The sequence below is a fragment of the Perca fluviatilis genome, chromosome 8 (genome assembly GCF_010015445.1).
Source record: "Perca fluviatilis chromosome 8, GENO_Pfluv_1.0, whole genome shotgun sequence".
Classification (NCBI taxonomy): domain Eukaryota; kingdom Metazoa; phylum Chordata; class Actinopteri; order Perciformes; family Percidae; genus Perca; species Perca fluviatilis.
The window spans coordinates 21,856,903-22,001,081 of record NC_053119.1 but is presented as its reverse complement, the minus strand read 5'-3'; the positions used below and the strand labels follow the sequence as shown (position 1 = coordinate 22,001,081).

The following is a 144,179-nucleotide window of genomic DNA, read 5'->3' as shown; positions in this document are numbered from 1 at the left end:
TCAGGCTCAACACTAAAGCTACTAAGTAATTAACGGTTTAAAACCTAAAATAAGACGGCAAAGCAAAACTCCCTCTGATATATGTCTGCGAGCGTCGCTTTGTGTAATTACTGGCTTCAGACAGGTGCATCCAACTCATTAGACGAAAACTGGCAGATTTATGTTCACAAGTCAACACCACAGAGGCAATGTGTACAGTTGCTGTGATTAATTAGCAGTCTCGTCGTGTAGTCTGACAGTTCACCCAGCTCATCAGAGGTCTCCCATGTTGGAATTCAAATGAGCCAAATGAATGGGAGGACCCGCTTGGGGAGACAGAGAGGAGCAACAGGGGGTATGGGCACAGCATCAGGGTCGAATAGAGGAGCTTCAATGTATGTCTGTATGCCCACTGCCTGTCCATACAAGGCTTTTAGCAGTGTGCTACTGATGGACATTGAAAGTCCACTGCGGGGAGTCTCCTCTCAAACTGCAGCACTGTTGAGCCTTAATGTATTTTTTAAAAGAAACCCCCGAGGGAGTGTACAGTGTTTGATCAGCTTTTGTTTTGGAATGGGTACATTGCTATGATGTAGCAGCATATACAGTACAAGCCTTACCACACTGTAGCATGTTTAGTATGCTGAATTTGTTCAAATGTGGAGACTGTAATTACCTATGTAACACATAGAGGGCAGTAGTGGCTTACAACTACTCATAATTGACCAATGTGGTCAACATTAACACATGCTTAGACATGCAGTAAACTGGATATGCATCAAATATGAAATCGCATAAAAAAAATTAAATAGCAAACAAATTTTGTGAAGAGCTTAAAAATGACTGGGGTTCAATATCTCAACCAGAAATGAAAGCCATTTTGGTTTAAAGTTATGAACAGCAAGTTGTAATTGCCTCCTCATTTCTCTTCAGTGGGTTGTAGCACATCCAGGAAAATATGTGTAGCAGCTGTTTGCTTGTCCAGCCTTTTCCCTGGGCCTATGAAACACACACTCACACACAGGCAAACCCACACACGCATATCAACAGCTCATCAGGAGTCTACTTCTAAGGAATGATTTGGCGGCATCTTGAGTGGCAGCTCGCCTTTGCGTTGCACTCGAGTGGTCACCGACACTGCCTGATTGCAGGAGGTTGCCCTCTCATATTCCCTCAAAAATCTCTGGCCACAATCCCAAAATTATCTGTCTAGCCGAGCGCACCAGCATGAGAAAAAAACCCTCCTTTGGCATCTCCACTGCTTAAAGGCTACTTGTTAGTCAGGTGCATTCTGGGACATCTGGCAAAAAGCCACAAGTCATGCTATGCAAAGCCATGCACGCAAGCACCTGAATTTAACACAGCAAGACACATGAATGCAAACCTTTAGGTATATTTATGCTTTGCAATATGAGCGTGTCTTCATTCACTCATTAAACATTATAACAGAGTTGATGAAAATAGAATTGATTTCTTTGACATACAAACTTGTCTTGATAAAGACATGAAAAAGACTTGAGCTGATGAAAACAGCTATTCCACAGCCAGCGAATACACTTCGATAAGCTATGTGCCGCGGACCAGAGTGTCAATCAAAATTCCTAACTGAAGCCTTTTAGCTATCTGTTTCCACTTTCAATTGTGCTGACTGCAAGTTCCTTAATGCCACGCTGATACAGACCCAGACACGTTTATATTGGCATTAAAAATGCATGCAAATTTGGAAGTGTATGAAATAAGAAAATTGTGATAACTTGTAGGTCATTGTGTATGAGGTCACTTTCGTCTGTGGACAAGTTTCATGATTTAAAAAAAACTTGGCGGTACACTGAGATGAATGGATGTGATGAAGGATGATGTGACGGGGGGGGGCTGATCTCAAGCTTTTTTAAAGGTAAACCTGTTAAACTAGGGTTATTTCGACCTGCTTTCCAAATTGTACGGCTTAAGTTTAAGAGCTGCCTTTTGGTTAGTGTGGATTATAGTTTAGTTAGTCTGGTTTGCATATTGTTAGGCTACATTTACATTTGTTGAATTCTCTAGTCATGTTGCTCTATCATGGCACAGTTGGCAGAGGTTTGGTCTGAAATTTTGGAAATGATCTTTTCTTCCATCAACCCATTAGTGTCAAACAGAGCTTTTAAAAGCTCTGTTGATATCCAGACCAAAACTTTGATAAATAAGAATATTATATATATATATATATATACACACACACATACACACACACACACACACACACACACACACACACACACACACACACACACACACACACACACACACACACACACACACACACACACACACACACACACTCTAACAGGGACATTTTACTGCAGAATGAGTACTTTCACTTTTGATACATTAAGTACATTTAGCTGATAATACTTTACATACATACTTAAGTAAGGTTTTGAATGCAGGACTTTTACTTGTAGTGGGGTATTTTTTAACAGTGTTATCTGAATTCTTCTTCCAACACTGCTGTAGATCAAGATTTTTTTATTTTAATCCAATGGTAGTTTTACTTTCAGAAAACTCATACTGTATGTTTTAATCAAACTATAGCAATGTCAAACCAAGTATCTTTTGTTAAAATTAATCAACGATTGTTTAATTTTTTCATACATTTGATTCTTTCTGCTACAAACCTGTATCTGTTTTATAATTAGAGCTGCCACTTTGTGTTGTATGTAGACAATACCTCACTTCCCTGTGGTCAAAGCTCTTAACTGCACGGTGGTTCTCGTTTTGCCTATAGCCTCCATTGTTTGGATCCAGATTTCTATTGGGGATCCTTTTGTGTGGGCTCGCCAAGATATAACTTGGGCGTAATTCATGGGAATGGGGTGGGGGGGGCAGGTCAATAGTGACCCTGAATGAGGGAAAGCCCCTCTAAACTCTTTGAAGCACATCATTGATGGTAGGTAACCCCTGCCACTGATGCTCTGCACCACTGAGGGCGGAGGTGAAAGCAGCCAGCGTGGCCCTTTGACACCCCAGCAGGGACTCTGTAATCCAACGCTCGTCAGTGCTAATCCATAGCTTCACAGCCACAAAGAGACCAGCAACACATGTGTTGCTTAAAAACCCCTTGACATAAACAACAAAGTAGGAACCTCAATACACAGATGTGAGAGTTTAAGAAAAACCAACAGGCTTGTTGGTTAATTTATCTTTTGATTCTGGGAGGAAAAATTATAGGTTTCCTCTTTCACAATGGCAGACTGATTGACTGCCCACGGCCAGCGAGGAGTCAAGGGTCAAATCACTGACATCTGAGTTGGTCTCTCCCCCTTTTTCAATCTAACTTGTGCCATGCAAGTTTCCATGAGAAACACCAAAAGAATCGAGAGGAACTTTCTTTGAGATGTTTAAAAATGTGAAGAGGGTTTCAACCCCAGGTGGGCTTGGACACTAATCTGCTGGAGTCTTTGCATACAAAAGCAGATTTTTGTAATGGTTTACAAATTCCTAATTTGTTGAAGGTTTTCTGATCTCTCTTTTCTTGGTTTTTCCCTTGTATTGTCATCCTGTAATGCTCTTAAAAATACCAGTCTTTAGTTGGATAAATAACCCAAGGCGGATTGGAGTGGTTGTTCCCATCTCTCACAATGAGCTCCTCTGAGACTTCAAAGCAGGTCTAGACCTCAGCTTTGGGGCCTTGAGAATATTCTGAACTCACAAATGACAAAAGACCGCCACAGGTGGTTTATTCTTTAAACTATAAAACAATGCTCCACCTTATTTGTTCCTCACTTCTTCTTGAAAACCTGTTACGACACGTTGATGGATGGAAGGAAAGAGTAGACAAATAAGGGGGTTGACACATTGATATACTGTATACACTGTATCTTTTTTGCTAAGCTTTGCCTGTTTGCTCTTTAGTGGTTGAAATAATACCTAACACAAACAGAGGCTTAGCACAAAATTCTGGGCCCTGTAGAAAGGCATTCTCTATGGGCCCCTCCCCACATCCACAGCTATTCATTCTAGCATCTTTTTGGGCCATCCTCACATTAGGGCCCTGGGTACTCCGCAGTGTTGTAATGTAACGAAGTACAAATACTTTGCTACTGTACTTAAGTAGAATTTTCACGTATCTGTACTTTACTTCGTTATTCATATATCCGGAAACTTTTACTTTTACTCCACTACATTTCCTAAATAAAATGTATACTTTTACTCCACTACATTTCCCCTAAGCATCTTAGTTACTCGTTACTACAAAATAAAATCAGAAGAAATTTGTTACACTGGAAAAAAGCTAATGATAATGCACGCTCCATTCCAGTTGGTGATCTAATGCCTGTTTGCTGCCAAGCGGCAAAAAAAACAACTAAAAACTAAAGAAGAAGAGGAGGTAGCATAATGATTGATAGTGTCATGGAAGCACCTCGTGCAGGCTCTGCCGCTATGGTAACAGATGATGACCACCCTGCCGACAGTGGTGATGAAGAAAACGTTACACACCTTTGGCCATAAAGTTCATAATCAAAGTTTTTTTGCCTTTACTTTTACTTCTAATACTTAAGTACAGAGAAATGATCCAGAAATATCAGTTTAATGTGGAGTCCTGTCCACTTGGTATCAGCACAAACATATAAAATAAAAAAAATATCCTTGAAATCTCAATGTTTTTAGGTTTATTCTTAATAGTTTGATCAGTTGGTGCTCATGGAAATACCCTGTGTGCTCCCTTTTAATTACATTTTCTGTTAAAACTTGCTTAATCCGTTGTAATAAATAACAGATATACAAAAGAAAATATTGGTATCCAAGTCACAGCTCCTCAGCAGCCCAGGATTGCATTCTCTTTGTGGTCAAATGATAAATCTCATAATCGCCCTTCAGAAGCACAAACATTGAGTTTCCATTCATTATAGCAAAAATTGTGAGTGTTCATCACGCGATTCATCCCTCCCAATCTCCGAAACTAAAGCCGTTTTGTCTTGTGCATTGATTACTTGGGGTTAACGCCCAACAAGCGCTTATAAAGCCCACTTAAAGTGCTGAATCATCCTAATCCCATGGATTTATTCTTTATCCATAGTGAAAACTGTTGGTGGCAATGTTTAATGGACTATAAATAGGAACAGCTCAGAATAATGCTGTGGATGATATGGATGATTGAGCACATCCACCAAGTCTTTGGATTAAACACAACAGTGGTGGTCAGTATGAGTATGTATTAGAGGTATGGAAATAAATGGCTCTTTTGTTGATGCTTTTTTTTGGATCAAAACTGCACAAACAGTATAACTTCAAAATATTCTAATCTTAAGGTCCTATGCTGTCTGTTTTCAGAGCTTTTGACTGTATATCATGGCCTTCTTCAGCGATTGTCATCACATTACCTAAATAAAGAACTTCAGTCACTTTAACCCATAAGTGGCTGTATACTGTATTGGACTGGATTCTATCCTGCAGTTCCTTTTCCATTGGTCCAGATCCTGTTGTGTTTTTTTACCAGTGCAGTATTTGGCATTAAGGGTGTCACGATTTCGAATTTCGAATTCGAAATCGACTGAAATTAATTCACAATCTCAAACTTTGAATAAAAAAATGGAATCGTCGATGCTGCCACGCCCCCATGTCCCCATGGCTTGTCAAGCCGACCGGAAAAAACACAGGTGTTGAAGTGCTGCGAGTCAAACTCCTCTAACTTAGCTACAGCCAGTCAAAAGATAGCATGACAACTGCAGATGCAGAAGACCCATCAACAGAACTTGAACCCCCTCCTCTTTCACTGAAGTCGCCGGTGTGGAAGTATTTTGGATTTCCAGTGAGTGACAAAGTTCGATAGCAGTGACAGGACCGTTTGGCTTAGTTATCAGTGCTGTTAGCATCGTGGCTAACACTTTTGTTACTTTATTTTTTGACAAATCCTTTCGGCTCTGCTATCTAACATGATGTCATTGTGCTAACCGAGCACCGTTAGCCTTTACAACAGAGCTGCTTCACTACACTTGTTAGATAATGTTTCATTACAGAGTTCTCTGTTGATTTGTGTCGCTGTGTGCACGTGGTGGGAAATGAATGTAAACAGAGAGCGGCGTGTCGGAAATGCAATGTGCTGTGACGTAGGTCCCCTTCAAGGCCAGGCTAATGTTGGAAGTCCCTCTAGTGGACAGAATATGTAACAACAACCACATGCTTATAGTGGCATTGACAATCCATAAGCCTGAGTAGTGTAGTACATATTAATAACAGGTCACATGAAATTTCCAGACTCTGTGAGCTGGCAAGGATTGCCACATGTTATGGTCCATTAAAGCTACATTGTGTAAGAAATTCTCCCATCTAGCGGTGAAATTGTATATGACAACCAACTGAATATTACTTTCTAGCCCCTCCCATTCCGATCGCATTTTAACTCCTTCGGTGGGCGTATTATTCCAAGAAGTACGACTTCGTCCGTGAGTGTTCCTTCCAGTGTAATAAATTGTTTTACGTTTTCGTTATTTTGGTACCACTTCATTGCTAACATCACCTATCAGGTTCCCAAACAAATGCAAGCTAATGTTAGTAAAGTATCAGCGTGATCCTCCATCTTCAACAGGCTTTCAAATCTGCCTGCACATCGAGTAATCTCCCCCCTGGCATTTGTCACGGTGCCACTGAGTGTAAAAGTCCTAAAGGCGGAGGTATGTCCCTCTTTGGCTAATGTATTTTAAAGATGCAGGCGCAACATGGCATAGATATGAGCGACTAGCTCGTATGTATTCTGAATGATTCTGAATGGCAAATTCTACGCGTACGAGAATACTTTGATTAGTTGGTGGAAGTAATTACACATGAATGAGCACATATTTGTGAAAGAACAAAGGGTTTTTTGCTAAGAATCAACTCAAAACATTACACAATGGAGCTTTAAATAACTGAACAGCCCACAATGGATTATGTGATACTGAAAGATGCAAAAAATATGATCAACTGGCCGCGGAGGTATAATATTCCTAAAATATAACGTGTTTTCAGTTTCAGAAAAGTGCTTCAGATAATTTAGTTTAACTGGACTTGTATTAAGCCTGTCCAGTGGGTTTTGAGCAATCGTTGTCCCCTATCTCAGCAATTAAGCTTTACTGTTATCATGAACTAAAAATAATACTTATGTTGTAAAATATTTTTTTTCCTTTTAAGTTGAACATGGGAACCAATGGCAGGATCACCCATTTCATAATCCTTATACAATACCTACAAAGGTGCTAATCCTGTCATGTGTTGTATATATGTCTGTATGTTAAACTCTCTAGTGTTTCCCTCAAGAAGAGATCTGACTTTTTCAATAGATTTCAAGTCAGTCATTCTTCACCTTTGCACCTTTTGGAAAAACCTGTCACATAAAGGAAGGCTTGTGGATGTTCAGAACAGGGGCCCCATTTCCAAGCACTTAGCTGTCATGTACATCTGAGGGTGTCATCATAAACCAAAACACACAGTGTTGTCTATAGCTCTGCATGTTACAGTATGTAGCCCAGTACAGGTAGGGCATGGAAATTAACTGGAAAAATAAATTATAGATTTAAGGATAAAAAATAACAAAGTTATAAACTCCCTTAAAAATCAGCTTTCTGAAATGTGGCTGCCTAACATAGCTGAGTGTGTTGGTAAATTATCAGTGTGAATCCTTTTAACTTCAATCACCATCTTTTGGGATGCGAAGATGATTGCTACATGGTGTAATTGAAGAGTAGATCAAAAGCCGAGGCAGAAGTGCTCGCTGAAGACGAGTGTCAGAGTCCGCTCAGGGAGCTGCAAGTACAGACTGTGGCACTGTTGCGAATCTGAGTCCTACAGATTACAGGCCTGGGATTATCATTATGACAGTCGCTGGGTGAGACGCAAAGCCTGCCTAGAGTAGACTGATCTGCAAATGATGAACACACAGGTTGACCTACATCATTTGGTTTGGTGGGGAGCATTGGTAATACTGTTGCGATTATATTTTTATGACAACTGAGATTAGAGTTAATACATTTTTTTTTTGTTTAAGAATTATTGTCAGAAGTCTGAGATCTTATCATTTTAATATTTCCTTTTTAATTAGTCTGTTTTTTTTTTACAAATGTTCCCCTAATTTGCTGTTCCCTATCCATCTAAAATTTGAATTGAAGCTAAATGCCCCGAATTATCTGTTTTATTGTTCAATAAATAAAGTAAAAAAAACAAAAAACTCCAGATAAAATCCAATTTAACTCCATAAACCTGATTTGGAATTCTGGAGAATGCTGCTATATGCACCCAATATAATGTACAATATGTTCTATTATATGTACAGTATAGCACAAAAAAGGCATAAACGTACATACATGTGTCCTCAAATGCTTGTAATACTCTGAAAAGCATTTTAAGCAATGCTATTGTGTGAGGTTTTGCAGTTATTTGCAGACATTACACAGCGACACTGGTCCCATTCACAAATACTCCAAAGTATCAACAGTATAGGTGAACTAAGGTTATGGCCGGCCATTTCCATTCCATTTCTTACAGATCACCTTGAGTGTTTGTTCAGCCGGCAGGCCCCCCTACATCCCACCACCAACTGCCCCACATCCATCACGATTTACACATACAAACTCCTAAACCCTTGAATCTGCCACACCACACCCTGTCTGTCACTGATAGAGTACAGATGCTATCAGGGACGCATGCCGCCAGGTCTGGAGGAGTCTGGATAACACTGTTTGCTCTCTGTAGTGCACTGGTCACCTACTTTTCTCTGCGGCTATTACAGATAGAAGAGGAGCATGAGGGTCAGATTGGGCTCTAGATAACAAGAAACAGAAAACAACTATAAGCAGTGTTTGCCATACATTGATTTATTTGTGACGGCCCGCCACAATATCAGCGTTGACATCAACGTCTTTTCTTTTTTTTACTATTTAAAATGGATACAATTCTTATTTCATTGTAGAGCTGCCGCCAGCGCATTGATTCGCTTAGCCCCCTTGTCCTTCACGCTCTCTCTCTCTCTCTTTCTCTCTGTTTAAATTCAAACCCGTCTGTGAATAGCCCTGCGGCCACCTCCTCTCTGTGCAAGACTGCCGGACCGCAGTGAGCCTCTGCAATTACCATATACTGTATCTACGGCAACAGCTTTCACAAGTTCACCTGGAACTCCCAAACCGCAAGTAAGTCTGTTTCGTTCTGCCATTGTTTTTTCACATTGAGCCTAACGTTACCTACGATAGCTCACATTAGTAAACATTAGCGCTTGTTACAGCAGACCCCAACATAACCTCAGTTAAGTTAACTTTAACCAGCCCGGTTCTATGTGAAAAAACAATGGCAGAGAAAAACAGACTTAACTTCTAGGTGAACTTATGGTGTGTGGTGATGCCAGGCTTCGCAGCAGCGGGCTTTGGGTCCCTAATAGTGTGGGAAACACTGTAACTCTATGTTTCTAATAGACCTCCTGGACCACCAGGACAATTCACTATTTGTTAAGCCCCGCCCCCTCAATTACTGTCGCTATGCCTGTCAATCTTTTCAATTCCGTTTTAAAGAAGACCTATTATATACCGTTTTCAGTTTCATACTTGTGTTTTGTCTTTCTACTAGAACATTTTTACATGTCTAATGGTCAAAAACGCTTTATCTTTCTCATACTGCCCATGGCTGCTAAAACTGTATTCACCCTCTGTCTGAAACGCTCCGTGGAGCGCCTGTCTCTTTAAGCCCCCCTTCCGAAAAAGCCCAGTCTGCTCTGATCGGTCAGTGTTTCCAGATCTCCGGAGAGTCCGCATCAGTGCTCTGCTGTCGCTGCCTCTGTACAGTCTGTTGCATATAGCAAGAAAAAATCACCAAAATAGGCTTCTACACCAAATATTACAGCTTTCCCTGGCCTAGATTGTAGCTACATGTGGCAGGTTTTGTAACGTAAACACTGCTGTAGTGTGCCTGCATGGAGCAGATGACAATATATAGAAAACAGGCTCGGTATAACATCATACAGAGCCAAGAGTAGAAAAAACTGTTGAATATAGGGGCGACCTCTAGCTCACCCAGTAAGAGCTTTCGCCCCATGTTGGCTGAGTCATGCAGCCGTGTGCGCCCCTTTCATGTCTATACTGTCTCCTTCAAATAAAGGGGAAAAGCCCCTAAAAAGAAATGTGCATGTGATAGCTATTGTACACATCCCAAAATAAAGGAGCAGCATGCTTGTATTGCAGTATTAAGCTAGTTAGCCCTTGTAGGGTTAGTGTAGGGTGTGTAATGCAGTATGATAAGAAAAATGTAAGATCTGAATTTATTCTAACCCCAGTTTGGAGGCTTAACTTTCCACAATGTTAGATTTATGCTTTATGCTTTGAGGACAAAGACTAACTAATGCTCTGGCAAACTTATAGTAGCAACCAGGGCCTGCTCCTACTCAGTAAAGGGACAGACTCTGTACTAATGTGTCATGTCAGGCTACAAAGAAGAAACCACCTTCCAGACTCTTTAGATGCAGAAAGTGTCACTCTTACTACAGCCCCATCCACATCACTTCAACATTTGTTGAAATCCAAAGCATGACAGCAGTCAAATAAGACAAAACATGAAATGCTGTTGTGGAGAGTATATCTCATCAGAATCTTCAGCTATTTCCAGATACAGCAACAGGTTCACACCACAAAAAAAGTGATTGATGTGCATCACTAAACCCAAAAATGCTCACTGGCAGTTGTAAAGCTATATTCTCTCAATAAACACATAACCACCACACAGGTCCTCAGGGAAAAGGAAGACACATTGAGGTCTTTCAGACAGAAAGAGATACTCACCGGGGCTTTTATGGGTCATATATTTTTAAGTGTGATGGAAGGAGGGTCTTTGCACATTTGCTTACACAGTGTTTCTGTAGTTAGGATGAAGGGAGATTAGTTTGAGGGCTGCTTGGTATGAGAGGAATAATGTATGTGGGTAACAGTTTAGTTTATTAGTTTATAATGTGGTGGACAGTCCCCTTTAATGAACTATACAGTAAAAGGAGCAGCTTTAGCCTCAACGGCTAATTTCCAGCTGTAGTCCCCAGCCAGCTGACAATAGGCATTCTAAAATACAATGATGAACATATTAAAATCAGTTACATTACATCTATAATAACAGCAGGCCTAAACAAAAAGGGTTAAAACATACAAAAAAGTGGCACACAAACAGACAAGCACAGGTAGTGGCAATGGCATTAAATCAGTCCATGCAATTAATACAATATGAAGTAGACAAAATAAAAGAGAAGAGTCTCAAGAGGCCACATTGAAAGCACATACAAGACATAACAGAGGCAGGCAGCAGAGATGGAGCGACAGCAACAATGACTACGTCACATCAAACACACATCACATCTGACAGATTAATGTGTACAGTAATAATTATCAGACTGCCATGTTTTAAGGTATTTTGTGAAGGTGGAATATGTATGTATATCTTTGCAGTCAGTGGCGATTCTAGGGTCTGTTGTGGCCCTAGGCAAGAATTCCTAGGGGGCCCCTCAGAGTTTGTCACCATTATGTTCTAAACTCTACAAATGCTGCTTATGGACCTGGCTACGGCAAATGCTGCCACTATGTCCTCCAGATCTCAAGACCTTTGCACATTTCACTCTATTGAAATGAGACGCAGTCCTGAAAGTCTCTCCTGGTACAGGAGCAAGACGGACCCGCACTCCAGGCTGGAGTCTCCAGTTCTACTAGCTAGGTTAACTCACAAAAAACGTGAAAGAATAAACGCCATTAGTCTAACATTAGTACTAGCTAGCTAAAGTTATTTACATGTCTCCCCCATTGTAATGGTTAAATAAACAGCCTTCAGAGCTACTGTTACTGTTACTGTTATACAACTTAATCTTCAGTATCTGCTCTACTTGCCACTATCTTGCTTTCTTTCCTTCTCATCCTTATTTTTTCTCTTTCTTTTTTTCACTCGCAGAAGGATAACTCCTCTTCATTTTACTTGGACTATAAATTGAAAAAAATTCTATCATGCTTCGACTGGAATGACATTGGGCCCCTTCAGATGTCATTGCAAAAAGTAATTTGTTTGTTTAAAGGGGAGGGGGGTTGCGTTTGAGACATTGCTGTAGAGTTAAGTTTTTCAGCCCTCGGGGGGCCCCCTAACGGCCTGGGGCCCCAAGCAGTTGCCTGGCTTGCCTGTTGACAAGTTGCGGCTCTGAGAGCAGTGATTTCTTGTGATGTCTGAAGAGGTATCATTAGCTCTAATGTCCTTTTCAGAGGGTAAGCACAAAGGTCAAAGGGCAGGGAGTGCACTTTGTCTCCCTCTGCGGCAACCCTGATTAGAGTTGCAAAATTACGTGAATATTCAAGGTGCAAACTTTCCATGGGAATTAACGGAGACCTATTGGAATTAATGGGAAATGACAGGGAAAAAATGGAAATATGCATAGAGGTTATCTGCTCATGCTGTGTTGACCATGTCATATGCAGATAGAAACTAAACTTTTACCACATCATAAGCAGACCTAATGCCTTCATCTGCCAAATAAATACAATAATTTGTCAAATACATACAGTGTGAAATGTGTATACGTGGTGACCTTAGCTATTTTTCAAGTAAACTAATTAGGAAAGGTACAACTAAACGTTGTCGGCTGTGTGCAAACAGGGTTTAAGGTGAGCAAGTAGTTTATAAAAAAATCAATGGAAATAGAATAATTAAACTTAACTCAATTAGTATGGTTAATCAAGCTACATCCGACAAGGTAACAGCTAGCTAGCAAAAACTAGCAGAAGGTGTTAACACGCTATGCACTGTGTACTAGGCTACTATCTGCTGGTTAACTGAAATAATGAAGGAACTCTAGTCTGAGAGGTGAGCTCTACCTGGATGCTCATTGTGAAACACACAGTAGTCCTGGCAAAATGATCGTTAAATACACAACTAGAGCAGTAATCACACAATTTTACATGATAGGATTTTGCTTACTTATTGTGTATGCAGTCTTTGCGTCTGCTTGTTGAAACACAGAGTTTACTTTAATAGAATTTGTCTCCACCTGCATCTGGAAAAAAAGACCAGTGCCTTCCAGACCGTGATTACATGTTACATTTTGTTGTAACATTTTTAATTAGAGAACACACAGACGCAGAGGATGTGGAACAAGTTGAGTCACAGTTGGTTTGGTGTCAGGAACAGAGCATTTCATGGCTACATATTTATTCAACCGTAATACATAAGTTTTGTCACTTTAAAAAAAGAAACTTTTCACTTAAGACTTAAAAAGTGTAACAAACTACATACATTTTCTTTTCTCCTGTGCAGTAAATTCCTTCTGCCCTGATGCTGACCCTGCAGCGAGGCTACAAGGCCCTACAGCACTGTACCAACATGCATTTTTCCATTGTTCCACGTGTGATCCATGATGTAATGTGAGTGTGCTACTCCCGCCCCGGGGCTACAGTGGGACTTCTGCTGTTGGTGGAATAATGTGCAATCTCCTGTTTTGTTTGTTTTACCTCACATCGGATGGAATTCCCCTCTTATCTAAATCCAATAATTACTTAAACCTGGATGTCAAAACACTTTCCATTATTATCAGAGCCCCCTTACCCCTTTTTCCTTTGATGCCAGTTGTTACCGTGCATGAACACAGTCCCTGGATCTTTTTTAGCTCAACTGAGTTGTCAGGATCCAAAACCACAGGAGTTAAGTCCGTCCCAGGGGACAGAATGACTGTTTGTCTGATCTCAGGATGTTGTGCTGACTTGTCAGGATTAAGACCACACAATACTGTATCTAACTTGCATTTATGATCAGTCTTAAGCTGTGGAGCCTGTTTACAGAAAGAACAAGACGCTGAGGATGTTTTCTTACTAAAGACTAAGAGTACATAGAAAGCTGAAGAACCATACAGCATTACAAAATAAACCAAAAAAAGCCACTTTATACAGACAGGTTTAAATAAAATAGATTGTTGTTATTGTCACTATATAACTGTCATTGTAAATGCTGAAAAATGGGATTGGAAAATGACTCACTGACTTTGTATTTGTTGTGAATTTCATCATTGCAATCCCTGATTCACAGAGCTGAAGTAATAGCATTTACAAATGGGACACTTAGACACTAAAGGGAAGGTAAAGACTACAATGACTCCACCGGTTAATGGATTTCTACCTAATGTGATGGCCTGTTTAGCACTCTTAGCATAATCCTTCTCTTGCAAACTTTGCTTTGTTGAAGTGTTGGGTGTGTGGTTGGTTTGAGCTGCTGTTAATTAGGTTTCAACTTCTGGCTATTCTTTCACTGAACAGATTTCGGTGCATTTGTTACCTGCACATTCTTCTGTCCCCGCAGTGACCTTGTTGATGAAGGCAGAGGGCATGAGGGTTTTGGGGTGTTTAAAAGTAGGTTTAGGCGTGTCTAAAAGCACCGATGAAAACACAAAGCCAAGGGTTAAAGGGCATCAGTGGCTCCGCTCCAAAAGGCTTTGCAGATTCTTCTGCTGACAGGAACCTTTCAGTTGATGAAATGATAATTTGTAGGAAGGTGGGCATTTTGGAGATAATGATGAAATATTAACTGCAGCTTGGGTCTGATTTACAAAGTTTTGGCTATCATTTCTGTAGGTTATGATCACCTTGCACTTCCAAAGTAACTGCTGAGATCTGGGAACAAGGCAACATTGCTGTATTGATGTTGGGGCAAGAAACACGAGGAGTCAGATGGTCAGAAAGATTAGGCTATTTAAACCCCTTTATCTGGAAGTAAAACTGAGTTAGTGCCCCCAAAATGTCGTAAAATAATCTGTTCTCGCACCGAAAAAAAGTGTGTGCGCACAACTACGTTAAGGTCAAAGTTGAAGCAGGAAGTCAGAGTGTAAACTGTGTTGAATGTTTACAACGGACAGTTTGGGTCATGATTCTTTGCCTTTCCAAATAAAGCTATTAGTTTAAACAAATTTATAAAAAAAATTCATTTGACTTTTTTATATGATTTGCATTGTTGGAATGATGGCCAAACAATAAAAACTGGAGCAAAGTTTACGAAAGCAGTATTTCCCTTTTATTCTAAACCAAACTCCGCTCTAAAGATGGAGTAGATAGGGATGTGGGAAGGAAGAGAAAGAGGAGGCGGGTGCAGGCAAAACAGAAAACTCCATTACCTCCTCCAGGGCTTGCCCTGCATGTCTCCAGGTTTTGTGCTGTAAATAGCCTCTATTAAGTCATTACTTTTTTAATTGGACCAACTCTACATGTTTTCTCAAAGTCTTAAGTAGTTTACGATTCACAGACACAAACACTAAGGACTGTCATTTCCCCCTGGCCTCTGGGCAACAGGCCTGCATGCCATGTGAGGAAGCAGGAAGACACTTCCCGTGATCTCTGTATACAGCAGGCCTCAGTGTTCCTGCTCTGATGACCGAATTGTAGTCAGCCTATTGTATCTTTGGGGTTCTATCTAAGATGAAAGTGTAATGGACAGCCATGTCCTTTCCGAACTTATCCAAAGACACCACAGGGTTTAGCAGGGAGATGGGGATGATAATTAGCAGGTGCACCAGTGGAACACCTTGTTCACTGACAATCACCTAAAAGAGAGTTCATTCCTCCTCACTGATTCCTATAGCATTCATGTGATTTAAAATTGCATGTGAATGAGCAAGCTAAGCTGTAAACAGCTGGAGATTTCTGTGCTTCAATAGCCTCTATGCGTGATATTTTCTGTACGTTGTAATGCAACGTTTGGGACATGTTAAAGGGAGTCAGAGGCGATCTGTGATTGAATAGAAACAGAGGTCCCATCTGGGGATCCATTCTTTTGAATTACTGGGACAAGAAATTCCATGTAAGTAGAATGAAAAGCTTTCACTCACATGCAATTCCATCTTCCACTTGTCTTGAATGAACATAAATGGCTATAGCAGACTTTTAATCAAGGCTTAAGAATACAGTGTATATATCAGCGTGTGCCAGCAGACCACTTTGGAATATCAACGTGTTTGGATCATTTAACGAATGAAATTGCATGACTTGATTAATTCACCTGAAATGTTTTGCTTTACACCTACAAACAATGTGTGTCAGTCACCCTGATGCAGCACATCAAGCTCTGGTTTCATTCTATCATCACAGCAAACAAAATCATAGAAGCAAGTCATAAAGCAACACAGCAGTAAGCTACCCTAGTTCAAATACTCTGACACCACCTTTGAGGAGCTAAGCTTCTGAGCTCCTTTTAATCAGAATGGGCCAAGGTCCTCTTAGCTCCGGTCCCTTGGAGGAGTCCTCCTGCACCCTGGGCTTGGCTTTGTCACCTGCACGAGGAGGAGGCAACAGAAGAAGCATGGAAACTGCGAACTTGTGATGCATTGGTGGCTGTGGCACGACCTTTCTGTGCCTCTCTCTTTTGCTTTGGCAGGACCAGGAGCCCCTGCATGGGGGCCACCCCCTCTGACATCAGCAGGGGCCCGCAGCCCTGGGAAGTTGAGCATGTGAGTTTCCCCAGGTCATTAGGGAGAGGCTTGAAAAGACTGTCACCAGGAAGGAGATAAGCCGCGAGGGGCGCAGTAATAAGGCTCTGAATAATAGACCCTCTGTAGAGAGCCACTGACGACACAGACCCAGGGATTAAAGGGAGACTGAAAAGGAGAAAGTCAATGGACCTCCACAAAAATATGAACCAGAGTGTCGGTGAATGGTGTGTGTGTGTGTTTGGGGGTGGTTATCAGCATTCTGGGGGCTCCTTCCCTGGGCCCCATCAAGCTCAAGGAGATGGGAGGAGTTCTGCGTTGGAAGTCTCTTCTGGGATGATTCTGGCTATTTTAAAACAAGGTATTTCTGCTGTGCTGGCATGTAGCGTTAAAGGCGCCACACGGAACCTTATTTCACATGCACTTGCTGACCCTGCGGTTCACTGAAGAAAGCTCAAATCTCTGAGTTGCTGCGCAGCATCTTTTCTCCTACAACTTGCATGTATTGAATTGCTACCGTACAAGAATCTTAACATGCCTGTATTCTGTGTGTGTGTTGTACAGACGGTGTGTAACTATTTCTGTGCACCTACTGTAGGTCTCTGACTGCGTGTGTTTAATCTCGTGGTGAATGTTAGTGCCGTCTGCAGGGGGTTTGTTCCTTCTTGTTGGCTAGTCCTGATAAAATCTCAGTCACCCTTTTTGTCCACATTCTCTCCACATCCTGTGAAACAGCTGATCAATATTAGCTACAATAACAGTACAGGAAACATTAACTCTAACTGCATGTTTATAGTGCACCATATGGTGGGATAGGCAAAGCTCAGATACAAGGAAGTATATCTACCTGCAGAGTGAAATCTATAGAAACAATAAAAAAAGGGTTTTCCATTGAATTCTCTCTCTGTCAGTAAAACCCACGTTGAAGTGGTTCAAAGCTATGTGTAATGCCACCAAAACAAGTTCCTTCCTGAGGCTATTTTGCAGAGGCGCCGTAGCTCCGTACGGCACCTAGCGCCGCCCAAGACGATTATGATTGGTTTAAAGAAATGCCAATAAACCAGACCACGTTTTTCTCCCATCCTGGAATGCTGTGTGAACTCGCCAGACCCTCCTCTGCAGCGCTGTGGAGGTAGGTCTGGCAATGCAAGACTACATGGGTTGTAACACAAACCTACAGGGTAATTCGGCTTCATGCCAGCTATTGAAGGGAAAGGAACCTCACAAAGCTCTCCTATCTGTCAAAGGAAATTCAATTTTTGGGGACACCCAATAAAATGTACAGTCGGGGGCTCTATTTTTGAGTCGCTTTCGGGGAGGTTGCTGCAACTGATGAATTGTCAAGTAATTAGGTCATTCCCTTCAATGCACACTATCTGAATCAATTTCCGATCTCACCACAGTGCTGTGCAGCTTCCCATAATGTGAGCCACATTGTCAGATCCTGGGAACAGTAATATGAACCAGACACGTGAGGTCGAACTCAGGTGGGCTCAATCCCATCTGCTGGAGCCATGAGGGCTCTGTCAAGGCTGCCCTTCAGCCCTCCAGCACTTCTATGGCAGACCATGTTAGACTGAGGCTCGTCTTGCATCAAAAAACAGCTTGTCTTTGTGATTCATGCAGTCACACACACACACACACATTAAACCAAAGCCTACAAACAGAACTTAAACCCTACAATTGCCCCAGAATTGTAACGCACACTTGCTATGGTTACCCAGTTCTTAACTAAAGTAAAGGCAGGCCCACAAATGAAGCCTGCCCCCTTTCACTTCAACACCTCAGTCCAAGAAGTCTGTTAGAAGAGCCCCTCGAGACTCAACCTCTCTGCTCACCCCACTGTCACCTCCCACACAGCTGCTCGCCGCCACATTGTCCCCCCATCATTGTCAGTGTCACTGTCACCACCATGCACAACATGCGCCCACCCTACTGCTAACCTTTCCTCTCACCAAGCCTGGCCCCTGGGGTTTGAGCTGTTGATTGTTCTGGAACACGACTGTGGAGATGAGTGGCGAATCAAAGCCCTGCTGTCCCGCAGCAAGAGACCCCCTCGACTCTGGCTTGGTCTAGCCCGTTCGGCAGCCCACGGCAACCGGACTTCATTCCCCAGATCTTTGCTTTTAGGAACTCTGCCACTCCCCCCACTCCCCAGCCACAATCCCTAGCCAGAAGCAAGCCCTGAGAGACAGGCAGGTCTGTGAATAGACTGAATGGGCATTTCTTCAAGCAAGGCTAATGGGTGGTCCCTTTACCTCGGGATTGGACTGCATGGAAGCAGCCCAGCCAAAAGAGCTCTCATGCAATGTCACCTCGAACAATAATCGGCAAAAAACGCTCCAGAGTTTGGACTTCCTGGAAAGACATTTACTTTGCCCCGTTTCTTTTTGTTAAAGGGATTTTCAGAGGCAGCTCTTGCTGAGCAGGAAAGCTGTCTTGAACTCAACCCCCTCAGCTTTTCTCTCTTTCACCCTTCCTCTTTTCTTTTCTCTCCCTTTCTTTGTTTGCTCAAGAGGTGTCAAGGATAAAGGTGTCTTTAACTCACAAAGCATTTACCTGGGAATGTGTCCATCACTCACATGCCACTTGTCCAGTTAGCTGAAGCAGAATAATTTGTCCATTCACCGTCCCTATTGATTTGTTTCTTTTAAGTGTCAGCATTCAGTCTGCTTTTTTACACCTATTTGAGCACATATAGTGGCCTCTGTCCAGCAAAAGGAATCCATGTGAGTTGTGTGAGCTTCGGCGCAGGTGAGCGCGCTTTCCATGGCTTGTGTTGTGCAAACAGAGGCTGTCGAAATGCAACAGGGCCTCTGAAGGAACCACACCAGACAGATCTATGTCTGTCATCTCGTTGTGGGACACGCACACACAAATACACAACACTGACACCGGCTGCATGTAAAGGCGCCTTTGATCAGAGTTTCTCTCAGATCTTAAGCAGCTTCCCTGCCATTTAGTCCTGTTTACACAACTTCATACTCTAACTAGCAGAGGAACAATACCTGGAACACCCATTTAAGGAGCTGGGGAAGATGTATAGTGGAGGACATATTTGGATAAGTTTGACCAGAGTTTGTCCCGTTGTTCAGTTTTCAGTTCATCGTTGTCATCGCTGTCATCACGATTGTTTTCATGTTCTTCTTTCCCTTCCTTTACATCTCCTTTTCCTTTTTTATTATTACTCTCATAGTTCTTTTTCAACATGCTCTTTATTCTTCTACATAACATTCTTGTTCATCTCAGAACACCTGATTGCATTAACAAAAGATACAAGCGTGTCGGTTTAAACGCCAAGTAAATACTATACAGTGTATGCCTCCATGTCTGCTTTGCTTTTCTACATCAATCATTCTGATCTTACGGTAATAATCTGATATCACAGCTGCAAAACAGTGGCAACATGATGAGACACGCAGTCCATCATGGACCCTATCACACTTAATAAAACTTCAGCAGTGCTTCACCAGCTGCAGCGTTCAGGTGGATGCTGCTGAAATGTATAAAAACAGAGCCTAGGTAAATGGATGAGAGATCAGAACCGTGTGGAAGCTGTGTTGACCACGTGCTGAGCTCATACAGCAGCTCACAGCCCCCTCATGGGGGTAGGGGGCTAAATGAAGACCACCTGGACTGGGACTAATCCCCCAAACACTATCCTCCTCAAGACCGCTTCATGGACTCATGCCACAGGATTTACACAGTTTTGGATTTGAAACAGGCCTCTGAGTTTTTTTTTTCTTTTTGGTTGGAGAGGGGATGAAGGTGGTGGGGAGGAAAGACTTAACTTTTTTTCGTGAGTCTCTGATGCCATGAACCTGCCGAAGGTCATAGCTCATGCACACTGCTGAGCAGTGTGTCCTATTGGAGGTTGTTATGAGTGATGGATTTGTCATCATAAAATGTATTCATTTTCAAACTTTCAATTCCCAGTGCCTGTTTTCGATTAAGTGTTTGTGATCTGGAAATGGACACATGGTTTTTATGACCAAACTGTGCATCTACTCTCTCTTGCACATTTGCACAAGTTTCCCATTCATATCTGTTTGGGTTTTGGCAAATCATCGTCTTCATTGTAGTTATATTTAATCAAGATTAGATTTGTGGATACAGGATCTTTTGAAGTTGTGTAAAAGATAATAGCCGCATACAATAATCTGGCGTCCAATTTGACTTTGTTGCACCAAACATAAATCACATACATCTGTAACGCACAGTGACAGCACACACACACCGACACACATGCACATACACAGACAAACAAACACACATGCAGATAACATGATTAAATAAGCTATGGAGACTGGTTGTCTACATATATCTCAAGATAAGGTCAGAGTAGACAGCCGATACCCAGGTGTTGCACTTATTTCCTGTTGGCTGCAGGTAGTCTCGGTATTGTAGAGTAAACAAAAGCAGAAAAGACCTCAACAGCTTTTGTGCCGCTAATTGTTGTAGAGAAGTGGTTACCATTGTTGTTGTGGCAAAATACAAGCCTTGAGGTTGTCTAATAGTGTAACAGTATCTAGCAATCATGCCATCTATTAAACACACTAATCCTGTGGCTCAGGAAGAGAGCAGGTCGTCCTTTACAGTTTGATCCCCAGCTCCTCCTGTCCGCATGTAGAAGTGTCCCTGCGCACAACCCGCTCCTGGGTAGGGCCAGCCCCTTGAATGGCAACTCTGCCATCATTGGTGTGTGTGTGTGTGTGTGTGTGTGTGTGTGTGTGTGAATGGGTGAATGAGAGGCAAATTGTAAAGCACTTTTCCCGGTAAGGTAGAACGGCACTGTATAAATGTGGTCCATTTACCAATGTCCGATGTATTTTATATGTAAATAAATGGATGGATGGATGGATTGATATTAGGCTTCTAAGTCTTTTAGCCTAATGTTTTAACTGTAAAACCACCCGTAAAACAGATGTGCAGTAGCATATATTTTATATTTCCATTGTTGTGAGGTTTTTAATTGTGTTAACTAGTGTCTGTACAAGGTTTCATTGGTGTGTGATTGATTTGATTGTGTTTTATTCATGTTTATCATGAGTGATGGTTTTGTGGTCTGTGTGTGCTATCTTGAGCATGGTTTCACTTGTGTGTGTGATTTAACATTTGGATTATGTACTTCATGGTCTCTCTCACACACACACACACACACACACACACACACACACACACACACACACACACACACACACACACACACACACACACACACACACAGTGTTCAGCAGCAGTGGGACTTGAACAAAGTGACTACCAATGTGCAGTGTGAAATCTTAAACGTTCTTATCATGGAGCATTCTGACAACACTAATTTTAGATGTCCTAGTATCTCCGAGGCCAGGTTATCTGTGGCTGAAAGTTTCCCGGGCCTTCTTTCACTCTGAAAGAACCAGGTCTTCATCAAGGGACACCTTGGCACACTGAAACCCTCAAGCAGAGATTGAACACAGTTTGGTTTTCTGGGTGTGTATCTTTGTAAGGTCCAAATATACTCACAACAAAACTCAGTGAAGGGTTAGGGTTAGTGGACCAAGTCTGGAGATGTTTGTCGCTCTATGATAAATCAATGCTGGATTATTTTAAGGCCAGAGATCGTCTTTAGGACTAGGTTTTCAACTGGGATCATGGTAATGGTCTAGAATTTGGATTAGGCAGTAATGGAATAGAGGTAACATTAGGGATATTATTAAAGAAATAGATCGATGCTGATGATGAATAGTTTGATGCGTTTTCAATTTTTTGTACGGATTAAACAAGCTATAATGTGTTAATTTGGGATCTTTACAGATGCTGGTAGGCAGATTTTGTTACCTTTGGACAGAGCCAGGCTAGCTGTTTACCGTTCTTTATGCTAAGCTAAGATAATCGGCTGCTGGCTGTAGCTTTATATTCATATTTATCATACAGACATGATAGTGGTATCCGTCTTGTCATCTAACACTTGGCAAGAAAGCGAAGAAGCGTATTTCCCAAAAAGTCAAACTATTGCACTGTGGACTTTAAAGGCTTTAGGTTAAAACTGGATATTTGTGCTACAAGGCCCTAATCCTGCTGTGAGGGAATGAAATGAGTCGAACATATTTTTGTGAGAATAGCAGTGAGCTCAGTGGGTGTGTAAAAGGATGAACCCTGCTTTAGACAGACTGACACTGGTAAAGCCTACAAATGATCTGCCATGCCCATGTACTGTACAACTGGTGGCCTCAAATAATCATGATCATGATACATAAAGTAGCGCTATATCTTTCCATTTCTCATGCTGGTAATCGTTTGCCACTGGAGGACGTGCTCCTTCTTGTAATTCATCCATACATTATTCAGTTTTATAGAAAATAAAAGTTGCTTTAAATGGTGTTTAATTTACAAATAAACAACAGAAACATTTGATTCAGTTGACTTCAGTTTGGGGGGATTTGAGCTTGGCATCTGTTTGTTTTTAAGCTGAACCACTGTCCTGCAAACATTTTATGCAGATCTATGTCATTTGATCTGACAGGAGGTTATTCACTATTAAACAATGTCACACATCTAACACGTTTCACACCTTACTTTCACACTTTGTCACACTTGACTGCCCAGTAGACCTATCTTGTCAATGTCAAATTAATGTACAGGCATATTCCTATGTAGTTTACAGATTTACACAAAAATGATACAGAAAACAACACATAACTCAAGGCCAAAAACAATGGGTCAAAGCAAAAGGAGAACTCAAGTTATTTATTTTGTCTGTGGCAGTGGCGTGGCCACACTTTTCCGACTTGGGAGTGAGGCACTGAATTAAATTATTAAATTATTATGTCCTGTGTTTAACATATTTTTAAAGAAATAGATAATGGGGTGGCCAGTCAGATCAGATAGGTGAGGAGGACCAGGTTGAGACTTAAAGACACACCAACGATTATCCAGGGAAGGACTAGCCTAGAAATCTAGACGCACCCTAGCGGCAGCAAATTTATTTTGCAGCCAGGGGAGGTCTAGGCACGCTCCGTTGACTTGCAAGCTGGAAAAACCATATTCTGGTCAGGCCAGTCACATCGTGTATAGAGTCGGTGGGCGGGGCTTATGGCTGCTGCTGCTGCTGAGAACAGTGGTCTTCTGGAAGACTTGGACTTAAGCTTTTCTTTGAGAAAAGAACGGCACAGAAATCATTCTTAAAAAAGGAAGATGTGTTCGGAGTTTTGCCGACCATATACAGCAAAAGTTTAATCTATCAACTAGCTTCGCTACCTTCTTCGTTGCTCTGCCTGGTTGTAGCGCTATCCTATTGTGTGCAGAGAGAATTTGAAAGACAACCGTTTATCCCGCCCCTCGTATTGAGCCCTGTCAATGGTGAGTTCCCAGACCCGACATCTTGATGTGGGTCTGGCTTGTCAGGCTAGGGAAGGACTGCATTAGACTTCAAATACAACCCATCTAAACTAAATTATAGTTTGAACTCTATTAAAACATTTTTCAACCAATAGAATCTAACCAAAATATAGCTTTCAAAAGTATAGACTTACACAATAATTAATGCTTATCATTCAAACACATCCTGCTCATTGCTACAATTGGTAATTTTAACATTTAGAAAAAGCAGAAATAACTTAAATTCACCATGGAATAAATTAAATATTCTGATATGAATCTTTTGAATGACGGACTATCTTGTTCAGCGAATTTGAAAAAAAATTGAATCGTGCGTAATGACACTGCAAACAGCATTGCAAACAGAAAGACATTTGCACCATGCACTGTGCAGATATGAAGGACTACTTCCAGTTTTGGGGTGTAGTTTTGCAGTGGAATTTCAATCTCAGCCCGGCCCAGTTCGTTGCTGCTGATGCATTTGACACTGGTGTGGTGGTAGTCAGCAGGATGCATGGTAATGGTGCTCTTCACTGTCTGGATGCTGCTAGAGCTGGTGACTGAGAAGTCTGTGAGAGAGGTCAAAGGTCAGGTGATCGGTGGCAGAGAATTCCCCCGAATGCACACACAGACCACAAGCTTTTCGTCAATCATGCACTGGGAACCATTGGGGATTTTAGGAGGAACTGAAAGAAAGATTGAAGAAAATGAATGAATGAATACTGGATCAATTGTAATTACCATAGATATGTTATGGGTTGGAACCATGTCAAATGATATTATATTTCAATGTCAAGGTCACAGTTGTCTTGACAACATTGTAACCATAATCTGCCACACATGTGATGTTGGTATTATGGTCATCTGCTGTAGGAGTGAGGTGTAACCTATTTCGCTCATAAGGGCCATAACCATGCATCTTGTCATAATAACCACGAACCACTGAAGACCGCCCTTCAGCATTTATCCATTCCCAGTGGAGATTCGGTCTTGTAATGCATAATGTATCAGCAAGACATATCAGTGTGGTAGCTTGTCCTTCCTTCATGGGAGCCCAAATGTTTTTTTTAGTTAATGCTGAAAACAAATAAAATCAAGATTATTACCTGCTGTAAACTACTTTCCTGTTAATGAGCTTTGTTTTCAGTCTAGTGTGTTACTCAACATTTGAGAATGCAGTTGAGGTTTAAAGAAATAGTTCAACATTTTGTTCAAATTCACTTATACGCTTTTCTTCCAAGAGTGAGATGAGAAGATTGATACCACTCTCATGTTGTGCGTCAAGAACATGCGGAGCTGGAATCAATAAAGGGAAACAGCTAGCGTGATTCCGCCCAAAGTTTAGAAATATGACTACAGGTGGCCGGGTTGGGTCAGTGTGTAGAGCAGGCGCACATATATTTAGAGGTTTTTGCCTTGACGCAGAGGTCCAGGGTTCGACTCCGACCTGTGACGATTTCCTGCATGTCTTCCCACTCTCTCTCCCCTTTCTCACCTGTCCTGTCCATTAAAGGCGGAAAAGCCCAAAAAATAATCTTAAAAAAAAAGACTACAGCTGACTAATTAATACACTGTAACTTATTTGTTTAATCCATACACAAACTGAAATGTAAAAAATGTGTGGTTTTAGGGGGAGTTGTAACGATGCTGTAACTGCGTATTCACTAAAGTGTTGAACTATTCCTTTAAGGCACGTGTAGTTTTCACAGTAGCGCACCAAACCTAAAATGTTTTTAAATTTATAATACAGTAATATATATTTTAGTACATTCATTAAAATGAGTCAACATTTAATAACCAGAATATGTATTACTTACCAGAAACTGTGATCCAAACCCTCTTTGGAAAAATATACGTCTGATTACATCCCCATTGTAGTTTGAAGCCATACTCATACTCTCCACGTGGTAGCTCATTTATCCTGAAAGTGTCTTTTGTCTCCGATTTTACTTTGTTGACAACTGTTTTAGTTACTGTATTTTGTGGAACTCCTTTGAACCAAATCTTTCTGTATGGAACTTTGTTTTTTGGAAAGGTAAATTCATATGGGATCGAAATGCATTTGCCATATTCCACTTTTATGTGTGTGGTCACATTGATTGAAAAATCTGTATCTTATGAAGTTTCTGCCGGAAGGCGCAAAATTATAACCACTAAAACAATTTCCATTCCATTCTTTTCACTGTGGGATGTATTCATATTAATTACTGTAGTTTGAAATACAGTACATCATACATTCGAAACACTGAATCTGGCAGCTCCTGGCCTTAAAAAAAGAGGCAAAGAATCACTGAGTAGCTCAAAGTCATCCTTGTGTTCTGGAGTAACTGGGGAACAAATACTTTTTTTTAAATTCTTTTGTAAACTTCATTTGTAAATTCTATACATAATAACTATTATAAAAATTCTTAGCAGAGTCAAAGATCCTTTATACTAAAGATGGTATGAAACGGTACACACTTCATGTCTCCTGAAGGGGTGTGGCCTCATTTGAACATTTAGTGAACTTCGTGTGGATGGATGAAAAGTTATATTTGAATAATTTATTAATATGTTCTTTTGCTAACGTTAGATATTTACAGAGCTAAAAGACATATTTCAATGTAATATAGGACTATGTTCCATGTGTAGGAATGGAGCATTACAAACAAGTTACCCAAAAAGCAATTGCAGATTTTCTCCAGTCAAGCTTGTCTTCCGCATGGAAGTAGAGAACCCTCACACCAAACTCTCATTGAATGGTGTTATCTATTTCTACCCCATGTGACCTCACTGTAATATTTTGTTGCTGGTCGCAAATGGTGACGCAGTTTTCCTACCTGGCCTTTGGGGATTTATTACTTTATCCTGTAATTTCTCCTCTTTTTTTTTCCAAACACATGGAACTCACAGGTGATTAATTTGTTTCTGAGCACTAGTGGATAAATGCAAACCTTGGTTATATGCAAAAAGTGTGTGCATAAAAACATCATATGATTGTGAAGTGCTGGTGTGAAAACTGACCCTCGCCATAGTTAATGCCAAACCTCATGTGAGAACTAATGGGGCAGCGGAACAAAAACAAGTAATTAAAGGGAGACTGAAAAGGAGAAAGTCAATGGACCTCCACAAAAATATGAACCAGTGTCGGTGAATTGTGTGTGTGTGTGTGTTTCATGTAGAATGGATGTCATCTCAAGGCATTGAAATGAGAGGTTGGTGGGGTAAGAGAAGTGTCATGTCTATATCTGTATGTATGTGAAAGACAAAACGAGAGAGACAAAGGGGCAAGGCAAGTGAGACCTACATTTTGGGAAACATTTTCCAATAGTTAGATGAGAAGATCAATACCACTCTCATATTGGTGTGTGCAGTGGGAAACAGCCAGCATTACTCTCTACAAAGTTAAAAAAGATCCACTTACCAGCACCCCTAAATCTCACTAATTAACATGTTGTTTCTCATTTGTTTAATCCGTACACAAACAGTAATGTAAAAACATCAATTTGTGGTTTAAGGCAGAGTTAAGTGCTGTTAACTATTTCTTTGCAAACTACAGCTGGGCAAATTGACTGCTAGGTGGTGTAATCCATCACTGTGAATAGCAAATCTACATTCGTTATTGTCAAAGTTATGTTTTGTAACGGTCTACTAATACATTTTCATATTGTGTAGGAATGAATGGAGATCATGCTAAAAATATATACTAAATATACAGTAGTAGCGTGGTTGCATAACTGCTAAAGTATGTACATTATAGCAAATGTGAATGGTAAAAAAGCACACAACCACCGTGATTGATATATGGATGTACTCAAGCTTGCATTTTGGAGATCATGCCAGTTTTAACTCCTTAACTATTTTAAGTCTACGCTTCCCAAGAAATGCAATGAATTAAGCTACTAATTACATATTACTAATTGAGTAATAACGTTGCTCTAGTAATTACTGAACTGCAAAATGAATTAGCTTCATTACTCATTTCATTAAGTTTAAACTCTGCACAGCTCTGTCAAAGATGTCTCCAAACAACTTCAAGTCTTCAACAGCCACACGTCAAGCACATCTTCTATATTCAACATGTGTTGAAATAAAGCAAACAGAAACCCTCAGCTGAGACCACGGCCATCTTTACCTATGACCTCAGATACCAGATGACCTCCATCTCCAGGATGTTATGTGTATACTATACTATAAGTGGACATGCAGAAAGATCCAAGGACCCCCTACTGGACTGTCATCAAATCTCATGAGTCACTGCCCGCAAATAGTTCACAGCTGTTAATATCCCAAATACTAGGCAGCTGTCTCTGGCATGGCCTGTGCCACTTATCACGACCAGATTAGTCCACTATGTGACACGAGAAAATGCAAAGCCCTGCAAAGTGAAATGGTCAGCATTTTGCCTCCCGATCATACTTTGAGTCAAACATGATGAGTGCTAGTAAGTTTTGTGTGGCGTTTAATCACGGTATGAAAACATATCAGGTGGCAAAGGAAGGAAAGGAAGTTCTGGCATTTGATATCAAAATTTTGTAATCTGAAAAGCTGATATATCTGATATAGTGTATATACTGTATGTTTGCATCTATCGACTGTATAAAGTGAGGAATTCCATGCTGAAAACATTTTTTAACCAATCTGTTGGACAAAACAATGGCATTTTTTAGTGGGAAAAATCTTGCTGGTGAGGAATGTGAGAAAAACATCAGAAGAAATCAGCACTTACTATTTTTATCGTGAGGATGGATGCACGATTGCCTTGAGACAACTGCAGAAAGGAAATCTGTTTCCCAGTGAAATCTAATCACTCAGAGACAATCACGTGTCATGTGTAGCAGGCGTCGTGTTGCGAGTGGAGTAACGGTGAGTAGATCCTGAGCATGAAACGCCCGCATAACTTGGGTTAGATCATCGTCCACTCTGCGTAACATTTATGAGTTTGATGTCTTATTACAGTTTATGACCTCCCTTCGTGGTGATCTTTTTACAGTCACTTTCAGCATTAAACAAGATCTCACTTCGCTTGAGTGTATTATCTGTCTCCCTATTTTAGAGTAGTTGATACAATCATGTGATGCATTAAATTTGGTCGTTATGACACCAGACCTTACACCTTCGCACCCTTCGCCTAACAAAAAAACACACACACATGCAGACCAAGCCCCACTTTTCCCTCTTACCTCTGTATCCCTAAGGTCCCTTTTAGCAGTAGAAATGTTTACAGTTCTTGGTATGGAAAACAGAGCCAAGTAAGTGTTTGGCCATTGAATGGATCAGCTGAGAAGTCACAAATACCAGATAAGGGAGTTTGAAAAGGTGCAAATTTGGAATCAGGCTGTTTCTGCTGATAGATAGAGCTCACATATGGTGCAAATCGGACTGAAAAAAGACAAAACAAAGAGCAAAAGGGAGGCCATTTAACACCTCTGCGTGGCACTATTTTCAAATAGTAGAAAACACACAACTGATATGAGCAAAAAGGACTGCGTAAGACTTAACTATATGGTACAAATTATTGAGCAGCTACCAACAGGAACAAACTGACAATCACTTGTAAGATCCTGAGTAACTGTTAATCAGGGACTTTATAGTAGATGATGATTACTTAAGAACAAACTTCTTCAAGACACCATGTTATTAAAACACTGTATGCAATTTGTGCCTAGATATCTGAATCTACATACTGAGCATTTTTTGATTAACGCTGAAACAGCTGCTGAGTGACCCAAGTGTGGTAATATCATGCATTATATTCGTCATATTGAGCACTGTCATTTTTGTGGCTATGTACAGATGATTGATGATGATATGATCACCTGACTCTGCAGCTTCCGTCAGCTCTTCGAAGCTTTGTAGCATCTTTCAGCTCTTTTTTTTCTTAACTGTTTCCGTTTACTATCACTGCTCTAACTGTGTTGTTTTTGCCTGTAACAGGCAGCTGCTTTCAGTGCATAAACTATGATAAATCCGCTGTACACTACAGCTCATTACCAAACCGTAGACAAAGTTAGCGACTAGCTGGGAAAATTCGTGGCGCATTAAGCAGCTAAAGGGAGAGATATTTCCCTTGAGTTGGTGGAGACCAAAACAGAGCTAAAAGGAGAGTGAATATTAGACTTACATGTGAGACTGTCCTCCCAAGAAACGTTTAGCATCAGTTGTTTCAGCAAATGTCCAAAATACCAAAGTGACCAAGCCCACTAGCAGCCATAATAATTATGACAATTGGGGAGTGATGACAAGGTCCTGCCGACAGGGACGATTTGATGTGTCTTCCTGCAAGGCAGTAACATGCAACGTATTTTGTCATTCAGTTAAGCGCACTTGTTTTTGTTCGTGGTCATTCAGCAGAGAGAAAGTTATAACTAGCTGGTGAACATGGCGAAGCATTTGGCAAGCAAAAGATCCAGATTTATTTTCCAGACGTTCGTGTCTAAAAAGGCTAAAGGAGCATGAATACTGGACTTATGTTGGTCAAGTGGCCAGAAACAGGACCCCAAATGAATGCTAATGTTGCTACATGTCTGCTAGATGTTACTGGCACGTTAGCCATAACAACTTTAAAAGGCCTTATGTTGAACCTGTGTGTGATGTTCAGCTCATGGAGTTCTGCCCTTAAAAGACAAAAACAAAAGATTAATATGTAAGTTATTAAATGAATTTGTTTTTTACTCTCAGTGTCCGGTTTAGAATAAGTCAGGAACAACACATTAAGAAAGTGGCAAATATGTAGATTCACAGATATCTAGGATCTAGGAACTATAACAAACAGTTTCATTAACATAGTATTTCAAAGTCTGTCCTCATGTAACTTAATATTATCTACTATACAGTGCTCAGTTATTTAGGAACTTAGCGTTGCTTTCATTATCATTTAGTTCCCAGTTTGTTCCTCACTTATTCCTTGGTAAGTACTCAAAATGATGTGTCCTATAATGTAAAGTGTAACTGATAATTGCCTCGTAGAAGCCTTCCTACTTAGGTCAATCAGCAGGTTTTTGCTTGTGATGCAATGACCTCAGCAGTACCATAATAAACAGTGACCCGAGACAAATACAGACTGAAGATGTGTATTTGTGACAGCAGCAGGACCTCATCATTTATTTACACAACTGTCTTTACTACAGTCATCACAATGTGAAATTAAAAGCCTCATTTTTTGTTTCTTTCGTAAAAAGGAATCTTTTTGTTAGCTGTCAACCTGTTTGTTATTTTGCCATAATATGATGATTCGTCAATGGAACAGTACTCTAGGAGAGTGGTGAGAGAGTGCTGCTTTGACATTGTTTTACAGCTGTCTGCAGGGCTAAAACAGACAATGCCTCACTCAATGGGAGCAGGAAAGAGGTTGACAGACCACTGTGTTTAAAGGGCACTAGGAATTCAGCGGCTTACGAAGCTTCATAGCGGCAATGGGGGCGGAAGCCTCTTTAGGTGTGTGTGTGTGTGTGTGTGTGTGTGTGGTGTTTGTGTGTAGAGGGGGTGTTAATCTGTAGTGCAAGCCAACACAAGTCTCAGGTGGCCGAGCTCCTTGATCACTACACCATGAGAACCACCTGAACGGTCAGAGATGGGGGAGGGTGGGACCAGAGATAGGATAGAAAGGGGAGATGAAGCCAGCATGTTATGGTAACTCCTTTAGTGACACAGTAACTTGCTATCTACACCACACTGACTTTTTCTTTAAACCACAGATGATAAAAAGTAATTGCACCATGCAGATTAAATTACAACAGGAAGAATTCAATACACGTATTTATCTTGTTGCAACACAATACCTGCTATGTAATGCTGTAGAGTATTTTCCTAAACTCTGTGGATTGTCATGATGAACTTGTCAGAAACGACTACAACAATATGCTGTGATGTATTGCAGTTTTTGGTTGCAATCCTGTGAGGAATCTGTCTCTGGTCATGTTACAATGCAGATATGCGTCAAAGAAAGCCTAGGTTGCAACACAGCGAGGAGTGGCTGGTAAAGGCAAGGCCCTGGTGTGTATCAGGAGGTATAGATCACTGTTATGACTGGGGAGTTCAGACTCATTGAACCGTAAGAGGGAGAGTGGCTCTGGAGCTGTTTGAGCTCTCAGGCCTGCACTTTGCTTAAGTTTGGGGTAAATCAGAAGGGGAGGTGGGGAGTCGAACCCTGGATGATAAATCACCTGACATGTCAGTGGAAGCGCTTCCCCTGCTGCCTGTGTGTACAGTAGGAATAACTGAGCGGTGCTTTGTACAGTTATTCTTGGAGAGCTCCAAACATATCTGGCAGGAATCTCTGGTATTGATTTCCCTAATGTTGATTCAGTGTAATATGATATTAGTTAGTGTAATGACATTATGTTTTGTTTCAGCTCTATCCATATACAGTAGATCAGCCACCTTTTTATAAATGTTATCTTAATTTCAGCACTGTATTGCTATTATGGCATAAATCAGTGTCAAAAGTAAATGACTGACCAAGTACAGAAGGATCTAACAAACAAATGCCAGAAGGGATATAAAGCAAAAAAATAAACTTTATTGTATAAACTGCATACAAACAGAAAAAGCAAGAAAAGTCCAAAGACATGAGCCACATGGTGCATTAAGTATTAATGGAGGATAAGACTTGAAAATGTAATTAAATGTGTTGTGGTCAGCATCACAAACCATCAAAAGCCATAAAATTAAATGTAACATACTCTACATGATTTCTATTGATGTGTGGTGGTTTACCACAATTGATTACTCCCATAAGGAGACAAACCCTTGGCCACATCTTTCACATGCACACACAGCTGGAGTGTTCTTTAAGTACAAGTCTTTCCTTTAGTCAAACAACATGTGCATGCAGGTAAAATAGACATCAAGACATATGGACTGTAGTAGACGTACTGCAGCTGATAATTTAATATAGAATAATTTGCAATGAGGTGCAAAATGAATCTTACCTACAAAATACAAAGTTAGGATGCTAACTTACGATGAAGCAGAATAAGAAGTGCTGGTATCAACGCCACAATGCCTCTTGAAATTGTATTGTCCTTATATGTTAATTGCTTACTGCTTAATACTGGGAAGGAGCTATGTCCTCAATAATTAGTCCTCCTTTCATCAAACTTCAACCTCCACTTTTCCCTTGACCCCATAGGGTCAACTGTGGCCAAGGGCCACTCAAGGAAAAGGGCCAGTCCAGAATAAATCATTGCAGATTTGTGGCAATATGATGGTTAACATGTCGAACTAACCCACACCTGATCAGCACTTTGTTATTAAGACGACCTCAATATGTGCACTATTATGGGCTACTGAGGGCATAATCTTCCTGCTGGATTTTGTTGTAGAAGAAGTGGAAGTGTCACTGGCTTAATGCCGACTGATGAATATTAGGGATCTTTACAACCATTAATCCATATTAGGATAAACCCCTTGAGATGTATCATCTCGTTTTTGAGGGGGTCCCAACGTATAACACAATCATTACATCACAACAGAGGAGTGAAATAAAATAAAAATAAAAATACAATTCAAGCAATACGACAATGTACATATACAAAGCCAAAAAAAAAAACACATGCAAATGTTCATCAATACATTACAGCCACTAAATGGCCAAGATGGCCAATAATAAGTAAACAGTAGAGTGTGAGTGGATTACTAACTACAGTCAAATATAAACATTAGGTATAAACATTAGGCATAAGGATTGACTGCATCATTAATAACAATGGCAGTTCATCTTAAAGTGAGCAGACAGGGCATGTTTAAACAAACCAAGTAGTGAAATTGATCTTATTTCAACAGGTAAATAATTCCAATCTTAAACTTAAAAGCTCTTTTGCCAATTGTTTTTTTAACTCGCGGGACAGAGAAGTAGAGTTGAGTAGAGTGCCAAACTTCATAGTTTGAGGTAAAAGGTACGAGATACTGTTTTAAATAAGGAGGATAAATGAAATAAATACATTTAAATATAAGTTGAAGCCAGTGAGTGTGTCTTCCACTACTTAGAGATGACCATTTAAGTGTATCATACATTATACAGTGATCCGTGAGAAAAGGACATCCAAAGACACATCTGCAAAGTCTATTATATACTGTGTTAAGTGGAACAAGGTATGATTTAAATGCATTTTGATATACAACATCACAATAGTCAAGAATTTGAGAGGTAAGTTGTATACGAACACTGCGCATAAAGCAATTCCGAGATCGATGTAAAGCGTTGATTCCAAAGTTCACTTTACATAACACTTGCTCAATGTGTAATTTGAATGAGAGTTCAGTATCAAGCCATACACCAAGATATTTAATCATATCAACTTTATGCAGAGAAGTGCAATCATTACAGGTTATTACACAGGAAACATGTTTGGATTTGAGTTTTTATCTGGTACCAAAGATAATATAATAGGACTTTGTTTTGTTAAGCAGTAATTTATCATGTAAAAGTCAATCTTGTAGGATAATGAAGTCAGACTGAAGAGAAGCTTGAATTTGTGGTGGATCAGGTTTGGATGTATATATGACAGTGTCATCGGCATAAAGTTGAACACAACAGTTATTAAAAATTGATGGTAAATTATTTATATATATAGAAAAAAGAAGTTGTGCCAATGTTGAGCCCTGGGGCACTCCTCTGTCCTCAATCAAAAAATCTGATTTACTTCCCTGTAGGACTACACATTGCTTTCTATTATGCAGCAGCACAAAACACATCATTGGTGAATTTAAGTAGGGCAGTAGTGATTGAAATTGTGATAGGATATTATTAGTACTGAGATAGTGTGAAAGTTGATTATAAATTAATTTTTCAAAGACTTTAGCAATAGAACATATAATGAATATAGGTCTATAATTGTTTGGATCAAGTGCATCTCCAGTTTTATGGAGTGGAATGATGCGTGCACATTTCCAGATGTCACTCACAAAGAAAGATTGAATAAATCAGCAAGTGGATACAGAAGAATATGGGAAGCTAGTTTAATAAACCTGTTTTCTATTCCATCAATTCCAGCACCACTGTTTACATTTAGATCATTAATGGCATTCTGAACTTCGGTTGGTAAAATTAAATAAAAGAACTGCAGCAAGGTGATATATTACCAAAGAAACTTGTGGTCAAATGAGAGTTAGGTAATAAGGTAGAACAGACGGAGGAGAAATGCTGATTGAATGCTTGGGCAATAGATACGGACTCATAAAGTATTGTATCTGCCACTCTTATTCGATTAATAGAGTGTTTATCTGATGTATTAATAATGGTTTTGATTATTTTCCAGAATTGCTTAGGATTCTTAAAATCACTAGTGAGACATTCTCTATAGTAGTTTGATTTTGCATTACGAGTTTTTGTCTTGCTAAAATTTCTCAACTGCCTGTAGATTTCCCAATCAGCACCATCCCTTGTCTGACGGAATGTTGACCATGCTTTGTCCCTCTATCTAAACAGACTAATAAGTTTGGGGCTGATCCAAGGAAGATGTTTACCCTTGACCTTTGTAATTCTCCAGGGAGCTTGTTTGTCCACAACATCAATAAACTCAGAATGCAGAAAGTCCCAAGCATCTTGTACATCTGGTATTAATTGGTATCTGTCCCAATTAATAACAATCAAATCATTAATAAATAAATCAAAATTTAATTTCCTAAATTGTCTGATTTTGATAAGTTTTAGGCAATTTAGGAAGTTTGATTTTCCATACGCAGTAGACAATTGAGTGATCACTAAAGCAGTCAGGCATAACGTCAGACCTTATGATTCTGTTTTGGGGGTGTAACAAGTATCCAGTCAAACAAAGATTGGGTTCTAGGGGTGATTTGGGTAGGCTCATTAATTAATTGAGTAAAATTTAAACTATTAAATATATTTTTTTTCTTTGTTAGATGACTTATCTAACCAATTTATATTAAAATCACCTAGTAAAAAAAATTCATTTATACAGGAAATGGAATTAATAGTAGCGGTCTGGCAGCTACAGGACTCCACAGGTGAAGAGGGTGGCCTATAACACACATAAACACATAAAAAATGTAGAGGCTCAATTGTGGGTGTGATTAACTCCGAAACAAAATCAGAGGAAACGTATATCGCCACGCCTGGAGCACCTTCCAGATCAATATAAGACATAATTTGTGAGGTTTATTTCGTTACTTGAGATGTTACTGTTAAGGCATGATTCAGACAGTGTAATAACGTTAGGTTTATGTAGAACAACCCATGCAAGAAATAAATGTTTGGCACAAGACTCCTAATGTTTAAATTAATTACTTTTAATCCTTTAACATCATCCATTAAAGGTGCAAAAATAACCAGTGGTAGGCCTACTGTCACTTATTAAACTAGATACACTGATGCAATACATGGTTGTAAAGATTCCGTAATTCACACGTTTTAGCAGAACAGACACACAACACATAGACACAAAAATAAATAACTAAATAAACACAAAACAGCCACACCCTTTAAGAACAACCCAGCAGCCCCAGACACCGTATTCCAGAGCATTTCCGTGAGTAAACCAAACTATGTTGGTAAAGACCATCTATTGAACTCAAATGATTGGACTCCGCACAAAGCACACTTCAAGTTTGAGGATTCCACGATATAAAAAGGTCTGAAGCACAAACTGACTCACTCATGTGCAGAGAGCGGACTCTGTACATCTGGTAGAAATTGAGGATGTTTCATCCATTAACTTTGGCATCTGTGGAGAATTAATGAGTATGTGGGTAGCTACAGTAACCCTAAATAAGCTATTCAGTGCAGTCATATGGCTAACTTTATAATGTGCCGTAGGTGATAAAAGTTAGTTAGTGGCTGGCTGGGTGAAATGAAGTTAAAGTGATTGCTAGAGGCCTTGGCACCTGTGTACAGGACCCAATTGGTAACATCCCTGCAGAGGTTGTTACAGTTTGAGAAAGCTGCACATCTGGGGCTTATCATTATTTTCACCAAAAAACGTTTACTAGCTATTCAGACTCCCTTTGCGTGTTAGGGCAAAGGGAGTTTTTCATAAAAAGGAAAAAACATACATTTGAGATCATCATTTAATTTTTAAAGATGTGATTTTTTCTGTCCTTAGAATGAATAAGTTTATTTTGTATATGGATATTTTATATATTATTACTTTTGTCATACCAGAAACATGTTTAAAACAGCATTTGTTTCTTATGTTTATACACACAACATTATCACTTAAACACTTATACATTTTCTTATAAGCTACATATAAATATGCCTTTTTGTCATCTGCTTTCTGTTTTTCAAATTCAATTCTTTTTGCACATTCTCACTTGGCTCTTGATGATGAAAGAACAGCGACAGTGGTTTAGTGGAATGAATAGCCTCACAGGACGCTCGGAGACTAAATGAATAACACATCAGGGAGGCATCAGAGGAGTTAGAGTGGAGAGATTCTGCTCAAAATAACAATAACTTCATCTCAGGAGCTCTGAAAAGCAGATGCAGCTTCAACACTGAGCATTTGGATTGAATATATCCATTCTTTTATGAAAGTTTTCAACTAGGAAAATGGAAAGTGTGAATCTTGTTTTATTAGCAAGTTTGAATTTTTTCGAGATGTGTTTCAATGTGAGTTCCCTTTGTAAGGGTTTATTATAGCAGATGTTTACACATTCAGATAGAAAAAGAGAGAAACATAGATCAACCGTGATGAGGAAATCATGGTGCATTGATCTCTATTAACACATGATAAATTGGTGCATAAAATACTTAAAGAAACAAAACATAAATGGTTTTTAGAGTTTCTCTCATATCTTTTAGCTATGAACATCAGCATATTTGCAATGATGACAGGACCGTATCTGATATTCAGCAAAAACATGATGGGGCAAACCACGGACCACACTGTGCTTTTAGCTGAAATGTGTCCATGAAACCACTGAGAGAGAGTGAGAGAGAGAGTGAGAGAGAGAGAGTGAGAGAGCGAGAGAGAGAGACTTTTAAAAGTAATAGCCATGACTTGGAGACTAGATGTTTTGTGTCAAAGAAAGAGCCCAAAGTGTTTCCGGTGAGCCCACCGAGTCTAATTACTCACAATGCTGTGACATTAGTCTTCAAAGGACATGAAAAACAAGACTCCTTTCATATGTCTATCAACTTTGTGTAAGACTTTACGTGCCCAAATGATTAACGAGAAGCTGACCACATCATGGCCAAGGAAGTCTAACTTCCTCCAATAGATGACAGTGAGGAATGGCTCATAATGCCCTCTGTGCTAATTACTTTGTGCTTTGATTGCCTAATATTTTCCCACAAGTTATAATTACATACTACTGTGAATACATCCAAACAATACTGCACATTAAATGTACAATACATATAATATGGGCCTAAAGATTAAGATGGATTTAAAACTCTAATATTCTCATGAGGGTTAAATTGACTCCGGCCAGTGTGCATTATATAAACACTATTAACACTTTCATTGACTTACTTACACTGGTGATATTGCTGCATCAAAATGTGCATATGGTTAAATTACACTCATATCATAGTATTATTGGTTCAGCCAATATTAAGACTGTTATACCACTGGAGATAAGGATGTAAGAGGCTCCTACACGCAGTTTCCAGTTTATTAGGTTCACCTGTAGCTGCATGTTGTACAATTCAATACATCAACCCTCAAGTTAATCTTTCCCATATGAAGCTATTTACATTAAGTGGTTATATAAGGTCTGGCAATGACCCTCTTGATTTCTTTTACTACTTACACAAACAGTACCGACAATAACGCAGTGACTCATACTCTAATCTGTATATTTATATTTATCCACCCATTGGGTGTACACATGTCTGTTTCTAATATTTTGTCCTGTCCATGAACAAAGTGACTATCCCCTTGAATAAATACTTCTCTGGCAGTTTCAACAAAAGCTGATTATGATAAAAATGTCAGTCTCCAAAAAAATAAAACTGATACTAAATGTTTGAGGCTGATGTTATTATTAATGTGTGGGAGTTAAAGAAATATGATACTCAGCTGATATTCATTTTGTTTTACATATACATTTAACATTAATATACATTTCTGATAATGGATTCCTTCAATGTCCCTTAAATGTATTGAAGACCAAGCTACCAAGTGGGTCATTTAACTTTTAAAACAATAAACTTGTCAGCAACCGTGTTTTGCAAGTTTCTTGAAAAATGCAATCAATTACTCATTACTTATTGCTAATTGTAAACTTATTTACATTACATTACAAAATACTCATTAGAAAAAGTAATTTGTTACATTACTCATTCTCTTTTTTTTTTTTTACACAGCTCAGCTCAGTCAAGGATGCTTTTTAAAAAACTCCAAAATCCTTCACACCCACATGTCATATCTGTATTTAACACAAAATAGAAAAGAAGACATTTATGGTTGAACATGCAGCCAGCCTACCTACCTCCTTGATATTTACTGACCATCAACAGCTAGCTTAATGTTAGCCCCGGTGAAGTGAAGTCCCATCCTCACAGGGAAGCCACAGGGTTCACACTCTCCAGCTGATTCCTGAATGTATCTTACCAGATTTTTGCAAGCTAGAGTAGCTAAAAACACACAACCGAGTTATTGGGATTGCTTAATGTAGTGTATTACTGAATTTCAAATTGTAGTCCCTTACACTACACTATACTTGTTACTGAAAAAAAAAAAAATTTAATTATTGCCACGCATTATTGAATACTGTTCTACTAAACACTGCAATGTCAGTGCTCTCTTGTGGACACACTATTTAATGGAGATGGAGATGACCTTAAACATATCTTTGACATGTTTGTGCTGCAGTTTCTTTTTACTTACTGCCATTCATCCCTTACAGATATTATTATCGATGCTGAACTAATATTGGTAAATATACAGGCTCTGCCATATTGGTCTAACTCTACAGTCTATTGTGTAAAACAAATGTGAACTCGCTATGTAATGTACCACCTCAGATACATTACAAGTCTCTGTAATATTTGCCTGATATAGCAATGCTATTCATTTATATCATAGGAGATTTTGAAATTAAATAATTTAGTATTGCATAGCTTCAATGTCAGTGCTCTTTGACAGTTTCCTTGAAAGGTCATTCACATTTTGTATTAGCAATAATCACTATTAAAGAGGACACACTGGTATATTTTATTCCCTGGCGTTTTAACACTGCACCACTCAAGCCTGCCCCATGTGTGGTGGTCGAGGCGCACTCACCATTGGCTCGGGAGCCGATAGGGGCGTTGCTTCTCGGTTGGTGAGTGCTTAGGGTGCACGGGGTGTTCTAGGGATGGCTAAGGGAAAGGGTACTGGGCAATGATCCCTCCTTTCAGTATAGACTGCAGTTTACATTAGGCAGCAACATTTTAGTTTTGTCAGGGGGATGAACGTGTCATAAATAGTTAGGTTTTATAGAGGGTGTAGTGGATGCACGTTTAGCAATGCGATGAGGCCAATGCACTTTGCAAGACTTGCGCTGCAGAGAGCCTCCGCGGATCCCACGACCTGTTGCTGACAAGCCGGGGGAAAAGGAGAGGGAGAGGGGGAGCCGCTCGGGAGAGACAGAGGGTACTGCCTTGGAGACTACAGCCTTGGGATCTTCGCGGAGGGAATCATGCAGTTTGCAATCTGGCTGCTTGGACTAATGTGTCATCTGTCAGCGCTTGTCCGGGACACTTTGCAACACCGATTGCATCCGAAACAAGGTAGTGTTTTGATTCAGGAGTAGGGTGAAGTGATAGGCTACTGTTGTTGAAGGTGTTTAAACAGTAATCTGTGGTGTTTGAGAATGATGCCTGGCACTGTGGGGGCTGTCAGGCTGCAGCTGCACTTATCAGGATACATTGACGCACTGTTAACGCCACACTACTGTCTCTCTTTACTTTTTGCAGAAAGCTTCATCAAGCAGCTGTCATCGTATGAAATCATCACCCCGCTCCGTGTGAATGACTTTGGAGAGTCATTCCCCCACAAATTGCACTACAGAAGGAGACGGAGGAGTTTAAATGATGACCTGTCGGGATTACGGGTTTGCTACAGGATCGATGCATTCGGGGAACGCTTTCATCTCAATCTGACCGCAGACTCCGGCTTCATCGCCCCATCTTACAGGGTGACACACTTGGGAGCGGAAGAGAGCAACGCCACGGACAGACACTTGGTTGACCCGAGCGATATGCGCCACTGCTTTTTCCGCGGACAAGTCAACGCCAAGAGCGAGTACCCGGCCGTCTTCAGTCTGTGCACCGGCCTTGTGAGTATTCACATTTCGCTACATTTTTTTGAGACGCTTTAATCAAGCGATGCTGACAGGCCTTCATCCGTGCATGTCTCCCACAAAACCGCAGCTTAAAGTGAAGTGTGTAGGAGTGTAACAAGAGCAACTGGACTAATGTCCCTGAGGAGGAGAGCGCGTAGCTCTGCATCGCAGTGTCTGTTTGGAGATGCTGCTAGTGCACATTGCAGGGGGGGGGGGGTAGTGGTTAAAGACTGGGGTTGATGTGACAACAAGCCTCCACTCTGCTGAAGTGCTCTTGAGCATGACACACTAAAAATCCCCGATCAGCTCCAGCTGAGGTTGCTGCTCTTTGGCTGACCCTGCTGCTGTGTTGCCACTGAGGATAGCAAGCAAAAAGGTTGATTTCGCCTTAAAAAGACCAGTAGAATTGAATCTACAGTAGCCTATGTGCATGCCTGCGCTTTTACTTTATCAACCACTTCTTTGCTGCTACATCTAAACATCTAAATATTTACAAAAATAACTGTAATAACAGCAGACATGCTAAAACAAGTGGTTAGTTAACCAATTAGTTAAACAAACGGACAGTTCTAAGTAATCAGTCAATCAATCAATCAATCAATCAATCAATCAATCAATCAATCACAAATGCCAAACATTTGCTGGTTCCAGCTTCTCAAATGTGCATACTTGCTGCTTATAATCATTGTGAGTTGAAGTTTTTATTCATATAGGCCTAACATTTGTATTTGCAGTTTGCTTGTTTATTGCCCGTTATCGTATCTTTTAGATCTTATGGGGCTGTAATAAAGTTGTTGGGATAATAATGATTTTACAGCCCCATTATACCATTTGAGGATAAAGATGCCCAAGTCATTTAGTTTGCAGACTCCTGCGTGAGAGAATATGATTGTGTTGAAGGGGACGACTTCATGGGTCACATAAGGTTACTGGTCCAGGGGCAGGGGGTTGACCTCAGTTGCGCCAGCCAGATTCTGCCGTGGATTCTGCATGGTGGGGGTGTTTGGCCGGCAGGAGGACCGTAGCCTTGGAGTCTCCCTCCCCTATCAGTGACATCATCCTTATTTTAGATAGGTGCACTGTGTACAGTACCAGGATAGCATGTTAATCCAGTACATTCACAATGCATACAGTGACTGCACTCCTCTTGAAATATAAAATGGTTGTATTACATCTTACAGTAGTTGGAGTTTACTCCCATTCAATGTAGCTTTGGAGAAAAGAGACCACCACATGAAGTTTTTTTTTTTTTTTTCATGTTTGTATAGCAATTTAAGACGTGCTGTATGCTGGAATGAGCAGGGTAATAAGCCTTTAATTGCCCCTTTTCCTAACTTTGATGTATGACTCGCTTATCCAAACATGTTTGCATCCTTTTTCAAGCAATCTTTGTTGCTTATCCGCTTCATCACTCATTGAGAATGACAGGACAATGGAGACAGCACCAGAGGCTATTGGGTCATAAATGTGTCCGTGGTGAGTTACTTACATATCTGATCACTGGGGCTTAATGGCCAGGCACATTTTGTTGGGATGAGGTCATTAAGGAATAATTAAGCCCTAAAACAAAAGGGGTCATTCTAGAAAAAGCAGGTTCCCCCTTTCGTCCAGAGTTGCTCAAAGCCATCCCCAGGGGGGTATCGGGGGGCAGGGTTGAGGAGCTTTTGGCCTTTTCAAAGTGAGCTGTGACGGGCAGAAAAAGGGAGAAATGCTGTGAAGAGGAGACAACTGCCAATGAAGGTTGTGAGGAACTTAAGGATTGCAGCTCACACCGTGGGAAATGTCCCTGAAGGCACCCAGTCTCCCAGTTCACTCATGCAGTAGAAGTGTGTGCTGAGTCAGCCTGTCCTGAGAAATGAAGCTGTCATTTATTTAATTCTAGCACCAAGCGATGTACCTCTGTCTTAAGATCAGGCTCATGACACCTTTATGTCCTATTTAACTTTAGAAATTGACTGCAACTGTACGTCACTTTTGGATGACTCGGCTTTCACAGGGTTTAAAAGTGTCTTTGAGGGATTTAATAAAAACAGATGTGTGCCAACAGTCATTCCATCCATGTCATGATGGTGACCTCGCTTCAAATAGGAGTCCCTCAGTTGCAAGGTCCAGTTCAGCACCCGCTACTGAACAGCAACCATTGTGTGTGTCCAAACTTTTGCCAGATTTGCTGCTGAGCTAATGCTGGGAAACCCTGAAACTCTGCCCCCTCCATTGACTAAACCGAGCATTTGTCTGTTCAGCCTTCCGTTAACACCACATGAGAACTTTAGAAAGGCTCAACCATAATCATCTAATTAAAGTTAACACACCATAGATAGGGATTTACAAGATACAGGTAAACATCTACCTGTTGTTACACTGTAAAATCATTCATTACATTAAGATCACTACAACTGGTAGTTGTACTAAGGCTGCAACATTCTCATATTTAATTAAAAAGTACCTTAAACGTTTTGCAATCAGCAATCAGCCCATGGTGCCTTGCCTCACATTTTCACAGTCTAACTGAATTCTGTCAATACTTTGATTTATTCCTGCAATGCAGAAGCAGTTTCATTCATCCACACAGAAATGGTAATATCGCAGGAAAGCTTTCGAGGTACAACAATGAGAAACATTGAGGTTCTGAGGTGTTTTTTTTTTTAGTGGTGTGGTTGTTTCTATCCTGTGTCTTGTTTTCACAAGCTCATTACACTGCGGCACTGAACACATGTGTCACTCAAGGCCTGTAGCACTTCCGAGGAAGTATGGTGCATACGTGCAAGCCAACTAATCCTTCAGAGGAAAAGTACACATACAGTTTGTACACGTTTTCCATATCCGATTTGTATGTTTTCCATTGTCAAACATCCATCACTTGCGGGGATGGTTATGGAATAATGCTGCCTTAAAGATAACATTCCAGTGTCCAATATCCTGTTTAAGTGTGCGCGGAAATTACCATACAAACACCATTGTGCCTCATGGCTGAGTGAGCTAAGAAGCTTTGAGCGACTGAGCTGCCAAATCAATATTAGCATTCCTCTGTCAGCAGCTCTGTCCATGTATGATGATGTCACTAGCCCCAGTGTCAGGTTGTGAGGGGTAATGCATTTTCACAGTTAGAACAAGCACTGGTAACAGCCTGTACACAAAGGCGTAAAACGATTTACTGAATCATGATGACACGTGCATTGATAAATGTATAAAAGGTTTAAAATTGTTCCTGATTCTCACGGTTACAATGTCAGCAATGAGTGATAGTAAGCTGTCAAATATTCTCTAGTCTCGCTTTGCCAGACCCTCCTCCAAAGCGCTCTGAAGGAGAGTCTGGCTACTCCACATAGCATTCGGGGATGGGAGGAAAACGTGCTCTGGTTTAATGGCATTTCTTTAAACCAATCAGAATCGTCGTGGGCGGTGCCAAACTCCACACAGAGCCACTGCAAAAATAGTTGTGCGAGAGAAAACTCAGATTGGACAGATAGTCTAGCTAGCTGTCTCAAATTACCATGAAGAGATCTGATGAGCAGTCAACCATAGTCCTCATAAATTAAAACATTTATTTAAAATTCCAACAGAAAGAAAGCGTAAGGAAACGAAAAATACATGCATTTGGCAGAATTTCCTGCACCACCGGAGCAATCCCGGAAGTGGAACGCAAAGCATATAGACTAGGTATCTCTGACCTTTTGTGAGTCAGCGTGTTCTTTCCATGTGCACCTGTCAAAAAAAGCATGGAAATAATGTGCACAGTGTAGGGCTGGGCAATATATCGATATTATATCAATATCGTGATATGAGACTAGATATCGTCTTAGATTTTGGATATCGTAATATCGTGATATGACATAGGTGTTGTCTTTTCCTGGTTTTAAAGGCTGCATTACAGTAAAGTGATGTACTTTTCTGATCTTACCAGACTGTTCTAGCTGTTCTATTATTTGCCTTTTCCCCACTTAGTCATTATATCCACATTACTGATGATTATTTATCTAAAATCTAAGTGTGAAGATATTTTGTTAGAGCACCAATTGTCAATGCTAGAATATCGCTGCAATATCGATATCGAGGTATTTGGTCAACAATATCGTGATATCTGATTTTCTCAATATCGCCCAGCCCTAGCACAGTGGTGCCCAAGTGCGACACAGTATGACTGCAATTAAACCGCAACCTCTTTATGAATGAAACTATGTATCTGAATATTAAACCTACACCCATGCAGTACAATATGCACACATGCCAAGTGCAAGCGTCATACTTAAACCATCTCTTTTTTTTCTGCTCTAGATTGGAACATTTACGACACAACATGGTGAATACTTCTTGGAGCCTCTTTTAAATGCTGCGGGGGAGGAATTTGATGAAGAGCACATCAAACCTCATCTCGTCTATCGACATGAGAGGAAGAAGAACATTTCGCATACTGACAAAAACACAGAGCCCTGTGCTGCCTCAGGTAACAGATTACCGACTGCCTAACTATACTTCCTTTAACCACTGTCTGTCTGATTTTCACCCACAAACACTTACCTTCTGCATTCACTTTCTGAGCCATAGCAATAAACACTGTCCTCAAATGGAAACGATCTTTGGCTTTCAGGATACTCAAAAGATTTCAGCCTTGATTTAGGGGTGTTATTGAAAACTCCACAACTTAATTAAGGAAAAAGAACTGGCTGGTGTTTTCACTTATGTTCTGCTGGAACATTCTATCCCAGGTCTGTGGCAGGAGCTCAGAGGGAAGGAATAATTACTTTTCAGGTTGCCGTTGTGATGAAAAGAACTGGAGAGGTTTTCCGCATGGGAGGCTGCTCGAAAGTTCCCCCAATTTCATTTGAAATTTAATGGTTGAGGCCTTTGGGTGGAGGAGAGGCCCTCAAGAGAAAGCGGGGTGACCGAGTGGACTTCACCACGATGGAAAGCCATAGAGTCGTCCTCACAGGGAACTCCGTGTGCGGCCTTTGTTGTGTGATGCAATAAATCTTTTATGTGCAGACTGCTTGATTTGCTTGTTGTCTGAACCCGGCCATTATTGCCTGGTGGTGGCCATTGTGTGTGGCTGTGATTTAAAGAACTTGGACGGACCTGATGGGCCAGGTCAATACCTCCTTAATGTGCTTTGCCCTTTCACTCTCTGAGTCTGTGTGTGGTAAACAGGAGGGTCTCTCAGCCCCCACTCTAAGGTACTTTTAAAATATACTCTCCCTGAACAGTGAGCAAAGGAATGATCCTCACTTCTGCTGTCCCAGGAAGATCCATTGTCTTTATTCAGTTATATTATGTCTTAGCCAGTTATCCTTTTAAATCCACTTACTGTAATCCTAAATTAGATACACTCTGACTTTTCATTGCATAACCTCAACTATGAAGCCCTTGTAGAAATGATATTCAGTGTACCGCAGGAGATGCGTAGATGGATGAGACACCTGTCGGGCATCATCAAAGGGCTGCAGGTTAACAATAAGCAGCAGGATTAAAAGAACCAGTGGAGCTGGGGTAGGACTGTGAGGTGTCCCAGGCTGTGGCTCCTCACTTTATCAGATAGGCCCCTCTCTCCAGATGCGGTGATAAATGTGCTCTTTGAAGGCCATACTAAGCCAAGACTAACAGGCCTGTCCTGTCTTTTTATGGGAAGGAGTGCAGTACACGCAGCTACTAGCTGGTTAGATATAAACACTGGCTTGGCACGTGCTGTTCTGCTTGCAAAACACTCGTAGTAGCTGCTCATGATCTTGGATTTTGTAGCACACACCAGCTCTGTGTAGTATGGTATTGTCTCTCTCTACCTTCTCTTGCCTCCACTCTACACCATGTATGTACAGTCTGTCTGTCTTTCTTTTCCTTATGTTCTTCATCAGACTAAATCTGTGTCTAAGTATGGGGCTTCTAACCACAGCCTAAATGCTGAGAGGGAAAACAAGTGTTGAAAAAACACTACCATAAAATAAAATCCTTGTTAGCTAGGGCAAGGATCTCTAAGCAGCAAAAGCTTTTTGGACTGTGCCCTTAAAACGTAAATGTGTACCTTCTGTATGTTACAGCAAAGGTGATAGAGTGTCTAATGTGTTAGTATTGGATTTTAGTGAAACTCTAACTGCTGATCAATGTTCGATTATGCATACGCAATTCATGCAAATAGTAGATTATGAGAGTGTAACCCAGCAAATGTACTGTTTGTACAGGTGGATACATAAGGTATATACAGAGTTGCCAATTATTACTGTAGCTACACCAAGGAGAACTAACAGTTTGTCCACCTCCAAAAAATGAATTTGTACTGGGCTACATTTGATTTAGATTTATCTGATAAACTGGTCACTCAGAGGTTAACAGGTTTTCATTTCAGTTTAGTGTATCTGCTATCTCTTCAGTTTAACCCTCCAAAGCAATGGATCTATACCAAGTTAAGAAATAAAAAACTCTGATTTATCTCATATGTAGATGATCGACTGGAGAACCTGTGGTGTTTACACGGGGGATCCAGAATCTCCTCTTTTTTAGGGGCTATAGAAGCACTATTTGTCAGGGTCAGTCACCTTATGGTCTTTTTTTTTTTCTCTCTCTCTCTCTCTCTCTCTCTCTCTCTCTCTTTCTCTTTCTTTCAAAATTGGGAGCTGGAGTTTGAGTGCTGAGGGGTTTGGCAGGTTTGGGAATTTGAAGAGGTCTGAAGCTTTATGGACCCTGTAGGTCTGAAACATGCCAACTATCTCAGTTTGTCCAAACTCATGGAAATGCAGCATGGCCGGCAATGCATCCAATCTGCTAACCAGACAGCCTTCTCCCATGAAAATACATTGTTTTTTGTTACGTTGTTACATCTTTTTGAATACGACAAAGAAGAAACAAGCTGTGTTTCATCAAGCAGACCGCCAGGAAACAAAATGTATATCATCAGAAAGATACCTCCTCTGGTGAGATAAGCATTTCCCTCAGATATGACGTGTCATACATTGCGTTACAGTTGTTCTGCGTGCCAGAACAACAACTGCAACTTCTGTATCTATTGAGGGAACAAGAGTTTCCAATGTTTGTACAGTCCTTGCACACCTCTGCAAAAATGTGTTGAAGGGAGAGGAAGGCAATGTTTCCTCATGAGTTTAACAAAGGTGAACCTTTTTTTTTCAAATTTGCACTTGTCATCTCTGACACGTACACATGGACTTTTTCATACATGTGCCTGTGAAGTGTCAGAAATAGAAGTGCACTGATAAGGGCTTTTAAAGTGTTTCCTTGATGGAAAATTATGTTTTGTTATTTCAGCAGTCATGACATGACTATATACCTGTCTTCAGCTGCTTTTCTTCACTGTGTGTGTGTTCATTCTATGTGCTGATGAATGGATGTGAGTTTTAAATGCAAAGTTTCCAAAGAGTGACTACATTAGAAAGCAAAAAGACTTCAGAAAAATTTGTGTCGCTCATAAAAATCTGAACAACATGCTTGTAATGCTGAAATTTGGTCTCTGACATTTCTAGCAACTGTATCAGTCTTCTGTCTTTGTCAGCCAACCTGGGTGGCTTCCTTGCTGTTTGGAATACCTCTAGTGTAGATAGCTGTTGAGTGGGTGATTAATGTTTTAAAGTCACAGAGTGCCTTGTTGTTCCTGGTTCTGGCTTTTAAAAGCCTCTGGGGAAGAAGCTTACTGGGCTCAAGTCACAGCACAGCTCCGACCTTTAATGACACATTCTACGGGGTATCTGTCTCCGAGCTTGCATGTGAATCCTTGCGTCGTCCTTCGAAAGAGATAGCCAGAGGGATGAGGGTGGCTACAGATAGGGGCAGATTCTTCTCTATCGGTCTCTTCCCTTTGCTCTCTAAAATCCATGTGAAGACAAGCAAGAGACGGAGGGAAGGGGAGCTGTGGCAGTATCTCTTTCTCACAGTGCGTGTCTAAAGCTGTGGGGTGTCATATTTTGTCTGAATTAGAAACAGTGAATTGAATACAGACAGCTTGACAGCAAACATCACCAGCCGTAAACACCAGTGTTCCAGTGTTGGCTCCCAACCGCTTCAACCAATTTCTTGATGGCTAACCGAGGGCAGCTGGGACAGCAAAGTGACTGGCTTTGATGCTGCAATACTTGGCACACATGGCATCTTTGCCCCCTGACCCTCAACACAATCATTGTATAGGATTCCCCCCTTGGTGCCCACTGTGTATACATGGTAGTTCAAATGCTAGCATCAGGTTTTTGGTCAATGGGTTCATTTACATGGAAAAATGCCCTCCCCCGCCTGGGGTTTGAACTAGCCGACTTGAATCGCTGCCCGCTCTCCCTTTGCGCTTTCATGTATGTGAATGGAAGCACTTGTTGATTGTGACCTCACTTCCCTCTTTGTTTGGAATCACTCACTGGACGGGTCGATGTGACCTTGAGTTGTTCCCCTCCTAGAGGTACGTGGTTACTGGGCTTGCTGGCTTTGTTTGCTGGGCCTCAGTTGCAACTATGTGTGTGTTAAGCTCTTTGTTTTCCTCTTAACTCTGGCTCTTGACAGGGGTCAGCAAAGGTGGCCTGCCATGGTGTTGTTGATGGGCGCTGATCACTCAGACAACCCCTCTCACCTTTAGGGTCTGGCTTTAGATGGTGTCGAACTTCTGAATGTCAGATGGCTCCAAAAGGCTTAGGCTTGTTCTGTGCCCTCATGCCCCCTGGATAGACTTTACCTCCCCCATTGCAGGAAGTACCTATTATTGCTCAGGAAAAAAAGTTAGTTTTTGGCCTTTTGTGTGCATCCTAATGTGTGGTTTGCTTGCGAGTGTGTGTCAGGAGTGCATGACATCTCCCTGCCCTGTCAGTTGACGAAGAGTCCCGCTGAATATTGGGAATTGCTGAGCCAAGTAGTGCAGAGGAATGGAGATGTGTTTGAGCAGTCCCTGCCTGCGCTGCATGTGCCTGTCGGTTTTGCTCCAGAGCTTGGCAGAGGCCCCAGCCTTTTCCCCAACTCCTACTGCCCGCCATTCTTTTTTTTACACCTGCTTCTCTGAAGTAGCTTTCTCACGCGCCTTGCTATTGGTCTACATAGGAAAAAAAAATCTTTTGTATTTTGATTGTCCTTTTGAATGGACGAATTCTTTGAAACACCAAGATGATAATGTCTTAATAGTCTGAGTCATGAGCACTGACATTGAAACTGACATTGAACCTTAATCCAACATCCTGTCCCCTGCACATTCTATTTATCCGAAACTGTTGCACATCCCTCTACATTTTTGTACATTCTGCACTAACCCAATTAATGCTAAATAGTTGTATGTATGTATGTATGTTATTTTGTTTCTGTATTTATTGTTTGTTTATTTTATTTTATTGTTTTTATGTATGCAGTGCACCTTCAACCAAGACAAATTCCTAGTAAGTGCTACTTACCTGGCAATAAATCTCTTTCTGATTGTGAGTGATGATGAAATGAGTGGAAAAATGTGTTTTTCCATGCACTGACTGCGAGTCTTGAGCCAACGTGTGTTAGTTTTTCCTTCAGGCATGCTGCTTTGTCCCGTCATTGCCTTTCGTAATATATATATATATATATATATATATATATATATATATATATACAGTAACACTGCATGATAGATAATGCAATCCGCTAATAATATGTCTCATTGCAGTCATTGGCATTGATTTTAAGCTAACAGATACTCTGGTCGGGGCAGAACAGGGCTGGGCAACTACACAGATAGTCTATAACTTTAATAGCTGCCATGTGTCTGCCTGCCCAGAGGCCTCAGCCCTATTGAACCCAATGTGTTGTGTTGTTTCGGGAGTTCCCGTGACAGATTCCATCTGGGGTTATTTTTTGCCACTGTCTACTGTCTGGGCATTCTTAACAGATGGGGGCTGATTGGAATGGTTAGAGCAACTTGAGTGACAGTGACTGACTGCATGGTGGCATTGGTGACAGTCAGAGGTGAGAGGGGGTGACAGGTGAGCGACAGTTTCTCACTGAGATGGACTGGGGAGAGGCAGTGCTGAGAGCTGGCCAGTGAAACATCAGTGTCATTGCCTGTGGCTCTGGCTGTTTATCATCTGAAAAGCCCAAAATCACTCAAAACTGCAGACCTGCTTTGTGTATGTCAAGGCAGAACTATTTGTTTCAGGGTGCTTGCTTTAATAGGTTTTTGGGATGTTTGAAAATATGGGAGATGTAAGGACATTATCCACACTGACCCCGTTGGAGGAGCATTACTCCTATTAACTATCAACCTCTACAGTTGTATGTATTGAACTATAGTCATAATTGTTGTTCTTTTTTCTTTGTTTACGAACTATATTCACAATTGTGGCTTTCGTAGGTCTTATTTTCATAGTTTTGTCCAACCGTTGATCATTTCTGAGCTCTGGTAGCATGACGACATTGCTACTAGAAAGTCAATTTGTCTGACTCCGCAATGCTGTGAGTACAATGTCATTATTACCGACAGGGATGAGGGCGAAAACTAAACCAATAAGATCCAAGTTATAATAAACTGGAATTATCCTTTAAGTGCCCCTCTTTGAGGCTCTCGTTAGACGCCAAAGTCAGATGCTATGTTAATTGTTAGTTTTATGATGGCGTGGTTTATTTAAAAGCCTCTCACCTGAACGTTACACCGTAAACCATAACCTCCTTTCTCAAAGTGTGTTCCTTATGCAATAAATAAAGACTAGAAATAAGGAGCTCTCTGTTATTAAACATGAAAAGAAATGTGTGCTGGCTTCAAGGAGGATGCTCTCAGTCAGTTATGATGAATTTCTTTCAATCTGATCAGTCATAAACTCTTACTTTGAGTCTGGCAAAACCATTGCCCGTCATTAGGAGTCCTATCCATAAGTAGTGTTTCCTCTCCTCAAATGAGTCTGCTTCTCCAAACACATTCTTCAGCTGACCACCATGTTGTCTTTAGCATGTCTCTGAACTGAAAATAACAACTGAACCCTGAGAGCACTGTTAGTGTACAAAGCTCTTCCAATGAGGTCAAAAGCCATGCCACTTCACTTTTAAAAGCTTTTTTCAGCAGCAACAATTAGCTGCCTTTGCTCCTCTCTGTCTAGCCACAGAATTGCGCTTAATTGTGCCTCTGTCTGCAGGAGTTTCAACATTTTTTCCCCTCTTGAGGTATACTGTCAGTAACCAGAGTGTCTGACCTTGTATAGAACCAAGGCAGTACCTATACTTAATGTAAGGTATACTGTCTATTTAATTGGCACCCGGGGAAAAGGGCGCTTTAACTCTCAGCGGGCCATTGTAAAAGAATGTTAATTAGTTCAACAATGAAATGTGTGTTCCCTATTGTCGGGCTCTTGGCATTGATACTTTTGACAGAGAGCTGAAGGAGAGTCAAAGAGCAACTCTTTGATGTAGATTGAAATCTCAGTGAGATCCTTCAGAAAAGGCTGTATGTACATGAATGGGCTCAAACTGAAAGTGCATATACAAGCATCAACATGCTTCCATACATGTTAATGAGTGAATGTAAATAAGTGTAAACATATGTACGCATTCAAACCCCAACTAGAATATTGAAACATGTATGAAACTGTTGAAACTAGTACTTGGCGTGCAAATAAACATGTTATTGAGTGAATAGAAAAACATTGTTTTACAATATTCATTGGTTTGATTATCTTTTGGCACAGTGATAAAAAGATTTGTTTTTAAATTTACAAGTCAAGTAGGCGTTAGTAGAGCAGAAAAGTGAGTGTGGTGTAGGTCTATTTCAGCTATGTACTGGAGCCAACCAAATTACAGCATTTATAAATGCTAACACTCATGCCGTGCGGGGCTCCTTTTCTCTGTTATGAAGAACTGCTGGAGCTCGGTTTTTATAGGCTCAAGGTCGTGAAAGTTTTGCCTGTGTAAAAAGAAATTGAATGTATCATATTTTGATGTTTGGTAATCAATTTCAACATGAAAAATACAGAGATGTAGATGCGTAGGTGATGCTGATATGATGCCAAATGCCCGAAGGGAGCTGTCACGTCTCTGTATGTCCGGCGCGTCAGGGCAGTCACCCCTGTCTTCTAATGGTGTAAGTAGCAGCTCACTACCCAGTGAGAGGGGGATTTCAACCTAAGGCGATTTGGGAAAGGTTGTGTGTGGCTAATCTGCGCTGATTCAAAGGCTATTATAACAGGGACCATATTTTCTCCTCCTCTTCTTCTCTTTTTTCATCTCACACTCACTTGCTCTGAGACTTAACACCAATTTCTGTAGATGTAGATACTCTTCTGTGCTTTGATAATCCCTTTGATGTCAGGCTGTCTGCAGTGATGAGTCTGTTTAAGGGGTTTAGTGTAGTGGGTTTGGCCTTGGAGAGATTTTTCCTGGAAAATACAAAGCTCTGTTCTGGCCCAGCTGCCCGGGCTGTGTTCATAGACAGGCTTGGCTCTGACTTGGATGCTGGCACTGGCATGGGGCTGGGTCTCACGGCAGCAAGAGCTGTGTGCCTTTGTGCCAGGGAGTCACGCTCAGCCTCGTGTGCCCGCTGGGGGCATCACTTGAATGATCTCGGAACGCTCAGAATCTTTCTTTTTGTTGTTGTTGCTTTTCTCTGACCTAACAGTTTCACACAATCTCTCTCTGTGTGTGACTGTCTGGAAAGACTGAGTTTTCAGAAGACAATGGAACTCTTCACTATAATCGGGTTATCTAAAGTTGAGGAGGTTGTTTAGGATGACGGACTCCAAACTATGCTTGGCTCGTAAACACGGACATTCACAAAATGATTGAATGTCATTTATTTACTAAATGTCATTTTATGACATCTGGCATTTTATGTTTAATTTATTTCTCAGAATTGTTCATTCCCACAAGTATGCATGTTTTCTTAAAGGCAATCACAAGACACTGCAGAAGGCTATGACTGTTGACATAAAAGTGTTAAGTGCATTTGGAACACATCAATATAAGCTGTTATATAAGTTGTGGATGTCAAAAATGTGCCCCCATATTTGAAAAAAATTGAGCAATTTTAGTTGTGATGGAATAGGAACTTGTCAAAGAATTCTCTGTTTAGGCCCTTTGCAGCTGCCGTGTCTGTGTGTTTGCACGATTTACTATTCACTCCTGCTACATTTATCTATCACTATGTCGAGTAGCTTCTAAATCTTAAATCTTCCACTTGCGGAGAGATGGCAGAAACTACTGCAAGCAGTCTTTCTTACATCATATCATATGTGGCAATGCATCACTGCAAATCTGGACAGCAAAATAGCCTGTGTGCCAATACTTTGTCCTCAGATGGCCTATTACAACACAAAATGGCTATTGAAATCCATTGAATGCTAATAAATTCTGGATTGCGGTCGAAACATTTTGATGTTCAGAATATAAAGATGATTTTGGATGTTTTCATCATTAACTTGATTGATGATGTTGAAGAGATTTATCTTGAGAAAGATCTATCAATTAGTTTTTAGTATGGGGTAATGTGCTAGTCATTACAGGAATATGCTGGAGCTGTGTGTCCCAAACTAAATTACACTTTATATTTTTATTTTTTTTACAATTTGGAGCTTGCCTGTGTGAAGACTAGAAAGGCTGCCCCTCCCTTTTTTCCCTTGCTCTACCTGTGCCTCGTCCAAACTCTTTCAAAAGGCTACACTTAGAACCCATTAGAAAACACCCCCGTGGACATGGACAGTCATCTGTGTATGTGTAATTAAATCTGCTTCAACCGTAACCTTTGCAGATTTGTCTTTTCCTTTCTTCCAATGAAACAAGCTCTTTACGATTTCCTAGTCTGTGTCCGTGCCTCTGTCTCCCTTTTTAAATTTCACTCTGTCATGGTGAAGGAATCTATCGCTCATGGCCAGCTCAACACGTGCAGTTCAGCTGGGAAAATGCCACTTGAGTATGTACAGTACATGGCGGATGTCCTGGTTCTTTTTTTTCTCATATGAGGCTGGTGTTGAAAGTGTTCACTGCGAGCTTATAAATGAAACTGTTTCAATCTGGCATATATATTTTGATGTTATTTGTTTCAGATTATAAACTGGCCAGGTTGAGAGAGATGGGATAATTTGAGGATTTTTATATCCTCTTGCAGATTTCATACTGAGGCTAGTCCTTTTAAGTTGGAAAAATGTCGCCTTAGGTTTGTATGGCTTACATTCAAACAGAGGGGGAGCACATTGCCCGACCTGAAAACTTTTATTTTCAAAGCCCACAACTGAGCACTGGAATGACACAATAATATATGGTGGATTTTTGCCAAGTCCAGCATGCTTCTGTTATGTCATTGGAATTCAGCTAATCTTAAACCCTTGGCTCTTAACTGTATATGTACCATTCTCTCTCATTAAATGCCTTTATAACAAAAAGCAGTGGGTGTCCAGTGTGGAAGGATTTGAGTATTTGATGGTCCAATTCTCTCATATAATCAAGATTTTAAATCTAATGAATCCTTACAGCTTTTCCTCTCTACATCATCACTCATCATCATTTGTATTTCTTAAAACAGAGAATTCCAAGAGGCCAGTTGCTTTTGAGAGCAGTGGGGGTATGGGAGAGGAGCTGGACTCTCTCAGAGCCACCATAGATGATCAACACATTTATGACAACAACTCCACCAGCACGCACCACACATCCCCACACAGACGCAAGCGCTTCCTCTCCTACCCTCGCTACGTTGAGCTGATGGTGACAGCGGATGCCAAAATGGTGCGTCACCATGGACGCAACCTAGAGCACTACATCCTAACAATCATGTCAGTAGTAAGTAAAACAATGTTTCTAAAAATTATTATTTTGTCTTAATGTTGAGGATTATTTTTTTATTTTGTTTATTATTATGAGATGATTTGGTTTGAGTTTGGGGATGTTATCATTCTACGTGAATATATACATTTGTATACATGCACACTACTGTGTCATTCTTACACATATGGATGTGCATACAGTTCATCTTTTGAAATGGTTGATTCACCCAAATTACAAAATAATCCAAACGTGTATTTCTAACTACTTTACCTGTATTGGTATCTAGCCATGCAGATAATTGCTTGGTTTTACAGTATCTGTCCAGGTTTTCTGAGATTTTGTTTTCTTAAAGCCCTAATCACAATACAAAGTGACACAGCAAAATTATTTTTGTGCATCTTTGTGAAATAGAAGTTTGGTGACATAATGACTACTTGTAGGCTAGTTGGTTAGCTATCAAGTTAACCGCTAACACCAACAGCCAACTGGCAACATGCTAATGCTAGCATGTCACCATGAACTCAGGTTTCAAGGTTCACCAAAGTTGAACTCAATGTGAGAGGATTTGCTGGACTTTCCCATAAAATTGAAACAAAATCATAAACGCAACAGGGAATACAATGGGGGTGAAAACTTTTTTTTTGGTTCACACAAAGTTGGAAAAATGTTATATTAAAAATGAATCTTTTACTCTCGATAATCAGACCTCATAAACCGTTTTCATTAAACCTACATTTTAAGGAAGTACCTTTTGTCTTTTTTTATATAGAGATACGCTGCAAGCAGCGTTGGATGGGCTGAAGTTCAGGGGTGTGGTCAAAATACAGGGGGCGGCTCAATATCAAGTGTAGACTACATATTGTAAATTTCATGTAAATCGGATGATGTTTGTCATAAAAGACTGATTTCCCGTTGCCAGCAGGGGGCGCTATGACTATAAGTCAATATTGACATGTAGGTGTCCTCAGGCCTGGACCCTTGTCAATCATGTGAAATGTCAGGCAGATTAGACAATGTACACTCAAGTTACAACAACTTCCTCGTTCATCGCTAAACGTTAAAAATGGCCACCACGCCACGCCCACACTGTTCGACGAAAACTCAAGCTTTTAATAACTTTTCATCGATAAGGTCCTGAGATGGAACAGACAATTTTAAAGTTGATCAGGTAAAGTATGTAGGATTAGTTTGTTAAAGTATAGCACCTTCAAGTTTAGGCCTACTTTCTGTTGCCATCAGGATGCACTATGACTATGACTTAATTTTGGCATGTAGATGTCTTCAGGGTTGGACTCTGATCAATCATAAACAATTTGGGGCAGATTAGAAAATGTACACTCGAGTTACAACAACTTCCTGTTTTGATGGCAAAACGCACAAAATGGCCGCAATGCCACGGCCAGGCCCTTCGACAAAAACTCAGGCTTTTAACAACTTATCAACTTAAGATGGCACAGACCAAATTTGAAGTTGATCGGATGCTCGGGCCCTAATTCAATTTACCTTCATGTTATTGGAGTGGTGACAGAAATCGTAAAACTTGACACCTCAAAACCTGGGGCAAATAAAACCCAAACTGTCATGGCATACCAGAGATAAGACATGTTTTCTTTTGTAATTTGGTCAACAACGGCTTTAAAATGTGACACAAAATCTCCCAGTCCAGGTTTGTATTTTCTAGCCTCAGATGTTACTGTTTGACAATTTGGTTGTAAACCCTGATGTGACCCTAGCATTCTGCTGCTTCAACGAGAGTGGCCCAGTTAATTGGGAAAATCCTGACTCAGCAACTTGACCTCTTTATGAGTCCAATATCTGATGGGGAGAACTGGCTGGTAATCAATCCAGTAACACTGGGATTGATCTCTGTATATATTAGAGTAAAAGCGCTATATAAATTCAATTTATTATTATTATTATTATTATTATTATTAAAAGTGTTGGGGGAGTCTGTGTGTCAAATCAGCATAGGTTATCAGTTGTACTGAACAATGTGTACTTTCTCTCACTAGTATGACAGACCGTTCAAAACACTCATTAACATGTAACGGAGTAATGATTGTCAGTGGCGTGTTATCCTTAAGTAAGACTGTAAGGGTACAGTCCGTGTTAAATGTGCCAGGCCAGTTTTTATGGCCAGGTTTGAAGTCAAAACATTAGTTCTGCCTTGCTTATGTCTGCAGACCAGTGGTGCAGACACACACACACACACACACACACACACACACACACACACACACACACACACACACACACACACACACACACACAAACATTTTCTTCCTTTCCTCTTTCACAGTCTCTCAGTCATGTTAGCCACAGTTTAACCAAACCAGCCAAAATCTGACAGAGCAATTGTAAGCAGAATAGAGAAATCCATCAAGTCTGATCCATTGGGTTTTATTGGTCATGCTTGTTAAGTGCCTAAGTCACATCTCTTTTCCGCACGTTTAAAATGTATGTTTTTTTGTAAATGGTCTCTGACTAGTAAATGTAATAAAATGTAAAATTCAATTTTTCCAAATTCCCCCCAAAAAAATCACGAATTACCAAGAATTGTTTGATGAGCCACCAACAAAAACTGTGTGAAACCCCTTTTTATTTTAATTCACTCAAAACAGTCAACTTTTTAAGATATTTTGTTTAGAAAATGTCTGAAACAGCCTTACAAAAACACCATGTGTAAAATGCGTGTAATCAAGCAGTGTAAACTCCTCTTTGTGTCATTTAACCCCAAAGATTCCCAGAACTATTACCAAGAATATGACCACAGAGGGTCCTTGGTGGTAGCTATTAGAGTCCGGATCGGGCCGAATTTTTCTGTCCGAGGCTGGCCCGCGTCCGACAGAGCCGTGTCCGAACCCGGCCCGAGCCCGACAGGTATTAAGAAATTTATGTCCGAGCCCGATCTGAGCCCGACACAGTTAAAATCTCATCTTTTTTCCTCTCATACTAATGACACATGTAGGCTACGTTTATTTGTGTGGAAAGCCCTTTTTTATTAAGCAACTGTAGGAAGGCATTCGGAAATGTCAACAGATGAGCGCATCAGCGCATACGGGGCAACAAGCGCACGTCAATAAGCTGTTAAAATTTTCAATGTGTTAACCTTTCCTGATCGCTTCGTTTCCGACCGTGATCAGAAAACCAGGGGAGACTCATCCAGGGCCCACGTTATCACATGAATAACCACTAACTCTGCTCCGGTTGCATCTACAACACGTCTGCTTCCTCTTTTTCTATCTCTTTTCTGCCCACTTACCACACACACTCACACACACAAACCCACACGCACTGAGCTCTCTTAAAAGGAGCCGCAGCACCATTTTACAACAAATTCCTTATCGCGCTGATGTGACTGAGCCCGACCCGACCCCGACCATAATTTCTAAATATCTGTCCGAACCCGGCCCGGCCCGGCGCGGTACCGTCGGGACCCGTCGGCCTCGGGTCGGGTATCCATGCCTTAGTAGCTTTGGCCCTGCTGACATTTCTTTGTACATTGACAGCTTGTTCTTGGCTGTGTGAGATACTGTAGTGATGGTCCGGTGAAGGCTGCAGTCCTCCTCACTTCTGGTTCTTGCACTGATCATACAATAACATACATTGGGGCGAGAGCATACAGAACAATGTCCTGTGTCACGGTTGGACTTAGAGCATGCAAAGACAGGCTCCCTTTGCCCACTCTGGACAGGCCTCGGCCACGTATACCTCCCCCTAGGCTAAGACAAGCTAAATGTTTATAGTGGACTAATGAGATCCTGTCAGGAGACTGCACACGGCCTCAGGAGACTGCTGGCCGACCGTGACAAGGGTGCACGAGAAAAGCAAGAGAAGCGGAGGGGAAAAACTACAGAGGGAATGTTTTGCTGTCCTCACAGAGGGGCTCTAAGCCCCAGCTTTGCTGAAGTTTCACATTTGTTGCTGGGTCCAGGTTTTAGTTTATTTTTTCTTTGCCAAGGTATGTGGGGGGATTGTAATTGGTTTTAATACCCTGTTGATTAAACTTACCTTGAAGGAGAATTTTTGTGTTTCTTTTGACTTGAATGAACTGTTGCTATTTTGATTCAACCCCATGGAGCTTAACCAGAAAAGTAATGGCTGCATTTTCTTATTCATATTTTTCTTATTCCAAGTGTTAGGAAGTACACTAGCTTTCATACTTTTCCGTATTTGTGCTCTGGTTCAGCTTAGTGGAGGTTTGCATTTTTTGTCTGTGTGTTTTGTCTTTGTTACAGGTAGCAGCAGTGTACAGGGACCCCAGCGTAGGAAACCTTATCAACATCGTGATTGTCAAGCTAGTCGTCGTCCACAATGAACAGGTAAGTGTGGGGTCTTTAATGCTACCTGTATCCAGGTCTCAAATATGGCTGACGTCAGTGCAGGTGTCCCTGGCCTGGCGTTTTCTCTGTGGGGCCTGTTTGAAAGGACACTGCCTGCCTTGTCAGTTTCATGTCTCAAAAGAGGTCTCCTTGGAAAACAAACGATACTATAGTGAGGCAGCTAGCCACCTGCAAATGTGAGGTGGCTGAAGAGGCTTACTGTAGTTTATTTGGTCACTGTAACTGATTCTTAAACAGGTAAATTAAAAGGAACTCATTTTAATTGGAAGAATGGATGATGTTCTAATCTATTTCATTTTTGCCAAAGACAACAAAGTGAGTAAAATGCTATCATGACCAGTAGTCACAATGGACAAAAATAAGAGAATAAGACTATCCCTATTTCATGAGATTTTAAGACATACTTAGCTTCAGCTATTACTACATTACAATGTGTATACTATTTTTTTTAGTCACATCCACAATGGTGTTTCACCCAAAACAGGAAGGGCCCACTGTAAGCTTCAATGCTGCCACGACTCTCCACAACTTCTGCGTCTGGCAGCAGAGCCAAAACGTCCAGGATGACAGCCATCCCACTCACCATGACACAGCACTCCTCATTACCAGGTACACAACCCATTCTCAGTTTGAAGCCAAGTTGCTCAAGAAAAGTGAAAAATGGCTAACAGCATTGTATGTTCATTTGTTTCAGGGAAGACATCTGCCGTGCAAAAGATAAATGCGACACGTTAGGTAAACTTTTGCCTTTCTCTTTTGCAAAAATATGTCCACCTCAAGTCCCTTTCAATTCACTTTCCTGTCCAGTAACCACCCCTCATAAACTGCAACAGTATTGAGTTTATGACATGCTGTCAGCTAATAATATTATAGTGATAGAACAGAGTGGTAGAAAAGGGAAGAGGGAGGGAGGATGGAGGGAGTCGGTGGCAGTGCTAATCTCTCTTACGGAACAGAAGTTTTGATGGTTTAATCGCCTTTAACACTCAGGCAGCAGGTTTTTCTTTCAAATAGCTGTGTGTCTCTATGTGTTCATGTACATCTGTGTGTTTCTCTGTGTGTGTACGTGACCCTGTAGGGCTTGCGGAGCTGGGGACCATGTGCGACCCGTACCGAAGCTGCTCCATCAGTGAGGAAAATGGAATTAGTGCCTCCTTCACCATCGCTCATGAGCTGGGCCATGTGTAAGTTGCAGCAACCCCCCACCCCTAGCCCAACATTCATTCACACACACACACACACATACATACTGTACACACATGGCCTATCTCACCCCTCACAGCCAGCTTTGACCAACAAAAGCCCTCTTATTAAGAGACGTAGGGCGCAGCAGACACAGGTGCAGAACATAATAAAGTGAAAAACTTGACTTTTAATAACATGCCAACTTATAATACCTTACTATACAGCTCAAGAAGTTAACCCTGTAATGTGTCAGAGCTTTGTCTTGAGAGGACGACATGCTCAGATGAAATTCAGTGTGGATATGTGGTACAACGATTGAGTTCTCTGTTCTCTACAGTAAACGCATTCACAGATTTGAAAGTGGCACACAAAATTTATCAGACCGTGCAATGCTAAACATATTTAATGTTTTCCACCTCAGCCAGGGCATTTCTTTCGAGAAAGACAAAGCATCAGTCTTTATTTCTTTCCCTGTATCGAGCTGTGCATTTTCATTTTAGACTTGCCTGTCACTGTCTGCTGTGAAGTCGGCATTAAATTCCATCCTAGGTGGTATGAAAAAGTCTTAAATTTAACTCCTGGAGAATCCTGGGGATGCCCTGACCTCCCTCGCAGAGTATACAAGTGAAAGTGAGTGGGAGATTGTCTTTCCGGTCTGCCTGTCCGTTATGTAGGCTTGTAAAAAGGACTAGTGTCGTGTGAGCCATTGGTGAAGAATGAAAGATATTCTTTTACCTCCTCTGTCCCCACTCACACATTCTTCTAGTGGAGAGATCGGACCAGAGCAGCCAGATGGATGAGTCTACGGCCCCCCCCTCTTCCCCTTACATCCTGTGTGAATCTGTTGCGAAAGTTCAAGCAGGTAGAGGCCCAGTTGTCTCTTGGTGTGGTTAATCGCTGCGTTCACAGGCGTGAGCTCTCCAGAGATTTTTAACGCTCTCGGAAAGCCAGTGTCAGGTAGTGGGAGCCACTCGAGAGCATTGCAGATTAAAAAAAAGATGTAGACTAATGGATAGGAGGCCTTTCTCAGATGTCTGCAAGGATGTGTGATTGCTAATAGCCATTATGGGGATTTTCAGGCGAGGCGGTGTCACTTGATAGCTGTTTAAAGGTGGCACATATAATCAAGTTTGTCATTAGATGATGCCAATGCTCTAAATGTCTTATACCACAAATAAATCTTCCTGACATTTTGATATGACATTAGAGTATTTAGCTTTCTTCTTTAACATCTTAAGAAATATGAAAGGCAACATCACAAAATGTATACGGACACACATAATCTCAGCGAGCTGGCTAAAGGCCGTTTTATGCTTCTGCGTCGAATTGACCCCTCTGTGTCTACGCCGGACCCTACGCCGTAGCCTGACGTGCCTACACATCGCAGCGAAGCACGTTGCTCGGCCGTGGCTTGGTAGCGTTGCATTTCCCCCGACTCATTTCCTGGTTCTCCTTCTCCATAAATAACATGAAATCAAGGATAGGGTTAACTTTTCCTGCTACAGATTTCCCACCTTGGTCAGAAAACACAGGGGAGAGACTTTGTTTCTCTCACTAGGACTCTGGAGTCGGTACTCGCTCCGAAGCTAATCACCGTCACTCTCTCACTTCTCCCTCGCTCTATCACCCACTCCCCACATACACACACACACATGTCAGCTCGACGCACACACCAGCGCACAAGTATAAACATCAGGCCACTTACGTAGGCTACGGCGAAAGCTCTGCGTGGAGCCTACGCGGAACCATAAAACAAGCTTAAGTGGATACAATTACTGAGATTATCAAAGATGGTGTGTTTTGCGGAGCACTAAATTTGGAGGAGCTAAAATGTGTAATCCACTGACAAGGTAGCAATCCATTTTTCCCCTCTGGTGTCACTGAACTCTGTCTCTGTTGAAGTGTTGATAAAGGCTGTTCCTGCAGACTGCGCTGTTTGCTCTGACTCTTATGCACACCCAATCTGCAGGAATTCAGGTCATCATCGCTCCAGCAGTATGTCTTACTCTCGCAATTTCCCAATAGGCATTTCAGCACAGAAATCTGTTTTTGTCTTGCTGGATGACAGCAAGACATGAAGGATGTGATGTGCAGAGAACAAAGCAGCTTGTTTTGTTGAGAGCTCTGACTAAAAGTGAGTGGACTCTAACTAATCACATTTTAGTCTGGATGCTAATAATTAAGTGCTGGGTTTGGTACCCTCCCACTGGAATTGACTCTTCTATTGAGCTGTCCCTTGATGTTGCCAAACCGAGAGCCACAAAACTTCCTGATTTATTACCTAATTACACTAAAAGGCTCTCATCTCAGAATTTCAAGCCAGTATCCTAATTTGTGCCCTTCAGATCTGGATGAACTAAATCATCATAACGTGGTAAGAGTAAAAATAGTTTGGAGCTTGTCACGAATCCCTGTCACGATAATAAGAGAGTCTACATGGCCAAGTATTGAGCTGTGGGTTTTCATTTTAAACATGCCTGTTACTGTCTGCATCCCCCCAATACACCTGTGCACCATCGTAAGTGATAAAGAATAGTTTGAAATTACCATTTGAGCCAGATCTGATGCTGTCAGCCTCAGCCAACAGCTTGGTTTGTGTGTGGAGCTCATTACTGTGCCAGGGGCTTAATTATTCCCTGGGTGTTTGCCTTCAGGCCCTCGGCCCCTGTAGGGCGGGCCTCATGCCAGCCATGCTAGGTCTTGTTTGTGTGATGGTAAGGATTGACCCTCAGCCACAGTCCTGAGCCCAGCACTGACCCACATCCTGTTCTAAACATCTCAGACATCATGCGGACACAGCATATATATATATATATATATATATATATATATATATATATATATATACAACTTGCTTCATGAGACTGCCAACGGCAGACAGCCTGATGAATTCATTAATCTGCAGATGCCATGCTGTGTACTTCACTGTATACAGCTGTTCTTTTGTAAGAGTCTTGTTTTATTGTTTTTTTTATGACTGACGCTGAATCAATTAGCTGATTAGCTGATTAACTAGCCCTCCTGCCCTTCCCCTATGTGGCTTTGCCACTTGTTAAGCTGCCATTGCAAATAAGAACCTGTTCTTAATGACTTGCCTGAAAAATTAAAGGTGAACTAAAAATAAAAACAAAATTACTGGATCAACAGAAAATGAATTACCAACTGTTTTGATAAGGATTTGAGTTTTTAAGTAATTAGCAAACATACCAACCATTCTCAAATGTAAGGATTTGATGCTGTTCTCTGTTTTACAATAGTGCTAGACTGTTGGTCGGACAATGCAAGGAATTTGAAGATGTCACCTTGTGGTCTGGGGCATTTTTTTGACACATAAGACATAATTAACATGATGGGTAGATGAATAGATAATAAAAATAATCATTCGTTGCAGCCCTAATCATGGCTCTGGTAAAAATACATTTAAACTCTTACATGTTTACACACACAACATATGTGTGTTAATGTGCGCAGTACCTTTCCCTCTGCATTAAGCCCTTTGAGAATGGGATTTGGTGACCTTTGACCTCCCAGGGGTGAGCTGGAGGTGGTTCTCACTAGCATGTTGGCCATGATGTTGGAGGGGACAGATTCTGATAGATAAAGAATAAAGTTTTGCATGAAAATGCCGCCCCACCTACTGGCCAGTTGAAAGTTTATTGATATCTTTCTGGGATTTTTACTGTATAAACATTTGGGAAACGCACAGAAGGAGGTGTATGTAGAACTAGACACAAACACCATTGAAAAAACAAATGAGTGGAGAGTAGGACGCAGTCTGTGTCGCAGTGTGTGTGGTATTACTCATTGATGTGTCTGTGGCTGCATCTGTGTGTGGCGGCCCACAGGGATGGTGTGGGGTGATCCCCTGTTAAAATTGGCTGAATGTAAATCCTGTGACATTTATCCGCCTTGCTACGACTCAGCCATTAAGCAGCTGGTAATTACTTTGTGTGTGTTCCTTATATCCCTCTCTCTATCTCTAACCCGCTTTTCTTCTTCCTCTCTGCACCAGGTTCAACATGCCTCACGATGACAACCCAAAGTGTCGGGAGGCAGGCATGAAGCACCAGTATCATGTCATGGCTCCCACCCTCAACTATGACACCAATCCCTGGTCGTGGTCCAAGTGCAGCCGCAAGTACATCACAGAGTTTCTAGAGTAGGTACCAGCTCACCTCTCCAGTTTAAAACAAATGATTGATTACAGGCTCTTCTCATGGAAGACAGTGATTCTTCTCCATTGAGTTTCCAAACTCATAACATCACATTCACATCTTTAGTCCTCCATTAACTTGTACTTGTTCTGGCTAAACAAACGTCTCTCGCTGTGCTCTGTAGACAGGTCAGCGCAATGTAAACTGTGTGGACTTGTTATTGCCTGGTGTTGAACGAGTATTTCCTGTTTGAATCCGGGGGTCTTCCTCAGCTGACCTGAGCGATGGATCTTCTACAGCCTCTCAGCTGTCTCCCCACTCAGATAGAGCCCTGCTCTCAAGATGCTGGGCAAACAGTAATCTAGTCACTGGCCTGCTTTCCACACCAAAACCTGTAACACGGGGCAACGGCTCATTCAGCAATTCCTAACCCGCACCGTGGTCACTGATCCTGGTGAAAGGCTTCCCTTTAAGATGGGAAATGTCAGTTATAATTATATCTTCCCTGGACATGACCCTTTAATCTTTGCATCCTTTCCTCTGTTAATTGTGGAGGCCTTCACAAAGGACGGCCTTGTTGACCAGATGCATCTCGAGAGCGCATTGTTAGGCGACGCCTCGTATGAGGTTTTAAGGTTGTGCCTCACATAGTTTCCAGCCAGTGATGACCTCAACATCAAGTGGTCGGAACATTTAGCTGAAGATGAGGAGAATCTCCATGAATATCTTTATTATTTGATCTGGTCCATCTCAGCTGGGTTGGGTTTTTGTGTTTGGTTTATTACTGCACAAAAACCAGGAGTATGATGTGAAATGTGAAATACATTTGTGATAAACTTGAAATTTTTTTAACCATATGGTATACATAACAAACAAAGCAGGTATGAGGAGAGTATTTCAGTGTGGTAGCCGCAGCGGTGGGAAAGGCCCCTCAAGACTGTCGTCCAAGTGCTTTTGAAATCTGTCTCCAGCCAACAATGAGGAGCATTGATTCAAACTACCACTTCTACAGTACCGCTCCTGCTCAGTGGGCTGACCTGGTCAAGTACGTCAGTGTTTTGATTGCCCATTCTCCCTAAAGAGCAAATTCAATCTGCACCACTCTTCTACCAGTTTAAAAAACGAAAGGCCGCACCACCTCTCGAACATCCCTTTTCAAAAGGCGAAGGATTCCCCTCCTTCTCCCCCTTATCTCACTGTTGCTGTAATAATGTGCACTGAACTCCCGCACCTGAAAGCTGATGAAAAGCGTCCTGCTGTTGTGCAGTATTATTATGTGTCAGCCGCTTCATAAAGCAACCATTCATTCCCTCTATGGCGCTGTGCCGTTTGATTTAAGCCTCAAAATCCAAATATAAAAGTAAAATGCAAATCTTTGACTGTTGCCACCCACTAATTGTTGTGTTCGCTGGGTGTTGAAACCACATAATCATTAGTAGTGGGCAAGCCCTATCATTTTCCATTACACACACAAAAATTAGCCTAACCACCCTAGCAGCAAAAACTCCCATGTGAAATCATTTTTAAAACACTTTTTTCAATCTGTAATGTTCTTAATAAATTCAAGATGTAGCTTTATTTTCGGTATGTTTCTCCAAATTCAACTAAACCTGTGTCATTATCTTCTATATCTCCCTGTACAATAATTGGTACATGCTGTCAGAGACAAAACTCTGATATGACAGCATCGCAGCAGTTTACTTGGTGCTGTTTGATCAAACACTGTAGAGTGATGCTCTGTGTCATTTCCTCTACAAAAAACATCACTATGACATATGAGTAGACTCCTTGCACTGTTTGCGGAGGGAAACCCAGTGTGGTGTACATGGAAACTATTATTGTTTAGTCTCTTATGACAAGCACAAAACAGCCAACTGTAAGTCATCTTATAAATAAATTCACTTTCAAGTTCCCCAATGGCTGCCAGGTGTAGAATCTCCTCTGGTGCCAGAGAGGAATTGCTTTGCTGTTTCGAATCCACACAGCCCATATTGAAAAAAAAAGTGGTTTCATAGTAGTAGTTTCATTTAAAAATGACCACACGGCCCCCTTCTTCCCATCTGTCTTGTTCTTAATAATCATTCCATTAGGTTCTAGGACACTGATTAGACAGATGACCAACTGCTGAAAGATGCTGTAATATGAGACTATCTGTATGATTCCTTGACAGGCTACTCCATAGTTTTCATTCACAGTATCCTCAACTGCTGGTTAATTCTTCTCGTGCAATCGGCTGGAAATGAAAGGGGAAAGAAACAAAGTGACGGTAACTCAGGATAATCCCGTGTAATTATTGGCCTGTCACATCAGCTGGTGCTGTATGGAGCAGGTGTTTTAGCAACTCAATCCTGGATAAAATTTGTCAGCGCGGTGCAGACAGGTTGTGTAATTACACATCTCTATACGTCTCATCTGCCAGTTTCCTTTCTCAAAAGTAAACAAAAAAAAGAAGAGATCCTTTTGAGGCTTGGCTGGCTCTGCTAACATGTTTGACTTGTGCCTTTTCACAGCGGTAAAGGCTGATGATTTTATATGCAGGCTGTTGGTACATACATTCCGTCCAGCTGTGCTTTTGTTGTCTCTGTTACTGTGTCATGGCTCAGGGTGTGGCTGATTTACAGCACAATCTGTCATTATACTACATTGCTGGCGTAGCCTGGCACAGATTTATGTAACTTAATCAGGGAGCTTTATGATTCCAAATTCTCTTGTTTTCCTTCAGCACAGATAAATATACCTCAGATGAATATGTGGTCACCGTGCAGATCCTTTTCAGTGTATCAAAATCCTGTTTTATTCAGTCTGTGGCGCCTGACTCCAGTTTCATAGTGACAGCATTTACTAACAGGCCATTGAGGGGAAGTGGTATCAGTCTATCCGTTAGGTAACTTTACAGACCACCCATGGGGAACACACATCTGAGGATGATCACAGACAATGACATAGAAATGTTTACTTTGCTCTTTTGAAAGAGATGACACGTGTTGATACTTTTTGGGGTCAGAAAATACGTGATTATCCTGAAAATGTTCATACCATGAAAGTTTGCCTTGTGCATGTGTGTGTACATGTGTGCATTTGTCTGTTTGTGCACACACTTGTATGGTTTTGTGCTTTTCTTTTCATCTACGGTACACACAATCTTACTTGTTTTTAGCACCGGCTATGGGGAGTGCCTCCTTGATGAGCCTGTAGGCAGGACATACGAGTTGCCCACCCTCCTTCCTGGTCAAATCTACAATGCCAACAGGCAGTGTGAACTGATGTTTGGACCCGGCTCCCAAATTTGCCCTTACATGGTAAGTTGGCTTAAGCAGACCCACAAAACTGCAGGTGGAAGTAGATCTGAGAGGGTTGACGTCTACTTAGACGTACAAGCAACATATATGAAACAGTTAATTGCATTTAGTTTTGTGACTTATACAGTGGAATACATTTTTTTCTGTAAATTCCCAATTGTGGAATGTATATCATGCATTTACCAACATGCAATCTTGTTGAATGCACAGCCACTTATTAAAACCCGATGCTGGGCCATTTGAAATGCATCTTGCACATGTCTGGTAAGCAATAAAGCACAAAGAACTGACATATTGTATGAAAACACCAACAACCATATTTCGATCTGCAATGACACACTCACAGGAAATAGCAGTTAAATTCTGACGTCAGCTCAATAAAGTCAAAAGTTGTCAAAAACATTTCTAGTCATAAGAGTATTTTGCATGTGTTATAGACATGCTCTTGTCCTCTTCAGCCAAAATGATTAATTGCTAGTGCTCAATTTTCTTCCACAGAAACAGTGCAAGAGGCTGTGGTGTACCAGTGCAGAGGGGGACCATAAAGGATGTCGCACACAGCACATGCCATTGGCTGATGGAACTGACTGTGGACATGGAATGGTAAGTCGGTCCACATGTGGATCTGTGTTGCAGATCATTTGAGTACAAAAACTTTTTAATTGACTCACAGATGTTTTATTAAGTAGAATGACACTTGTTGTGCTACAGTACATGTTCAAGGCCTGTCAGTTTGGGGGTGTACGTCTCAATACAGCTGCAGTCAAGTTGTTGGAAAAGAATCACTGTATATTGTACAACATACAAAATTCCTTAACTCTAATATCTCCTTAACTCATACCAACAAAAAATTCTTCGCTTCTTTAAGAGGAATGAAATGCATCTGTATCTCACTAGAAACTTGATATACTCTTTTTATGGGGTAATTTGCTATTGGATTGATACACAAATACACACAAATTATCCTAATGAAGTAAAGCCCACCCATCTAGTTTTTAAAGTAGAGTAAACACAATTTAATGAATTGTTTGTACCCACCATGAAACCAGATTGACTACCCAAATATGGATTAGATTTAAATATTTGTTTCGGATCACCATATTGCAACACTGAATGCATTTCCTCTGTTCCCTAATCAGCATTGTTGTTAAAGCTGGCCTCATTGTATTTGTATTATAACCATGCAGTGCTGCTCTGAATCCTGATGCTTTTCCCTTCTAGTTCACTTCCTCTACCAAGAAAAAGGAATTATTTATCATGCATTAGTCTCCTGCCTTCATTCTGGTTGCAGAAACCCATGTAAATGTGGTCAGGTGATGGCCCTAGTTAGAAACTTGAAGCTTTACCCTCAGTGTTGTTACGGGGCCCCAACCCCCATTAGCCTTCATGTTCTCCTCGCTCTGGGATGCTATGCTAATTAGGGCTGGGACGGCGGGTCAGTCACTGAGGATACATGGAACGAAGGGCTTCAGGGGAGGGGGCAGAAAGAGAAAGAGAGAAAGAGGAAAGAAAAGAGAGACAGAGGGGGCGAAAAAAAGAGGGAGAGAGAGTCTTGAGAGGGAAAGGTAAAGACGTGGGCCTTTTGAAAGAGGATGCCACCCGCCGTTCACAGTTGAGTCACCGTGTTGTGAACCCATGACCCTAAAACCTCTTTAAAAGGCGGGTGAGTGGGTCAGTGGTCAGGCCGTAACAGAGCCCAGGCTGAGGCCAGCCAGCACTCTCACAAAAGACCTCACATCAGTGATTCTGCAGTGCAGGAGACGGGAGGGGAGGGGGAGGAGGGAGGAGAGGAGAGAGGAGGAGGTACAGGGGGATAAGGATGTGGAGTGTTTAGCATTCGGAACATGCATGATGATGAAGGGAGAGAGAGAGAGAGAGAGAGAGAGAGAGAGAGAGAGAGAGAGAGAGAGAGAGAGAGAGAGAGAGAGAGAGAGAGAGAGAGAGAGAGAGAGAGAGAGAGAAGGAGGGTTCTCTTCTCTCCTTAACCTTCTGCCCTCCAGGAGTCTTTTGCAGTGTTGGCCCATGTAAGTCTTATATTCCTTATATCCTTTCATCTGGCTTCATCTCCCTCCTCACCATGTTAGCTCCTGGATCAGCCCTGTCTAGTAAGGAGAGGTTAAAAAGGGATGGCTAACATCTTAATCCAACTACAACAACCAGACTAAACCGTAATGGTCCTGGGATCGCAGCCCCCATACTGCTCTCAGCCCGTATGTGGGAGAAACAGTTGAGGAGACATGGTGTTGGTTTAATCACACCAAGTGGTTTGCTTTAATAAGCTGCAAACCCTTAAACCAAGTTGAGCTGCCTAAGCTACATTCTAATAGATGTCTGGGTCTTCATTGAAGTGTAGGTTACATATAGCCATTTGTAATGAGGACCTACTTTACACTAAAATGTAGTCATGTAACGGCTGTAACAACACTGTTATGTGCTAACCACATTTAGCTGCATTTTATCCCAGCCATCTAAAGTATGTTGATCGCTAAATTACATTGAAAAGTTAAGGGATCGCAAAAGTGATTTCAAAAAATCCAAAAATGTTAACCTCATATTGGCGTTAGAGGAAAGATCAGAGGATCACCAAAGCCATTAGGATTCATCCTTTGGGGACTACAAATGGCTGTACACATTTTCCTGTCAGTATATGTAATAGTTGTTGTGATATTTTAGTCTGAATCAAAGAGGTGGACCAACCGATAGACCATGGCTATGCCTAGAGCCCTAAGAAAACACAAAAATCATATGAGTTTAGTGGTAGTTAATTTCTCTATGAACAAATACACAGTTTTCTTTCATTTCTTTGTGTGTCTGAGTGGAGGCACCACCTTTGTTAGTAGTGCTGATGGCCCAGTTTCATCCACATGCAGGGGGCTGTTTGAAGTAGTGTGAGTTGAAAGAGATTGGGACCCTGCACCAACACTCACCTGCCCATACAAGAGCTCTTTAATGTGGTAGTTTGGTATGGTGTGTTTGTGTGTGTGTGAGTATGTGAGTATGTGTGTGTCTCAAAAGTCTGATAATCTGTCAACCCGGATGATTTTTCCTGATCTGTTTTACGTTAGTGTTACATTGTTCTTTCCTTGTATCTCTTGGTGCCTGTCTTGCATTTGTCCACTATGTCTTTAGGCCCTGACACACCAACCCGACGGCTGACCGTCGGCAGAAAAGGCAGTCGGACTGATCAGTCGGCTCCCTGAGGTCCAAAAAGTGCCTTGGAACACACCGAAGCGACGCCGTCTTGAGCGTACGTTCTGCGCGTGCGCGAGACGTAATACAAAAAATGAAAACCGGAAATGACAAATGCATTACGTGGGTATGGCTTCTCCAGCTGACCGATAATGGCGACATGTTCGAAATACAATCTCGTATTTTAAGAGGGGGAGGGGAGGGAGTTACAGCAATGACCTCTATGGGGGAAACTAGCATCAGGTATTGTCTTAGCAACTACAGCTCCCCTTTAAAGATCTCTTTCGAAGCCTATCATTAGACCAAAGCCTGCCATGTCATTTTAAGCAATTACATGGGAAACGTCATCTCTCGTAAAAACTACATCTTCTGAACTGTCACCTCTTGTGACTGCGTTGTCTAGGGAGAGTTTTTGTTCTATTGAGTTACAAAACAAAGTTGTGACCTCATCAGGTAATTGAGGTCAGTGCCCCAAAAAGTGGGAGAGAGGCACGTCCTCTAAATGAAATTAAAATAAACGTTTGTTTGTATATAGCTTAGCTGAAATAGGGCAACGGGCACCGCAGGTTCATGGTTCAAGACTCTCTCTCTGCTTCTCCGCTTCGGCCTCTCTCCCCTCGCTCCCTCTCTGTTACTCAATGGGCCCTCTCACAGGGCGCTGGAGTGAGTAATGCGGTCACATGACCTCTTGGCGGCGCGTCTGTCATCTGGCTCAGTGGGCCGTGCACTAACGAGGGCATCCCATCACTTGTTGTCTATAAATACTGCCACCACCCTCCCTCCCCTCCATCCTCTCTTCTCCTGCTCGTTCTCCTTTACTACCCCCCACCCCCATTTTCGGTCCCTCTCAATCTTCAAAAGGATCCTGCCTGTGCATCTGTGTGTGTCTGTTTGTGTGTGTGTGTTTTGATTGTGCATACATGCATGTAATACTTGTGTGTTGCATTTAAATTCTTGCAGAATTATCTACGTTTAATTTAAGTGTAAGCACATACACACATGCAGGTGTGTGTGTGTGTGTGTGTGTGTGTGTGTGTAGTGTGTAGTGTGTAGTGTGTAGATTAGGGGCCAGCCAGCATGGTCAATAAGTGTCTGTCAAGCCAAAGCTGGGTACAGCTTAGCCCTGTATCCACATCCCCACCAACTGAAGATCTCTGCGCTGCTTCTCATCACGTTGTTGCTCAGTGGGTGGCGAAAGGAAAGAAAGTGGGGACGGAGCTTGAATAAATTGGGGTGTTTTTATGTCAAAGTTCTTATTGTTCTCACTTTTTTATGTGGTGTTGACATTTTTTGCAAAATGACAAAATATCCAAGTGTTTTTTGGTGTCATTCATTTCGATGACCAAGCTTTTTTTTACATGTAAAACCCAAAAAAACTTCCCACATTATCTTAATAGGGGCATAATTGAGTGGTTAGTGTAAATGCATAAACGGGAAGTTGTTTTTGATTTCCTGAGCATTCCTCAGAAAAGAATGACGACCTGCTCTGGTTTCAGCCAATTAGAGATAGTGAGGTCTTGAAAAGTGAAGCCAGGGCAGAATAGAGTCTGTTGGCGGAGGCGGTGAGTGTTGGCTGGAGCTCCCTGGCAGCCTGACAGACTTGTCGTACGATGTGGAGACGGGCTGTGTGTTTGTGTTTGTGTGTGCGTGTGTGTGTGTGTGTGTGTGTGTGTGTGTGTGTGTGCCTGTACTAGAGCTTAGGTTTGTGAGACTGGTATCAGTGTCACTCTCTGCTAATCTCTGGATATTTGCAGGATGTTGCCACTTTGATTTGCCATCATCACAGACATATCTGTGGATTTGGGCTAACAAAAGGTTTGTTGTTTTAGCATTCATGTAGTTTGCTGAAGGAATTAATGTGTCCAGTAGCCAGTGAGTGGAGCTTTCATTGTTGACTGTGTTGAAGGAGGAAGATGTATTTGGATGATTAGTACGGGGTCAAAATGTGGCAAAAATGTACACAGTTATTAAAATCTAATTATTGTGTCGAATGTGATACATTTAATTGAAACACATGGCAGAAGGTGTAAATAATGACAAAATAACAAGGAACTCCACAAGAAAACCACGGCCTGCTGACTAAAACAAGGTTGATGAGATCAGAATTTGCTGGGCTTAATGCTGCTATATGTGTATATTGTCAATATTTTATATTTATTGTGCTGCCCCCAAGTGGCCAAGAAATTAATGCAGGTTTAAATTACCTAAAACTAGCAAAATAATTACCTAAAATCTTTATTTTTTATTTTATTTTACATTTATTTTTTCAGGCAAGTCATTAAGAACAGGCTCTTATTTACAATGGCGGCCTGACAAGTCGCAAAGCCACTTAGGGGAAGGAGGCCTAGAAAAATAAAATACATAGAGTTTAAATAAGCGGTCCCCATCACGACAAGATAAAATGATACGAAAAGCATGAAAACACATAAATAATAATGTATATAATATGAAAACAAATGTAAAATGCATGAAAAATTATGAGCCCTGCGCTTCTTTCTGTGCAACCAAAAAATTCCGAATTGTTTATGCGGGGTGCTTGATCTCCATGTGCAGAATACGTTTTGAAGGCTTCATTGCCTCATTTGCTAGCTTGTCGCCACATATTATGCAGGCTTTGCACATGAGAATCACCTGTTGCGAAAAATCCATATTTTAAGTAGGACTCCTGGTATTTTCTGTTAAATTTCTTTTTCTTTGAAGTTGTAGGCTTCTCTTCTGTCTCCTCCTCCGCGGGCCTTTTCCCCTGAGCAAAAAAGCTCTGCAAGACATTTGTTTACTCATTTTGTAGCAAGTTTGTGGGCTTCATTGAGAGGTAAATATCACTTGACATGTGTCAAGAGGAAGAGACGCGCGAGAGACGGTAGAGAATCCGTTCATTTTTCAAAATAAAAACATCTTTCAGACTGATAATCAATTAAGCAAAAATAATGTTATTTTTTTTTCTGTGTGGCCCAGTACCGAATGACCCACGGACCGGTGGTTGGGGAACACTGGTTGGGGAACACTGGTTTAAATGACATAAAATACAATTTGAAATACAACACAGACAGCAGTAAAACACATATACCGAGAGGAACACACAGGTACGTGGGTGAGTAAGAGCGGGAAAAACCATACAAATATTGAGTTGGAAAATTATGACGTGGAGAAGCAACTGCAGATGTCGGTGAACAAGGATAATATGGTGGTTTTGAATGATGAAATGGAAATTAGTTTGTCCAGTTGCAGAGCATTGGCAACTGGACAAACAGATTGAAAAGATGCAAGACCAGAGGCAGAGTTGGTTTTGGGAATACTTAATTGAATATGAAGTGAGGACCGGGTGTTGTATGTGACAGACTTTGGCTGAAGCAGGTGACCTAAGTAAAGAGGTGACCGGCCAAAAAGCGTCTTGTAAATTTAAGTGAACTAGTGAATCTTAACGGCGATTGTGAAGGGAGAGCCAGTTGACTAGTGAATAAAGGGTGCAGTGGTGTGTCTAAAAGAGGCTAAACAATCTCTGTAGAGCAGCAGAGTTGAATGTTCTGAGGGTTTATCAATACAAGGGACACTTTTCACATGATATGTATATATAATTTCATCTATTGTAAATACAAAACAATATTGATCTATTTGATTAAGAAGATGACAAGAGGTATGTGTGTCTTAGTAGTACTCACAGAGATGATGATAAGTGAGAAACACCATCAGTAAAAGTGTCTCTGAAATGTATGTGAATGGAACAGCTGACAGGGCCGAACTACTCATTCACTCTAATGACAACCCTTACACTTCTTGGAAAGATGTGGGGGAGGGAGGGATCCCAGAGAGTGAAAAAAGAGGATAGGAAACAAAGTAAGGAGATATAGTAAGAAGATAGATAGGTTGGGGTCACTGTTGCATCATGTTGTCTCTCATGCTCACCTTCCCCTCCCACTTGTCATCTCTCTTCCTCCTGTCTTCACTCCCTTTCAACACAAAGGGGAAGAAAGAGGAATTATGGAACTAACAGGGAAAAAGGGAAAAGCTTTGAGTCTGTGTAAATCCAGTCCATAATAACAGCTGTCATTTGACTGTATTTCCAGTCCCCTGCCTGTTCAGTGAGAGCTCTGCAGAGAATCCCTTACAGCTTCATGGCTCTCTATAGCCTCTCACCTCCAGGCCAAGTTATTAGACATGTAATAGTGGTGAAGGCCAGTGGTTCATGTTGCGCCAGAGGTGACTCCAGATGTTTCAGGTTTTCGGATCATTTGCATTGTGGAGAGGTCTCATCAGAGACAAAGACACAAACCCACAACAGGACAAAGCCATAGTGAACTCCAAATCCAGAGCCATGAGAAAGACACCGCAACATGAAAGGTGAAGCCTTTTGGAAATGGGCGTGTTAAAATGAGAGAGCGGAGGGCTTTTTAAATCAGTCCTCTGCCTTCTCATTCCTACGGTGATGTATGGCTTGGGTTCAGAAATGAGGTGCTCTCTGCAACAGTTCCTTGGCAATTACAGGGCATTAACTTCCAAACCAGCCAGCTGAGGAGCTCAGAGCAGATGCTGCTGTCCTCAGATACTATTCCCACTGTTGGGGTGAGCTTGCTGGTGACTCCTCTCTGTGACTGTACGGCTGAGTTGGTTCAACTTTATTTAGTTTGTCGGTGTGTGATATGAGATAAAAGTGGCAAAGATATTGCGTGTGTTTTCCTGTTTTCCTTATATGTGTCTCGGTATACAGTATGTGCAAAAGGTCTTGGCATGAGTTGGTGAGTCAGCATGTGTCTTTGTGGAATTCCTAATTTGAAACACATGCTAGTCACAGCTGCACAGGTTTCTCGCACAAGACCTTCAAATGTATCACCACATTCCCAATTGAGGGCACATTTTGACAATCTTTCTAGGAGAGGGTCCTTAATGCTTGTTTGAGCTTTGCCTTTCACCTTAACGTTTTCCAACAGTGTGTTTGTGCACTTTGGAAAGAGAGGCTAATTGGAATTGAGCGTGGCCTCCAGATGCCTCCAGACTCTGAGCAATCACTCTTACACTTAACACACGTGTGTGTGCGTGCACACACACACACACACACACACACACACACACACACACACACACACACACACACACACACACACACACACACACACACACATCATCTCACACAGATGTTTTTTTTCCTTCCACTCCCCCCTTTCCTTCTTTCTTCTTTTCACCCACATCACCTTTTCAAGCCAAACAAAACGGTTGTAAACACAGGGTGCCAGCGGGGGGAGTGGAATGCCTCAGAGGCTTACACAAGCTTTGGTCCTCTCTGACCGACAGTCCGCCTTGTGTTTGACAGTTCCGCGGGTCCTGCTGCCTGGTTGCACTGTGGTGGTCCCTGTGTGGCCCTTGCAATTTCCCAAAAGGGGATAAGGGTGATGAATGGCTGAGGAGAGGAGGTATATTAGGGATGCCCAGGTCCCGGTTGACGGTCCCTAAGCTGAGGTGGGGGGAAGGGGTTGTAAGAGTTATAAGGGGAGGGAAACTCTTTATTGTTTCAAAGGAAAACTTTAAAAAAAAAAGTCTTAGAAAAAATCTTAAAATGTGTTTCTTTGACAGTTCCATTTACCCTGATTCTTTAGCCCTTTTGTCATGAGGAGGTTGCTCAACCAATAAGGACCAACACCAGTTTGCCTTTTCGTGGTGTGGAAGCCATTTCCACTCATGTGGATGTTTTATCACATTCCTTTTAGTGACTTATTTGAATTGTTCTCCAAATCCATTGTTTGTGCCCTCAGTTTGCATTTACAGTGGAGCCAGACGGGAAGAAACTCAAACCCGGTCTGCATTATGGAAATGTTTGTGGCTTGTTTAGTCCTTACCCTGCAGCTGTTAACACCTGTCTGTCATTGTGCAAAGCCTTTACACTCCATCATTAGACCTGCAAGTGTGTAAAACGCACATGCAAACTAAGCCAGTATGGTAGAGGCAGTGGTGCCAAATTCTCTGTATGTTTACGTGTGTGTGTGTGTGTGTGTGTGTATGACTTTGCAATTTTGCAGGTGTTCACCTAAAGTAATGGCTGCAAGTTGTGAATGTTAAAGCAGAAACTGGTCAGATTATCCATTGTCCAGGAGATGACATTGATGGATATCCTCCCTGGTTTATTAGCCTAATTATGAAAATTCACTGAAGCGGATCTCACATGGTTCTGTTCTCAGGTCTCAAGTCTGTTTTTTTTTATTTGGAGTTGGGGATTGAATGTTGTGTAGTGGAATGGGTGTGTGGCAGTTGAAATGATAGTAGTTGCATTTCTCCTCTAGAAAGATCTGTCAATGGAAGTAAGAACTTGTGCATCAACTTCTCAGACCAAACTGTGAGTAAACACAGTCAAAATGATAAAACTGAGGTGTCCTCTAAGAGCATCCTCCTTTCCAGGCAATAGGTTTAAAACTGTGTATCTGAAGAGATAGACAGCTGAACAGAAGAAGGGAGTTCCTGATGTCAAGCCAGTAATGAACTTTGTTCCTTCTGTTATCACAACTCTAGAATTTCCTTATCACGGTGCCACTGCTCCCCGTGCCTGTGTGCCCGGACGGCGGGCGACGTACCCAGACAGACGCCGTCTTGTCCTGCATTCTTTCAGTGAACAGGACCCTCTGATATCTTAGTCTTTGAGAAGGGGATTTGGTTACACACAAAGGGAAATGGGCCTGCCGTGCTTTTCTTATGAAAGCAGTGTTAGCACTTCTTGGCAAAGCTTGGTTAGTGGGTACACACTGTTTGATACCAGACGCCTTATTTTCTATGTCAAAGTGGGTCTAATATATATAAGATATATAAGAATATTATGTGATTTTGTATTTACAAACCAAGCCGAAGATGATTTAGAAAAAAAAAAAGTCAGGATTTTCTCAACTGTCTGTGGCATAGCCAATGGTTTTGATTTTTATGTTTCTTATAAAATAATTTTGTGTTGAATGTTGACCATTTCTATCAATGAGTTGCATCCGGCTTATAGTATACCCTTTATGGGAAACAGAGAGCACATATGGAAAACAGTGTGACTTTATCCAAATACAAGAGGCTGTGAAACAGTAATATGTTACATACATTGACAACCTGTGAGTCATAAACTTACTATAGACTTCCATATTGTGTTGATGAAATACAGTTTTCTCATCATAACTTGTTTAATGAGAACCATCATTATATGGTGATAAGAACAGGGCAGCAACCGGACTGCTGGCTTAGCTCCCTTCTAAAAGAACAAATACATTATAGATTTGGTTGACATCAAGGAAGTATTGTGGCACATACTGCACATTTCTGGTTTCTCTCATTGACACTTCCTGTGAACTATCTCTGTTTGTATCTGTATCAATGCCGCTCCCTCCCTCTCCCATTTCTCTTTGGACAGCTGGAGGAGTTGGAAGCCTTCCTTGAGGGTAAACAAAAGCTGAATTAGGATTTCTATTTCTTTTAACATATAGCTTGAGATCTAAACAGAGGGTTAAGAAGGCAAAGCTGTGCCTGCACTAATTCTGCAGTCTGTTTGTCTTCAGGTCTGCAGGAGTTGCAGTCATGGTTTTTGTGTGTCTTTTCACATGCAGTACTGCAGACACGGGATGTGTGTAAACAAGGAGTTGGACCTGCAGTCAGTCCATGGGGAGTGGGGTCCCTGGGGGCCCTACAGTGTTTGCTCCAGGTCCTGTGGTGGAGGAACTCGGAGCACTGCCAGAGACTGCAACAAGCCTGAGTAAGAATGAATCAAACAGTTATGACAATCAAAGCCATTACAATATGGGTCAGACTGTGAACCAGTAGGAGAAGCAGTAAAAAAACAGCAGTCATGCCTGAATAAGAGTTGTAAACAAGCTAAAGTGAGAAACAAACCTGCATGTCAGATTCGGTTAGCCTCAGCCTGATTTTAAGCAACAGTCACAGAGAGATTGTTTCCTTAGTGTGAATTTAAGTGTAGACAATGTGGGTTTGAAGTCATAGAGCACCAGTCACACAAGAGCAAACATGATCCATTAATTGAAAAGAAGTCCTGTGCTCCTGTGACCCGTCTTCTCTTACTCTAGGCCCAGAAATGGCGGCAAGTTCTGTGTGGGTCGCAGGATGAAGTTCCGCTCTTGCAACACTGAGCCATGTCCGCGAGGACGGAAAGATTTCCGCGAAGAGCAGTGCTCTCAGTTTGACGGCAAGCACTTCAACATCAACGGTCTACCTCCCACCGTCCGCTGGGTCCCCAAGTACAGTGGCAGTGAGTACACCAATGTAATCCTAAAGTATGTAATTTAAATGTCTTGTGGTAACATGGGCTGCAACATCAAAGATGTATACTATATTTACATCAAACTAACTATACAATGTACTTTGAATACAGTGATACAGTAAGTTGCATTTAACATAAATGCTGCACACCACACTGTGTGTAGGAGGGATGTGGACATTGAATCTAATGTACATTTAATATATGAGGGGAAAAGATAGATATGGGTGAATGTGTAATATAGAGTACACATCTGTGTTTTTCACCTTCCTTTGTCATACTTTGAAAAGCGCCGCCTGGGTTATAGTTGACACTAAACAACAGCAACATTAAAGCAACACACAGCCCTTCCATGTCAACCTCCTGGCAGCTTTCCCTCTTACAGCCGATCTCATTCTCTCCCGAGATGGCCTGCCCAGCTACATGAGATTACCATCTGGCAAAGACCACCATGTCTAAGTTACTGCAAGTGATTCATTCATTTAATTGATGCTATTCAAGCAAACAAGCCAAGCCCTGGAGCCAGTGCACTGTCAAATACCAAATGATTCTTCCAAACAACGGATACAAAATTGGCAATTCTAGCAAGAGTCCTCTGAACGTTGCAAAAAAATCTAAATCGGTATAAGATTCAAAATATGTTGTTTTGTTTTATTTCATCAGCACATGCGAGTCATCTCTTTGACCTTTGTCTCGTTATTGTTCAGGATTTTATTTTATTAATCTCATTAATTTAATGAGCTGTAGTCCAACTTTTTCCAGAGTTTGTTTTCTTTCTCCATGCAGTACTAATGAAGGATCGCTGTAAGCTCTTCTGCCGGGTTGCTGGGACTACGGCATACTATCAGCTCAAGGACCGCGTCATCGACGGCACGCCGTGTGGGCCAGATACTTACGACATCTGTGTTCAAGGCCTCTGCAGGGTATGGTGAATTTATGCATACATGTACCAACATATGTGCATGCGGCACACACACACACACACACACACACACACACACACACATGAACACACACACACACACGCGCACACACACACACGCATGCACACACACACACACACGCACACAAGCTTTAACATTTTCATCTTAGCCTTAACTTATTCTCATGCTATCATGATATGCAGTGTCATATATCTGTGCACAAAAACTAACTTAACACTGTCAGCCCACTCATACTTTTACATGATTCACATTTTGTTACTACTGGAAAGGATGAAGCATGACTTTTCAGTGAAGTGTTTGTAGGTCACAATCCAAAACACCTGCATTTTCCAAGTTCATGGTGTCCAGATGAAACACTGCTTACAAGCGTGTAATTCAAAACATTCAAACTAATCATTTTAAGGACAGTATGTCATATTACATCAAATCACAAATGTTTATCTTCTTTTTCATATGTGCCTCTTTAGCAAGCAGGCTGCGACCACGTTCTCAACTCAAAGGCCAGGAATGACAAGTGCGGAGTGTGTGGCGGGGACAACTCGTCGTGTAAAACCCTGGCAGGGACCTTCAACGATGCTCAGTATGGTAAGTCACGCTGCTCGGATTACATGTACGGTACACAAATAGCTGACTGTTCACAAAAAAAGGTGTTGCTATTAAACATACTGTATGTCAGCAGCTTCTGCAGAGCAACCGTGATATATCTGATACGCAGTAAACATAGAAAAGCTAAGAAAGACTTCAGCTCCATGTGTCTGCAATGTTATCATGCTGTATGCACATATTAGGTGCTGATGTCATGTGTGGTTATGTTTAAACATATTAAGCTTGATTATCAGCAACGGTACGTGCTTCAGCCAAATTTGGAAAAACTGCAGAGCACCAATCTTCTCGAAAGCTTTAGAAACTGATTAACACAGCAATCTCACTCTGTCAGGTCTTTCGATAGCAAGCATAAACCTGACATCACCCCTTTTGAACTGTCCTGCTTAATGCAGTGCTTCAATGTGGGCCAACTGCTGATTGCATCCAACCCTTTTAAGGTCTGGGCAGCAAAACAGCAGAAACATCAGCATAAAAGCCCTGGGTGTGCCCTCGGCATTAGTTTGGCGCTGAGCTTCAGCATCTCTATCCATCTGCTTTCTTTCTGCACTCTGTTGGCTGTTTGGGGCACAGGGTTTGAGGATTGTTTTGAACCAAACCAGGCACTGAGCTCAGCCCTGGAAATTTGGCTTGACCTTTCGAAAGAGAACACAAGTGGGAGTGCAGCCCAGGCAGGATATCCCTCTGCTCATGGGTCTAGGCCTGTCTTTCTGTCTTTCACCCTTTTTGTCCTTTTCTGCTCGATTATTTCTTAGTCTCTGCTTTTGTCTTTTTTGTTCACTTTCTCTTTGTCAATCTTTGCCTTTATCTCGTTCATTCTTTCCAGTCTTCACCAGGCTAGACAAACTAAATTTGCAGGTAAATCCAGAGATGTTTTTTTTTGTCTTTTGGGAAAAGTCCAAGTCAAGTCACATCTTCATAAACACATTACAGTTCAAGATTCTGACCATTGAAATGACATAGACATTTTTTGACATTTTGAAATGACTTTTTAACATTTTCCTATACATATTAGAGTGCGGATCAGGACGCATTTTTCTGTCCGAGCAGTAACCGAACCCGACCCGAGCCCGACAGGCATTAAGATATTTATTGCCGAGCCCGACACAGTTAAAATCTCTTTTTTTTTTTCTCATACTAATGACACATGTATGTTTGTTTGTGTGGAAAGCCCGCTTTTATTAAGCTGTAAGAAATGTCAACAGATGAGCGCATCAGCGCACACGGGGCAACAAGGGCACGTTAACACAGTACATAAGCGGTGTTAAATTTAAAATGTTCAATGCCTTATCGCGCTGATGTGACCGAGCCCGACCCGAACCCGAATATCATTTCTAAATATGTGTCCAAACCCGGCCCGGCTCAGGTCGGGTATCCATCCTCTAATATGTATTAATGGTGTCTTTATAGACCTAAGTCTTTTCAGTGCATATGATTATAATTACATTCTGCAGCTATGCAAGGACTGCCTGTTGCTGTCCTGTCCTGTTTTTTCCCCAAGTATTATAACTAACATAAAAACTTGACACTTTGATGTCTCTTTCCATGTCTTAAGATTGTGAAGTTTCAAGTAAGTTACGACTTAAAGCTATACCTGAGACTTGCAAGAGGACTTAATGAAGGCTATAATGTACAGTGTCTTCACTTGAAGTTGAAGCAATGTGTGCAGAAATGGAAACAAGGAAAACAAACTTTGAGGTTAATGTCTCCTGTTTCAGAATGGAAAAATAATCCAATCACAGTAGCTACAAAACAAGCAGATGTTTGTCATCAACTCAGTCAGTATCGTCTGACAACTTGCATCAGGGTGAGCTTGTCACTCCTTCTAATTTTCCTCTGCAGGCTATTAATACATCATCTTCTTTCTTGCTAGTGGCAGAGGAAAGCATGTTTGAGGTACACCCCAGCGTTCCCGAAGTTCAGTATGGTTGTGTTTTTTTCCCCCTGGGTTGGTGTGTTTACTGTTCATCCCTGGGTCACTCTGTGGTGGCAGAGGATTTAGTGTGTGGTCAGTTGTTAAGCTGGCGGAGCTCAGAGGCCTCTGATGGCTTGTGGATAGCATGTGTTTCATCAGAGGGGGGGGCCATGTTGGCAGTTTCTGTAGTTCATATGCCCCCTTTTTTTTTGAGCTTATCATGTCCCCAATGTTTAGGGAGAGAATTTGATATGACACACAAAACAGTAACAGTAAATTGTATATAGGTTTTTTTGTGTTGTGGTGAAAAGGGTTTATTGTGAAGGAATATACAGTAGCTTCCTGTACAGTGTGGCCTCAAATGGAGAAAAAAAAGATCAGTCATGGTTGACATGGCGTGTGTGTGTGTGTGTGTGTGTGTGTGTGTGTGTGTGTGTGTGTGTGTGTGTGTGTGTGTGTGTGTGTGTGTGTGTGTGTAAGATCTACATGGCTGATGAGAGAAAAATATGTAAACCAAGTGCTGCCCCCGAGTGGCTCAAGGTGTCAGGCTAACCATCAGATCACACCAACCCACACCTTTCCTCTCATTCCATTTAGTTTCGATTTTATTTTGAAGGCAGCAGTAAGTAGTTGGAAGGCCAGATGGCATCTGACACGAGTGTTTGTTCAAATTCTCAAGCTGAACTCTCATAACTTAAGAACTGAGTGAATATTAACAGTCTCTAACTGTACGTAACAGCCATTACTAGCCATTACTACACCCGTGGTAATCTAGTTGAACCTCCAGTGATTTACTGGACTTACCAAGAAGTACAAAGGTTTGGTTGCACCAAACAGTTGCTCATCATAAGATGTTTTATGGATGACACTTTCTCCTCTTCAATAATAATCCTCACAATGTTGCAATAATTCAATATGTTCTTACTCAACTGATTAAATAGCCGTTAAAATGCAACTGTGCCTTTGAGTTGGGTCCTTATTTGCTCTTTCCTTTTTCTAACTACAAACTAAAACTTTATTTTGCTTTTTTTCAGTACCTTACTTGTATTTGGAACAGACATACAGTATATTTTTCTGCAAAACCTTTATTTTTTATTCATAAACAACCTATACTTGTCAAATATTGAATGCTGTCTGAACATAAGTAGTTGTACATAAAACTAGAATTGGCAAAATGATGATTTAAATCCCAAACTGCATGATCAAATTAAAGAAGAGTACAAATCTAATCAAGCATTCAATGTCAGCTAACAGTTTCCGATACTTGCTGCTATGAATACTTTTTGTTTGCATTTTTGTTGTCGCCTCTTGGCTTTCACATTCTCTCTCTCTCCCTCACGCTCACTTGTTTTGTATGTAAGTTTATCATGGGACAACAGGCCCGGTGTAGTAATTACAGGCCAAAGGTAGGTCCAGGGAATAATTACATATCATTTCATGGTCGGGCCTCTGAGACTAAAACAAGGCCTTCTGCAGGTTATTTGAGAGGACCAGACCTTTTTTTTGGTAATTTTCCAAGTGTGACATTTAATTCCCCAGTGGTTGGAACTGGACTTCCCTGACTGGGGTTTGGTGTAGCATAGTGAAACTATTATGAAAATCAAGGGACCACTCACTGCTGTTATTGTAGGGACTTTGTTAGCTTTTGAGAATTCTTAAAATTGTGTAACTTTTTGCTTGTTGCTCAGTTTGTCCCTCAATCTTTTCTTCTTCCTCAGGTTACAACACAGTGGTGAGGATTCCAGCTGGAGCCACCAACATTGATATCAAACAGGTCAGCTACTCTGGAAAGCCAGAGGACGACAACTACCTCGGTGAGTGTGCTCTCTCTCTCTCTGTGTGTGTCAGTGCAACAATGTGGTTTGAGTCAACACTGTATCAAATTTCAGGTTTTCTTGGGACAGTCAATCCAAAATGGAAGCAGTCCAACCTAATAAGATGTAAACATTACACCCCTTCAGTTCTCATCTCAAAGGTCAATGCCATTATCCCCTAACATGACCATAAACCACCCAGACTTGGTGACCCACAGGTGTAGAGGCTGGCTTTTAATGAAGGAGGGTAGGAGACATAGGACAAACTGTTGTCAAACTGTTTTCATAAAGAAAAGGAAACTATCATTTGTACATTTGAGTGTATATGGAGGAAACGTGGAGGGGCGTTGGTCCATCTGGTCACGGCAAAGAGGGTTTGTTGGGAAAGCAAATGGAGTGTCAGCCCCTGAGAAAGATAAATGAGGCAGCAATAGGTGCTAATTAGAGGCATGTGGAACCCAGGCAGCATGAAAGTGGATATAGGGGTCTAGGGTTAGATGGACCCACCAGGCTCAGAGTGTGTGTGTGTGTGTGTGTGTGTGTGTGTGTGTGTGTGTGTTTCTGTCTGTCGGTGTGTGTGTGTGCGCTTGCACGTGAGGAGAAAGACAGACAGAGAGAGAGAAACAGAAAAGGAGTTGTGCCTTGGTTGTGAGGGCAGGCGCCCATTTTCAGATGGTTCAAGTCAGGTTCAAGATGTTTTAAGTGAGATTGTCAGAAACACATCTGGCAGCGACTCACTGCCATGCTGCTGTGAGAAGCTTGACTCCCGCTGTTGCTGAGTGCTACAACCACACATTGAGTGAGTGGTGTCTATATTAAACATGTCTTGTATTTGCAATGCCCTGTCAATTTTGTCACTCCAGCTGGTACAGTATGTAGAAATGTTTTTGAGAAGATCAATGCACTCGTGACAAAAAACGGAGACTGTGCCTTTGAATTCATGGCTCCTTAACTTAAAAGCTCTCTCCCGTACATTTTAATTACCTGCTTACAATGCTATGGTGCAAAAAGTCTCTGCACACTTCGGGTCCAATGCAAGTATTTGATGACAAGGCCAAGTTTTTCACCGACTAGACCTTTATCAGGGAAAGCATTACACGTATAAAAATGACATTTGCTACGGCCTCTACAGTCACAGATCAGAAGGTTTTGGAGCGATGTAATAGAAAGTGCTCTTCACCGCTATCATCACTACACCAAATGAGAGAATATGCTGAGTTACATTAACTACTTTTAGAATGTATGCTAAGCCTAGAGAGATTTGAAGCTGTTCTGGAAGCTCATGGTGACTTTTAAGACACTTCACTTTCTCCTTTTATTTTCAACCCATCTGTATTAAAACGTACAGGTATTTAGAACAGCTTGTGTACCAGACAACAAACTTAAAGGTCCCAAGGCATGAAAATTTCACTTTTATGAGGTTTTTTAACATTAATATGAGTTCCCCCAGCCTGCCTATGGTCCCCCAGTGGCTAGAAATGGTGATAGGTGTAAACCGAGCCCTGGGTATCCTGCTCAGCCTTTGAGAAAATGAAAGCTCAGATGGGATCTGGAATCTTCCCTTTATAAGGGGAAAGGTTACTTCCCCTTTCTCTGCTTTGCCTGCCCAGAGAATTTGGCCAGCCCATGAGAAAGAGAGAGACATCATGGCTTGCAAACAAGCAAAGCATGGCAGTTGGTCAAGGCCACACCCCCACCCTCCACCTTGCCCCCCCTCTCTCCTCCTCAATAGCATTTAAAGCTACAGAGACAGAAATGGCACATCCTAAGGAAAGCTCATTGTGGGACTGGCTCTAGTGGCTGTAATTCTGCACCAAGGCTGAATTTTGGGAAAGAGACTTCAGATACAGTATTAGGGGACCACTGAGGCCTATATAAAGCAAACAAAAAGCAGCATGTAATAGGACCTTTAATCTTGTAATGTGCTCCCATGTCATGTTAACTCATTTTTGAGTTGACTGTTTAAAGTGATGGTTCGGAGTAATTTCACCCTAGGGTCCTTTGCACCATGATCTCGAGCCAAACACCCCCCCAGAAGCTTTTTTCACCTGGGTCGAACATTGGGAGCGTTAGCGTAGCGTTATCAGCTGAATAGCTTAGCGCAGAGGCTAATGGATCCAAAGTGTCTCTTAACATTACCCCACTAATAATGCCCGAAATGATACCAAACGTCTACAGTAGTACAAATAGGTTATGCGCTCATAAAACGATGGATTGTAAAGTTTGTAAGTACACCAGAAGTTTATGTAAATAACACTTGCCTGCTGGCTTCTGCTCTCTGCTGCTGCTGCTGCTGCTGTTAAGAGTAAGAGTGCTTAGGGACATCTACAAATTACAACACCGAAAAAAGAGATGCAACAAAAATATTTATTAATTTAATGATTAAATAAGGTAATGTCTCCAAACTTACCTCAATTATTACTTGTCTCCTGCTAGTTATACTACAGCACTTACTTTAAAAAATAAGTTAAATTAAAAAATATTTTTGTTGCATCTCTTTTCGGATGTTATTATTTGTAGATGTCCCTAAGCACTCGATCTTACACAGCAACAACAACAGCAGGGAGCAGAAGCCCAACAGGCAAGTTATTTAATAACCTTGTTACAAATTTTACAATCCATCGTTTTATGAGTGCATAACTACTACCTACTAGTGTAGACCTTTGGTATCATTTCGGTATTATTAGTGGGGTAATGTTAAGAGACACTGTGATCCGATAACTAACCTCTAACGGACAGCTGCTACGCTACTCTACGCTAACTCTCCCAATGTTAGACCCAGGATGGCACTTTGGGGGGTCGGCTGACGAGGGTTATGTTGCCGAGGCACAAAAGGACCCTAGGGTGAAATTACTCCGAACCATCACTTTAAGCAAAAAGGTGTAACTTTTTTCTTGAAAATAGGCTTCAGAAGAAGCATCTCCTGGACATCACCAGGCATAACACAACTGTAAGATGTTTATATATGTTAGTAACACTTTACTTGAAGGTATCTACATAAGAGTGACATGACACTGTCATGAACACATGACTCTGTCATGACACAGTCATGACACATCAACCCTAACCCTAACTCTAACCCATAACCATAACTTGTCATGACAAAAACCGAATGACACTTACTATAAGAAGCGTTATCTCATAAACGTTTATGACTTGTTTATAATGTTTATGACACGTCCATGACAGTGTCATGTCACTCTTATGTAGATACCTTCAAGTAAAGTGTAACCTATATGTTTAAGGTCACTTTGTGTGTGGCTGTTTGCACATTTTCTAAGGCTTTTTCTAAATGTATTTACATTTCTCCAAAGTGTCAATGATGACAACCAGAATCTGTAGATCATTGTTGAAACCCCACACTCATCTATAATGAGCTGGCATCCACCAATGTGTAGACCTAAATGTAAACAAATTTGCATAGAGAGACTTAATCACTTACATTGTTACGCCATGCACTCTCAGATTGTAATGAACTGCATGTTTTCTGGAACCAAAGTGTCGAGGGGGGTGGTCGGGGTTTATTTTGGGTTTATGTACTAGTTTGCCAAGTATAAGTGCTTATCCATGTGTTCCTGTGTGTTATTTGTGTGTGTATGTTTATGTACTTGTTTATATTTTCAGTCAGTGGAGGTCCTTTGTTTGCATTACAATGTCAGTCATTAAGAGGAGTCACACAGTCTAACTCCAAATAACTGCAATTTAGTGCCACCAGTGTTTCAACATACCTCCCCTACAACAATGGCTTTGCAGAACAATTAGGTTGGCAACTCAAAGACTGTTTACTTAACATTTAGGTTGAAATAAGAAATGCCACATCTCATAAACATTCCCAAAACCTCAATTCTGCAAGAGCCAAACTCATTTTAGGAAACCAAACATTCCTTCACTTACGCTGAATTCTTATAACAATTTGGAGTTCTGTCTTGTTTATGGTTTGTGTCCGTTTCTTATTCCAGCATTATCTGACAGCCAGTCCAACTCCCTTCTGAATGGGAACTTTGTGGTGGCCATGTTCAAAAGGGAAATCACCTTCAAGGGAACTGTTATTGACTACAGCGGCTCAGACACAAAAGTGGAGCGCATCAACTGCACTGACCGCATCGAGGAGGAGCTCATTCTGCAGGTATTAGGAGGAGGCTTTCTCCTCTTTGTTTTTATTACTATGTTTCCTTTATCAGTTAAATTCCTACTTTAGTTAAACTGTATATTCCTCTATTTTGCAACCTTTAGTCGTGACCTCTATATCTCTCACTGTTTAAGTTTGCTACCTTCTCACTTACCGCCATACTGAGCTAGATCTCTGTTTAAAAGGGTGATATCTCTGTGTATACTTAGACAAAATAAGAAACGCACTGTTAAGTCTTTTGACCTTGCATTTCCCACCATTGTTTCCACAGGTCTTGTGTGTGGGAAACCTCTACAACCCAGATGTCCGTTACTCCTTCAACATACCCATCGAGCAACACAGGGAGCAGTTTGTGTGGGATCCCTCAGGCTCCTGGCTCGAGTGCAACCGCATCTGTCAGGGTAAGACTTCAGCTTGGCTTCCAAATCTCCACACATAGAAAGAAGAATATGATAACTTCTCTTTGGCCTCAGTGAATCTTAAAAAGCTTGACAATTGCACAAAATATCTGGGAGCAGTTATGATGACACACATAAGAACATATTGTATGTACTTTTAGGTCCATAGTTATTTCACAAGCTGCAATATTTTTCCATGTGAAGAAAGGTTTATTTCTGTAGAGGCTTGTGGTCTAATGGACACGCACATTTCACAGCTACTCTTGATATAAACAATACAAATTTACCACGAAAAAAAATCTGTAAGAAGTGTAAAATGTATATGACCTATAATGTGTCTTACATCTCTTATTACATGAAAGTTGAATTACTTGGACAAGGATCTAAGTGTCAGGGCACATTAGGATTAGGATTTCTCTTGCATCACTTACACTCCCCTCTTGATTTAGAAATGTACTCTCTCATCCCTTCCTTCCATAAACCCCCCCTCCTGGGAACCCCAGTGTGACCTTGGCTAATCACACCTTCCCCTTCGCCTGGCCCTTAACCCAACTAAGCCCCTCAGATTTCCCTTAGAAGCAAGCTAGTCAGGCTCCCAGTGGGTCAGAGGGCACAATGGTATCCAGTAAATGGATGTATTTGTGGGGTCTAAGACCGACATGGACATCTAAGGCGGTGTGACGAAGGACTGGATGTTGGAAAGCTGGTCAGACTTGTTAAAGGTGAAGAAATGTGATATTTTGGCAAGCAAAGTGTCCGCCAGATGTTATCTGATTTGAACCCTGCTTTTTCCCATCTGTCTATGTGCATGTGCGCAGGTGAGCGAAGGCGCAAGGTGGTGTGTGTGCGTAAGAGTGATCACCTTGAGGTATCGGACCAACGCTGTGAACATTTACCTCGTCCTGTTTCTGTTGCTGAGCCCTGCAACACTGACTGTGAAGTCAGGTGCGCATTAATGCACAAAGACACACACATGCACCCTCAAAACAAATTCCTACAGAGCACACAAGGCCAAACTTTTTAATATGCATCCTCTCACACAGGTGGCATGTTGCTGGAAAGAGCGAATGTTCTGCTAAATGTGGCCCAGGCTACCGCAGCCTGGATATTCAATGTATGAAGTACAGCCTGACGAAGAGACAGAGTGGGAGGATGGAGGCCAACGCCTGTGGAGATGCCGCCAAACCTCAGACCAGAGAGCCCTGTCATGGGGATTGTCTGCTTAAGAGCTGGCAGTACAGCGCCTGGTCACAGGTACAGCCAGTGGAAGAATTGAATTATATATGCTGGGCGAACTGACAAATAGGGGCATAATTACCAATTGTTTTTGTATTATTTATTATGTCTATATTCCTAATGTCTAAAAATGTACACTATATACTGTATATTATGTGCATTTATTTTTCCATAGTTTCCATTATTCTATGATGTATTATGTACCTTTAATACATAATTTGTGGACCGTAACAAATCTAAATTATTTTTGAAGAATATTTCTGATTTGCACTCTAATTTCATTTTCACAGTCATTTCATTATTGGAGAAAGTACAACATAGATGAACACATGACTGGGCTGAATATGTTTAATGTATTCTTGTAAAACAGTGCTCTAAGACATGTGGACGTGGGAGCCGGAGCAGAGAGTCTTACTGTATGAACAACCTGGGTAGACGGCTGGTGGACCGGGAGTGCAACGAATACCAGAGGGTGGTCACTGAAACCTGCAGCGACCAGCCATGTCCGAAGTGGACTGTTAGCGAGTGGAGTGAGGTGGGAACCTCTCAAGCACATGCATACACACAACCACACTTACAGAAGCAGTAAGAAGGTTTGGATATATCTTTACAAGGAGACTGCAAAACATCAATCTACAAACGTTGACGCACTTAGAGTAAGAAAAAACTAGCCTTCAGTACTGCTTAGCACTAATATAGTTTAAGTCAGGGGTGTGTAATATGATACAGGGGGTGGACCAGAGCACCATAAAATATAATGCAGTTATTAGGTTACTAGCCACATCCAGTGCAGCCCAACATAACAGCCCTGCAATAAATCCTTCTTTATGAAACTTGTTTTTTCGGGATTTATTGACACTGTCAGACTATACTATACTATTAATGTATCTCCATAATAATTTTAGAGGTTTAGTTTAGTTTTTAGGTGTAGTTTAAATTGCTGTTGTATAGTATTACGGTGTTTCTGATATGTTGTTTTCCCTCACTGGCATAGACAATTAGATTGGAAATGGTGGTATGCTGTCAACTATTTTATAACAGGGGAATGTCTGATTTTGAATGTCCACATGCACACACTCACGCATACTTTATATTAAATACTTTTTCTCGACCTTTTCCACCATCATCACACAACCTACCACACACACCTTCCCCACCCAGTGCCTGGTAACTTGTGGGAAGGGGATGAGGCACAGACAAGTGTCCTGCAACGTGGGAGCTGGGGAGGAAAAGCTGAGCGAGCACTTCTGCGACCCGTCCAGCAAACCGCCTGCTGTGGGGAGCTGTGAGCTGCCTGAGTGTGCATCCTGGCAGGTCGGCGTATGGGGAGCGGTGAGTCGTGCAGACACACACACACGCATGCACGCACACACACACACACACACACAGATGAGACATAGACACATCAGGGCGAGGTGACTTGATGCAGTGTGTGACTGAGGAAATGGGTTTCATGTGTGGCTTGCTGTCTAGGAGTTTGACTTATATCTATTACGTGTGTGTGTGTGTGTGTGGTGTGTGTGTGTCGTCACAGAGGGAGAATGTGGTGTGTAGCAGGGATGGTGTATATGTCTGTGTGTGTGTGTGTGTGTGTGTGTGTGTGTGTGTGTGTGTGTGTGTGTGTGTGTGTGTGTGTGTGTGTGTGCAACCTGATATACCTGCGAGTGTGCTCTGACTCCAGCTGCCATTTCCTCCATGGTGCTTTCACTTTGCCCTCATATCCTGTCAGACTAAACCTGACCCACAGTGCGCACGTATATACACACACACACACACACACACACACACACACACACCTTCCTTTGCATTCAAATCTCTGTGTAGGGTTAAGCACAAATTGAATGAAACATGTATGAATGGTTGTCTTTGGCCATTCATAGTCTAGTTTATACATACGTATAGTTTATATATACATATATACATGGATCTAATGGCCTCCCACATACGTTTGTATGAAGTCAGATTGTGGTATTTACAGAGCTGGAATATATTGGTTCGTTAATGCCTGTGTAATTATAATTTGCTGCTCAAATAAACCTATCCTGTGGCACTTCCTCTCATGTTGTACACGAATGTGGTCGGATTGCCTCGTGTGCGAGTTAAGAATTGGGTAAAGGGTCGAGTTAAGACTGTTGATGTGTATGTGAATGCATGTGTCCGTAGGTGTGTGTGTGTGTGTGTGTGTGTGTGTGTTGTGTGTGTGTGTGTGGCGTGCGTGCGTGCGTGCGTGCGCGTCGTGCGTGCGTGCATGCATGCATGTCAGAGTCTTACCCAGGCTCTGCTGAGCTGAATCTTGAATGAGGCCCCGTCTAAGATATCAACCTTGACATACTTAGATAGAGTTTGAGATAACTTGCGGTTGACTAAGCTTCTCTCTTTTTGTATTCATGTGTGTGTATATATGTGTGTGATTTTGTCTTTCAGTGTGCAGTGACCTGTGGCCATGGTTACCAGATGAGAGCTGTTAGGTGTGTGTCGGGGAACTACGGTGACACAGTAGACGATAGAGAGTGCAATGCTGCAGCGAGGCCTAGAGACAGTCAGGTAAAAAAGTGATAATAACTGCTCATACACTCTCCAAACTGCTCAAATAGCCAAACGTTCAGTATTCAAGGTTCACCCTTATTTGTACCGGAGCCTATGATTTGCTCTTGGGGTAAAGAAATAAAATGCAAGTTATAAAAGAAAAACACCATTAAATGGTTTATACAGGATTGAATGCAGATGTTATATACATCATCTGAGGTCAGGACGTAAACAAGATACAAGGCTCATTATAATTGGTTATAAGGAAATTTTGCTTGGTTAAAGTTTTTTTTTGTGTCCAATAAGTTTACAATAAGCAGGGCCCTCTTGGACAGTTATAAGAATATGCCTCCCCTAATATAGGTTCAAGGTTAATTTATTATCATTATACAACACAGGGTTGCACGAAGAAATGCAGTTGTAGTCCCATTATGCTACACAAGAAGAAGAAAGAAGAACAAAAGAAAAACAGTAGTGCATTCCTTGGAGTGCATTTTTTGAATTTGCATCAGGAGAAATGTAAACAGTAGCAACATAAACACTGGTGAATGTTCTGGGCAGATAATATGGCCGGCATTTTAACATAAAAAATTTGACTCTGCTGCAGCTGGAACAGAGGTCGATGAGAGCCGTAGGACTGAACCAAACAAACTAAAAGTTGTGGGCCAATAAACCAATACAATGAGATGCTATAATGCTTCGTAGAGCTGACTGGAACTGTAGAGTGAGGTGATAATGCTTAGTGGGTCCCATGTTGATATAAAAATATTGATTAGTTCAGCTTTAAATCTCCGGCTTGATTTTTGCAGAGAGTTTTGAGCCTTAAAACATCACTAAGGGGTTATTGAGCACAAGAACTGCTAGACCATCCAGCAATTTAGGTGGCTTAGAACATTGCTTCTCAAACTTGTTACACCACGTACCACTTCAGAAAATATTAGGCTCTACCACCATGTACCACCATTATGGCCACGTTAAAATAGAGTAGCATAGGCATAGGTCACAGCCACGCTGTACTTCCTCCATCCCACTCCAACTGAAGCCAAAATTGAGGTAACTCGGGTCATATCTCCTTACTGTTTTGCATCATTTGCTGCCAGCAGGTGCTGTGGAGACTTCACTGCCACTGCTTAAGTAGCGACTAGCACTTGTGGTCGTCCACTATAGTTTCAACAGGGCTGCTCAAAATATGTTCCTCCTCATCCACACTTCTCTTCCTAATAGTTAAAGTTTGGAGCCACAATTGCATTCATCTTACCTCTGCTTACTATCTTGCGTACACATCTCGTAACTAATCATGGAATGTAATTATGTAGCAAGCTGATATCGAAAAAAAAAAAAGATTACACTTTTAACTTTTAACTGATCATAGTTTAAGTATTATTATTGGAAATGTTGTAGTATTTCTATAGTATTATGTTTTTAAATTCATTTATTTCATTTTTTTTAAATATGTCAGGGACTCCATCCGCGTACCTAGAGGGAGCTCGCGTACCACCAGTGGTACTTGTACCACAGTTTGAGAACTAGTGGCTTAGAGGATGAGGAAGACATGCAGAGCCAACTCATTGCTTCTCAACTCCCATTCCTTGTGAGCAACGATTTAAACTTGGCAATGTAGATCTAAAATCAAGCATGATTTAGCAACCCCATCTTTTTGTTTCAGGGTCACTTAGAATCTGATTCCAGTGGATAATTGAGGTTAAATTTGACAGCTCAGTGAGTGACCGCATTCGTTCAGTTATTTGGATGTTTTATGTAAGGAAACCAAATAAGTGTCAAGGTGGACACGGACCATAAGGCTGCAGCACACATTACCTGAGTGGTTTGTACATAAGAGCTCTTAGACCCTGACGGACACAAGGATGGGGACAGAGAGTGTTGAACATTTCGGTCTCCAGATCTGTCTCAGTTGTTGGAATCGAGGTCACCACAATATGGACAGGCATTGTATAAGCCGGGTCTACAAGCTTTGGGTAATGGAACTAAACAATAAACGTAAAGGTTTTAATTTTTTTTTCTTTTTTACAGCTGGAGACATCCTCAACCTGGATCTTTGCATCCAAGGGAGTGTGTTTAGAAATATTTTTGTTTCAATGCAGTGATGTATGACTCACAATAATTAATAATTTTACTATATTTGCACATTGTTGTTTTTTGTAGGACTGTGAGATGCCGGCGTGTCCCTGGGCTTCTCCGGTACAAAGCACACCTCGTCCTGACAACTCCGCTCAGCTCCTGACTCAGTGGAGATATGGCTCCTGGACTGCTGTAAGGAAACAAATTGGGTTTATTGGGTCCATCGGAGCATATTACCGTCTGTGGGTTTACCTTATACAGTCCAAAGAATATACACAAGTGATGTGGTTTTTGTTGAATTGTAAACAAATTCTTGTACTGTTATGTTCATCTTCCCATGTATGTGTGTGTGTGTGTTTTTCTGTTTCTGTGTGTGTTTGATTGAACAAAACCACACTCCAGTAATGATCGGTCTTCTGCATGTGTGTTTGCAAATATTAGGTTGACATATTCAACTTTATTGTATATCCCAACATTCTTCCATTGTACAGGACCATGATCCTCTTTGGCATTGTCTCTTTTACCCCCTGCTGCATCTACAATCTACACACACACTTACATGCATACACATATACGGACACACACACAGGCTCCACTGTCTGGGCTGAGAGGCCCCTCTGTCTCTCTGATACTTTGCATTGTTACTCGTCACAAATGAAAACCAGATTTCATCTAAACACAAGTCTACGGTTTCTAAGATTGAACCCCGTCTGTCAATGTGAAAGTCAGTGTGAGCTCACATGTCAAAGAGGCCAGCGCCAGTGTGGTCTTACAGACACAAACACATACTGTAATACACACACCACATGCACACGTACACATGCATACATTGCCCCCAAGCAGCGGAACTGCCATCCTCTTTAGAGAGTCATTGATATGAGAGAGATATTAACATGCCTGTTTGAGCTGGAACCATTTGATTGCATTAGGTATTCATCCCCTCAGAAATGTTTACTACTGACACTAAATTTCCCTTGAGATGGCAGGCGTACAGCTATAGAGTGTAAGCAGGTGAAAGTTGATCAGGGAGTCATTTCAGGACACCAGCAACAGTAAAGAAAAGCATTTATCAGTCTGAGAAATGTAAGTCTACGACATGTCTGTTATTTCTTACAACATGAAATCATGATGTCAGGAAGTACTATTGAGCTGCAAGAAATCCTCCTCTACAAACAAGCAAAAAATTGCATAATCCAGAGGAACTTGCTAGCATCAAACAAACAACCCTAGACAAAAGTCTATTTGTCAGATCAAGAACATTTTCCTTGAAACACGTTTAATAATTCAATGCAAATTGTGCTTGACAAGATTATTTCTAAATTTAAAAAAAAGAAAGATTTAATCATAGAAAAAAAAAAAAAAAAAAAAAAAAAACTTTCTTGTATTGTTTTGCATTGTGGTGGGAAAACTTCTCAACTCACAGGAGGTGATAGAAAATATTCTTACTGCACAGAAACATGAATCAAAGATTTTGTATCCTTTTATAAGAAACAAGGAGCCATTTGGTAACTTGACATTTTACATAATTGCAGCTTACCAATGTCACTTTATACTATACAATATCTAGGTAATTATATGTCTACTACAGGTACTATAGACCCACAGATACATGATATATATTGTATACAGTATATAGTATGCTCTCATTACCATTGTGGGCTGCCACTTCGCAAACATTTGTGTTGTGCATTGTCTAAACAGTGGCACTCTACCTAATTATGTTGTGTCAGGATAAGTAAAATGCAGCTAATGGCATCATTTTTAAAAACACACAATACAAAAAATTATTTATCTTTATATTTATTTAAATATTTATCTCAGCTTTTGCTTGTATCTGCATGTACTTCAGTGCTCGGTGTCCTGTGGCAAGGGGAAGCGGGCGCGTTATGTCAGCTGCAGAGATGCCCAGGGAGGGGTTGCTGACGAGTCACACTGCGCCCTTCTGCCCCGGCCCCCCGAGTCCTCCGCCTGCTTCAGCCCCTGTGGCCAATGGCGTGCCGGGGAGTGGTCTCCTGTGAGTAAAACATCCAACACTGTGTCCAATCAATACAGCTGTTATCCACTTCAGAGACTTTCAGTAATTACTCAGTTTATTCTTCCCCCAATGTTAAAATCACTGTGAAACAAATTGGGCATTTGGTACGGCTATGATCTTGGACAGTTAAGTATTGACTTGTGAATGTCAGCATGGCAAGAGCCAAAACTCTGGATGATGTCACTAAAAGACCAGTGGTGGGATTGTTTAGCTGGCAGTTAATGAGCCAGGGATGAGCTACAGATACTTTTCATGATCTTTTAATCGAGAGTTCATGTGAAATTAAGTCGTTTTAAATATATAAGCCCAAATTAAGAGAGGACAAAGTCTTAAGTTCATTAAATTCATGTCATATTTTGTATATCTCTACTCATGTTGTATTCACAGATACAGACTCATGGGCAGGCAATCTCCACTAACATCACGTAGCATCACATCAGTTTAGTACACAGTTCTCATAGCAATGCAGACCATAAAGTTGAGTCCATACTTTAAACAAAACTTCTACCTTCAACTTCTACCAAAGTGAATTGTCAAAATTAGAGGAACATAATTATTATTTTCCAAGATTGTTGAAATTATTATTTGTTTATGAAATTGACAGTCCTCTTCCCTCACCTTGGCACTCTCTTCCCTGTCCCAGTGTTCAGTAACTTGTGGCGTTGGAAGAACCACCAGGCAGGTGGTCTGCTCTAACTACCACCAGCCAGTGGACCAGTCTTTCTGCGACCCGGATGAGAAGCCTGCGACAGAACAGGAGTGTACCGCTGCACCCTGCTCTTCTATCTACCACCGTCAGCGTATCAATGATCAGCCCTACGAACATCCCCAGGACCCAGGACGCCATCCTGGGCACAGCAGCTGGAATGTGCCCTCAGCAGACAACCAGTGGAGGACCGGACCCTGGGGCGCAGTATGTTCAGCATGTGATCTTTGGGGAAATAGGGCTATGCAGAAGTATTTTGTCTTGTGGTAGTATAAGTTTAGAAATTCCAGTCAGAAGTTGCGTCATTTACTTGTCGTGTTCAGGAAACCAATGAAGATCTTCACATGGAGCCTTATAAATATTTTTTATTGGCACACAACATTTTACTTTCGTTAGTTTTTTTTATGTAAAGCCAGCATTATACATAATATGTCATGAAGGCCTGTAAGTGTCTGTCTGTAAACACATTCTTGTGAACACATTCACTTGGAGGTAGCAGATGTTTCCTTTTCCCAGGGCAGAGGGCCATACATGGTAAAGGACTTTACAAACAGCACCAAGGGACAGATTGAAATGCATACTAGGGACTGCAGAGTGTATGTATATATATATATATATATATATATATATATATATGTATGGGTGAGTGTATAGGCTGAAATTGATTGGCCATGAACAATCTCAAATGGTTCTGGGTAGGTTCCTAATTATCTTAATGTCCTTGGCCTTGGTCGTAAAAAGCAGGCACAATATTTTTTTGTCAAGTTCATTAATTATTTGCACTTAACTGTGTATGGTATTTTCAGATCTGCAAGGAATCTGCTTGTGCCAAAATAGATGTATTGGTGCAGTTGGGGTTGTGTCTCCTGTGTGTAGTTTTGTTTTCATGGTGCTAATTTGGCCATGTATTTTGCCATGAAATTGCCCTTGTGTACCAACACAAGAGCAAAGAGCTATTTTTGGTTTTACACGGTAGAGGTGCAAAATAGTAGCCTCATGAGACCGTCCTGATCTTGCAAGCTCCAGTTTTCCACTCACAGATCAGTTTGGCATCTTGAGATAGAGAAAATTTGGAGCCGTTCGCCAAATGACCAACCAATCAGCGTTGGTTTTGAGGCGAGTTTAGGTGTGACGCAACGAGAAGCGACTGTTCAGTCTAAACAACATGGCAGCTTCCACGGGTAAATGAGCGTAGCTATCGCACAAGTTTTATCCAAATTAGAAAGTATTCCTTCATTGAAAGAAGAGCAAAAAACGGCACTGGAGACTTTTCTCGGAGGAAAAGATGTTTTTCTGCTCTCCCGTTTAGTTTCGGCAAGAGTGATAGACAGATGGTTTATCCAATCAGCTAACCAGTATTTCCGCCCCTTCCCAAAAGTTCTCCAACAGAAAGTTCCCAGATGGATATGCCGAGCAAATGCGAAGCAATCCATCTGACGGAGTCAGGTTAGCAAAATAGACCTTAGAACCTATTCATAGGTAGCATGCGTTTAAGTCATGGATGATTCTTTTTTTAAATATTAATGTCACCCAAAACCACTTGTAGGATGCAGGAGGGCCTTTTTAGTTGATTAAATCTTCGTAGCCATATAAGTATATGGTATGTGCTCTTTCGCCCCGAGTGTGTGCTTTCACTTGTGCTTATGCACCGTTTCATGAAAACAGAGCCCAGTGTGTAGTTTTAAAGAGAAAATCTGCTCTTTGCTAGATGATAATTGACAACATTTGTCACGTAATGTTTCTGTTTTTCATTTAATTCCCCTAATAAGCACAATTCTGTTAATAGATGGCTGTTACTCCATCAAAAATACCTGGTTATTATACTGTGAAACTCTATTTTATTGATCAATGTTATGTTTGTTAGAAGGATAAAATGTTTTGTGGGGTTTTATCTTGTTTTTCTGAAAGCCATGAGGCGAACATTGTTCTATTTTGTGAATTCGTCCTCCCCAGCAGAGGCATTCATCTGAGTACACTGTTCAGTCTCACATAATGAACTTGACTGGAAGCGTGCTGCTGTTCAGGCTCACTCTGCGCTGTCCTCCCTCATATATAGAGAGCATTGAATGTGCTCACCCCCAGTGACAGTGGGGATGTGTCATTTTAATTGGATGCAGAGCGTACCTACTGCTCTGTTCAAGGCTGTGTTGTTCAGTGTTTGAGATTGTCCTACATGGACTGATGTTTTCCATCTTTGGAAGACAATTTTGAACAGTGCAGCTGGACTCGGTCTTGGCCAGACTCAGGTAAATTCAGCATAACAGGTTGTGTATTGTGTTTGTGTGTGTGTTTTGTATATGTGCGCCTGCATATTTCTGGTTTGTAAACACTGAAATCACAGTATTTTATTCAGTGAAATCCTTGACCACGCATGTTAGATGTTAGATTTTTTCAAAACTTTTCCTGACAACTTTAAGGACATCACATCCACGTTGGCCGAAAACCTGAGCATGGGGAACTGTAGGATACAGTCAAAAGCTCCAGAAAAAATGAGAAAGAGAAGGTTGAGTTTAGAATATTTAACATAGCTAATAATCTACACATGGCAAAACTAAAATATATGTCCATTCCACCTATACCAATCATCTAACTAAGAAATTGTGTTTAATTACTCATACTAGGCCTTTCATGCAAAGTATCTGTTGCACCTTTGTGTGTGCATGTGTTGTAGTCCTCATTGCCACGCTGTGTGCTCTGCAGTGTTCCAGTACCTGTGCCGGAGGCTTCCAGAGGCGAGTGGTGGTCTGTCAGGATGCTGATGGACGCAGCAACAGCTACTGCGATGAGAGGGTCAAACCTGCCGAGTCCAAGAGCTGCGACTCTGGGCCCTGTCCTCTGTGGAACTACGGTGTCTGGGGAGAGGTGAGGTTATATTTAGAGTCTGAAATGCATTTTTTTGTCATTATCTTCCACTTTTTTTTCCCCACACACCTTTTGTGTTTCATCCTTATCGTCTGTTATGTCTTCTCTGTCTGTATGTCTGTCTCTCTCTTATCACTTGTTATACAAAAACCAGGCATTTGTCCAATCTCAGTCTGAAACAACTGTTCGTTAGGTTAGTTAGGTTAGTTAGGTTACTGGTGTTATAAAGTCAGTGCTGAAACAGTTCAGAAATGTCCCACTAAATTATAATTGAATACATAATTTTTTGTTTGCGAACCTCAGTGTACCCAGACCTGCGGTGGAGGAAGGAGGACTCGCCTGGTGGTTTGTCAAAGGCCTAACGGCCAGAGGCTAAACGACTACAACTGCGACATCCTGGACAAGCCGCCCGACATGGAGCAATGCAACCTGCAGCCCTGCCCAGGCTCTGCCACCTGGCACCGCCGACCATGGAAGCCGGTACGATAGTACTTACTCATTTTCCTCCAACACTTATCTTCCTCACTGAGGGCGCGTCACTGTGAGTAGACATGGTGTGTGCTAAAATGACTTCAGATGTGTGTACTGAGTGTGTTTTTAGCCTAAAACTGTAGGAGATCCTGAAGTGAACGCTGGGTATCTAGCGCCACTGTTGGCTAGCCATCTCCAGCCCACCCAGATGGGCCCTGCAGTGGCATGGTGCTGATTAGAATCAAGAAAAACCAGAATGCTGCTCCACTAAGGGATTCAGTAAAAACACATGGATCCCATTTTGAGTCAAGACTAATTTAAGACCTATAAATCAGGACAGTGTTGTCCAACAATGCCATATATGTGTAGAGGCATAACTCTAGAAAATATTTATTTCATATATGAGGCGTGAAGTAAATGTTCTTTGTTGTTATTGCTGTCTTCACCTTGTATCCGAAGTACACAAGTGTATATTTGTGTATAAGAGTTAATATTATGACCTTTTAATGAACAGCAACACATGACTGACGGTGTATTTTGTATGTGTATCTTTGTACAGTATGATTTAATTTTTCAAGTAGCTGGTTTTCGTTAATGAATATTCTATTTAATATTTTTGCTGGTGCTCTTGGTCAAACCTCTCGTATCTCTCTATGAGTAAATACAGTTTGTACAGAGGAAAATATTTTCAAACCATGTTTCATTTTTATTTTTGATAATGTGTTTTTTTTACTAAAGTTGAAATGCAAAACGGCTTTATCTTTGTCAGAATAAACAATTTTAAATCATCTACATTGTCACAAAAGTAAACAAAATTATAAACAAAAGATAAAAATACATCTTAAAAACAATATCTCAAAACTTAAAAGTACTGTACGTGCCTTAAAATGCAGAATGATTGAAAAATAAGCCTTATACTGTGGGAAGCATTATTCATAAGATATTAATTGTTATTTTAAGTTTTAATAAAGTATATTGTACAATATATGATGTAATCTATATCACGTAGGAAAACAGGCATAAATGCTTATAAACTACACTGTAATTACCATTTATACATCTTTCTTCACCTGGTTCTTACTTTATGTACAATCAAGCCATTGGGCACACTCAATTGTTTTTGTCAGATGTCACAAAAACAATGGTTTGTCAAAATGAATCATGTTGTCGAAAATGGTTGGCACTTTGGATTTAATCCTAACGTCATATCTGTGAAAGGAAGTAAGTCTGAGGTTTAATCCAGTTGTTCTGCAAACAGCCACATGAACAAAAATGGCAACTTTAAAATGCAATGTATGGTCATATTGATATTCATTATGATAAGGTGCTATTAAATTTAACATTATATAATGGTGCATTGCCGGTATCAGGGAGATAGAGTTTTCATATTTCCAGGCTTAGAATAGTCAGTAATTTTTGTTATCATTGGACCGTTCTTTTTCAGCTTTCATCGTTGTCCATAAAACAAACTAAAGCACACAGATACCTCCTTATAAAGTTTGTGTCATTTGTTGCTGTGTCTCTTTATTCCTTTGGCTAGTTTTTGTATTTCTGAAGGATTTTCTTTTTTTAAATGAAACTTATTTATTTGTTTACAATAGATTATTAATTGTTGCAGCTTTAATGTTTTGTTCCAGTTTAGATTGATGTAACACTTTACTTGAATTATTTGTCATTATAAACAGCACCACTACTGGTTGGGGCCTTTTACAGTATACAAGGAGAGTACCTGTTTGCCACTTTTGCCAGTGTCTGCAGTAATATGACCTGATCAGTGATATCAACATGCTATTCCAAGGGCAACTATATAGGCTTATGGGTAACAATCCTGCATGAGTGGCTTTGGTCCTGTTGTATTGAGTCACATACATTTTCAGATTCTAAGGCCAGCTTTGTTTCCCATCTGTACTTAAAACATGCTACTGGGATAGGCTAGCATGTGGAAACTATAAATGCTTGTTGGGAAGTGCAGATTTGATCTTAATAATATGGTCAAAGGAAGCTGCTCTTATCGCTTTGAGTTGCCTTAAAGAGCACCTTAAACCCTTCAACTTGCTGCAGGAATGTAAAGGTACAATCCAGGGTGTGCCAGTACAGCATGACATCGCTGATAGGCGTGGTTACAGGTGCAATTAGGCAGTGAAATACTGCTAGAAAGTATCAAGTTACACTTTAAGGTCATTTAGAGTTTGACAGCCATATGACGACTTATGATGTATCCCAGCAAATGTACAGCTTTCGCTCAATGCAGGAGCCACAGTATGTGTTGACCACTTTGCAGTGGTTGTGCAGCTTTGCAGATTCATGCTCCTGCAAACAATTTGTGACCAGTTATAAAATGTGACATGTAAGCACCCTGAATTATATTTTGTTTAAGGCAACATGAAATTATCTTGACACATATTTTAGGTGAAGTGTTGCAGTTGGCTCTGTATTTATGTCGGCGTCCTCTCAGCGAGGATTTGTGCAGTCTCCTTCTTTGTTCCTTTGCTTCTCCCGCTCTGTGTGTGTGTGTGTGTGTGTGTGTGTGTGTGTGTGTGTGTGTGCGTGTGTGCATGTGTGCGTGTGTGTGCGTGCGTACGTGTATGTGTTACATTCTCAACCAAGACTTCTACTACAACCAAGACTCCTCAGCCATGGCAGTTTCACTCCCAATCCGTCATTTATTTTAACCCTGTGGTGCAAAGTTGCTGAACTCAACGCAACAACTATACTTTATTTTGCATATTTTGGTTGGTTGTTGTTCTTTTTGCTATTTATTTCATTCACATGCAAAATTATAAACATGTTGAATTGGCTTTTTCCCATTGTAAAGATTATTAAAGAAACATAACTGTGAAATTTGTGTTGTTTCTCAATGCAATATTCTGCTGGAAAACAAAATACAGCGCCGTACCTTTAACAACTTTAGTGTTTTCTACTCTAACGGAAGCTCTCAATTTGTGCTAGGTTATGAACACATAAATCCTCTTGACATATCTCTAGGGAACAGACTTACAAGATGGGAAAACAAAATAAGACACAGTTCACTGCAAAATAGTAACACTTGGAATATAGTTTATTGCTTTAACAGTTGTTGACACAGTAGTTATTCTATCATATATAGTAGTTTTAAACACTTTTAAGACACTTATATGTTCTGCTACACCATGGACATGCAATACAAACAGCAGTATATAGTGTGTAGCTGAGGTACTATAAAGGGTTCATAGAAAAGACTTGACTTGTAGGTGATTTTGTGGTATTTTGGTATTTGACCTTCATTTGACTTCATTCTGTTTATCGGCCTTTATCAGTAATCCATATTTAATACATGCCTCTGCATAATGTAGTTTAAAAACACTGCAGGCCTTTTCCTATCATGTTTTTTTTAACATTTTATTTTGTAATGTCCCTCGAGAAAATATACGCAGTCCAAATCAAACGTTGGTGCTGGGTGGCACATCTGTTTACCATTGCATTAATGGAGCTCTCTGTAATGCATTTGGCAGGAGACCTACAGAGTATTACTTTTGCTACAACAATAATTGGTATTAATGCATGCTGGCAAGGGTTGTTTAGTTGAGGAGATCCAAAAGAAAGCCATGGAAAGCCAATATTTAAAACTGTTGATTGAATTATGTATTTGATATTGTTTTGAGGTCATTCTTTAAAAGGAAACACACATTGAAATAGCTTTTTAAAGCACCTGTGTGAGAAGTATTATCTGACAGCATATTCAAATAATGTAGTTATTCAAGTACATAGTTTACCATAGGCTTCATGCAACTCATAATAGACCATATCAGTACATGCTATTATAGGAAACCTCTAATTAACCAACTGCAGTGAAGCATATATTTAATATGGCTCTATATAAAGCACCAGTGAAGCATACATGTGATTCAACCAAAATGATTAGCCTTAAATCAAAGGGTAACATTGATTAACAAATTACCTTTATACATGTGCCTATCATATATTACAGGAAGCTGTCACACCATTTTTTTTTAAACCTTTTAATCATTTCATAGAACCAAACATTAAACATTGTCTCAGTGAAATGGCAAAACTTTAGAAGCTGATGGTCTTTTAGAGGACAGAGGGTAATAAAATGGTCAAGGGGTTCTTGTATTACATACCATTGTCAACATATTTCTCATGGCTTCAGCGTGTGTCTTACCTTATCTAATGGCCTCTTCTGTTGGTAGTATCCCCAAAGTATTCTTCTGTGCTAAATAAAAATACTTTTTTTGCAACAGCAATATAGGTCACATCAGTTTGTAGCAGTAACTCAACAAAAAAAATCCTGGTAGTTTTTTCAATATATCAAATACATTCTTAAATATATATCACACATGAAAAAGATTCAATATTATTGTATACTGTTTAATCCCCTCTTGGGGAAGTAGTTAACACATTTATTATTCCACAGATACCATTACTTATAAGACATTTTAGCCAAGCCATTACTATCTATAACTTGCTTACAGGGAAATGGCTTTTATTAATGATGGTATACTACCCTCTTGACAGTATTCACAAATCTGCACTGCTTTCTGATAAACATTTGATCAACGAGTAATCTTTTATGCTGGCATTCAATAACAGAAGGACAATTATGTCCAAAACTACTTTTCAAATGTCATTTCATTTATTGCTTTAGTTTGTCTATCTAAAATAATCTGCCTCCATTTTTCTCCCTGGACCTTTAATAATTTCTAATCTTGCAGTCACAGCTTCAAAATGAATGAATGATTACCAAAAGCTATATTTATTTCCCAAATACAGGTCATCAAAACATATTTGTCATATAAAGAAGAAAAGACACAACACAATCATCACATTTATTTCACAAATTTATGATTGCAGACACAGTTCAACATAAACTATCAGGAATGTAAATATCATTAACTAATAGTATTTACCTTAAAAGCAATGTCGAAGTCAGTGTGTGCAGGCAGCAACAATAAGGCTGTGTGTGATAAATTGGCAACCAAGGCACCATTTTAGTAATTTATGCCTGTTTGTTGCTAACAAAAACATACCATTTCCTGTCAAGAGTGGGGTTCCCATGGAGGGGGGATGGCAGTTGCGCGTCTGTGAACTAATCACGCTGCTTCAAATGAAATCCACATGCACAACATTGACATACTTGACTTTGGCCTGAGGGCATTGGGCGAGAACACTCTCCGAACCTGTCACCCTGGGGTCAGTTGTTTGTGACATCATTGGGCTTGTGTTTCCTGATCCTGCACATATGCCAGCCGAGTGTGAGCAATAGAAGCGGTGACTGGAAGGTCCCCCTGGTCCTCACAAGCACGGTTCTTGTCATGGCTTTAATTTAAATCTGAGTGGGGAGATAATGTTTCAATTTGGCCTTTGAGAGAAAGCAAAATAGTTCAGTTGATGATTCGCTGGTTAAAAGTCAAGCACTATGGCCTACAGATTTTGGCACACCATTAAGACTTGGGAGACAGAAAACCAGATGCTGTTCGATGTTATCTGTTCTAAATATTTGGATCACAGCATGGCTATCACATTAGGAATGGAAGTCTCTTTTGGGTTAAGCAGTCAAATAACCTGAAGATAGGCTTAACATATTACCCACTGTAATATAGATTTTGTTCGCTAGCACTTGCATAAACATCCTCACAATTATTTGTAGCTTAGAGAACCGTTAAAATATCATATTAATGCTGTCCCTGTAGAGGCTAAACCCAATCTGGAAAGGAATAAGAGTTGACTCGGAACCACAATGAGTTTGTGCAGGGCATTGGAAGAAATTAAGAGAGAAGCCAATCTAGTAAGGGTAGATGTTATTTTGTGGGTGATCCGGGTTGGGAGCAGATGCAGTGAGATGAAATGAGAGGAGACAGGGCGTGAAAGTCTGGAAGCATTTATGTTGGTCTACCCGAGGCTCATCGAATGATAGGGAACATGGCCTTACTTTGACACAGGTTAAGAGCGCCTGCTTTTCCTCAACTCATCGGACAAGTATTATGAAGTTCTTTTAAGCCTCTAGGAGTCACTTCTTAGATTCCACTTAAATGTATATTCTTCTCACATGAGGCTACCGCGTCAGACTTGTTGGGGCCTGGTCCTGTTCGGGCCTGTCGATGCTATCGAGTTGATGGAGTGAAATGGAGTTTATGGGACTCAATATCTCTGTCAAAGAGCTTTTTCCCCTCTTAGGATAGAGGCAGGGATAGATTGGCGTGTGTTCAAACCCACTTTAAGTAACAGAGAGCTAATAGTCCATTTCAACGTCGACGTACAACACTGTGTAGCTAGAGATTTAGCTGTACTTGTTTCGTACTATCTGAGTGCATGTGCTGTACTTTCCATGTGACTTATACTTGTCAGGTCTGTTTCTAATGGTTCTATGTTAGCAGGGCCACTGGTCGACAGATGTGAGGAAATTCCAGTATGTCAGTCAGTACCTGTTACACTATTCATCAAAGTTGTTTCCACTTGCTACTAAAAAAAGAATTCACTGTTGAGTATTCCCGCACTGTGTATTTCTAGGGCTGTAACGATTCTTGTCATTATTTATTAATCTGGCAATTATTTTCCTCATTACTCGATTAATTGTTTGGTCCATAGTACTGCTGTAGATCCTCAATCCTCAAGAAACTGAAACCAAATCAAATATTTGCCATTTTTGCTTGAAAATTTGACTTAATTAATCGATTGTCAAAATAGTTGCTAATACATTTTCTCTTGATCAACTAATTGATTAACCGCCTTTTTGTTGCAGCTCTATGTGCGTTTTTACGAGATGCAACATTTCAGCCCTCTAGCATGGGAGCAGTTAGAATGTGCAACTACTTTTCTTTCTTTATTTGTTAAAATTACAAAAGCTGTCAAGGAGGGCCTGCATTTTGCATTACCAATGCCTCTATCTCTTGTCGTCTACTGTGGCTTTTTCTCTCGTTTGAGTGTTTGCCATTGATGAAAACTGGTGAGTCTACGAAAGGATCCTACTTGTTGAATCTGAGGGGATAAAACCAAACCCTAATGTTTATTTTTTTTATGTTTTTTAAGTTTATGTTAATTTTTGACATTGTAGACCGATGAAAATCATTTGTAGCTGTGCTGGAAATATATCAACCAGTCAGGGTACATCAAGAACAATTTATTTTTCACTTTTAATTTATTCATTTGTATCACTCATACATTGTTTTTGAGTGGGTTTTTCCTCTGATGGAGGCATTTGTCCAATGTCAAAGCCCATGGTCATGGCCCTGGATTAGCAAAGCTTCAAAAGAAATACAGTGGAAAAAGAGGTTTGGGTGGTAATTTCTAAAAAGCAGTAGCAATTTTGGTAAACACTGCAATTTGCACTTAAATACCAATAGAGCTGCCTATATCACCTCTATAATGTTACCATAAAGGAATATTGTAATTAGTGTTCTGCTTTTGGATTTGTGGTAATAAGACACACGCATGAATTTTCCTCCATGTCCTATTTTTGTCCAAAAGACCATGGAAAACGATATTATTCTCCTCTCTCTTTGTATCTTTTTTTTCTTCTTCTTGTAAACGTAGATACAAGGTCAGGATCGTCCACTTTCTGGAGCTTTTCCATACTTCGCTCTATGCAAGCTGTGGCAAGCTGGTTGCTATGACAGATTACAAAAGCAGCTGTGTAACATTTAGCAGGAAGAGGGACTTAGACTTGAACGTTCGGTGTCAAAGGACACTATTTTATAACTTTATGGCTGGTCTGCTGTATTTTTCAAGTTCTGTCATCAAGAATTTGCTTTTTTCTATCTTTTCTATAGTTATTCCTCATTCTGATCTGCAGCAGAGTACTGATTTGAGCAGTGCTGGATGTTTCAGTATAACAGTAATGGAAAAAGCCCAAGGGGAATGTTTGGACAGACGGAAAAACTCAGCTGTTTTGTCATATCGTTTTGACGTATGGTTTCTTGTTGTATCTATTCTGAGTGGTGTTGACTTAAAAAGGAAACTGTGTTGAAGAAACAGTATATGCCTACTCAACCAGTTGTTTATTTAACTTTTTAAACATGGCAAAGTCATACTTTGACATGGAGTGCAGAATATGTTTAGTTTTAGCCAATCAGAAGTATGCTGCAGCTCTTGCCGCTGACTGTCTGTCAGGAACTGCATTGACAGAGACAGGAAATTATTTCCACATCATATAATCAGTCACATCCCACCGTGAAAAATATGGCATAATTAACTTGTCACATCTGAAATTCACCACTGTACTGTGCTTAACTGTCAGCAAAAGATATCTATATTTTGCACGTGGATATATTTGCTTGTACTTTTGTTTGAATACATCTTATGGTCTCTATAGTTCAAAGCATGTTTTGAGATTGGTCATGGATAAAGTTAGTAAAGCTTAGCGTGAGGTGAGATGGATTTATAGATTTCACACTGCTCCTGTGCGTGGTTTCAAACAAGTCTGGATAGCTATTTTGGCCTGATGGATAAAAGATCTATGACTCTTGACATTCCTCTGCCCCATGACGCCGCTCTTACCAGCTGTTCCCGTGTTGACAACATGTGTTGTTTTGACTTCTGTCTTTGAAAGCTCCCAGCAAAACAAGACCATGAAGCAGCCTGAATGTTCTGTGACCCTTATCTTCCTCCCTCTTGTCTCCTTCTTTCTCTGATTTGCAGTTTAAGCTATTTCACCAGAGGAAATGATGATACTGATTAAGCTATAACGAAAGACATGACACTATCTTAAGCATTCAGTTCCCAACTGTTACTACTTGCTCATTGCATGATTTGTTTTACAGATAAATTACAGTTTTGCATGAGCATTGTTGACCATATAGAGCAGTTACCTTTTTAGTATTTCACAACCTTGACAACATGTAGCACAGAGTATAATTCTACACTCCCTTCACACTCTGCACTGTTCTTGCTCTGGGTCAACACTGAGCTCCTTTGAAGAGTCCATGTAACTACAGTTACCATGTGCTTGGTATTACCATCCTCTTGCATTGCAAGCGTGCTGCAATGTGATTGGAATTCGACCTTGGCTGTCACATTTTTAAGATATGGTCTCACTTAGAACCATTAAATATCGGAAAGATATAACCACAAACTCATTTGTGGTCTAAATTGCCTTTACTAATATCAACCTTTACTTTTATACTTAATAATGCATCATTTCTTCTAAACTTTCATGGTACATTACTAACTAGTCCTGTTAGCAGATTGTGTTTCATAATACAATTAGTTTCATTATTAAAATTAAATGTAAGAATAAACTAGCATGTCAAACAATAATGTTAAATACAGATATCGTTATCACTGATCTGCCGAAATCTGACATTTGGCAAAACTCACATCAGATGTTTTTAAGGGTCTTTTTGATTTCTAAGCTGCAACATAAACCGTTGTTTTCAAAACCCTCAATTCTGCTTTTGTAGCGTAATTATAGCTCTCACAGTAATAAATGTTTTAATGCACTGCTTGAGGCCATAGTGGTCAGTGATCAAACAAATGCATATTCACACACAAAGCGGTTTTGATTGTTTTTTGTGGAATATACCTTCTCTGTGTGAGGTACTGTACAGTATTACTGTAGCTGCTTTGATAGCCATATTGGCTGAGTGACAGAAATGTAAACTCTATTCAAGTTTCTCTTGGTTGCCTAACAGTTTCCATGTGTCCTATTGGCTTACCTGTTCACAGAAAAGCAGTGGGTGGGGTCATCTTGAGGTTGACGCCTGCCAGTCCTAGACAAAGACATTATTGCTCAAAAAAATCTGATATCAGTCTGGTTATCCTGTTAGAAGTTATCTGTAAGACATCTTTTGTTAATTTAATCAAAATCAGACATTTATGTTTAAAACTCCCCAGGCTGTTTTATGGTTTAAATGGTTTAAGGTGTGAATTAGCTGGGTCTGGTTTAGCACTCAATTATGTTCCATAAATGTGAAACTCAAGAAAGCCACTTTAGAGCCACGAAGTCAAATAATTAAGAGCTGCTTGTTCATTACGTATGGCTTTAAATATCAATAATGGCTCGCTCTCTGCAGACGTTCTGTTCTGCTTGGAAGAAACTTGTTTCCCCAAAGGCAGTTGAGTCATCCCATTTCGTAGTAATCCACATTATGCCTAGATGATCCTCACTGGATTTTAGTAGAATTAACCTGCCTAATCATGTGAAATTAATTGCTGGGACAACGTGGGCGGGCAAGAGCGTTTCATTTCCCGTGTGACCCATTGATTTATGTATTTTTTTTCAAAGAGTTGTTGCTCTCCTTCATGTTAAACTGATAATCTTTCCATATATTCAAAACAGTCTCACACCTCAGCAACATATTATTGTAACACCAGAGCACCAACATAACCTGTTCCAACGGAATTTGACATTTATAGTTCAGATAAAATACATGCACCAAATACTAACTACTATCATGATACAAAGTATGCTTTTTTATAATCAGGTACCAACCCTCAAAGGACATGCAATCATTCATTTTGGATTTGACATTCACCAAACACGGACGCGACAATTTTTTTACGCAAAGAAAATAAAGCAGCTAGACGGTAATTTGTCACACTTGTAGCGGCTGAAAGTAAGTGACAAGTGGAATAGTCTTACCTGAGTGGGTGCTGGTGAGTGAAGCAGCCCAGCTGTAGATCGGTGAAGCAGAGGTCCCTGAGTCCTTGCCCTCTTCTTGCTCTCAGAGGTGAAGCTGTCCTCTGGTCCCACGAGCTGTGCCAGCTCTCTGTGCTCTGTGTTACCAGCTCTGATTAACTAATGGCTGACAGATGAGGTTGGCAGGGTGGAGGGAGGAGCACATCGCCATATAGCGTCTTTTCTCCCACCGCTAAAATGCAGAGACAGTTCAGCTGGGGGAGCACAGCCCGTATGGCTGCGATTTCCTTTCTTCCTCCCTTTTTTTTTTTTTTTTTCCTCTTGCTTTTACAGCGGTAAGGAGGGGCTAACCCTCTGCCTCACCCCCCCCCCCCAACATGTTTGCCTGTCTCTGGTCTTGTCTGAGGTAGAGGGAGTTCTGTTATCATTTTTGAGTGAGTGTGCAGCGGTGTATGTGAATCCACCATGCTCAGGACTAGTCACTCAGCTCTGGCCTCTGGCTTTGATGTTCTCCGTCAGCTGAGCCGGCCCTGTGTTTAAAATGCCTCGGTAATTACAGTGTGTATGATGCATGTGTGTGCATTGTCAACCGCTGCCCTTACCACACTTAAGAAGAAAAGGCTGGAGGTGGCTTTGTTTGAAGGGTTCAAATGGATCCTCAAACTGGGAAAACGGCCTTTTAGATGGAGAAAGAAAAGACAAAATCCTCAAGACATTGCAAATTTAGGTTTCCATGGTCCATCATCTGTAGTATGATCAGAACTATGAGCACACAAAAAAAAAAATGTGTGTTTGGTGTTATGCAACATTCTGAGATCATAATTAGAGGACAAGGCAATATTATGTTGATTATCTGGACTGGAAAATATGCTAAGACAAAATGCAACTCTCCTCGTCTCGTGTATTCGATTCCAGCACCCCATTTTTGGAGTGGCTTTGTATGGGGGCGCTCACTCGTCAAGCAGAAATAGCGGGCACCCTAATTGCTGTCTGGCCTCATGGGGACCGAAGACTAGAATATTTTCAACTACAGTCTCCGGCAAATGCCTTTTCAGAGCTGTCAGGGTGTCTGGTTTTTATTCATCATGTTTTTTCCCTTACTTCGTTGTCGTCTCTATAGATTTCCTGAAGTATTTCTGGGTTCCTTATTCATACCAGATGATTGTCTCGCCGTGTGCATGCATCCATGTTTGCGCTCTGCATCTTTTCTTCCTCTTGCCTCGGCCTCTGCTATTCACAGCAGCTCTAAAAGTAATTCCTCTGTTTACAGGTTAAATAGTTGGCTGCATTCCATCAGTGTGTGTTTGACAAAAGCCTTTGGTGAAATCCATTTAAGTTGCTCAGTTAAATTTGTTTGCAGTGTGTTCACTTGGCCATGAAATGCAACAAGGAAGCTGTTAGGTGCACTGAGTGCACTTGTGTCGAGGTTTAAATGGTCTATATGTGCTGAGAGAAACATTTTGTTATACATTAATGTTTACGCCTATGGTTCTGTTGATTCCTTTGTTTCTACGTTCTCTGGAGGCAAATATATAATTGTATGTAATACCTTTCTGGAACCACGATCATGACCACTATCATTAGAGATTGAGAGCTATGATCTTCTACAGGACTTTGCTAATATGCCTTTCTTTTCTCTCATTCTCCACCCATCCCCCCTCTCCCCTTCCCTCTCTAGTGTTCGGTGAGTTGTGGTCGGGGGACCAAGCAGCGGGAGATAGCCTGTGTTTATCAGAACAAAACCAAAATAGAGGAGGAACACTGCGGTCATCTGCCCCGGCCGCGGATGCAGAAGGCCTGTCGGGTGCGGGGATGCCCCAGTTGGAAGGCCAACAAGTGGAGGGAGGTATGTTTGCTCTTCTCGCCATCTCCTCTGGCTCACAAAATAGCCCCGGCACTCTCAGGGACCATACTAACAGTAACTGCTACTAGCAGCTGAGATACAAACACAAACACAGCAGAAGGTTTCCAAGAGGTTGCAGATGCAAGACATGTACACACCGATCACCACTCAGTTTATTCTTGGTCAAGAATAATGTGTCATTTCCACAAGTGTGAACTTAACACCACAGGCTGGATTTTTAAAACTGTTTGTGCAGTGCACCTGACATTAAGATCAGTCAGGTTTGAAATTGTCAAAGTTTTAAAGTAGTTGTGTAGTGTAATCTACAGTTTTATGTTGAGCGAGTCCTTTTGAAGCTTTTCGTCAGACCACACACTGACCAGCATGTTTCAAGAGCATTGCAGGTTGTATGACACACACAAAAACTTGTACGCTCAAACCATATTCCATACACTTAATCTAATTTGTTTGTTGCTCAAAACACACAGTAAATATGGAGATCCAGAGTTGCAGCTGAGAGCAGCCCAGGTTGACATCCCATACAGATGAAAGCATGATGTTAAGATTGACACACGTAATTAAGCACCGCAGCTTTCTGTACCATTGTACATTAGTGCAACCAGACACTGGCAGGGCTAAGGCCACGCATAGAGAAGTCGCTAGGAGCTGTGAGGTCACAGTCATTACAAAGCCGACCACCCAGCTGCTGTATCTACTACCAAGAGGAGATATCTGCATGCAGCCGCAACACAGTTTTGGCTCAAAGTCACGTTGAAGATCCCACTGGGAAGAAAATATTCAAAACCAAATTTATCTCAAGTCATAGAGCAGAATGAAAGGTCTGTCATGCTCTGTCAGATTACCCTAAGGAACAAGTATACTGTATGTTTAAAAATACAAAGAGCTTGCACTGGTTGCCTCTTAAACCTGCAATAGCAAGGGTTGTTTTTGGCCACTTTGGGGCTTGGGAAACATCTGTGAACACAGCACTGACATGTTATCAACTTTTAAGTTTATATTGCTAAGTGAGAGTAAAGTTGGCAGGCTGAAAAACCAAAACAATGAGGAAAAAGACATGAAGCTCTGTAGAGCCAGGAGATAACAATTTCTTGGTTCATCATTATGACTGACCCCTTTTACATACAAGTTCAAATTATATTGATTACAGCTTCTTTAAGGTGTGTGTATGTGTGTGTATGTGTGTGTGTGTGTGTTTAATTCAAAGATATTCTCAAAAATCTTTCTATCTCCTGTTTAAAAATCAACCATATCCCTTTTCCATTCCAAGTAACTGTTAAATCCCAAAAGGTCCATGAAGAACCACGTCCTCCTCCTTTCACAAGACTTTTTTTTTTTTTTTTTTTTTTTTTTTTTTTTTTTTTTTTTTTTTTTTTTTTTTTTTTTTTTTTTTTTTTTTTTTTTTGCTGGTTTAGGTTTAAACCATCATCTTCCTCTGCATACCACCAGCAACCATGAAATCTTCAACTAAAGCATAAAGACATGTTTTATATCTTAATATCCATGCATGTGACAACTTTGAAACCTCAGCACCCACTGTTTGAGTTATTCCACAGCTACCCGGCCCTCTCAGTCACCTCTGAGTGGGGGTGTTTTCTCATTTTTGACTAGAGCTGTCCAACTGTGCAGATAGTTTTGGTTTTATTTGCCCAAATATCTGCATCCACTCTAAACAATTGAGGTGAATGGAATTTTGTTTGTAAGGCATGAAATATACATTTGGAAACATAAAAATGTGTTGTTTCCATGTTTCACCGGATAATCCACAGAAATAGGGTCTATTTCTTTGGTAGAAAGAAGTTCCAAAGACAACAGTTCTCAGTGACTACGTTTACATGCATATAATATTCCGTTTTTTGCCCTAATTCCGAAAAAGACGATATTCCGACTAAGTTCTATACATGGTTAATGAAAGTGAGTATTCCACTAATATTTCCGTTTACATGTAGCCGTGCAAAACAGTACATGTTGGACCGTGCAAACACAGCGTCCCTCTTTCGTTGGTTGGCTGGTTGGTTTGTGTACAGAAACCATAGCAACGCACAGAGCTGACCATAAGCCTGTGATAAAAACCCCCGATTGAGACGCATATTCCAAATGCTCTGTATACATGTCCAAACAATGCCTCTAAAACCCGACTGTAACCGTTAACAGTGGCTATAATCACTTTAACAGCAGCTTTTATTTCTAATACTTTTAAAAAAAGAATTTTTTTTTATTTTGAAGTACAGATTTCCTGTGGTGCTTTTTGATCTCTTTCCAAACTCAAGTCCTTGACCGTTCACATTCAACCACACGCTCAGTAATGATAACACTCAATTGCAGCGAGAAATGAACAACACAAACACATCTGGAAGTTTTCAGGAAATTTGATACTCTCTGTATAATGCACCGATTTTTCTGCATGTGTGAAATTGCTGAGGCCTGGCATGGTTCTTTGAGGTCTGTAGGAGAGTTGGAGAGAAATCAGGCTGATCAGCTCAGGCCTTACAGAGTACTTCCTCAGTATGCAGGTATGCTTCTCAAAGCACATCAAAGAGATGCTTGAGATAGACCTTTGATAGACAAACTGGCTTTGGATTTACAGTATTAAGTACATTGTTCAGGAGCATCAAAACAGTAGATCAGACACTGCAGACCAAACAAACATTTTTTTGTCACATCCTACCCTATATGCCATGTTTTCTCTATTGGTTTGCTTCCACATTGGACAGCCCAGTGCAAATGCAGACTCATGTCTTTCCCTGAGCCCTCCAGACTGTGCCATAGACTTTACATCGAGATGACATCTTGTACCCAAAAATGGCTTTGCTAGGCTTTAGGTTAAGTTTAACAACAATTAAACCTTCATAGGATCAAAATAGGAAAAGGTAATATTTGAATTTGTTAGCAGTTCAAGGTGTCCTCTTCAGCAGTTTTACAGACATGTCTTTTTATAAGGGTGGTAGATGAGATTTTTTGTTTTGCAGTACCGTGGTCAGCCACTGGGACAAATTGGCAGCAAATACAGAGGGACCCAAATCGAAGAGGCAGAGGCCGACTTATCCTGACTTTTAGTCCATAGTCCAAGATTCTACATTTTCTTTCATTAGACTCCCCTATCTAAATGTCCGCTTATTTTAGACCTCACCCTTAAGTTTGTAATAGACTTTTTGTGAAAAATGTGAAGTCTAATCCAAGATAACCCTGTTGACATCTTAAGTAGTACTCCTCATGACGAGTGTTGAACTTTATGTGTGATATCAGTGGAATGCGCCTTTAGGATCAGCTCTGTGAGAGGTTAGAAAATAAGTATTACTCTCCCATTACATCCTTGTTCGTACAGTATGCTGTACAGATGTGTGTTCTGTGTCTGTTTTACTAGTGTTCTGTCACCTGTGGAGTCGGAGTTCAGAACCGAGATGTTTACTGCAGACTAAAAGGCAGCGGACGGGTCAGAGAGGATCTATGTGATGCTCACCAGCGTCCTGCCATTGTCCAGCCATGCCAAACTGCAGAATGCACACATTACACTTGGGTCGCTGGTGAATGGGAAGAAGTAAGTACAGACACATTTGTTCTCTCTCTTCCTATCTACAAGTCCCCCCTGAACAGATGTTTAACCATCTCATTAGGGTTTTTATTGGCTGAGATCTCTGCTCTCTCTCTCTGCTCTCTCTCTCTCGCTCTCTCTCTCTCTCTCTCTCTTGCTCTCTCTCTCTCTCTCTCTCTTTTTTTTTTCTCTCTCTCTCTCTCTCTCTCTCTCTCTCTCTCTCTCTCTCTCTCTTTCTCGGCACCATTAAATGGACAACCCGCAGGTACCCTTGCTCTCTCACATCAATCGTGAGGGCTTTGGTGATAACCATCTGTCAGCAAATCATATCAAACCGATGGCCATCATCCCTTTTGTCCTGTTGAATATCACTCTTCTGTGTCACGCTAGCAGGCTGTTTTTTTTTCTTTGCTCATCTTCCTTTAATGTCCCGGGCTTTGTCCTTGAAAGTGAGGCATAAAAGAGGGGCACCATGTAGGGACATAGCACTGTGTCCTCCTGCTGCAGAATGTTTGCAGTGTTCAGATTCCTGTCTGTGTTGCCTTGAGAACTTACAGCCTCGCTTAGTTCACAGTTGAAAATCCACACACTGCTGACTTTTTACATAATTTAATTTTAAGATTTGTGTCCATATCATTACTTTTAAATGCTCCTATAAACCAATACTGGGCCTGAGAGAAACCAGCTTAACTTTTATCTTTTATGGAAACATTGTCAACTAGAACACATGTTTGGGATTGTGCTTTTTAAGAGCTAATGTTGGCATTGTCACACAACACTTAATTGTCTCTGCTTGTGTAAACCTTTACATAATATGGAGTGTCCATTTGGAGGGGCTCTACAGAGGTAAGCAGGAGTCTGAGAAGTAATTTATGTTGTTGGTGAAAGTACAACACTGCCCCCCCTCTGCTGGAACTCTTTTTTCACTCTTGCTGATTTCTTCTTGTGTTACATTTTCCTTGTAGTGTAATGCAACCTGTGGAGAAGGCGTAAGAAGCAGGAAGGTGAGGTGCATGGACCCAGGAATGACACCCGTCCAGGATGATTACTGTGAGGCACCGTTCCAGCCACTATCACACCAGCCGTGCAAAGTATCTCCCTGCCACTTTATGTGGATTACAGGGGAATGGTCACAGGTAGGAATAAAGACTGAGCTTGGTTCTATTGCAAATACAACTAATGAACAATCCAAATATCCAACCAACAGTCAAAAACAGCAAAAGTATTTCATTTAAAATGAAATGAAAGCATTTAAAACCCCACTGGATTAGCTGACAGTGACGGTCTATATTTTAACAGCACATTTGTCCCACTGAGGCCGAGAAGAAGAAATCCACCTTGGTATTTGATATTACTGCTCAGTGCAAACATTTACTCATGCTGGTCTTTAGTAACTGTCAATGTGTATCTGTGTGTGGCTCAGTGCTCTGCCAGCTGCGATGTGGGCTACCAGCAGCGTATAGTCTCCTGCTCCATGATGCCCTCCTCTCAGGCTCTGCGCCCGTATGCTGCTGCCCATTCCTCCCCTGCCAGCACCCACTGCCCTGAGCCCCACCCTCCTGGCTCTCGTCCTTGCCTCCTCAGAGACTGCCCGCACACAACCTACTGGAAAGTTGGCCCATGGAGCAAGGTGAAACAAAAAGTGCTTCTTAGACAGGGAGAAATCCTCTTTAGCTAATCGCCCTTTTCACAAAACCTTTTGATGACTTGTGTATTCTGATGATAAATCTCATTTGTGGATTTTGATCCAATTGCAGCTTATTTACTTATTGTTTTGTAGCTGTTGAAATTAATGCTTTTGTGTGTCTTTTTGTGTGTATACCAGTGCTCACAGACCTGCGGGGCAGGAGTGATGGAGCGCAGAGTGGAGTGTGCGACCTCCAAAGGCCAACCGTCCAAACACTGCCGTCCTTCAGAAAGACCTGAGTCTCAAGCTGCATGTCAAGACAGAGAATGTCAGTCAAACTCCCTTTCGTCTTATTCTTTTCTCTTCTCTTCCTTAATTTCAAACACCCAGAGGTCTTTTTGGCTGTTAAGTACACAACTCAAAAAATGTTACCAGCTGATCCACGTAGTGCTTACTACCAACCAGGAATGGTGATGGAATTAAATTGACTGTTCTGTATATGGCAACCAACACCGTGTCTGATTGCGTTTACAGAAACACATTTTTTTGCTTTGTTTTAACACATTAGGCAGAACAGTGACCGCCACTTAAAGCCTCTTGGAGTGATTACTTAGTGGAACAATAAATAGACAGTCAGCAGTTTTCTACAAATTGTGAAATGGACAGTCTGTCAAAACGCCTCAGGGGTGTGTGCTAGGGCCAAGGCAGCCTTCATTGTGAACTTGCGAACGCTGTTAAACCCGGCAGCGGGCCAAAGTTTGTAGATTCACTCCCCCACATTTCAGATTTTTCAGTACTCGCGCATTGAGCAGTTCATTCCCGACTTGGCTTCTGCCAAGTCAGGCACTGCCGAAATTAAAATGATATGCTCGGTTGACAGCCAGTTCTGCCGTCAAGTATTAATGCTAATCAGCTAATCAGCCTGATATGAGCTCTACAGCAATCTGGGAAAACAAAGGAGGCACAAATAATGAGACATTTTCAACAGCTCTTGTTTAAGAAGACGAGAGCCAGGTTACAATCCATTCTCATAGTGGTGTTTAATTACTTGTATCTTTTGAAATCCTTCTGGCATTTGTTGACAACAGATTTACTGACTGGCTTGCACAATTAGAGTTTCAGAAGCGGTGGCAGATATCAGTTTCAGGGTCTCTGTTGCCATTGCACTGAAACCTCTCCTTCCTCTCTTCATATTTCTTCTCCCAGGCCAGTTGTTTGCTTCCTGCCGAGAGGTCCAGATGAGACTGGGTGTGAAGATAGATGGGGAATACTATCTCAAAGTCAAGTCCCGGATCCTACAGGTGTGCATGTTCTGTCAGAAATCCTCCGACACACATCAGGACTCAACCTCCAGCTTCCCCACAGGCTTTCATGTTTTGTCTCCATGTGTTTGGCTTTAGATTTACTGTGCTGAGATGCAGACTGATTTCCCCAAGGAGTATGTGACCTTGCGCAGCGGTCAGACTGACAACTACTCCGAGGTGTATGGGCACAGGTGTGTGTTATGCAGCGATGACTGATCGCCACTTGAGCTGTGACTCCGTGATTATATAATGTGTAATTCAGAATTACTCTGCTGCATATTACACCATGTGTCTAAAATATAGTGTATAGTATAGTGTTTAGATTCCTGTGTTTGTTTTGAATAAATCCTGATGCTCATTGTCCTTAATACAAAGGTTGCTCAACCCCTTTGAATGTCCGTATAACGGCAGCCGAAGACAGGACTGCGACTGCAGGAACGATTACTCAGCAGCAGGATACACACTCTTCCATAAAGTTCGCCTGGACCTGAGCTCCCTGAGGATAATGAGTGCGTAATTACTGTGTGATTGCCTTAGAGTCTACTCTATTGTAATGAGACCACACATCAGTGTTGTTTTGACCCTCGGACCCATAGTGTTAATACTGACTTGTCCAAATGCAATATGTGCTGCTTTACCCACTCTCTCTGCACTAATGTCAAAATGATGACCTTTCAGCGCGTCATGTTCACATCACTAGGCCAGCACTTGAAACCGGGCCTCTCAGCACAAACGTGAGCACGAGAGTAATGGAATGGGTGCGTGCAACATACAGACATGCGTGCCTGCTCTCGAGCACAGACAGACAATATGTGATGCTGCCTCGCACGTCTTTTCTTTTGGCGAGCACACACAAGAAGACCTGAAGACACAAGCACACACCCATTTATTCTGTTGCATCTGTATCAAACACATAATCATACTAGCATGCAAGCAATCCCACATTTCACAGACACACTAATACATACATCTTCAGGCCATATTCCCCTGCTCATTAAATTACAGTCAGCTCCACCTTCCCTGTTGTGTCCAAGTATGCCTTTGATTAAAGTATGTGGATTAGTGCACTGTGTGTGTGTGTGTGTGTGTGTGTGTGTGTGTGTGTGTGTGTGTGCTGAGGGGAAGTTGGATTAAAACCTACACAGTCATCCTTCCATCTTTTCGTCTGGTCTAGGTCCTGACAGCACATGTTCCCGCACCCCCTCTGAATGGTACTCATTTGGCTTTCAGGCAGCTTGAAGAGAGCCGAGGTGGGGAGGGGGGAGGGATAATGAGTTCAAGATGAAGGGAAGCATCTTGTGAACTTTATCATCATTTTATACAGGCAATGTGAGATGAGGGCAGGAAAAGGTACTGGTCATGGTTATCATGTGTGACAATGCAGGGTGAATAGGAATGAACAGGAGAGTTGGGAAAACAAGGTTCAGATTGAGTCACTGATTCAAAATGTTTCCTTACTGTTTCCGATAGCCGGTTTCATTATATATCCGTTTTCACATTGGTAAAATACCTGGATTCATAAGCTCCAAGGATAATACATCTTCTATCAATCTTATTATCGCTTTGCTCTCTTTTGCACCAAACTGTTAGGAAGTCACTATTTAATAGCTACACATCATAGCAAATATGAGTTTTAGTTCTCTTGGATTTTAAGATATTCTTTTTTTTATGTAAAACCATTAACAGAGCTGCATTTGTGGATCTTAAGGGTTTAAAGAGGATATGCAGATTAATTTCTGTATTCCCATTCAAACCCCAAATCTCATTGCAAGATCTTTTGTTTGTGGAAAGGGCTTTTAGAGAGAGAAAAACATCTGGTGATGTGACAGTGAAGTGACATCAACCCTACAATGAAATGTAATTGCATAAACTGTAGTTGCTGATGCTCTGTGTGGTTATTTACTTTAGAGCAGCTGTATTCAGTCTATGTTTACTTCTGCTGTTCTGCACATTGTAACTTTAGATTTGTATCTTTGCTGTTTACTAGTCACAGACCTCCAGTTTTCCCAGACTCTTCTTGGTCGACCTGTGCCCTTTGCTACAGCGGGAGATTGTTATAGTGCAGCCAAGTGTCCACAGGTTGGTGAAAAACTATACATTGTGGCCTCATAAAAATGTTTCATGTGTCCTTTTGTGCCATATATATGTGTTAGTGGCCTGAAAGTCAAAGATTTTTACTAAACATTTGCTGCAATAATTCCCTGGACCTGCCGGAAAAATGTCCTTTTCTAGGCAATAACGTCCAACTACTCTATTATTCAATACCAGGTGCTCATCCCATAGTAATATGTATTTAAGCAACTCCTTCCACAGTTATTGCCAAAGATCTTTTTTGCAATATGAATGAGCTTGACCTTCCCGGTTAAATAACAGCTAAAAAATAACTCAATGTGATGTGTGTTTTCAGGGCCAGTTCAGCATTAATCTGATTGGCACCGGTCTCAAAGTGGCTGAGGCCACCAAGTGGACATCACAGGGCAACTATGTTTCAGTCAAAGTCCACAGATCTGAGGTAACCGTAAATTTATAAAACGATTGTCTTTTGTATGACTTATGCCATTTGGCTCTTAAGAAATGTATGATGTTATATATATAGTATATATTACTGGGATGTAATTGTGCTTCGTCTTGGAGTATTGGAATGAGATTGTTCTCTGAAATCTAATTTGAATTTCCATGTTGTATTTCTGTCTGATTCACTGAAGAGGAATCCCCACTGACATTTATAAAGAGTCCATACTCGCCGTAAAAAGCTGGCCCTCGCCCACTCTTTCCTTTCTCATTTGTCTTTGTCTGTAGGACGGAACAAGAATCTACGGCCGCTGTGGTGGTTTCTGTGGGAAGTGCATTCCCCAGGCTCACAATGGCCTACTCCTTCAAGTCCACTGAGAGCCATGCAGAGACCAAACCCCTAAATCTATCCTGAAGACAGTAACCCAGGAACATGCAATAATAGTGATTTGTTGGACCCCGTTGTCGTCTGTGAGTGTGGTGGAGAAGCATTTAACAGTAATTATCACATCCCCAGTTACCAAATGGCAGCTAAAGCATACAAGACACTATGTACTGTGCAGTACTACAGGGCCACTGTCAGGTCCTTCATCCAAACTGCTATCTCTAAAGAAGACCCAGCTATATTTGCATCCCAACAGTGTTGCAATGGACTTTCAAACACTTCTGTGCTTTGGAACCGAAAATGCTTTTTTTTATGACACTATGTTATGCATTTGTTTTAAGCATCATACAAAGGGATACAAAACTTCAAAACACTGGGAAAGCAACTACACGAGCAGTAGAAAACCTAATACTTCAAGGAAGACATTTTCATCTTTCAAAAACACCTTTTCTTGTGGTCATTCTGTGAAGTGAAGTCTGGTATTTCGTCATGAAGTACCTGGAAGTAATCTTGTTATATGTGACCTTCCACAGTTCATAGATATTTATTATTACAGCTACACTGTAAGAATGTAGTTACCATTTATCTAATTGACTTGCTATCAATGAGACAGTATAAAAATCTATATACTGTATGTAATAATCATTGCACTTCTCGGCTGACAAAGAAGTGCTACAGACAGACATTGAAATAGTATGCAAGGGATGGTTGCATTATTGTTTTACAATGTGACGGCCAATAGGCTGAGATATAAAAAAGAAGAACTACAAAAACACTGTATTTTTTTGAGACTACTAAATGAGCTACACTGCAGATCATCTTGGCCTTACACAAGTTTAAAGGAAAAGTTGACATTTTGGCATTTACTCTTATTTAGTTTTTTTGTCAAGAGTTACAGTAGATTAGAAGATCAATACCACTCACAGACATAAGCGTGGTATCGATCTTTTCATCTTACTTACATCTTAACACATCTTACAAGAAAGTGTATTTCCCAAAATGTCAAACTAGTAAGTAGAGTAAGCTAGCAACTAACTACTGATGTGACCTGCCTTATATCAGAGGTCAAACTTTAGGAAAGCGTGAAGAGCCTTTAGATTTAAAACAACTTCAGATCATTTACTTTTAATTTCTAAAGTCTGTCTGCTGTCGCCTGTTGTTGGATATTTCACAAAACTACTTAACCTGCAAATACACTCCACAGACATATGACTGTCACATGAAGACAGAATAAATACTAGTGCTGTGAGGAAATAGCTAAAATATTTCAATATTTCCTAGTGTTTAAGTACGGTATACACATTTTCTGTGGCTTTTGTTTTTTTTAAAACCACGAGGATTCTGTTATTTTTAAGTTAAGTGTTTTTCTTTAATCACGCCACACAGACAAGTTCTCATCTGTTACACTGTGACACAGAATCAGGTGTGATGTCTCACCTCACACCCTCCATTGGGCCTACTGTAGGTACCTGCAACCCCTACCTCTCACAAACATCCATGCTCTACTGAGATATGTGTTGTAATATATTTATGTTTGACCATATTTATTCTGTAATGACTGTAGATATGTTCTATGTTTTAAGGTACAATGACTACTACCAACAGAGAAGCCATTGTCTAATGTTTTGTCCTATTGTATGTGTGCTTTGCTAAAAAAGAAGAAGGTATTAGCCTACTACTATTTGTAGTGTGTAACCACTAACCTTAAATGAGGATCTTTTTAAATGGTGCTTTTGAACTACTGGAATTACCTCTGATCTTGAGAAGGAAAACACTGTCTTTTGGCTCTTTGGCAGATGTAGGATCTGCCTATAATGCACGTAATGGTCCTATCATTAATGTAGCTGAAAATCTAGCTGCAAGGTTGCCAGATATATTGTATCCGATAAACCACTGCATGAGGAAATCTGCCCTTGAGTAGTACTTAACTCATCATAAATTACTTTTACCATGACCACTACTAAAGCTGTCAGGCCACCTAACATTCTGGTACTTGGATGTTAAGCTTTAACCAAAGTAAGAAAATAGATGCAGATTTTTTTTCTCTCACAGACAATGCAGCTTCTTTTGATTAAAAGAATGACTGAAAAGATAGATAAATAAATAAAATCAGTGAGCAGCTAGAAAACCTTTGGCCATCATTCATTTTTATGGTGGGCAATTGTTCTATGAGGTCTGTATCAGAAATTTTAAAATACTTGATGCACTATGTGCCATACATTTTGTAGAAATGTAATCCTGTTGTTTTTTTTCTTTTTGTAATAACCGTTAAAAGTTGTAACTTATGACGTGTATTTTTAATATTCATACTTGAATTGTAAACAGTGTGCTAAATATTGAATGGGCATTGGTACAGAATAAATAAACAGTGTGCTTGTTTGCCATGCTTTATCCAAAGACATTTTTAAGAATCATATATACCTACAGTATCTATGTAGCCTGTATAAAAGAAATGAATGATTGATTCTGGTGCTATGCTTACTAATCGTATCTATACTGTATGACTTGCTACTATACTAACGCTGTTAAAATAAGTAATAATAAAAAAAATGCTTTTGAGCTGAATCACAGTTTGATTTATGTTTATGTTTAGCCATGCTAGCAGCGTATCTCTAGACCTGTCAGTCAGTCCACTACTTTGGTTGAGAGAGAAATATATCAATATTGTATGGATTTACATGATATTTTGTGCATTAATGGTCCCCAGAGGGTTAATTAAGTTGACTTTGGTGATCCCTTGACTTTTCCTCCAGTACCCCCATGAGGTTGATATTTTTTTGTGTAAAATATCTCAATAACTATAGGCTGCCATGATGGTTGCCATGAAATGTGTTGCAGAAATCAATGTCCCCCATCAGGATAATTTGTTATCACTTCAATTATCCTCTGACCTACCACCCAGCGCCATCATCAGGTTAACATTTTAATTTGTCCACTACTTTGGTTTATGACCAGCTACCTGCAAAACCAATTACATTACCACATTACCTCAACTGCACTTTGTGTTTTGCACTAATTAGCAGATGGTGAATATGGCAAACATTATACCTGCTAAACATCAGCATGTTAGGATGCTGATGTTTAGAATTTCGCTCTCATCACCGCTTTGTCCAATTACATCCTTAAAGAACCGCTAGCATGGCTGTAGACTCTCAGTCTTAACAACTTTAAAGATTCCCTCAACAAATGTTTTAAGAAATATAAAAATTCTCTACTTGAACAATAACTTGTGTCTGATATAGTTTTTATACAAAAAAAGGTTGATTATGTCATTAAAATCTAAATTACATCTACTCCTCCCGCATTAAGAAAGCACAAAATCTTTGAATATACAAATATTGTTTATTTCAAAAGTGTAACTATTAGAAACAACATGTCTCCTACCTCACTGAAAAGCCCATCCCCTCTGTCTCACTGGAGGCTTCAAGTCTGCACATCACACTTGTGTAAGTTGCATATTGGACCACATCTGGCTTTAAACTGTGATGTCACAAAATCCTGCTCATACGTACAGGTCTTAAACCATAAGCATACTCTACGGTAACCATAGAGAAATTTTCCCCTCACGACAGCAGGCTTCTAGTGCCGTACATCATGCTGTGTAGTGAAGATCAAACATCGAAGTGACAGGACAATAAGAAAAACACATTTTTGAATGGAGGGGGACATATTACACAGAGAAACATTTGTGAATAAACCCTAATGTCTTTGTTATCGCCATAGCAAAGTTTCTCTTCACCACTGAGAGACCAATTGGTTAATGAAGAAGTGCAGCAGGTTAGCACTGGCTGGGTGCTTGTCCTCGCCAGACTGCGGCTCCATGTGGATTCACTTAGCGGTGCAGGTTGCGTTTCCACAACATGACTTTAGAGTTCAGTTCCACTTAAGAGACACATAAACAGAGCAAATACCTTTAAATCCATTTCTCACTAAAGTACACATAGTCTTGTGTTCTTGAAACAGCTGTAGCTGTCAACTGCCCGATGACTCATCAAATTGTTATGTTAAATCAGTGAGTGAGGTAAGTTCCCAGTAAGCTTTGAAAACTTCACCAAGAGGTGGAAAGTACCATTGTCGAGGAACCATGTCACCAAAATGGCTCAGTAATAAAGCTGCAGGTACTTCAGCAAAAGGCAACAGTTGATATACAAGCCACTTTTCCAGGGCTCATTGCACAGAGATAGCTTTGTACATTAAATGAAAACAGATACTTTGGTCTCTCAAGAACTGCTTTGATTTCTTGCCAGAAGCCTGCCCTGGTTCCTAAAATCTAATCTTAGGATTTAGAAGAGTCCTGAAGCATGACAACAAAGAGCAGTTTTCCGGTGAAACCAAGCTGCGCTGAGGTCCTTCCAGACTCTCCAGGCTATGGACAAGTTAAGGAAAAGCATCCCTGGCCTGTTTACTGGGAGCGTAAACCAGACATCTTTAATGACTGAGCTGAAAAACACAAACCTGCACAGAGAATCCTCATAAAAGACACTAATGATTGATGTTCACCATGAAGCACAGTCTGCTTTGAGGTACAGACATTCCAGTGCAATCTGCAGCTGCAACCTGCACTAAAGAGCATGTAGCCACAAACCACTATTCACCTGGTTTGCACAGACACTTGTACTTACATTTTGTGAAATGCTTAAGTTTAATGTTATTTTACCTTTAACTTAACTGCATCCCAGACGTTTTCTTGAGTTGTTGATGGTTTAAATGCAAATATCATATCTAACAATAATAAGTACAGTAATATCTACATTAGTATTTCTTATTTAACTACTGCAACAAAATTACAACCATATCTGATACTTAATACAGGTGTGTAAGGCTAACTGAATAACATTTAGCACATTACATTATAGTGACATTTCTGGTGAATTATGTTCTCATAAGGTATCCAACTAGTTACCCAATGAAACATGTATTTTGTTTAACTGAGCAAACAGTGACCCCTATTGTGTCAAACAAGATCTTACATCCCCTGTCTCTGTTGGACACATCTGTAACATGTTATGTTATGTTATTGTGAAAAGGTTGCAACATTAACAGTGTTTTTGTGTCTGTGTAATAATTATTATTTTTAGTCCAAAGTTTCAGTGTATCCGATACATTGTCAATCAGGTTATGTAAATATCAGTTTAATTTAATTTCTTTGTTTTATTGTTGCGTCATAGGATTATGATCTGTTCATACTGTGTGTGAGTTTTCTTTATTTTGTCCTGCCTGGGATGTTGGTGAAGATCAGCTGCTCAATCATGGATAGTGCAAAAAGGTTTGCATCATTAGGTCTTCTTAGCATGGAGGGGACTGTTGGATAGGTAAAATACTTACGTAAATTACATTCTATTACATTTTGGTGTGCTTATTTGTATGTATGTGAGCCCATAGGTACATTCTGATGTCAACAGTAACTGAGAAATCTTACATCATGTTTTGTTAATTATTTTGTTTGATTTTGATGCCTAATCTCTGTTTAGCTCACCCTATACTTACCATGCACAGGTGGTAGGTTCCAGCAAGGTGAGGCTGAGAAGGTAAAATGCCATTTACTAAAGTTAGGGAGGATTAGGGAGTTTGAGGCTGTAGCTTTCACTGTTTTATTCTTTTTTGCTTCAACATAGTTTTCTTAATTTCAGGGTCTTTATTGCCTCTGTTTCAGTAACCTTTTGTTAGGAAATACCACGTTATTTGCACTATTACCTGTTTCTTCAACATCCCTCTTAAAGTTTTCAGTGCCAGGCAACATCTTCTGCCCTTTATATGCTGTGGCAGCGTGACAGTTATGTTTTGTTATGTATGATTCATAAGAGCAGACTGAGGCAAACTTTAAGACAATGTGAAATGTCCACAGAAACCTTTAGCATATAAATCATAAAATAATATACAGGAAGATTGTTACATGACCGTTTTTTTTTTTTGTAAATGGATACAAATGTAAAACTTAAAGCAGGTTATACTGAGGACTGTAAAGTGTGTATGCTGGGCAGATCAATACAGATCTTCCTGTGAAGTGCAGGTGCATTAAATTCATCCTTGCTGGCTGAGACGAGATGGAAGAGATCAAGACACTGGAGCCTTTGGACAAGTTACAACCTCAAGGTTGTATAAAGACACTGCATTTGTGTATGTTATGTGCTTTAACCCACTCTGTGTGCTTATGGGTCTTTCTCTCTGCCTCTCCCTGAACCTGCTGGCTGGGATGCAGGTGAGCCTCCCTCAGCCAGCCAGCTGGGATCTACACCTTTCTAAAACATTATAAATAATATGCATGTATCCATAGCAGCCATGTGATCTGTAGGGGTGGGTAGCATTTTAATTTGACCTCATTTCTCCAGTTTTTCTAAGTTAAAAGTAAAAAAGTAAGGCAGATATTTGTCTTTTTGTTTAATTTTCAATTGTCTTATATGTTTACACTGCCTTGGAGTATAGGCCTTTTTCACAGCAGACATACAGACTTGTGATTGTAGGAAAAGCACAGGTGTTACTAATAACATCAACAAGCTTTTATTTATATTATTTATTCAAGTGTCCCAGTAAGCCCTGACAGTGTGCAGTGATCCAGCATGGACAACACCAGGACCATGACACCCAGAGCAGGTAAATTAAATTCTTACTGTGACATGTCAAAATGGCTTCTGTAAAAAGACAGTGAATTTCCCTCGTCGACAATAGCGGTGATTTGCAAGAACATTAATAGTTTTTGAGTAAATATATTTGAAAATGATCAGGCATAATCACAGTCTTCTTGTTGAAATGCCTTTTAAAAACAAAAGTCTCCATTCAGCTTTACTTCTTATTATCATTTACAATTCAACACAGGAGCATTTACTTTCAATGGAACTAAACTAATGTAGTAATATGGTGAAGTTTTCTGTCAACATTGTAATGTATCTTTGTTGCCGACCAGTAGATGGTGGCAAAGCATCACACACTGGCTGTCCACCTCCATGGCATTCTATAGTGGCAAAACAGACCATTCAATGATCATGTTTTAGTTTTTATTTAGATTTTTTTAGTTTGATTGATTGAAGTTATTTGATGATTAGGTACTGGTAATATATGGTGGGTATTATCTTCTGGCTCCAGTTTTTCATATTTTCAAAACTCCAGCCTTTCCCTGCAGAGATGTATGCCTGTATAATCAGCAGTGAGCAGAAACAGCTAGCCTCTAGAGTTCAACTTTTCTCAAACACTATTTCACAGTGAAAGTTGTTGCAATAGGAGAATGTTGTTTAGGCGAGCTCAAATCCTTGTATACTTCACATACACACATCTCCCACTCCCTCCCACCCCTCACTCACTTATTAACACGGCATCCTATAGTGGAACAGTTGGCCTTGAACAGTATCAATTTCATCTTTTGATGCACCATGTCTGCTTCAAAATCCATGAAAACCACACACGATTACACAGTTATCTCCCCTGCCAACTGGGCTATCAGTAGTTTGGGGGTAGAAGCCATTGGCACTTTGCCTCACAGGCATTAGAAAGTGTACCGGCAGCCTGGCTGCCAGCGCTTTTGAACGAAATCGTGACAGCTTTGACTTTAACTGGCTGAGACTGAATGAGGTCATATTTAGGTATTGTGTTACATGTCTAGAGTGTCCATTTTGTAACAGCTGCATGCGATGTGTGGCCGACTGCAGCCTTGGTCCAAAGCTGACCACCTATTCACTGCACATGGCCGGGCGGTATGCTGTCAGAGACAGACATGGTCCAACTGGAGGAGGTATGAAGGGGGTGGGGGGTTGGTGTCAGACCCCTGGGGTACGCATGTATGTGCCAATAGCCCATATGCACATGTGGTGTGGTGAAAAATGGACTTGCATTGTTTGATCCATGAATGTGAGACTCTGGCGTGAATCACACATTAAGGCTTAGTGAACAGAAGACACTTACTGAAGGATTTTCAAATCTGCTCAGGGATCTTTGTTACAACTCCATGCAAGATATCTTACATTTTGTAGCTATTATTGAGGTTGAAGTACTCCATTTGTTTCGCAAACAAAGCTGTAGTTCTCACAGTGAACAAAGCAACATAGTCATAAAAGCCTGCTGACAGTCATTTAGGAAATGCACACATTATGACCAGTGGCAGTGTTTTCGTTGCGGAAAATACTTTCCCATTGTAAAACTTGAGGCTGTTAAGCAGTCTGGAAAATGTTGCCCGATGTCAGCAAAGTTAGAATGAATGAGGCAAATGCCAGATTTGGCTCTAGCTGTGAGTTGTTGCCAGTCTTTTGTGTGTGAAACTAGCTGTCAAGACACTGGAAAACGTGTGTGTGTGTGTGTGTATGTGTGTGTGTGTGTGTGTGTGTGTGTGTTTTTGTGTTCGTGCGTGCGTGTGTGTGTGCGTAATTATTTTTTAACAGCTTAACACTCTAATCAAATCAGCTTTCTGGAGTTTTTTTTACACATTGTTGTGGCTCATGTCACCATTAAACCTTTTAACAGAATGTCGCCTTTGTTCGCTTGCATTTCATACTAACAAGAGGCCTGTGAGGTATATGCAGTTTACAATGCAGTTCCTCACACACACCCTGTCATGTGATGACACAAACAATAGACCATTCAAGCAACAGAAACATTTTCTTTCTTGTGGCTTTAGCATTTTGAGAGTTTCATACTGTGTGCGAAAAAGAAGCGACATGCTGTATTTTTTCAGTGGAAAGGTTTGCAGAGCTTATGAAAAATACATTAGCGGTCATGAAGGAATTCTTGACAAGGTAGTTCAGAATAGATTATGTCTTTTTTTTCATGCACAATTGTTTTCCTGCTGCAGAGGACCATGCTTTTTTTCAAACTAGAGGGGATGCATTAAACTTAAAAAAAAAACCATAAAAAATCGCACAGCCAAAGAGCTCTTCCTCAAAGATGAATGTCACCTCAAAAACTCAAATTTGTTGATTGATAATGTTACTAAATAGAATAATGCCTTGACCTTTATGTTCGGTTTGGGGTCTTGTCATATGTACAACATACTGCACATTGTCTGCGAATGACTTGTTGGCAAACAGAAATAATATGTTACATAATACTAACAATATTTCTGTATTCTGTCACCTTCAAATATTCAAGTTCAGTTTGTGGCAAGGGAAGGGTTACCATTTCAATACTTTTTACATATTGGGTTTAGAAGAAGAGAATACAAAAGCCTTTGATTATTATTATTATTATTATTGTTACTTTGACACATACAGCAGTACTGTGACCCCCAAACGATGAGGAATGAGCCACAGAAATGAACAAAACACAACTGCCAAATTCAGTGATTTGAGGCAGATAGTTTTGTTGTTGACATTATTGTCAACATGCATTATACTGTATTTTGCTCCTGGAATTTGTGTTTAGAGGATATTCACATGGATAAAAATGGAAACAGTTGCCTTGCTTAATATGAGATGATGAGGGCACTGTTATCCTCAGCAAGTATAAAATAAGCTAATTTCTGCAATTTTACTGCTAGCATACATATACCTAAAACCGTAGATAGATGAAGATATATTCCAGACATACATAGAGGCAGCAGAGAGAGAGAGCAAAAAGTGTATCAGTCTGATCTAACAGTGGTAGGTAAGACCATTTGAAAGTGATTTATGTCCCATTTTGCACTGATCCATAACCCTGTATTTGACAAGGTTAACTTACATCAATCACTTCTCTAAAGGTCCTCTGCTCTCAGAAGCCACTTTTTCTCTGCGCTTGACTAAATAATAGGTTCTGGTTTCTTGTACCCAAGAGACATGTAGACTAGCCCTCCTCTGTCAAAGGAAGATATGATCTCCGGACAAGAGAAAAATGGGAAATTCCTAGGCACTTAAACATTTGGTTGCACACTCTATCACTCGGGCTCAATGAAAATAACTTATGTTGTAAGTATCAATCATTCTTTCTTTGCATGATCATATTTATCCCACTAAAAGTCCCACTGTTGTCCAGCTATTCATCATTCAAAAGGCCCTCAAACCCTCAACAATGTCCTTCCCCCCAAAACATCTCCACCCCTCTGTCTACCTGTTTTAATTAAGAGCCAGTCTACTGTAAGTGCTGTCTTGTGTTGAGCATGTCTTCCTGTCCAGACAGTGTGTGTCTCAGTATCTCTTTGTATGTACGTGTGTGTGTATTAGCATAGCAAAAGGGGCACTCCATCCAGTCTGTCTTGTGGTAGTGCTACTCAAACACAGACAAAACCACTTCAATAGGCCAGTACAATAGTCAATGAGAAGCTTTCATCATTCTATAGTGCCTAACAAAGCTCTCCAGCCCCCATTATTCAAATGTACTTATATTATTTTAAAGTACATATTTAGCCATCCACTCAGTGCCTGTAATACTGAGCTTTGTGATCAGTATTTAGGGGAGGAATAAATGTATTTTATGAACTTGAGTGATGGAGGAACAGAGAGGCTTACAGGAAATGTCTATATGAAACATATATACAGTACACACCTTTTATATATCTGTGTTTGAAGCAGCTTTTGACTTAATTGTAAAATGCTGCCACCAAGTTTTTAATGTGTTTACATGATGAAGCTGTGTAAGGAATGCTTTAAATTGTTTGTTTATTTGTGGCTAGCATGCCCGGCTAACTACCTTCAGTAAGTACAGCATTACTGCCTAGGCCAAGAACACAACATTAGCTCATTACATTATTTTTTTGGGGTTCAATTTATGTTAGAAAGCCCTGTTAGGACTGACACATTCATTGTGTGAGAGCTGTGGATGTGTGGAGCGGTTCTGGGTGTTACCATATCAGAGTTTAGGCTAACGTTATTTGCTCTGTGCTGCTCTTTATAGGATTTGAGGAAGATAAGTCCATTAAATCCAGCCAAACTCATTACCCGAGAGAGAGTAAAAGCTATAATGCGTATTTTCTGTCTCCCCCCATGAGGAATTCTAAGTAAAGACAACAACACTGTTGTTGCATCCACATGACGCAAGCCTTCGGTGAGCGTGCACCACCCCTCCTCCACACAGTTGCTAGTAGCCAAGGAGGATATGGAGGATTTAAAAAACCTAATGGACTCTTTGGAAGAGGTAATTATCACCACTCGAGCTTCTGCGCATGAAAGTTGCCGGACTACACTATTTTGTAGGCATACACACATAGGAGTTTTGTAGAGCTGATAGGTTTAATTAGCTTTGTATTTACTCATTTGGCAAAGGCTTGAATGTAACGGATGTTCATTAATATAAAATAGTTGCACACTAAAGCTTTAACATTTCCCAAATTTTCTTAGTCCTCATCCTCAAAACCTCTTCTCTTGTAGTGTAACATTGTAAAATGTAATCATAATATTTTCAAATAAAAGCAATAAAGCATAAATCCGACCTCTGTGTTACTTGTCTAAGTATGTCTTTCTTTAGTAAGCATCCAAACAGGGTTAGGTTATGACAAAATATCCTAGTCCATTCGTTATGTATACTTTTATACTTTTCTAACTACCTATCCTGCAAGCACAATACTGATCATTCATTTCCACATCTTCTGAATAATGTGTGACAATGCTGACTTTTTATCATTCTTTTAACATGATTTAATTTATAGTATACAGCATCTGCAGTCCAGTTCATATTTGAGGCATTTAACGTGGTTGTCATTATAAGACAGATGGAAACATAAAATGTCATGAAAATGTTTATAACCAATACACAGAGCTAATGCTAATTAGTTAGCTGGGTACAGCTGTTTCCTAATCTCATCGTCATTTCAGCTGACAAAACGGGTGGTCAACAGCAAGAAATAATAAGCCAAATATGTCTACTTCTATGTGAAATTTAAAAAATGACTGAAATTTGGAAATTGCATATGCACCGTGATGCTAGGTGTGTGTGTGTGTGTGTGTGTGTGTGTGTGTACAAATTTTCTGAGGTCAGAATCTGTCTGCTGAGAGAATCAGTGTTCTTTAAGCAAGGTGTAAATCAAAAATAGTGGCTGCTCTTAAACATCCAAAGTAACCAACATGCATTCTCAACTTTCATGTCAGAAAACTCTAAAATGACCCATGTAGCCACCTTCTGTGCTGCAGCTTGTTTTCAAAGCAATCTCAAATTCAAGCCTAATGCCTTTACCACTGGCCTTTTGTTCCCATTTTGCACCAACAGTGTTGAATGGAACATAATGATTTCTATAAGAAAGATTCATGAGCTGTTCACATGCCATGATGGCAGCAGGATTTTCGATTCAGTTTTAGCACTCCATATGGTACTGCAGCTCAACAACCTACACTACCCAGCTGCTTGTGACACATTTATTGGCACAAAGTGCAGCGTCAGTGGCCACTTTGACCAGACTGTCTGTCTGTCAGTTGCCATAAGGACAAGATTTGACTCAGATTAATTGGCCCAGAAGACTTGTTAGACACATGATTAGATGTATTCTAATTAAACGGTCATGCTTGGTATAGTATCAACCCTTGCATGCTGGTTTGTAGATTTAATGTGTGCTATTTTGTAACAGTCACTATCATATTGTAGTATACAATATGTTATAATGTGATATAGTATTGATATATTACGTTCTATTTATTTGTCCTCTCTGACCACTCCGGACTACAGACAGCTAAAAAAAAAACGTTGTTTTAAATGGCTCAAACTTAATGCTCGGTTTAGTACTGAATACAAAATATTGAAAATGTCATGTGTTACGTTTTTACTGAGTAATTCACTGAACTAGTTTGTCTCCATGGCAGCAATAAATAAACTGCAAACACACATTTTCTTTCCAAAGATCTTATCTATTTTGGTGGTAAAGTACTTTTCAAGGCCATTTTCAAGTATGAGGCCACTGCAAGAAGCTGAGAACCCTTTCAAAGACATTCGGAGAAACCAAGGCCACACAGAGGGACCATTGGAGTGTTGTATTGATGCTCTGCTAGATAGGCATGGCATAGCCAAAGCAACGCCTTGTGTTGTTAGCCCTCTGTCACACCTTTACACTTCTCTCATCTTCAACTATTGTTGCGTGGCCCGTCACTGACATGCTGTTATCCCTGCATGAATCCACACATACAATAAGGCTTAAGGGATCTGAGAGGCGATAGGCCCGTAGACCAAGACAAAGGCTTCAAACTATCCAAATTATCTCTTCTGGGTGTTCCTCAAAAGATATTACAGCTATCTGGGAGAATCATCTTAAATGCTTTTGCCCCACATGTCAAAGCAAAAAGTCATATTGCAAAATGCACATTAGTGAGGTGTAAAAAAAAATCTTTTTTTGCCAGGTTGTAATTTTGTGTTGGCACACACACACACCACACACACACACACACACACACACACACACACACACACACACACACACACACACACACACACACACACACACACACACACACACACACACACACTATATCCCCAAGAATGTTATAGAATGTTTGATCTTTGTATGAATGTTGAGTCTGTGCACACAAGATGCTTATTAAAGTGGTAGGTGGAATTTTTCTTCCATCTGATTTATATCAGGTGCAAGACCATGGATGGGTAATTTGGCTGATAGAAGCACTTTTATTACAGAGCTCTGGTTGTAGTGGAAATGATAGGCCTGCTTTCACAGCATCTGTGGACTGGAGTTTACCCCTTCTGTTGTCTACAGCTGATTCTCCTGGAATGTTTGTTTAGACTCATCCCCTGAATATTAGCTTCACCTGGAATTTGTAGCAGCACCCAAGATGGAGACAAGCTGTCAGATGCACCTGGGGCCAGATGTAGATGTCCATTTAGGGCTAACCCTTAGGGCTAAATATGGGATTGGATATGTTGCACTTTGGTTCCACAATTATTGAGATTTATAAAACAAGACCAGGCATATGAACTTTATTTTTTAATCTGATGCATATAATGCTTATGCCTATTTTTATCAATGCGTGATCACAGAGTTTTAGTCGTGAATCATGAGTCTTATGCATCTGGCCCCCTGTGAGGGATAACAAACAGACATAACATACAATATCTTTTATCAATATATTGCAAATTCTATTCTTAATCGATGAATACACAATACACTACGTCACAGTAGTTCTTTGCTCCACTGAACTATTCTAAAGTATCTGCTGAGAACGGAGATGTTCTGTATCATTTTTGTAGACCATGGTGCTGTCACATTCCTTCACTGGCTACAAATGGCAGCAGTGCTCCTGTCTGTGTCTGACAAAGGGCTGTTGTTTTTCCCAGCCTTTTCTCTTTTCACACGCCAGCCTCTTTGGCTCAGGGCAGCTGCTAAGGCATTAGAATGAAATTATGGGAATACTTGTTCTACTCGCTGACACCGTCAATATGGTCTGAACGATGATTCTGTCCATCTCTTCTGGCAGTACACAGAGCCATAGCCAGATATGCATTTTTAGATTTCTCTAGCATGACCTCAGCAAACCCATAAACTATACCAATGAGCTTTTAGAGTTTTAGAAGTGCATGCGTTAGAATCCCAAAAAACTATCAAACCTTTCAAAGCAATAATTTCTGTTATTTTTCTTTTTACGCTTTGTTAAAAACATGTGCTTTCTGCAACTTAAAGTCACCCATGGGGAAAATGATCAGCTGACAGATGTATTGGAAGCCCTCTTGTCACAGGTTTTCATAAAATCAGCCTATGCACGAGGCTCTTTCACAATGTCACAGTAGACAACGACGGAGTATTTGGCAAGGGTGTAAGGAACAAACTGAAAAACTGCTTTGCTCGGGAAATCCAGTAAAATATCCTTTTATAAAAAAAGATTCAACAAGCTATCTTTATGTAACCATGACAAAGAAGCACACCCAATGGCCAAACTTCCCTAGGACAGGATGTGCTGTCATCTGGGAATTACTGGAATTATTGGGTCTTTGTAAATTATAGAGTGTGGTCTAGACATACTCTATCTGTAAAGTGTATATGATTTGAATAAAATTAAATTGAATTGAATCTGAGCTTTTGGGTTTACACCTTATTTTATCCAAATGTCAGGTGACTTTCCCAGAGGATACTAAGCCTGTGCAAAGTGTATGTAAGCAACATGTAGCCTAATACTTTTCAGATTCTTAAAGGATACCAAAGATCCTCCAGTCAGGGTCCTGGGTTTAATCTCCATTGATTCCATGTGTCTCCCCTGCTGATGAAGACACTGATAAATCCCTTCTAGTCTATAACGTAGGCCTAGGTAAGATTCACACATTCCTATATTAGAACGGGTTGCACCAATGGATGTATTGTAGGACTCAAAGATGGCACCCACTCACTTGAATGAAAACTGCTCGACTGGCACATAACTTAAAAAAAAGTGTCTAGCTTCCCTGTTGTGCAGCACACTGCACATGCACATTAGTGTTTCCCCTGCTGACCCCGCTCGGCCCATAGCCTTTACATTGGGATGACGTCACACAAATAATTTCCTGCTCTGGGAAGGTTTTACAAATATAATATAATATAAAAAAAAAAATCATAATACAAAGAGCAATAATCTCTTTGAGGTGTCCTGTCAACTGCTTTATGGACGTTCCTTAATGGTGATCCATGGGGAAAATCATTTTTTCATTTCGTTTTCTCTGCAATACTACAGTAGCCTGGTCCTACCAGACTCTCGTACATTTCATTTGTACAGAGAGTCTGGCCACTCTCCACTGACAAGTGTTAGCTTCCTTGAAGGCGGGTACTTTGTTGAAGTTTAAAACTATTGGATCTGCCCAGAGCCACTCTGCATCTGCCATAACCAATCGCTAATGTTTGGTCGTGACGTACTGTATGTCATGCGCATGTGCAAAAAGAGGGGAGACCGACAAGGCTTATATTTAGCATTAGCATCGCTAGCGTTAGCCTTAGCCAACTCCTTCACCACTAACGGAGCGAGCTGGAAAATCAAACACCCCGTGGGGAGGAGGGACACATCATCATGGCCACCAACAAAACTCAGCAAAGATTGTTCTTTCTCGAGTTTTAACTTCTGGATATTCGTCAGCGTTGCCACAACAGACTGAATGGCTTCGCTCACATCTTTCTCTGCCGCCATTACGGAACTACAACTTTAGCGCACGGCCTCAACGTCATCGTTCTCAGCCACTCCCTCTGTTCGCTGATTAGACCGCCAAAAAATTGGCTGGAGAAAACCCAAGACTATACCGCGAACCCAGACGTAAATTGAGCATAAGTACGTAGGAGGGTGGAGCCAGGCTAGTACTACAGTGGCCACAGGGAAAAATTTGTACTGTTTGATAGTGATGGTCAAATGAAGCTTCGTGAACCATTGTCTTTATGTTCTGAGCTCACTAGATGGAGGAAAGAAAAAGGTTAAAGTAATGGCAATTCATTGTGTTTTCAACCCTTTGTTGAAGAGAGAGCCCCATCTAGTTGGGCTCAGAAAAAAGAGAAATTGGTTCACAAAGCTTCATTTGGCCATCACTACCATTTGAAAATAAAAGTAAATGGCAAGCATTTTTTGATGAAAACATTCCAATGGGTCGTATTTCCTGCCACCGCTAGGGGGACTCATTTATAAAGTGCTCCCGCGGGTCGTATTAGAGGGTAGGAATAAACAACCTATATCGTCGTATGGTTTGGAGGACTTGTTGCAAATTTCCCTTCAAAGATACAACATATTAACAAGTGAGATTACAGTCTGTGAGATGTTAGAAAGCCCCTTCGCACTGAGCATTGTATTGGCCTCAGCCATCAAGTGTCTGTGAGGTGATAAATCTCACTGAGTTCTGGAAAGTATTCTGCCTCCATTAAAAATCACTGCTGCCTGATTCCTCAGCAAATTTGTGGAATTGATTTGGTGTGTTGCAGACAGCCACAGACTGGGCAGAGCCAGTCCACAAATTGCATGTGCAGTGTGAATAAAGTGTGTGAAAAAAGTGAGGTTTACAGATGAAGTTAATGTGTTCAGCAAGACCACAACCCAAGCTCTCGACAAATTTTCCACATTGAATGGCTTTTAAAGGCTATTACTTTAAACAACATGGTATTCAAAGTCATCATACTGTGTGTCTGTTTGTTTGATTTTCAAGAGTAATTGGCCACATTGCTTTGTCAATAAACGTGGGACTGATTGCAAGGTCATCTTCAACTTATTCACTGCTTTGTATGCTTTATGTTTCAGAAAAAGGACTAAGGTCAAAGAGTGCTAAATTGGCTCAAGAATGCTAATAGGTCATAATCATCTCTGTATTTTCAGTCAAATCTGATGAAAAAGGCCCGGCTGACCTCAGATTTTCTGATTTGGTTTGTACTTTTCCCAGACTTGGCAGCCCGTGACAACTAGAGAACTGTAATAAGAATGATCTGACATGAGTATAAATACTTTCAATGGGTAATTGACCCTTTTCCTGGACACACACAATCAAAGATCAAAAGGGTATATCCTTTAGACTCCAAGAGCAATGATTAAACACATTTCAGAGGTATTTCCCTTCCATTTCCAGGGCAGATCTGGCAAAGGCATATGAGATGTGTTTCATTAAGTTGTGTCTCGAAATGTGTGTATGTGTGTGTGTGTGTGTGTGTGTGTGTGTGTGTGTGTGTGTGTGTGTGTGTGTGTGTGTGTGTGTGTGGAGAATACAGTAAGCCTATGTATATGCATGTGTGGTGCTCTGTTTGTCTGTCTATGTACAGTATATGGTGCACATTTTTAGCTGGTGAGGGGAAGTGACGTGGCGTGTTGCCAGCCAAGTCTCAGTGTTTCTCAAGAAAGACAAATGGCATTGTTCCAGGAGCAGATACCAGCTTTACTGCCAAATCCCTGCCGGCTGGACTGAAATTTCAGCCATGTAAAGAGAGCAGGAGTGGAGCAGGGCCTAACAAAAGATGACATTGGCTTGTAAGTTTATGGCGATGACGCTCAGGGGGATTCCATTATGTGGCTGTCACACAGCATTAGGCGAGACAGCAAACACTTTCATGTGTGGATTACCATTTACCCATTGGAGATAATAGATATTTGCCTTAGCTAATCCATTCCTCTATTGATTTTTTTCCCTTTAATAACTTCTTGCAAGCAAGCAAATTTTAATAAGTGCAAGAATGCTGACATGTAAGAAGCTGGAACAAAGGCCTATGTTTGACACGGATAAGTTCTTCTTTTCCATACAAAAACGAGATATAAGATAATTTTTGACAAACATATTTAGTTTAAACATCATAAACATATAGTGTGATTACTGTATATTACAGATCACTAAATTTCAATCTTGAAAGATTCAAGTGTATGCAAATATCAGTGGAGCTGCTAAAATAGTCTTCATTATACAATACTTACGTGAAGAATAGGTCGGTTGGTTCATGTTCATGTTCATGTTTTTTTCACATTTTTGCCCATTGCATTTTTGTTATGATACAATAGTTCTAATAACCATACCATTACCATACTTAATATTTACAAAAACAAAAGTCTGGCAATATTCTTTATACTACTATATATCTGTCCGTGTATCGAAAGGCCTGAAATAATATATTTTTCCGTGCCATAGATGACCACCATTGTCCCAAAACTATTAAAAACACACCAGTAAACCACACTAATTGACATGTTCCTTTCTTATCACAAAGGTCAAGCTCACACACACACCCTTGTAAAAAGTAATGAACATCATGAACCATATCCATAATCTATTATATCACGTTTTACACACAACTCTCTTTTTATTTCTGGACATTGCTTTATTTATAACACAGAAGTACATTGGCTCTGCAGTTAAAGAAATCATAAAACAAAAAAGATCATTAGTAACATTAACAAATTAGAATGATACATCAATATTGAAATTCCTCAAGCACAGTTTCTTTTATTATAATGTGTACCAGTGATCAAACAATGCCTCCTTTGACCCCCACCACTATAACAGCTAAATTGAAAACAATAACAACAAAGCTTCAACATAGAAAAGCCATGATATCATGTTTAAAGTTGCTGAGAAAATAAAGATTATGCTGCTCCAAATTCTACCTCCCAGGTCCACAGCATATCATGATTATGCCCATTGTTTCTAAACACAGATACTTCAATTGTCAATTCACTGCATCTATATAGCCTAGGTATACACTACAATATAAAAGTGATAAAGAATGTGTAGATTAAAATTGTGGACAAAAGACATTCCCTTCTTAATTTTGGCTCAGTTGTATGTTCAATCAATCCAAAACATGCCTTTTGCCTTAGTTCTTGAAAGTTCCTGGGATGGTAAGAGAGGGAGGCACGTTCAGATGTTTGGTGTCTGGGGAGTTTTCGTCCTCGGCTTCGGCACAGGAGAAGGTTGTTGTCCTTCAGAATCTATGGAGAGCTGTGCAGGCCTGTTTTCAGTGTACTCATTCGGGTGCATAGTCTCATACTCTGGGCTGATGGAGTCAGACTCTCGTTTCTTTAGAGAAAGCATCCTCAGCTCCCCTTTATCCCTGCGTCTCATTTGGGTTTTGATGCGTCTGTGGCAGCAACATAATATGATGATTATGATGAGCAAGAGCAGAATCAGACTGGCTCCACCTGCTAGCACTGCTACAACCGTTGTGGATGTAAAACAGAATAAAGTTGGTGGTGGTGGACCTTTACAGGTTGGACGGACAGTGTCACTCTTCTCCTTGCTGACTTTGTTTGCAACACTACATGTAAAGCGCCTCTCCCCTTTCAACTGGGCCAGTGATATGCTCAGGGTTTGTCTTGTTTCGCTTGTTAAGGTCTTTTCATCAAGTGTCCATGAGAACACCAAACCCTGAGGATAGGCTACATGGCAATTTAGATTAACAGCACTAGACTTGGGGTCACAAATGTAAGTGAGTTGAGGTTTTGATACCTTGTCCATCATACAGAGACGATGAGTCCACGTTTTAGTCAGTGTACCATTGGGATTCAGCAAATTAGCTTGGTAAGTCCCTGCACTTGAGAATTGTAGGTTCTTCAGCGAAAGAGATCCCGCTGCAGAGATGTCCTCTATCTTTCCAACAGACACTCTGCCTTTTTCTCTGTAGAAAATGATTGTGTTATTATGAGTCCATCTCAGCAGATGTGAGTTTGCCAGTCCATCATACACAAACGGCAGCGTTAGATTCTGTCCAACTCCAGCATAAAGATCACAGGTGTCCTTGTTTGCTGCTGAGAGGTTGATGAATCCCACCAGAATGATCACACCAAGTGTGGCAGTAAAACATGCCATGATGCCACAATAATAATCCCTTGAGTTGAATTATTTCCTTCCTTAGTCTAATCTATGATTTTTTAAGCCGTAAGCGAGAATCGTGTCAACATGAGTCGTTTTGCCACTCACAACTATAACTGGCACATAAATGACAGACTTCGAGCCCATCAAGAGAAGTGAATCTTGAGTTGGAAGGAAACTCTATTAGTCAAGAGTCTGGTTTCAATTCTCTGAAGATGACAAAAAGCAAGGTCAGAATCATGTGGCAACTTGTTCGCCCCCTCAGTAGCTTATTTATATACAGAGATGGGAAGTAGATTTTTCAGATATTCAGAGATTTCAGTCTCTGTCTATATGTGATGTTTTAGACCTATTGGAAAACATCCATTTGAAATGTAGGCAATGGCATATACAGAGCCTTTTTTCCATGTCCACTGAAGTTTCTCAGCTTGCACTCTAGTAACATTTGTGTGGTCCAGGTAGCTTTGCATAAAAAATGGTTGTCATTCGCAAGGCTACATTTACTTTTATACTTTAAGTAAAT

General features: G+C 40.7%; 2 protein-coding genes and 1 long non-coding RNA gene across 3 annotated transcripts; 1 reads left to right on the top strand and 2 right to left on the bottom strand.

Moving 5' to 3' along the window:
- The first annotated feature begins 40,014 nt into the window (after positions 1-40,014).
- Positions 40,015-126,109, top strand: LOC120563465 (A disintegrin and metalloproteinase with thrombospondin motifs 20). Its single transcript, XM_039807628.1, has 39 exons — positions 40,015-40,415; positions 40,602-40,963; positions 45,245-45,413; positions 55,401-55,654; positions 59,878-59,961; positions 60,467-60,591; positions 60,677-60,717; positions 61,061-61,166; positions 65,180-65,326; positions 68,479-68,620; positions 69,119-69,223; positions 79,369-79,514; positions 79,843-80,024; positions 80,820-80,956; positions 81,445-81,562; positions 85,214-85,309; positions 89,269-89,435; positions 89,710-89,839; positions 90,655-90,781; positions 90,880-91,090; positions 91,443-91,607; positions 92,234-92,404; positions 93,497-93,616; positions 95,762-95,869; positions 97,527-97,691; positions 98,356-98,625; positions 101,119-101,280; positions 101,584-101,760; positions 114,003-114,170; positions 117,550-117,723; positions 118,683-118,853; positions 119,141-119,347; positions 119,543-119,672; positions 120,551-120,645; positions 120,745-120,839; positions 121,024-121,157; positions 122,636-122,727; positions 123,056-123,160; positions 123,448-126,109. The coding sequence occupies exons 1-39, from the start codon at positions 40,325-40,327 to the stop codon at positions 123,535-123,537; spliced, it is 5,739 nt and encodes a 1,912-aa protein (XP_039663562.1). The 5' UTR covers positions 40,015-40,324; the 3' UTR covers positions 123,538-126,109.
- On the bottom strand, positions 105,734-112,615 carry LOC120563468. Its single transcript, XR_005639964.1, has 3 exons — positions 112,328-112,615; positions 111,402-111,455; positions 105,734-107,080 (listed from the first exon to the last, which is right to left on the bottom strand). It is a non-coding gene; the product is annotated as an uncharacterized LOC120563468 (long non-coding RNA).
- A 16,036-nt stretch (positions 126,110-142,145) lies between the features above and the next one.
- LOC120563366 (SLAM family member 9-like) lies at positions 142,146-143,863 on the bottom strand. Its single transcript, XM_039807499.1, has one exon. It carries the CDS (start codon positions 143,651-143,653, stop codon positions 142,706-142,708), a length of 948 nt encoding a protein of 315 aa, XP_039663433.1. The 5' UTR covers positions 143,654-143,863; the 3' UTR covers positions 142,146-142,705.
- Between the last annotated feature and the right edge of the window lie 316 nt (positions 143,864-144,179).

Excerpts from the sequence above, each read along its gene's own strand:
- LOC120563465 (XM_039807628.1), top strand. The coding sequence starts at position 40,325 with ATGCAGTTTGCAATCTGGCTGCTTGGACTAATGTGTCATCTGTCAGCG. Across the intron at positions 89,436-89,709 it reads AGGAGGAGCTCATTCTGCAG|GTCTTGTGTGTGGGAAACCT; the intron begins GTATTAGGAGGA and ends TTGTTTCCACAG. Across the intron at positions 101,761-114,002 it reads ACCGCCGACCATGGAAGCCG|TGTTCGGTGAGTTGTGGTCG; the intron begins GTACGATAGTAC and ends TTCCCTCTCTAG.
- LOC120563366 (XM_039807499.1), bottom strand. The coding sequence starts at position 143,653 with ATGGCATGTTTTACTGCCACACTTGGTGTGATCATTCTGGTGGGATTC.